The 136,679-nt window shown below is 51.0% G+C and overlaps 8 protein-coding genes across 14 annotated transcripts; 4 read left to right on the forward strand and 4 right to left on the reverse strand.

Annotated features, from left to right (window-relative positions):
- The first annotated feature begins 7,838 nt into the window (after positions 1–7,838).
- On the forward strand, positions 7,839–25,160 carry FOXN4 (forkhead box N4). 6 transcript variants are annotated; one of them, XM_032706096.1, is made up of 10 exons: positions 7,839–8,226; positions 9,147–9,347; positions 19,174–19,337; positions 20,155–20,270; positions 20,364–20,501; positions 20,648–20,775; positions 21,368–21,464; positions 21,543–21,750; positions 22,437–22,820; positions 23,389–25,160. In XM_032706096.1, exons 2-10 carry the CDS (start codon positions 9,265–9,267, stop codon positions 23,637–23,639), a joined length of 1,569 nt encoding a protein of 522 aa, XP_032561987.1. In that variant the 5' UTR covers positions 7,839–8,226; positions 9,147–9,264; the 3' UTR covers positions 23,640–25,160. The 6 variants fall into 6 exon arrangements, with proteins under 6 accessions (XP_032561987.1, XP_032561991.1, XP_032561990.1 ...); XM_032706099.1 differs by having other exon boundaries at positions 7,840–8,226; positions 20,367–20,501; XM_032706098.1 differs by having other exon boundaries at positions 7,874–7,932.
- On the reverse strand, positions 24,528–50,574 carry ACACB (acetyl-CoA carboxylase beta). The gene is made up of 53 exons (XM_032706092.1): positions 50,203–50,574; positions 49,134–49,546; positions 47,650–47,782; positions 47,076–47,214; positions 46,728–46,837; positions 46,474–46,555; positions 45,901–45,999; positions 45,502–45,611; positions 45,138–45,248; positions 44,764–44,973; positions 44,249–44,419; positions 43,829–43,990; positions 43,449–43,612; positions 42,671–42,821; positions 42,487–42,590; positions 41,711–41,792; positions 41,004–41,149; positions 40,773–40,923; positions 40,488–40,622; positions 39,862–40,008; positions 39,567–39,755; positions 39,031–39,131; positions 38,860–38,948; positions 38,638–38,762; positions 38,037–38,150; positions 37,841–37,954; positions 37,365–37,454; positions 37,144–37,262; positions 36,765–36,902; positions 36,235–36,334; positions 36,037–36,144; positions 35,800–35,856; positions 35,173–35,214; positions 34,866–35,081; positions 34,625–34,780; positions 34,119–34,322; positions 33,472–33,627; positions 32,853–32,975; positions 32,288–32,557; positions 31,885–31,982; positions 31,600–31,720; positions 31,306–31,416; positions 30,654–30,797; positions 30,449–30,569; positions 30,187–30,283; positions 29,915–30,011; positions 29,537–29,672; positions 29,053–29,230; positions 28,478–28,590; positions 27,789–27,943; positions 27,401–27,571; positions 26,965–27,101; positions 24,528–26,835 (listed from the first exon to the last, which is right to left on the reverse strand). The coding sequence occupies exons 2-53, from the start codon at positions 49,535–49,537 to the stop codon at positions 26,709–26,711; spliced, it is 7,128 nt and encodes a 2,375-aa protein (XP_032561983.1). The 5' UTR covers positions 49,538–49,546; positions 50,203–50,574; the 3' UTR covers positions 24,528–26,708.
- A 93-nt stretch (positions 50,575–50,667) lies between these two features.
- UNG (uracil DNA glycosylase) lies at positions 50,668–55,659 on the reverse strand. Its single transcript, XM_032706103.1, has 7 exons — positions 55,478–55,659; positions 54,712–54,912; positions 54,533–54,628; positions 53,681–53,778; positions 53,185–53,273; positions 52,438–52,616; positions 50,668–51,958 (listed from the first exon to the last, which is right to left on the reverse strand). The coding sequence occupies exons 1-7, from the start codon at positions 55,565–55,567 to the stop codon at positions 51,818–51,820; spliced, it is 894 nt and encodes a 297-aa protein (XP_032561994.1). The 5' UTR covers positions 55,568–55,659; the 3' UTR covers positions 50,668–51,817.
- A 90-nt stretch (positions 55,660–55,749) lies between these two features.
- ALKBH2 (alkB homolog 2, alpha-ketoglutarate dependent dioxygenase) lies at positions 55,750–57,871 on the forward strand. Its single transcript, XM_032706104.1, has 3 exons — positions 55,750–56,019; positions 56,756–56,954; positions 57,098–57,871. Exons 1-3 carry the CDS (start codon positions 55,812–55,814, stop codon positions 57,435–57,437), a joined length of 747 nt encoding a protein of 248 aa, XP_032561995.1. The 5' UTR covers positions 55,750–55,811; the 3' UTR covers positions 57,438–57,871.
- A 488-nt stretch (positions 57,872–58,359) lies between these two features.
- On the reverse strand, positions 58,360–70,453 carry USP30 (ubiquitin specific peptidase 30). The gene is made up of 13 exons (XM_032706093.1): positions 70,388–70,453; positions 69,529–69,638; positions 68,737–68,919; positions 68,053–68,156; positions 67,046–67,144; positions 66,367–66,409; positions 66,011–66,105; positions 65,136–65,195; positions 63,988–64,074; positions 63,401–63,481; positions 62,685–62,886; positions 61,946–62,057; positions 58,360–61,236 (listed from the first exon to the last, which is right to left on the reverse strand). Exons 2-13 carry the CDS (start codon positions 69,626–69,628, stop codon positions 60,987–60,989), a joined length of 1,416 nt encoding a protein of 471 aa, XP_032561984.1. The 5' UTR covers positions 69,629–69,638; positions 70,388–70,453; the 3' UTR covers positions 58,360–60,986.
- SVOP (SV2 related protein) lies at positions 70,300–87,610 on the forward strand. Of its 2 annotated transcripts, XM_032706094.1 has the most exons (16): positions 70,300–71,700; positions 73,189–73,349; positions 74,650–74,735; positions 75,467–75,565; positions 76,230–76,301; positions 76,699–76,823; positions 79,111–79,174; positions 80,077–80,202; positions 81,153–81,281; positions 81,753–81,826; positions 82,157–82,233; positions 83,458–83,565; positions 83,973–84,084; positions 84,746–84,827; positions 85,058–85,147; positions 85,602–87,610. In XM_032706094.1, exons 1-16 carry the CDS (start codon positions 71,666–71,668, stop codon positions 85,788–85,790), a joined length of 1,629 nt encoding a protein of 542 aa, XP_032561985.1. In that variant the 5' UTR covers positions 70,300–71,665; the 3' UTR covers positions 85,791–87,610. The 2 variants fall into 2 exon arrangements, with proteins under 2 accessions (XP_032561985.1, XP_032561986.1); XM_032706095.1 differs by lacking the exons at positions 70,300–71,700; positions 73,189–73,349; positions 74,650–74,735 and adding an exon at positions 74,766–75,094 and having other exon boundaries at positions 85,602–87,604.
- A 3,120-nt stretch (positions 87,611–90,730) lies between these two features.
- DAO (D-amino acid oxidase) lies at positions 90,731–100,073 on the reverse strand. Its single transcript, XM_032706102.1, has 11 exons — positions 99,943–100,073; positions 98,420–98,625; positions 98,200–98,314; positions 97,806–97,882; positions 97,317–97,382; positions 97,011–97,065; positions 96,455–96,559; positions 95,884–95,966; positions 93,808–93,925; positions 93,143–93,241; positions 90,731–92,759 (listed from the first exon to the last, which is right to left on the reverse strand). Exons 2-11 carry the CDS (start codon positions 98,611–98,613, stop codon positions 92,625–92,627), a joined length of 1,047 nt encoding a protein of 348 aa, XP_032561993.1. The 5' UTR covers positions 98,614–98,625; positions 99,943–100,073; the 3' UTR covers positions 90,731–92,624.
- Positions 100,074–100,916: 843 nt separating this feature from the next.
- On the forward strand, positions 100,917–135,914 carry SSH1 (slingshot protein phosphatase 1). Its single transcript, XM_032706014.1, has 15 exons — positions 100,917–101,027; positions 105,924–105,964; positions 118,772–118,875; positions 120,313–120,377; positions 121,133–121,254; positions 122,985–123,053; positions 123,466–123,531; positions 124,748–124,942; positions 125,159–125,252; positions 126,532–126,660; positions 127,293–127,339; positions 128,542–128,688; positions 129,303–129,503; positions 130,271–130,865; positions 131,301–135,914. The coding sequence occupies exons 1-15, from the start codon at positions 100,962–100,964 to the stop codon at positions 132,558–132,560; spliced, it is 3,201 nt and encodes a 1,066-aa protein (XP_032561905.1). The 5' UTR covers positions 100,917–100,961; the 3' UTR covers positions 132,561–135,914.
- The last annotated feature ends 765 nt before the right edge of the window (positions 135,915–136,679 follow it).

A 136,679-nucleotide genomic window follows, 5' to 3' on the forward strand; every position in this document is an offset into this window, starting at 1 on the left:
TGAAGCAACAAACCTGACATTTGTGAAAGTGTTATGGGTGTGACAAAAGCCAGGAAAACCAGATTTAATGTAGAAGCTCCATGTTCATATGACACTGAATTATTCCTGTTTCATCTGAGGGCACAGTGCCATAATCCAGATTTTTCTGATACTTTAAATTAAAGGCTGAGCACACAGAAGGGCATTCAGAGTCAAGCATAGAGAAGTGCTGAAAAAACAACTGGTCACCAGTAAAGATAAGAACAAATACCTCAAAATTTGATCTGCCACATTGGCCAGGGAGAACATTCTGATGCTTAATAGAAGAAAATAAAATCACTTCTCCATGCAGCTTGTGAAATGGCTGTATAATCCTGTATTTATAGAGTGCTGAAGGAAAAGCAAAGCCAAGTGCCACCTGCTAGATTTTAATTTCTGTTTATCAGATCCCACATGGAAGATAATGTTATTTGTGGCTAGTTCTGCCTCCCTCATGAAACCAGAGATTTTTTTGGCCCTCAGTGGCCAGTAGGAGATTTCTGGTTTCTTTTAGATGTCACAATAGAATCAGCTCCGTGCAGCTCGACGGTGTCATCTCTCCAGAAGGGCTCAGAATGGGTTTGTTGACTTCCTTCAGCAGGTGCATCCCTGAATCAACTCCTACTGCTCCACAGAATGCCCTTAATTTGGTATAAAGAGTGAGATGTTGCTATCACTTAAATCTGAAGACTGTCAGCACTGCAATAATCAGACGTTTATCTTACGCTGCCGTTTGGAGGGAATTCCAAATACAAAGAAACTCAGCAGGCAGCCCATGGACTCGCCCCGGCCCCTTCCTGAAAAAAAAGAAAGAACCTTATGGGAGGAAGAGAAAGAGACACATAATTCATCTGGGAGATACCAGAGGTTTTTCCTGTTGAGTGGCTCCGGTTTTGCCCGGGAGCAGCTCCGGGGTCCCGTCACCCGTCGGTCACTTTTTACTGTAGAAGGAACCCCCAAACAATCAGTTCCTTCCCTTGTGACAGTAACCCAGGGAACAAATCTATGATGACACTGGTACATGCATTCGTGAACTTCGTGGCCTTGTAGGTCACTGGACAAATCTCTCTAAACTGAACTGTTGACAGTTCTTTGCAGGGTTCCCCACAGGAAACCCAAGGTTAATTGACCATTCTTTCAAACCATGAAATGCTTTTGAAAATGTTAGTTTTAAGTCTCGGAGCCTAAAAGCTGATGAAACAGCGTGTCCGTACTGGGGTGTCTTCTAATTACTGAAATGAAGAGTTATGGGCAGGGGAGGTGCAGAAATGGTTTAATTAGACTTGTGTGTTGTGGAAGCATGAAACAATATTCACCACATTGTGATATTGTTCAGAGCAGAGATGCTGAGGGAGCAGGAACCTGCCAGAGAAGCTGTTCATAAAAGAACTGACGACTTCTTGATTATGTTAATTTGATGATGGCCTTATTAAGAGAAGGATCTTAGAGCCTTAGAAAAATATGCACATTCTTCTCTTTGCTCATGTGGTCGGTCCCACTGACTCCAAAGGAATGAGCAGTGCTGGCTCCTGCAGGATCCTTCCACCTGGGAAGTTGTAGTTATGCAAGTCCTTAGAACCAGGAATCACCTAACACGTGAATGACTGGCAGGAAAGTGAATTTGCTTTATGAGGGATGATATATGTGTATAACTTGTTATATATTCAACCAAGATTCACAGAAGCCAGGAAGAAAACGGAAATCAATCCTATTGTCATGGATTCTGAAAGGTCTTTATCACACTGAATTTGGACTTTACACTTTCAAATATTACCCTGACACCCTATGAGTGTTATTGTTTATTTGAGATAAAATGTCTGTGTATACACTGAAAAAATGGCAGAAATAGAAGCAAAGAAAAAATTGTGTGGTTTTTTTAAGGCTTTTCTTCAGCAACCTTGAGGAATGTTTTATTTTAGTATCTCTAGTCCTGGTTAACAAGCCTGATGTGATCAAGGAGATTCAAGTTCTGCAAATAATAATTAGAATACTAAGAATAAGAATTTCCCAAAATACTTCTGTAATTAGTCAACATTCATTGCTTCTGCAACAAAAAAGTTCTATATTCACCCAAAGCTGAAAACAATTAGCTCTAAAATCTCCTTTTTTTTTTTCTTTCCTCACTTTTCATTTGCTAACAGGAGAATTTTTATGTGAGCACACATGTTGATAAAAGCATTCACTGCCATTATCTGCATGATGCAGTCCATGGGAATCCACTGACAAAATGAGGAATATTAATTGAGGAAAAACTCATTACTATGGTGAAGAAATAGATGAGACCTACACAGGATTCTCTGTACAGTTCTTCAGCTGTAAATAAACCATGGACTACAAAAGAGCAATAAAGAGATCAAAAGTGACAATTTTCTGTGCTCTGTGGCTCAAGTTGCCTCTTTCAATGACAAGCTAGATTATAAAATATATCCATCAGCCAATAGCATATTGATTTCCCTCCATATTTGAAAAAAAATTATCATTTCCAAAGAATTTATTTATTTCACCCCCAAAATGCAAAATAAAAGCCTTAATACTGTGCTGATATAGTACAAGGATTTGTTCTCATTTCATTGTCAAAATTTAGGACATTGAAATTAATAATGAAATTAATAATTAGGCCATTAAAATTTCAGGGGGACAATAAGTTTTTATTACAACCTTTTACCCCTTCCTGTCTTAAAGGAATATTGTCTCCTGCACGTGCTGCTCCTAATTGTCACACACAGCACAATATCTACAGACAACAGGATGGTTCAAGGAAGGAATTTTTTCTGATTTCTACAATCTTGTACTAAGCCCTGTATTTCTAAAAGTGACTATTTTGCTGGAGGCTATGTAAAAATACACTAAAACTACATTTCTCAGAGATCACTTTCTCATTAATGACATTTTGAGGGTTGAAATCTCCTGACAGCCTGTGACAAAAACAATTCTGTTGGACATTTGAAGTGGTGGAAAACACACCAGCCAACCAGAATTCTCCTGTCACAACACTTCCTTCATATTACTGCATATAATAACTGCAGTGCACAATTATATCATCCATAAACTCTGTTTTGCCCCAAAATAGACAAATATCAAGGCAAAATATTCTCGTAGTTCACTCACAAAGATAAAACTGTGCTATGCTTAGGTTTAAGTGGCTAAATTATAAATATATTGTCAGGTTCTGTAGGTATTGTCAGGTTCTGCCTTGGTGGGTTGGTCTGGGGGCTCTGCCAGCTCTTAAAGCACACACAGTTCTGGCTCTGCAAGATTTCTGTTACAGGGGCAATTAGGAGCCACAGGTCAAGTTTTCCAGGCATTTGGCAAATCACAGAAGGGTTTGGGTTGGAAGGGACCTAAAGCTCATCCAGTGCCAGCCCCTGCCATGGGCAGGGACACCTTCCACTATCCCAGGTTGCTCCAAGCCCATTCCAATCTGGCTTTGGACATTCCAGAGACTGGGCACTGCACTCACACACCTGAATTCCCACAAGGAACACGCAGCACAATGGATTTTGTTCCTAAGTGTGAACAATTTCACCTTGAAATCAGTGAGGGGGTCAGATGGCAGTTTTAACTCCAACAACATCATCTTCATGAGGATGAAGATTCATTTCTTCCAGGCCAGACTTTGAGCAGTTCCCAGCAAGCAGGACAACTGTGTCCCTGTGGAATACAGAACAGCAGGCACTGTTTTAGGAACAGGGCAGTGAGGGAAGCTGCCAGACTGCAAAAGGAATCACCATTTGTTGGTGTTTGCTGCCTAAAGAAACAATAAAACAAAACAACAACAAGAAAAAAAGAAGAAAAGTCGTAACTGCCTTAGGAAGTAAAAAAGGGATTTTAAAGGGAGTAAAAACAGGTTTCCTCTTTGTTTGTGCCACATTTTCAACAGTTTAAAATGCAGTTTCCCTGCCCAAAGCAGGCACTGGGACCTCCGGTGTGTTTTCCTCACCTTCTCCGTGGGGAAGGGCTTTTTGTCCGTTACATCCATGCATGTAATCAGTGCCTGTGCCTTTTGTCCCTCTCAGAGCCACCATCTGTGTGCTCCCGAGTGGCCAGACAGGGCTGAGCCCCCGGCCCGGTGGGATTAATCTGCAATTTCACACCAAATGATTTTTAAGTATAATTTGTTACGATACAGTATCCTGGAATAAAACAAACGGTCGGGGCTTTTCCAAGGGGATAAAAGGGGGAAGCTTGTAAAGTTTCCCGGGTTCCAAATGGCTTGGCCAGAATCCACTTGCACATTGGTTTCATTCCGATATGAATGCCCTGGGAAAAGAGCCCGTGGGGAACTGAAATAGCTGCTTTTTATTTCTGAGGGAGAGAAAACAACCCCAGATTTGGGCACTGGGAGGGGGTTGAAGTACAACATGATTCCCATCTTCATCAGGGACTGAGAATCTGCAGGATGAAGTTGCAGTTTAAAGTGTAAATAGAATATTTTGTAAGGAGGGGACTGAAGGGCTGAATTGTAAAGGCACTGGGTAAATAAAGGAGGAGCTAAAGAATCCTCTCTTTCACATCAAACAAAGCTGGCTTGAAATGTGCAAGGAAATTCTTCCTTTTTACAGAGCACTAAATGCTTTAAAATCACCACATTTCACCAAACAGAGTGTAGTGATCTGAGTTCACATCATTGTTTTCTCCACATATTTTAGGTCCTCGGGCAAAGAAGGATGAAAAGTATAATCAGATAAAAAGCCAAGTGAGGAGCAGGAAGATCGAAGTGAGGACACACCAATGTACCTTCACAGAAAAAGATGATGAGTAAACATGAAGCTGCTTTTCAGCCATTCTGGGTTCACCACAGACACCAGTCCCAGTCCAAACTGGTCAGAGGTGGGGGAAATATTTTGATTTTTCAGCCTGGCTACATAGAGGTTACCAAAGTCTTCACAGAGTTCTCATACATCTCTGCTTTTGAGGGTTCCTCAACTCTCCCTTGCTTGTTTTTTTTTTTTTCCACTTGTCTCCTAAAGCAAACTGGAGAGCTTGGAAAATAAACCAAACTTGTTTTATGATGACCTCAGCTGGCAGCAAAATGAATTCAATTGCTCCAGTTTAAATGAAAATCTATAGAAATTCACAATATTTTTGTAGAAATTCACACACAAGAAAATTATTGTCTTTACAAAGCAAATCCCTATTTTACCTGTGTGGTTTTATTGTGTTATTTATTTGCTACAAAGCAGTTACTCCAAAGAAAGGAAGAAACTAATTGCTGAACATTATTATGTTATTTTAAAGGCTACATGTGATTTTGCACGTCACCAAATAAATTTGACAGAAATTGGATGAATAGAAGTACCTAAAACACATTTCTCTGCTAATATTCACTGTAAAAATTACTTCAGTTGTGGCAGGTGAACTTGCCCTATTCCTTAGCTTAAATAAGACTATAAATAAAACCAGCAATTGTCCATATCTTGGGTTCTGTCATTTTAAAATTCACATAAAGGAACCTGGTTACTGTATATCAGAAGATAAAACACACTGATATTACTTTCCTGCACAGCATAATGTCTCCATAGTAACAGTAACTGCTGAGAAAACACCTAAAACAAGGAAAAATCGGCTACAGCCAACCTCTGGAAATGCAGTCATCAGTCTGCAGTTTACCTGAATTCAAACTCTGAGCTGATGTGACACAGAGCACTTGGCTCTGAGCACCCTGGGCTGGTGGAAGGTGTCCCTGCCCATGGCAGGTGGGATGAAAGGAGCTTTAAGGTCCTCCCCACCCAAACCATTCTACGAATTTCTCAGAGCAATGTCCTGTCCCGTTCCGAGTGCCTCCAAGGGCAGGGACTCACCACCCCCCTGTGCCCCATTGCAGCGTTGGACCTCATTGTGAAAACGTTCTTTGTAACAATTAACTGGAATTTTCCTTGTTGCAACTTGCCATGTGCTCTTCCAAGTGTTTGGAGAACTAAGCCCTTAATCCCTCCCCATTCCAGTTTAAGCTCCCTCAGTGAGCAAACGAGGCAGGAGCCACCCTTTCTCCTCACCTGGTCCGATGTGGCCCTTCCAAGCAGGAGGTATGCAAATCACCTGGAGAAATGAATCCTGTATGGAATGTTCTGCTACAGGAAACCAGTCAGGCGAAAAGCTCCACACAATGGCCTGAACAGGCTCCAAGGAGGGCTGAAAGAAATGGTGTGCTTTGTCCTCACCCTTCCTGCAAATATCCAGCTCCAGGAATGCATTTTTTAAAATGGTCTTTAAGATATAAGGTAAGGATATAACGACTGTAAGATGACATTTTAATAACTCTGTAATTAAGGGAACACTTGCAACTGTGCAAACTCTGTGCCTTAGGCTCTGGCAGTACTGAGACTTTTCCTCTTGTTTTAGTTCTCCAGATGTGCCTGGTATAGGCCTTGATGTATAGAAATATTGATTAATCTGCACTTCTATCAACAGCAATTAACACAGAGAGATTTGATGCTCATCAAAGTGAACAGATTCTCATTAAGAGCAGCAGAAGAAAGATCTCTGTCTTCACGTTTCCTCCCCTCCATACTCTGTGGTAAACTGTGAAACACAAGGAAATACATTTATCATGAATCTTCTGGGGTTTCATCGTCCAAGGATATTGGAAGTATTTCCACATTTAAGCTTTGCTATGCAGAGCCCAAATGACCTGGTGTCATCGCTGACCTCAAACTGCTTCTACATAAAAGCCATTTTCATAACAGGGGAGGCTGGTCCCTGTTTTGATGCCCAACGACCCTTTCTATGAAGAAATTCCTCCTCATGTCCAACCCAAACCTCTCCTGGTCAGGGAGTTGTAGAGAGCCAGAAGGTACCCCCTGAGCCTCCTTTTCTACAGGCTGAGCCCCCCCAGCTCCCTCAGCTGCTCCTGGGGCACCAGACCCTTCCCCAGCTCTGTTCCCTTCCCTGGACACTCTGACAGACATCCCCAGTGTCTGTCCTGTCATGAGGGGTCCAGAACTGCCCCCAGGATTTGAGGTGCTTCACCAATGCTGAATACAGGGGGACTATTTGTTTATTTTATGTATAAATGTAGTTAAATAAAGGTGCCCACATTTATCAGACCCCTGAGTCTCCAACCTGGGTCCCTCCCTCCCACTCGCATCCCCTGGGCTCGCTGGGCTCTGTGGGTGCCTTCCAGGGGCAGGACCGTGTCCCCTCCACCTCTGCCCACCCTTGGTGGGGCAACTGCCCCTCGCCCCATGGCTGCAGGTCCATGGGGAGCCACCTTCATAGAATCATGGAATCACAGAGTGCTTTGGGTTGGAAGGGACTTAAAGTGGAACCTCCAGTTCCACCCCCCTGCCACGGGCAGAGACACCTTCCACTATCCCAGGTTTCTCCAAGCTCCGTCCAACCAGCCTTGGACATTTCCAGGGATGGGGCAGCTACAGCTTCTCTGGACAACCTGTGCTGGTGCCTCACCACCCTCACAGTGTCAGCGCTGCGGCAGCAGAACGGGCGGTGCAGCCTCCGGGGCTGTCCCGGCTCCCTTCCCGCTGCGGCGGCTCCCGGGCTCTTCCCGCGGCCATCCCGGAGCGGGACCGGCGGCGGGAAGGGAGAGGCGCGTCCGGGCGCTGCCTCCGCTCCGCTCCCCGCGGCGCCGAGCGGGGCTGCGGCCACCGGGCACCGGGAAAAGGGCCCAGGGTACCGGGCAGCAGGCTCCAGGCACCGGGCACCGAGCACCGGCCTCCGGGAACCGGACACAGGGTAGCGGACACTGGGCTCCGCACATCGGGCACAGAGCACCGGGCACCGCGAAACGGGCACCGGGCAACGGCCACCGAGTTCGGCCATCGGGCAGCGCCCACCGCGCACCGGCCCCACCGCGCACCGGCTCCCCCGAGCCGCCCCCCCTCCCCTCCCGCCCGGTGCCCGTTTGAGCCGGTGGGTCCCTCCCCCTCGTCCCTCCGCAAAGTTGCCCGGAGTTGGGTTAGTTGGGTTTTTCCCGTTTATTTGCCCTGCTCCCCCTCGACACGCCCGCCCACCCCATCCCACCCCATCCCGGCCCCTCCCGGGCCGTGCGGGGGCGGTGCGGGAGCGGCGGGCGCGGGGCCGGCCCTGCCCGCGCTGCCCCGGCGCTGACCCCGGGCCGGGCCGCGCATGCTCGGGCTGGACAGCTCCGGAGAGGGAAATTTAAACCGGGGCCGGAGCGCGGCCCCGCCGGGCCCGAGATCAGACCCCGCCGGGCCCCAGATCAGACCCCGCCGGGCCCCCCGCCCGCAGGTTCGTGCAGCAGCGGCAGCGCCCGGCCCGGGGCGCGGGGGGTCGGCGCGGCGGGGAGGGGGAACCTCGGGCTCTCTCCATCTCCGGGCAGCGGGGCTGGGATCACCCGGGCTCTTTCCATCCCCGGGCAGCGGAATGGGGTTCTCCCGGGATCGCTCCATCCCGCGGGCAGCGGGGTTGAAGAGCCACGGGATCCCCCTCCATCCCTGGGGCAGCGGGGCTGAGTCCCCTGGGCTCCCCCTCCACCCTCAGGGCAGCAGGGCTGGGATCACACGGGCTCTTTCCATCCCCGGGCAGCGGGATGGGGTTCTCCGGGATCGCTCCACCCTCGGGTCAGTGAGGCTGGGAAAACCCGGGTTCCCCCTCCATGTCCGGGGCTGGGGTGATGGGGACCCCCGGCTCACTCCATCCCTGGGACAGCGGGGTTGGAGATCCCCTGGGATCCCCCTCCATTCCTGGAGCAGCGGGGCTGGGGTCCCGCTGTTTCCCTCGTTCCTGGGGCAACAGGGCTGAGGTTCACCCGGGCTCCCGCCTCATTCCCGGAGCAGAGGGGTTGGGAAACCCTGGCTCACCCCATCCCTGGGGGAGCGGGACTAGAGAACACCGGGCTCTCTCCATCCCCGGGCAGTGGGGCTGGGATTCTCCCGGGATCGCTCCATCGCCCGGGCAGCGGGGCCGGGGTTCCCCGGTTCGCCCCATCGCCGGGGCGGGCCGGAACCGCTGCAGCTCCCGCAGCTCGGGCTTCCAAAACGCGGCGGCGGCGGCTGCTGCCTGGGGGATAAGAGCGGTCCCGAGGCGGGAGCGCTCCCTGCTCCCGGTGCTCCCGGGACCCACAGCCCCTGCCCGTGACTGTCCCTCCCTCGGCGGTCCCGCTCTGAGCCGGGATTATCCCCCGTGAGATGTTCTCCTGCCTTTCCCAGTACCACCAGTGCACGTGGCGGTGCTGGTCCCCGGCCGGGCCGTGCCCCGGTGCCTCCCGCCGCTGCTGAAGTGCTGGATAGCTACTGCTGCTGACCCTGCCTGCTGCTGCCCAAGGAGATGATAGAGAGTGATATCCCGGCCATAATGTCAGGAATCATTAGGAACTCAGGGCAAAACCACCACCCTTCCCAGGAGTACAGGTGAGGCACTTCTCCGTTTCCAAAGCGACCCCTGCACTGTCACATCCTGCTAACCCGTGTTGTTTCCTCCTTATTTCCCCCCAAAAATCCCTTTAGCATGTAGAAATCCACTTTTCTTCTTCTTTTAAAAAATTATCTGCATTATTTCTCCACTCAAAATAAGATTTCTAAGCTGATGACTGGTTACAATGCATTCCTTATGTAAAAGCATTCCTGTTTGAAAGATTCACAACGTGGTACAGTGGGCAGGGTGGGATTCGGATGGAGGTTGGACTTGACAATCTTGGAGGTCTTTTCCAATCTTCTGTAATTCTATGATCCTCTGATTTTGATACTAACCTATATTTGATAAACACACCTCCAAAGGAGGTGCTGAAGGAGGGCTGCCCTAAAAGGAGGGCTGACCTCCCTTTTAAACTCTTTCTCCTGCACAAGCGTTGTCAGAGAAGGATATTCTTGTTAAATAATTATTGAAAAGTTCCCTTTCAGATCACTTTTTGCATTGTTATGGAGCAGCCGTGGAGAGCCTCAATAAGTGCAATAGGCACTAGAAGAGATTTTAATTAAAACAAGTACTTGTGTAGCCCTCCAAAGCACTGATATGTCAAAGGTCTTTTAATAGTGGTGGGAACAAACCTGGATTTGCCAAGAGCCTTTGATAATTTAATTTACCTTTGCCACTAGGCTTCCATTTATCATTTAAAAAGTATTGTTAGGAGTCACAGGAGAGTTCTGCATGAGTTACAGAGCCCTGGGTTATGTTAGGTTACGTCTTGTCACATGATTCAAAGCTCCAAGAAATACAGAAATACAGGATCTAGGGGAAAAAAAAAATAAAAAGAAATTAATTTCTTGCTTTAAAATAAGGAGTGAGAGACTCCCTCCTCCCAGCCTTGGGGGTTTGTACCCATTTCTCGGGTGCAGGTATTTTTCTCTCAGCCTCCCTCCATTCAAAATGCAAACGCTGCAGCACAGCCTCTTGCAGCTCAACAAGTGATTTGTTCTAGTCCCTGGAGCCTCTGTGGAAAAAGGTTTGTGGAGCTGTTTTGCTGTTTACGGAGGCACTGTTTGCTCTGGGCATTTTTCTTGGCTACGTAAATATTTGTAAAGAAATTACTCAGGATTTAATGAAGGGTGTGGATGAGAGGGGCTGCTGGGGACTTGGATTTAAGTCTGCATCTTCAGTGCCCTGCAGAACTCACCACCTTAACAAAGACCCTTTTTATGGGGAGAACTATTTCAGTCATAGCCACAGAAAAATCTGTCTTTTTGGGGGAGAAAGATAGAATTTTTCTTACTACAGTAAAGGAATTGCAATTTTCTTTTACTCACAAATCAGCTGCTTTTAAAAACTGCTTTGGATTCTCTGTGAAACATTTGGAACTCACAGATCCCAGCTGCCTAAAGTTTTTAACCCACTTGTGGTTTCTTTAACACGGCTTTAAAATAAATTATTTGACCTCGTTTAATAGTGGCCAATTCTGATAAAAATGCATAAAATCTGCACTGCACCATAAATGCAGAGCAGTATTTGTCCTACTTCATGAGAAAACACTTTGGATTATGTAAAAGCAAATCTTTTAGACTGAATGATTTTAAGCAAAGAATAGACCTGTCAAATTCTATCAGCTCTGTTTACTCTCCTGCTGTCACCACAGTCCGGGGCTGGAACCCACAGTCCCGAGTTCTCCATGGGGGAGCATCAAGGCTCCACAAAATGGGGACTGGCCTCCAATTAGCGAGTGGGAGGCTGGGGCTGTGCTGAGAATACTCTTCTGTCTCACTTGGAATCTTTCAATGGGACAGTTGGACTCGGGGGAGCCCCGGCTTTTCCTGCGAGTGCCGGAGGAAACGCGGGAGACGGAGGGGACCAAACCCTAAACACCCCCAGTCTGCAGCAGCTTCTGCTTCCAGTTGGAAACTGTGGGATTTTAAAATTTTTTTTTAGGATAAATGAGATTAAAAAGTCTGTGATTTTAGCAGATCTTTGGATTCTGTGCATCCGAAGCGTCTGTAGCAAATTTGACGTAGCTCAGAGTAGTGATGAGACTTAAGCTGCTTTTGGCTGCTGAGCAGAGTCCTGGGAGTGTTTGCACCACAGTGAAATGATTTTAGGCAAATATCTCCTCCGCTAGTGCAGCTGTGGGATATAAAACAGCACAGGGATGATTTTTCCAGGGCCACTGTATCTTCTCTGCTGCCTGATTTTATAGCACTGTCACTGCCTGGCTGCCAGTGCAAAGTAATTCTTTATACTAGCAAATGCCTCTCTTACTTTCCTGCAGAAAATATCCCTATGTTCAGTATTTCCATCATCACAGTAGTGACAAATACTTCTAATGATTCCACTTTATTCCCATTCAGGGAGTAAAAGTAGCACACTGGGATTTTTTAACCCTTAACGCTTTATCCTTGTTAATAATAATTAATAATTTAACACATTTTAGTGTCAATATTTCAATTTTAAATCAAAAGTTTTACTCCAAGTTTACTGTGCAGTGGTGGCTCGTGGTTGTTTTTGCACAGAGATGTGTAAATTATAGGAGCCAAGTCAAGGCTGTTCCCGGGGTCTTCCATGGGCTGCTCTCTGGGAATCCAGGTTCTCCAGCTCCTGAACACTGTGGTATTTGGGCAACATTTTTAACTGAAATCTGGAATCTATCATTCTGATTTTAAAATGTGATTTAATATAAATGACCAGAATGAGAGAAGTAAAAGATGTGCTGTGGGGGTGCAAGTGCAGGGTGAGGTTTAATATGCAGAGCTTGAGCAACAGAAGCCCCAGGCGGGCCTGGACTAAGACTGAAAAACACTCACAGACCAAAGTTCTCCCCCACAGAAAGGCTCAGTGTCATCCTAAATCAACATTTTCAAATGCAGCAAATATTTCTCTGGGCCCATCCCATTCCCAGCGAGGTACAGTTGTGTGTGGTTTATCACATACTGAATTCATGACATGAAACCCAGGCCATTAGAAGGGAGACAAGGAGTATTTTGCCTTGGATTATTTGGCATATGTGGAAACCCAAATTTAAGGAATGAAATCATCAATCTATAAAAATGTAGTGTCTATATTTTGAAAGAAATACCCAAAATGTTTACTACTATTTGAAGAAATAACATTACTTAGGATGTGAAGCCAGCCCTAGACCAACCAGATAAACTAATTTCATATTTTGTGGCTCAATATTTTGTGGAAGGACCACGTTTCTATTTTTTATGTTATTATATATTTCCAGTTGACAGACGCCTTATGTAGCATTTTGAAAGCCTTACAATGCACTTTTTACACATTAAACAGGAATTAAGTTTTAAATAGATATATTTTTGATCAAAAGGTGTTAATCAATCATTAATAATATGACATATTAGCAGACTATATTGTCCTTCATTTTAATTGTCTCTTTGGTTCTTAAATAATTGGTCTCTATTCATTAGCTCATTAGACAGTCTGATAAATTTTTTTGTAATTACTTTATTCTTGCATAGTTTAGTGTAAAATCAGATTAAGAGGCATAGATGTATGAACACAGGGCTGCTATATTCTAAAAGTTCCGGAAGTGCCATATTCCAGTGATGAAAAAGGTGGCAAATTTTATCTTTATGGCACACAGAGCACATTTGAGCTCTGCTAAGGGGTTCTCTCACAGCTGCTTTTGCACTTTGGCTTCTGGGGAACAAGTTTTACCTTCAGGCTATGGAGGGATGGTGGGAGGGATGTGGATGGATGGACGGATGGATGGATGGACAGATGGATGGATGGATGGATGGATGGATGGATGGATGGATGGATGGATGGATAGGTGGATGGTATCTGGGAGTGTGCACAGAGGACACAGCTGCACACTAAAGGTTACAAATGTATAACTAACCCCTCCATAATTGTTCCTGAAGAAAACATCACTGTCCATTGCTGTGACACCCCGTGTGTCTGGCAGGGAGCGAGATAATGGCTCGATGTGTTGCAGGAATTTCATCCCAGTTGTGGCTTCATTTTTTCAGAAAAATGTAAGAAACCTCCAAGGAATCAGTCCACGTGGATTGATTTAAGTGGATTAGTGCAAGTTTCCTCTGCAGCTCTGAAATGTGCTAATCTGGAGGAATAAAAATTGGGGCTTTGCTTCTCAAACTGTCCTGTGGGGAGGCAGAGGTGGGAAGGGCTGGTGGGACCCAGCACAGCTCGGGTTCCTTTGCCCCCAGTGAGGGCAGAATGGTTTCATCTCATACCTCTGAAATGGAGCTTGTCCTCATGTTCAAAACAGGGGAAGAGAAAGGGAATTTGGACTTTTCCAGCATTTCTCATTGTATGCATTTCAAAATCTCCTATGTGACTCAGCAGAGCTGCTGAGGCACCAGGGCAGTGAGTAATTGAGATGGTTCTTACCACACTGCACAGCAACAGGTAGTGTAGTTTATATTCCCTTTACACTGGAGTAAACAACAAGGTTCCAGTGCTAATAGACAGCAAAGTTCAAGGAAAAGGTATCTTCCTAGGTAGACAACTCTCCTGGAATGAATGTAAAACATTCCTGTAGTACCTGGTACTTCAGCACATTTTTACACCAAAGAGAAGCTTGTTTTGACATTAGTCACAGGTTTGGGTTTTGGTTTGTTTGGTTTGGGTTTTTTTAAACAAACAGATTTCAGAGGCAGATCCTACTTTGGCAAATCCCAACCTGGGGGTGGTTAAAGCACAACAGGGAGTGAGTAGCTGGGAGTTTAGCAGTGCCATTTCTCCAGACTTCCTCTTGGGCTTAAGGAAATCACAGAGGTCTCTTGTAATTCACTTTCCCTTCATCCCAGAGCAAAGGGTGTAATGAGGGTTGTGAAACACGGAGCTGAGATGCATAAAAGGCTCCAGGGACACAGCTGTACCTGCTCTGTTGCTGCTCAGTACCTTTGCAGGAGGGTTTTGGAGAATTCTCTTCCGAACCATGGTGCAAGAGAAGAACAGCAACACCTGACAGGTTAATCACATTACTTGCTTTTTCCTCACTAGTTTTGATTCTGATAATCCAAAGTCTCTTGAGCTGTAGGTGAGGAGGGACTTCCTGGTTGTCTCTGGAAAGCTGTTTAATTTCTGTTTTTACTTCCAGCAAGGCCAGAAATAAGGATCTTGAAGAAGGATGGGCTGGTAGTTTGGGACTGGCTGTGTGTTGTGCCTTCAGAGAGGAATGGCAGGCCAAAGGCAGACGTGGGACCTGCTGCTGAAGCAGGAGAGGAGCTGGTGCAGAAACAGGGAGAGGGCAGGTGGGTTTGAGAGTGGAAAACAGAAGCTGGGGTGAGGAAATCAGCTGGAAGGGAGGAAAGTAAACGGAGCAGAGTAGAGTGAGAAGTAAAAGGATATGGCAAAGTTGACTCCTTAAATAAAACAGAGAACATTTCTCACCTGGACACAACTCAAGAGTCAAAACCCAAATATTTTCCTTATCTTACATATGAGAAATCTCTGTGCTTGTTCTGAGGGCCTTGTATGATCCCAGACAAAGGAAAACAGCTTGTCATCACCACTTTCAGAAGAGGTTTTCTAAGGACTCTTCCTGCCCAGTTGTCACTCACTGGATAAACCACAGCAAACAGTAATTAAGAATCTATTGCCCCAGTTGCTCCTGATTGTTGAACTGTTGTATTGCCCAAGCACAGGCAAAGAGCTCAGTGCTGGAAATAGGAATAAAAATTGGCTGTTGAGTGAGAGACAGACAACTTAAAACTGTGGTTGAAGTTGAATATGCCAAATGCAGCCTCAATATTTTGGGCTGACTTTGTTTAGAATGGAGGTGATGATGAGTTGCCACCACACTCTTGGTTGTTGAGGGGATGGTCCTTTAAGTCTCCAGTAATCAGTTCACTCTCCCATGGAATTTGCAATGTGGAAGTGGATAGTTCACCTGACAGGGGTTTCTGTGGTGATGAACCAACTCAGATCCAGCTCCCTGGCTCAGTCTGAGGAAAGGTGGGGAAGTCAGATCCATGAGAACAGACTCACAATCAGCTCTGATGTTGGTTCAGATTCCTGCAAGGTCAGGCCAGGAATGAATTTAATTCCATTTATCCAGCTGTTGTGCCAGCAGGATGTACTTGATGGGGGAGAAAAAAAGGTAAAGATACCTTTAGGTGCCTGTAACTGAGGATTTTGTGCTGCTGAAGGCTCTGGGGAACTTTGCCAGGTGTGCAACCAGTGCAGGAGCCCAGTCTCTCTGTGACAGGAGGCAGGAAGGGTCACATCTGGAAAGGGGTTTCATTGCAAAGGATATTATTCCTCATCCAACATTACCCATATGAGATAAATATTTTGGGCAGATAAGCCTAGAGCAGACAGCAAAAGCTATGACTACCACAGAGCATTTCTGTATCACATCCTCCAATCTCCAGGCCCTTTTCACAGGAATATCCCTGGATCAGCATCCTTGGATTCACAGAGAACTGGAAATTAAATCCTCAGCACCCTGTGGATTCTTCTCAGTGCAGGTGCCTTTCTAGGACAGAAGCACAGAAGCAGGAGGGGGTTTTCTGCAGGGAGCTGAAAGCTGAGGGGGAAAAGTGGAGTTGCAGAATTTCACCACACCCTTAAAGACAACATCGTGTTTGCAACACGTTTGTGGGACTGTAACCTCCCCTCCAGAGGAGTTTGGTAGGTCCGTGGCTGTTCCAGGAGCCCCATTCCCCGAGAATGCATCGGGGAGGCTCAGAATCGTGAATTAATTACAGCCCATCGCTATTTATCTCATTTACATGCCCTGAAAGGCCGTGGCTGCTTTACCACAGTGCCCCATTGTGCCAGGGGGTCTGAGCACCCGGCCAGAGGCAGGAGCTCTGACTCCTGGAGTTTATTCTCCCGGAGTTTACCCTCCAACCTGAGGTTAAAAGGGTGGTGGAGGCAAACAGAAGCAAAGCACACACAGTATTCCAGTATGTACCCATCGATCTGTAGGTGTCTTGGCGCAGGGAATTTTCCAGGCTGGAAAGATTGAACCCTACAGTATTCCTGTTGGGTATTCCAGTGCTCTGCTCTCTTTTTTTGCAGTTAATTAGCATTTTTCACCAAAAGCACGACACACATTGAGTCTGTGTCCTGGGAGATAAGCTGGTTTATGCTGCCGAATATCTGGGCTTTTAAAACACCTCATAAGGGAATATTTTAAAAGCTTCACCTTATTTAAGATACATGAAAATTCAGTATTGGTGTTCAAGACAGCCTGAAGAATAATCCTTAAATGTGAAATCATAGAATCATCAAATCACAGAACCATCAAATCATGGAATCACAGAGTCACAGAATGATTTGGGTTCAAAGGGACTTTAAAGACCATCCAGTTCCAACCCCCTGCCAGGGGACCCTCCAGGGATGCCATGCAATATTTTATATTCTGATTACATATACTTTTACCCATTATTAATTGAAAGTTATTCTGATAACTAGCAAATCCATTAAAAAAAAAAGTGTAAGTGAACAGCCAGATGTGTTTTTAAAAAACCTGTAAACTCAAATACAAACAACTGTGATGTGTTCAGAGGGGAAAGGGAAGGGAAGAGAATGAGAGAAGGAAAAGATCCTTGACTTGGAAAAAGACACACATGTCTAGGTATTATGTATTTCTGCATTTTTGTATCTGCATAAAATAGAACCTAGTGACTGTGATACCAACTCTTATTGATATCCAACACCTTCCTTTGCCCCCGTTTGGATCCACAGGGTTTGTGTGAGAGGACAGTGAGGATGCTGGTGCTCATGGGCAGGTGGGACAGTGGTAATTCCAGCTTTCCCATGACATCCAGCCGATCCAGGGGTATTTCTCCTGCTCGGAAGAGCCCCGCGCTGGTGCATCCAGGGTGAGGGCGAGGAGAGGCCTTTGTTTTCCAGCCTCCAGCCGGGGCTGAGCCCCCCGGGACAGGAGGAGTGTGCGGTGGGCGCTGACCCCAGACCTGCTGCGGCTCTGCCGTGCCCGGGAGCCCCGGCAGGGCCCGGGTGCCAGATGGCAGCGGGGGGGAGTTGTGTGTCCGCCGTCGCTCGGGCAGATTAATGGGAAGTTTGGAAAAAGGGGGAGGGAGGGGGGGGGGGGTGGGGGGAAACAATTAAGCAGGAATCCCCAAAACAATGGGGGCCACGTGCCGCGGGCAGCGGTCGTTGGGCGCACAATGGGTTATCGGCTCCCCTTGAATGCGCCCAACTGTTGCAAACGACATGAGCCTGCCCAGTTTTCAAATCATTTAATGCTCTTGTTTTCTTCCAATCCAGCCAATCTCCGCCGGCACAGCCGTCACCTGATGGTCTTTTTCTGCATTTAAGTCCCAGGCCTCACAAAATAACTGAACAGGGTAACCATGGCAATGCTAATTATTGCCCGATAACTACAGTAGGAGAAAGAACATGGGGCAGGCTGGCAGAGAGGTTGGAAGATGAGGTTTTTGGCTGGGGTTTGAGGTTTTGGCTCCTGGTCCTGTGTTGATTTTTTCCCCTCTTTTCAAAATCTTTTTACAAACAAATCACATTCTGCTTTTACAAACAAATCGTATTCTGCTCTAAAGATCTCCCAGATAACAGTTTAGGGAGCTTTGATAGGTATTTCTGGAATTCCTGACTGGAGGAGCTGAAAGCTCCAGGGCAGCCAGGCACTGGATTTCTGCCTTGTTCTTTTAAGCTGATTTAGAGTCGTGTAAAACATAAAAGATGCTTCAGCAAGAGACCAGATTTATTTAAGGCTTCTGCAGCATCGTTTGGCAACAAACACAGATCAGCACCACGCAGCTGCTTTAATACGCTCTGAAAGCTCTTTAAAGCCTCGGTTTTGAAAGCAAAATCAACTACAGCCAACTAAATTATGTTATTCTGAGAGATAAAGATGTTTCCCTGAATGTGAATCCCTTTGTATTTACTCTGGGTGTCTAATGACAACTTCCTGACATGTCCTAATTACTGCTTTACTCCTCGAGGTACCAATGACTCCCATAATACTGTTCCACATAAATAAATTAATTTAGTCTTTCACTTGCAATAGTTCTTTTAGTGACTTTGTCGGGAGTTTGGACCACACAGGAATTTTTGAGTACTGTAAATATGTTCCAATATACCCCTTTTGTACCACGGGCTCTACCAGAAGCACAGCAGAACAGGTGAGGTGGAGGGTGCAAAATGTGTCAAAACCAGAGCTTTAAACCAAAAGCAGCCTGTCATTGCTGTGCCTTGGGTTTGCTGCCAAAGGCATTCTGGCAGTTATGGGGTGTTCAGTCACACCCCCTTCATTCTGGGCCTTTAGGATGTCAAACTGCCTCAAAATTTTTTGTTGAGTGTCAATAACTTCATATATCTGAATGGAAGAGGTCACCAGTTCATTCTGCAAAGTTGTGCAATGCAGCAGCTCTGCTCATCCATCCCTACTGATGGGATGCAGCAGCTGAGTAAATCCCAGGACCTGGGCACAGAAATCCTTCCAAGGCTGGTTGGTCACTGGATTTTAGGGATAACACGAAATTATCAAGTTAAAATTCCTGACAGATTTCAGCTATGTCAAAGCCAAACAAATGCAAATTTCTGACAAATGTGACAATAACAAATCAGCTTTAGGCTTGCTTCCAACCAGTTTCTCTCTGGGTTCCTGGACCACCTTCCCCTATAAATACCCCACGGGAAGTTTTCTTCACCAAAATGTTTCCAGCTGTACAAAGGAGCATGGGATCAGGTGAAGGGCATCAGTAACCAGCTGGGAAACCAACCTGATGCATTTTCCCACTGACCCACATGAGCTGTGGCACCTCAGCCATCTCCCCCCTTTCCAGGGGCAATGCAGCACCATCCCTGCTCCCAATAACCTTCCCTGCTGCTCTGCAGGCTCTTGGCTTCCGACCCATCCCAGCTGAGTGAGGATGAGCTCCCTGGGGACCTGCAGTCCCTGTCCTGGCTGACGTCTGTGGATGTGCCCAGGTTACAGCAGATGGCCAGTGGGAGGATGGATTTCAGCCTTGGGGCCCAGAATGCCATGCTCCAGCAGCCAGGTAATGTTGGGATTGGGAATAATTGCTCTTTAACACCACAACCTGCCCCCACCTCTTTCTCACAGACTCCCTAGTTGATTCCTTTTAAGTGCTTTACATTTTGCCTCCTGCCCAAGGACCTGAAGTCTGTTGGCTTCTCATAAGGACACTGCTGATCCCCTTCCTTCATTCCCAGAGGCAGAGCCCCAGCACTGACAGCAGATCCCTGGATCCCATGGGAATTTCTGCTCAGTGCAGTTGCTGGTGCCTTGTTGGGTGAACTCGAGCCAAGGTATTTCAGACTTGGGGTTTAGAGGTTTTCAACAGCTTTGGAATTAGGTATTTAGTGCTTCTGCTTTGTTTCAACACAGATAAAACCAAGAGCACCTGATTTACCTCACCCCTCTTTCCTTCATGCAGATTTACAGCCTGAATTCACTGAACTCCTTTCTTTCCTTTGTGATTTTTTATCCTTTAGGTAAACACCCTTGTTCCCTGCAGCATCATCCCACCTGCCTTGGAGCACAAATCCTCCTGGAGTAAAGACAGTGCTGAATATATTGTTTTTCTTTTGTAAGACACAGTGTCTGTAACCTCTCCATGGACTGTTACACAGCTGACACCTTTCACTCCCTGTGTAACGAGTTTTAGAAGCAGCTGATGTGACCTTTGCAAGCTGTTAAATGCTCTGGGTTCTGTGGGGAGGGAAAGGCAGAGAGGTGTGATTATCCACCCCAGAGCCTGGCTGTATTTGACTGCATCCATTAAACATCAGTGTCAGCTCTCCCTCCTGAAGTACTTCCATGTGAACATTCCTACCTTCGCTCTCTCCACCCAGGTCCTGTGACAAACACCCTGCACTCGACAGGAGCTCCTGGAGCAATGATCCATGTCCAGGCCAGCCTTCCCCAGGGAATCCTGGGCCTCAATTCTATTTCAACACATGGACCAAATGTAAGAGCAGGCCTTGATGGCCCATTATTGCCCCACCTCTTAGGAAAAGGTGCTGGGAATCTAGGAGTGCCACGACTGGTGTGTCTCTCTCAGCAGATGAGCCCCTACGCCGTGGGTGGGCAACTGTCTCCTGGTTTACAAACGCAGCAACAACTCTTTCCTCCTCCTCCTCCTCCTCCTCCTCCTTCTCATTCCCAGCAGGTGTTTGCCCTGGCCCAGAACACCCAACAGGTACTGCCATGTGTGTCTTGTCTGTCCTGAAGTACCTGCCAAGATCATTTCTAGAACTCTTTAAAAAAAACCACAGTAAAATATCCTTGAACGTACATACAGTCACTTTGCATCCAACATTTCCCTTCTTTTCCTCCTGCACACAGTGTAACCCAGCAGGAATCTACAACACATCCTATGGGACACAGCCACACTATTCCCAGCCACGCCTGGCTCCTCACTCTGCCCAGGAACTGCATCCAAAGCATTATCCCAAGCCCATCTATTCATACAGGTGAGTGGAGAGCAGGGATGGCTGTAACACTGCAGGGGTGGTGCCACGGGAGCGTTTGATTCCTTTTGAGGGAACAAAATCCCAACATCCACCCAGGAGTTCTGTGAGAGCTGCCCCTCCAGGAGTGAACAAGTAAACTAGTTCTGGATATCAGCATAAGGGTGGAGTAGTAGCAAGAGGAGTAAAATCTGAGGATCACAAGGTGACTTCTGAGCCCTTGAGAACAGAAATCCCAGGATCAGCCAGCTGTTTGTGATTGGAGAGGTGGGTCCAAGGTTGTTAGGCCAGGAGAAAGCCTGGAGTGGCAGGACAAGGGACAATGGCTTTAAACTGAAAGAGAGGAGATTTAGATGAGATGTTAGGAAGAAATTGTTCCCTGTGAGGGTGGTGAGGCCCTGGCACAGGTTGCCCAGAGAAGCTGTGGCTGCCCCATCCCTGGAAATGTCCAGGTTGGACAGAGATTGGAACAACCTGGGCTAGTGAAAGGTGTCCCTGCCCGTGGCAGGTGAGTGGAATGAGATGAGCTTTAAGGTCCTTCCAACCCAACCCATTCCATGATGGCTCAGTTCTTCCCTGTCTTTCCCTGTCCCAGCTGTTTGATCGCGATGGCTCTGAAGAACAGCAAGACCGGGAGCCTCCCCGTGAGCGAGATCTACAGCTTCATGAAGGAGCACTTCCCCTACTTCAAGGTACCTGTGCAGCCCCAGGGGGGAAGTGCAGCATCCCAAATCCATGGCTGGTTAGTCTAACACGCCCTGCACTTTCAGACAGCCCCGGATGGCTGGAAGAACTCCGTGCGCCACAACCTGTCCCTGAACAAGTGCTTTGAGAAGGTGGAGAACAAGCTGAGCGGCACCTCCCGCAAAGGGTGTCTGTGGGCCCTCAACCCTGCCAAGATCGACAAGATGGAGGAGGAGATGCAGAAGTGGAAGAGGAAGGACTTGGCTGCCATTCACAGGAGCATGGCCAACCCAGGTAGGGCTTTTATCTCCCATCCCAAACGTCCACGGCCTTCCCTGAGAGTCCCACTGCCTCCAGTGTTACTGATTATAGAGTCACATTTTCCTGTCTGGTCTTCTGCAAAACCCTCCCTTTATTAAGCCTTTGTCATTCTTATTTATAAAGAAACATGTTTTTTAAGCTTTCAGGAGCTCAGTGTTGACAAAATCAGATGGAGTTTTTTGCTGCAAAATCAGTAGCATACAATCAGTGATAAATTAGTTTTATTTGTTTACAAGCTAAAGGGCCACTGAAACTGTCAAGAATCACTTTTATGAGTGTTATTTAAGAGACAAGCAGAATTCAGAGTGTCCCTGTGAGCAGGGGACCTACTGAGGGCATCTAGTTCTGCACCTGAGGGTGAGCTGCCATCAGGGGCGGTTTGGTTGCTCTGTGTAAGTCTCGTGATCATTCCTTTAGCTCAGTCAGGGGTAACCATGGAAGTGAACTTGGATAAGGGCTGAGGGTGAGGAAGTAGATGGCCCTTCTTTGGTCCTTGCACAGTCTCAGCCTGTGCTGTGTCTCATCTGGTGACAGACACTGCCAGGTCAGTTTTATGGCAGAAATGTGTGGAACCTGTGAAACACTTTGGCCCATTCCTGCTTCAACAAATGGATTAAACTGTCTTTTTTCCTCCTTTGGAATGGGCATTGCCTGTGCAGAGGAGCTGGACAAGCTGATCACCGACAGACCCGAGAGCTGCAGGCGGCCCAGCAAGCAGGCAGAGCCCGAGGTGCCCCCCCTGAGCCACATGGCCACGGCCCAGGGCCGGATCCCCGTGTCCCAGCTCCAGCCTCAGCCCATCATGACACTGTCCCTGCAGTCCCTGCCCCTGCACCACCAGCTCCAGACCCAGGCTCGCATCGCCCCAAACTCTCCTGCCCCTGCGCAAACACCTCCCCTGCACACCCTGCCCGACATGAGCCACAGCCCCCTGCCCCACCACCCCCTGGGACGGGCCCCTCCAGAATTCCCCAACGTGCCGGCGGACATGAGCACGGAGGTGGATGCTCTGGATCCCAGCATCATGGACTTTGCACTGCAAGGTAAGGGACAGGGCCCAGGGGAGGGCAGGGAGGGGGTTCTGTGGCTGAGTAGTCACTGAACATCCAGCCAGGGTCCTCTGGAGTGGAGTGGGACTGAGCTGATAACTGGTGCTGGGTGTTGGTCCCTGCCATGTGACTTCCTTGGCTTTCCAGGATGAATTTTGTCCCTGTGCCAGGTAGGACAGCAAACCCCCTTCCTGGCTCCAGAGCAGGCACTGCAGCAGATGTAAGCAGGGATGTGGGACACCACATCTCACTGCCCATGGGAAACCAGGGCTGTGCTTGTGCCTTGGTGTTCCCCTTGTGTGCAAGGAGAACTTCCCTGGCTTATGGCAATGCCTGGTGTGGTCCCTGGGCCTGTGGTTAGCTCAGGTAAATAGGTGCTGCTTGGAAAGGTCTGGAACCAGAGGATTTATGGGGAACAGACACACTTGCTGCCTTTGGCCCATAGTGGTACCACCCTCGAGCAATGGGTGAAGCCCTTTAGTTACCCTCGAAGAGGGTGACCTACACACAGCTCCCAGGGGTGTGGGATGTGCTGCTGTGATCAGGATTTAATCCTTTCCAGGTAACATCTGGGAGGAGATGAAGGACGAGAGCTTCAGCCTGGACACCCTGGGTGCCTTCAGCACGTCCCCTCTGCACCTCTCTGACTGTGACCTGGGCACCCCCGGCCTCACGCCCGTGTCCAGCAGCAGCGACCGCTCCTTCCCAGACCTGCAGGTCACCGGCCTCTACACCACCTACACCACCCTGGACAACGTGGCAGCTGCTCAGTACATGACCCCCCAAGGCAACAAACCCATCCCTCTGCTCTGAGCTTTGCACCCTTCCACAGATCCCAACACCTGGAAGCAATGAGAGCTCCTCCTGCAGACACTTGGGATGTGTCGGCTACTTACAGCGTGAGAGGCCAAAATAAATCAGACTGTGACTGGTAGAACCACTTTCACCTGTGGCAACCCTGAGGAAGGGGTGCAGATACTTGTGTTGTGGGGCTGGTCAGTTCTCCAGAAGGACCTGGAAGGCATCAGGCAGCAGGAACTTTCACTGGAATGGAACTGAGCTAAAAGTAACCCAGTTAAGAGAAATATTTAATCTCTGCCGTGATCTGCTGGAGCTGGCTGGTCACCACCTTCACAAAAGCCAACAGAGTCAACAGGCTGGTCAGCACCGAGTTGGAGCCCAGAATGGTTCATCATGCACCTGGTGAATCATTTTCTCTTAATTTGCCAAATCCCTGTTGCTGTTGAACAAAGACCTCACCCAGTCCCTGGAGACGTTTGCACCACCAACACTTTTCTGACTTAACTGTTGTTAATTTATTGTTCTGAGGTAGGAAAAAACAAGCAAAAATACTAAAGAGGAAAACTCAACCCCATAGCAGACAACTGCTGTATCTAGATTTAAAAACAAAGTCCTCACCCCTGAGGGAAGTGGTACTACTGAACTATTAAACTGGCTAGAAGATTTTAGGAATTATGCCTATTTTTAGGATTTTTAAAAGAAATAGATTTGTTTATAGTCTTGTGTATTGTGCTTCTGTCTATTCTTGTGCTAGGCAGTATTACTATTTGTAAATTTATTTATATTTATTGTCATGAAGAGAAAAGAAATTATTGAGCACTGTTCAAGTTTTATAATGCTGCAGTACCCTGGTTTATAGCCACTAAATTATTCAGCATCAAAAATACAACCAGCTCATCGCAGTCTTTACACTACATTACTTTAATAAGCACTTTTGATACTGTGAAACTCCTTTTTTAAAAAAATTCAGAGACCAAATATTGTCACTGTACCATTTGTAATAGTCTGTCTTTCCTAATTAACAAAGAAAAACTAATTCTAATGTAGCTTTTTTAAAAACTTTCAAACCCTGCTTTGTTCTTGGTAACATATACTGCAAAAATGTGATGAAACATCTGAAAGTAAGTTGGGATTTAGCATTTAGTCCACTTATACCTCTGTGACCACAGTGATATTTATATGTCGGGTTTTGTCTGTTCCTGTGCATTAATAGAATTTTCCAGTGTCATATCCAGGTGCTCACAGGCTCCTCTCTCCCACCCCCACCCATGGATTAAACCTGGAGGGTGCAGGATGCTGGAGTGACCCAGTGGGCATCTTTTTTCTTGAAAGTCCCTTCTGTGAAGATCAGAGGATAGAAAACAACTGTGCCTGTATCCTCCCAGCACATCCATCCGTGGAAACCTCTTCCCAAGGGCAGGATGCTCCACATCATAATTTATTGCTCAAGGACAATGTGATTGATGATCATTTGCTGTGACTGGCGTCATCTATGATGTCTGTGTTTTTTAAATAAATATTTCTTAGCACTAAGCCTGGGTCACTCTGGATGTGCTGGGTGATAACTGCTCTGGTGGCAGGGAGCCCTTACCATGCTGGGCTTTCCCAGCATTCATTCCCTTTACAGACACAGTTCTATAGGTGTATCCTTGGCTCAAATCCTCCAGGAGAGTAGGAGTTTACAGGTATTTGGTGCACCCTGTTCCTCACACCCTCTGTAGCCAAATCCCTGAACAAGCTCTGGTATGGGGGCAGGGGCTGGCAGGAGGGATGCTCAGAGCTGCTCCACACCCAAACAGGTCCTGTGCCACAGGAAGGGGCCAGAGGCACCAGGCCCTGCTCAGATTCACCATGTTTGTACAAGGACAGAAGACACAGAGGTCAGGAATCCTTCCCTGGAGCTGAGCCCATTTTATTGCCCTTGGTTTGGCTCCTGCACATGAGGATCAGCAGTGACACCTTTCAAACCAGGAAGTGTTTCACAAGGTCCTTCCTACTCCTGCCCCAGGGCAGGGAGACCTCCCATAGATCCCAGGGGACCCTCAGCCCAGGCATGACCAGGGAGCTGTCCACCTTCACTCCACAATACCAGCACTGCTCTTAACAATGTGTCCCACCTTCCACCACCATCCTGCTCCTCCTTTGTGAGCCAAAGATAACCCTGTGCTGGTGAAATGACACAGCCAGAGGCACTGGAAAGCACGTGTTCAAATGTCCTCTCCATGACCAAGACAATTAAAGGCCACCTGAGAAGCAAGGTACAGGTCCAGGCAGGTGACAAGTCACCCTGTGAGCTCTTCTACCCTCCTGTGCTTCAGAGGAGGAACCAGGTCATTGGGCCAGGAGCACCTGGAGCTGTGTCCTCCCTCTTCTCCATCCTCCACAGGAGCTAGAAAGGACATGAAACGAGTGAGAGGAACAGTTGGGTCAGTCAGTGGTGGATCCTTTCACATTCCCACTGCAACAGCTCCCAGATGAGCTCACTTAGGACTTTTTTGGCCATCAGCTACTCGCAGTCTCATCTACTCTTCACCCTCCAACAAGGGGAAGGACAAGACAAATTGCTCCTCCCAGTTTCTAAACCATCAGTTGAGGCTGCTGCTCACAGGATGTTCATTTCCTTGTGTTGGTGCCTGGGTAGCTCCTTTGTCCTGCTCCCTGTGGCCTCTGGGCCAGCAGGTTTGAACCTCCAGCTCTGTCCAGTCTCATAACATGTGTCTGACCTGGTGTTTGTTTTAAAGAGCAGGGCCAGGCTTTGCAACTAAAACACAGTAAAGGATTTTAGATTCTTATTAAAACCAACTTCTGCACCAGGTCCAGACTCCAGGCTTGGCTTGGGACAAGTTTATCTTCTGCCAAGCTGCCCCTCTGGTGAACACCCCCATGCCAGAGGGGCCTCTGCATGGATGGCAAGACCATCTCCATGGCTTAAAATACAAACACTGGCGTCCTTTATTTAGGCACGTGAGGAAGAGTCCAAGGCTTCAGTTCCAGGGTTGAGGAGCCATGAGGGGAGGTGAGGCCGTGTCCCAGTGCCCCTCCTGCCCCGTGGGGATTGCCCTGGGCAGCACCAGCCCTGGCTCAGGAGGGGTCATCCGTGTCCACCGTGGACAGGAGATGGGCCACCTGGGCCTTCTGGGCACCGGTGATGTGCTGAGCCATCTGCACCATGCAGTCCATGGTCACCTCGGGGTTGGCCTGGAGCAAGCTGCAAGGCAGATGGGAGAGGGCAGCTGGCTGGGAGGCTGAAGGAAGAACCGCCTCCTCTGCACCCCCTGCTGTTCCCACCCCGGGAATCAGCATCAGCCTCCTCATCCCGGCTCCCGTGGCCCCTCACCTGCGGATGTGTTTGAGGATGTAATCCCTCCTCAGGTGCTTGATGTTCTCCCTGATGACTGACTGGCTGCTGTCATCCTCCTGCATGTGCTTCTCCAGCCACTCCACCACCACCTGGTTGTTGTCCCAGAGGTAGCCCTGTGGAGAGCAGCACAGTGGGCAGGGGGTCCTGCTGCCTGCACAGCCTGAGCCCCCCCTTCCTCCTGTGGCCTCAAAACCAGGCAATAGGAATTTCCTTCCCAGTGCTGCACATATGGCATGGCACAATCCCCCACTCCCATGTTCCAGTCATGGGGTAAAAGGTTCACCCGGACACATTCCCTTCATACATTTAAACCTTCAGGGAGGCACCACCAAAACATCTGAGTGATGGGAGAGCAAGGTGAGAGCCCTTGGGATGCCCAGGGGGTGTCTCAGGAGTTTGGGGTGGGAGGTACCTTTTCAGCTCCCTCCGTCTCCATGAACCAGCGCCGCAGCATGGACTGGATGTGGATGTGGCTGAGCTCACTGTTGGCCTTCAGCACCTCCGCCTTCACCCCCTGCTCCAGCAGCAGCCGCCGCAGCCGCCAGTAGAGGAAGGAGCGGGCATTCCTCCACTCCAGGATGTCCTACAGGAACAGGCACAGCCGGGTTTGCCTTTGCAGGAGGAGGAGGAGCCGATGTGCTCGCCCATAGCTCCGGATCGAGGGCAGAGGGCAGTGCAGGGGCAGGAACAGTCTGGGAGCTGCAGCCCCTCGGGAGGGGATTTGCCTCCTGCCTTTGTGCCGCTACCGCAGAAATCCCTGCCCCGAGCCCTTCCCCTGGCCTGGTGCCCTCCCAGCTCACCGTGATGACTCCTTTCTCCTGCATGCGGCCCGGGGTGTCGTGCAGGTCGGCGAAGCGCACGGCCACCTGGTGGTACACGGGCAGGAGCAGCTCCTCCCGCGCCTTCAGCTGCTTCTCCAGCTCCCTGCGCTGCGCCTCCGACAACTCGGGGTTGCCTGGGGGACACACTGTGCTGAGCAGTCCCAGCGGTGGGATCCACAGGCACCGCGGGATCTGTGGTCCCTCTGTGCTGCCACATCAGCCACTCCCACTGGGAAACGGGGTGCCACGTCCCTTTGCTTTGGCATAGTTACACCAGAGCCCAGCCACAGAGGCTGTGGCCACAAAGGGGTCACACCATGTTTGCTGTCTGCCACAAGAGAAGGGGGGTGGCATTTACAGGACTCTGTGGGACTGTGTTGTGGCAGGATGGAGGGACATGGGGGCAAGGACCACCCAATGCATTGGGTACAATTCAGCATAGCCATTGCCATTCTTCATCTCAAAGCATGGAAGACCCCAGCCCCAGCCCTAGGAGATACAGGTGTTCTAAAGTACCACCATAGCCTCTTGGCAGGTATGGTATCAGAAAAGCCATGAAGAATTTTCCCAGAGGAACACTAAAGGATTTCCTGGTGATTGCCATCATAGTGCTTAAGCCTCATATTTTAATTTACCACCACCAATGCCCTGAAATCCCCTCCCCTTACCCAGCTGCTCAACAAACTTGGCATAGACTGGATCAATCCTTCTCATGGTCTTCACCAAATCCTTCTTCCTGAACTTAATCTCCACTGTTCCTCCAGGCTCCAAAATGCCTCCCCTGGAAGGAAAGTTTGGTAAAGCAGGGACTGCTCTTCGTGGAGAATAAATCCTGGGAGAAGAGAGGCAGCTCTCTTTTCTGAGGATTAGGGAGAGAAAACCTAAAAGGATTTTGCTTCCAGTGTGGGATTCTTGTCTACCCTGCCACTCACAGGTTAGAGAAAAGGCCTCCTGACTGCAGAACTGTGTTTTAGTCTCCCACAGCCTTTGCTGGAGGCAGGAGGATATTCCAAGGAGACACCTTGGGGATATCCTAAACCTTTCCATTATTCTATGACACCTGCCACGCTGCTCTGCAAGAACCTTGGAACTTGTCACTGATGGCTTTGAAAGGGTTAAAACCAGACACCTCAAGTGGCAGAAGGTCCCTACCAGGGGACTGTGGCTCTGCAGCCCCCGTTCCCCGGCTCTCCCTTTCCCGCACAGGGGCTGTGGGGGACACCCACGTGTTTGGGGTGCTGACCTGCTCTCCTTGTCGGCGTAGAGCTCCACGTGCAGGGGGTTGATGGTGGAGTCGATGACCACCCAGGAGCCCCCTCTCAGCTCTGCATGAGGGGGGATGTAGACCAGCACAGGCTGCCTGAAATCCCGCAGGCTGTCCACGATCAGGGCGCCGAACTTCAGCATTTGGTCGTACATGTCTGAGAGCCAAAGGGAGTCAGTGGCTGGGTGAAACCACTGCCATGGCCAGGCCACTGCCTCAGCCTCCTCCAGCTGCCCAAAGCCACCTTCTCTATTGAAGATACAAACAAGCTCCCCAAAACCAGCCCAGCAGGGAGCTGCCAACCCCTGGGACTTGGATCCTGCAATGCCCCAGCCCAACCCCATATCCCAGAGTGGTGTAGGCAGAACCCTGGTAGGCTGGGACAGCCCAGGACCCCGTGGGGTGGCAGGGGTGCTGGCAGTATGTCACAGCATGGGAATTTGGGCATACCAAGCATGGATACCTTTCATGCCGCTGGAGAAGCCTCTCCAGTTGGCAAAGATCATCAGCGGGAGGTGCTCCCGGTTGAAGTCCCGAATGGCCTGGGCTGTTTTAAAGGCAGAGTCTGGGAACCAGACCTGCCCAGCCTGCTGGATTATCTGGAAAAGACAGTGAGCAGCAGCTCTGAAAATGTGCCAGTTCTTCCCAGCACACCACCCCGTAGGTCAGCAGCACATGGTGTGAAATAGCTGAAAGGATACAAACTGACTGAGCACTCTTGATTTCACCAGAATTAAGAAAAATCCAGACATGCCAAAGAATTCCACTAAGCTTTTTCCCTGCTCTCCCCTCCAGCCTCCCCTCAGGTGCTGCTTGGCCTCACTAAGGTCTCCCCACACACCTTTGCCTCTGAGTCCAGGTTGGCAGGGTCCGCAGGGATCGTCACCTCCACAGTGCGGGTCTCAACAGCGATGACACCCACAGGGAGACCCCCCAGCCTGCAGCAAGGCAGGGTGGTCTCAGCAGAGGCCAATTCCCCTCCATGCTGCACCCCAGGCCCACCACAGAGCTGCTCCCTCTCCACCATCCCAAGAGCAGTGCCAGGGCTCTAGTGTGCCTGGCTACACGTTCAGGTTCCCTGCCCCAGGCTCCATCCCCTGCTCCCGGCAGTACCTCGCTCTGCCAACCACAACTGTCTGAGCCCACGGCTTCATGATCTCCATGAAACTGCCCTGGTCGAAGAAGCCGCTCTGCCAGATCCCCTTGAGACCTGTGGAGCACAGGAAAACATGGAATGGTGCAAGGGTGAGCACTGAAGGGCTCCCTGTGCACCAACCCATGGCAAAGAACACCTTCTGCACCAGGACAGAGGGGGTGCACCTGCAAGCTATTTTTGGGAGCAGTACTGTAAAGGTCTTGGGCTGCCCTCACTTACTTGGATGGGGTCTCCCTGCCAGCATCCACCTGGGGTCGTAGGGGACTTTGGAAGGGATAAAATCAATTTCTCTTTCAACGGGGTCACTTACGGCAGTGACAGGCACAGGGCTCTGGTTATCCTGCAAGGGAGACCCCAAAGGGCAGGTCACCAGCTGGGTATGGGGTAACACTCCCCACATCACCACCCTGCAGCACCTTCCTACCTTGGGTATGTACGAGAGCCACTGCAGGATAGTGTAGACCCCCTCAAAGTCATCTGGGACGGTGACATGGGAAACGCCGTTGTTGTGCATGATCTGCACTCCTCCCAGCTGGTTGTTGGAGGTGTAAACCTCCCGGCCCAACACCTGCACAGAGTTACCAACAGAAACAGATGGGGCTCTGCCACCACAGAAGGCACTCCCTTGCTCTGTTTGTTAATCCACATCTCTGCACAGACATGTTGCCTCTGGTCTGAGGCTGAATTTCCCCCTCTGTACAGGCTGATGCTAAAGCGAAGGGATCCTGCTTCAGTGCACAGGTTTAGTGCAGCAGGTTTGAAATCAGCTCAAACCAGTGTTTTGCCCAGAGATGGGTCCTGCCCCTGGGGCTGGAACCCAATAGTCCTTGAGGCAACTCATCCATCCCACCCTGCCGCAGGAATGATGCCCTGGCCCCTAAAACAACATTGCAAAGCTGTGGGGTGACATGGTCTCCCTGCTCAGTGAGACCAGCACAGCTGCAGCTCCTCCAGACAAGGTCCCATGAGGTGATGAGCAGGGAGATGCCACCTTTTCCCATGGGACAGGGAAGGAGCCCACACAGGGAGTGGTGTGAGGGACAGTGCCATGGAGGACACACAGCTGGACTCAGTACCTTATTGAGAGCCGTGACACCCGTGAGGATGATGTGAGAGTTCTCCACCTGGATGACACGCTGGCCCAGCCTCACCAGGTAGGCACCGATCCCGATGGCACGACAGGTCACCTGGGCACACACACAAGGACATGTGGGGTCACTGGGGGCAGAGGGTGCAGGACGGATCACAAACACCTGGAGAAGGATGCTCTGAAGGGATCTGATCCTTGTTGCATCCTGTTACCCCCTCCAGAGGCACCTTAAAAGTGAGCAGGAGAGAGGGGAGGAGCAGGGGAGGGGCCCCAGCAGTACCATGCTGATGGTCACTATCTCGTCGTAGGCACGGGAGGACTCCCCAGCAATGGTGCCTGCAGCTCTCAGGTTTTCCACCCCAAATCCATTTTCCTTCCCAATTATGTCCAGGAGGACATACCTGCAGGGAAAGCAGAGCCATGGTGTGGGTGGAAGCAAGGGAAGAACTCACCTGTGTAATGTGTCTGTCAGGATGCTGAGCCAGGAGCTGGGAGATGCATCATGGCAGGATATAGGGCAAGGCTTGGGGTGTCTCTGTGCAACCCAGGGGATACCAGGGCTCACCTGGACTCACCACCTTCCTCCACGTGTTCACAGCGCACCGAGTTCATGGTGCTGATCCTTGTGTAGTCCTGGGGAGTCAGGTACAGATACCTGAACCCCTGAAAATGAAGAGCAGGAGGATGAGTTGCAGAACACCCAATGCACACACTCATGAGGGACATGGCCCCTCTCCAAAACCACCCCGAGCCCCCACTGAGCATCACCAGTGGCTGAGGGACCAGGGCTGGACAGAGCTTTATCTGGGGAGAGTTGAAGGAACCGTCCCTGTGGTGCTGGGTGCAGGTGTGGGCTCACTCCCTGTTCTGATCCCACAGCTTGATGTCCCAATTTAGCCCTGGTCCTTCCTTCCCCAGCTAAGCCCTCCATTGTTTTCTGTGCTGCAGGGGCAGAGGTGCCCACACACCTTGTGGGGCTCGGCAGGGTCCACCCAGGCCACCTGGAACATTTGCTTGATCTCCTCGGCAAAGCCGATGCGGGCGCCGCTGTTGGCGGCGATGTAGACGCGGGGGATTCCCTCAGCCCGCGCCAGCTCCGAGGCCCTCAGGAACACCAGGTCCTCCTCAGGCCCAAAGGAGCCAATCTTGTGTGTGATGTCGTTGCAGATGAGCACGATGTCCCGGCCTTTGGGATACTCAGGGGTCTTCAGCTTCATTTTGAAAGCAACCATTCCCACCTGCCCCGAAACAGCACAAGGTACAGAATTCTCCAGAGAATCACAGAATCATTGAGGTGGAAAAGACCTCCAAGATCATGGAGTCCAACCTTGGACCGATCACTACCTTGTCAACTAGACCTTGTCAACAGCACTGAGTGCCACGTCCAAGAGACATGGGGCTGAGCTGCAGGTGGCATTAACCAACAGATGAGATGCTTGAGGGGCATCTCCCGAGCTTTAAACACACATGAATTGAGCCACCAGCCATTCCCACCTGCTTCCCCCACCCCATTCCCAAATCATCTCCCACTACCTCATTCCCTCCAGGGACCCTGTTCATCTGCACGAGGTGCCCCTGTGAGTCCAGCACCAGTTCAGTGTAAGTCAGGATGTCCTTGGGGTACCGGTCTGAGGAGCCCCACAATTTGAAGAGAGCCTGCAGAGACACAGTGCTTGGGATGAGCTGGTGCAGGGGCCAGGCAGCTCCTGGGATATTGCCCAGCACAAGCACACTACTGCAGCAGCCTGGGACTGGGGTGTCTGGGACTGGGAGGAGCAAAACTCTGTGTCAGAGGCCCCCAGTGCTGCAGCCCTCCTTGCATGGGGCCTCCTGGTTCACATCCTGCATGAGTGCAACCACAGCAAGTTGCAAGAATCATCAAATCCTTGAATCGCTTGGGTTTGGAAGAGACCTTGAAGACCATCTAGTTCCAACCCTTGCCACAGGCAGGGAGAGCCAGGAATTCCAAGAACTTGGAATTGGTTTAGAAATATTTCATATAACCAAAAATGCTGCAGTTTGGGCTCTTTTCCTTTTCTCATTGTCTAGCTCAGGGGAGAGGGGCCTTTTACCCAGATGGGAATATTTAGGAAGAGTGAGGTTGAAGAACAAATGCAGTAATTCAGAGCTCTTTCTGCTCAGCCAGACTCACCTGCCTGATCATCTCTGGAAAGTCATACACGTAGGTGGTGCCCAAGGACTGTGCCTGGAACCGCTTGGCCTGGAGCAGGTCCTTGGTGACATAGGGGGTGTTGATGAGCATTCCATGCTGTGGCCCCTGCTTGTCTCCATATGACTGGAACATGATCTGAGGAGAAGGGCAGAGCGTTGGCTGCCTTCTCCCAGTGTCATGATGAGTCTTCTGCTGGAGCACTCCTGAGCTCTGCCTGGCCAAAGTGCTTGTGCCTGTGTCTCAAGCACGATTTTCCACCCCAGTTTTTGCTATTGACGGGTCAGTGTCACATTGCTGTGCTGCAAGTACCAGTGACACCATAACCTTCACCTCCCAGACCCAAAACTGTCTGACCATGCACCAGCATCACCCCAAGGAGTCCAACTGGATGGAGCTCAGAACATTTTGGAGCAAAGTATGACCATGGGGAGTTCAAATGGATGCAGACAGAGGGGAGTGAAACCAGACCAGCCCTGGGAATGCTGTTGGAAGTCTGGGGGCTCTGGACAGACCAGCACTGCAGATGCACAAGGAGTTTTGCAGAAGCCCCCCCAGAGCTCTGCCACAGCCAGCAGTGCTCAGGCAGTCATGGCTGGGTTCTTGCAGCTGGAGCTGTGGTTACTCACATTGCCAGTGCTGGGGTCCCTCACTTCCTTGTAGAGGCTGATGTCCAGGTAGTACCCGGACTCATTGGTCAGGAAGAGGCGGATGGGGATGGCGGTGGCAGTGGGTGTCAGGCGGATGTTGATCTTCACCTCGGCCTGCAGGACCCGCAGCTTCCAGAGGCGGCTGCCGTAGCGCATCACCATGGAGCGCACCGACTCCTCGATCTGGGCATGGGATGGCACACGGATGGGTTGGTGGCTCCAAGGACAGCACTGCCCGCAAGTGCACAATGCCAGGGCTGGAACAGCCCTACTGCATCTCAACCCCAAACAGCCATTTTGGATTAGCTTTGGAAAGCCCCTTCTCTCTTCCCCATCCCCACGGCCCCCCATCCACTGGGGGGAGGAAAACAGCTGTGGGTTGGTTGCTCATCCCTGCAGTGGTATCAAGCTCAGGGGGTGACAGAACCTCCGTCTGCAGATCAGCAACGCACAAATAGCAGGAAGCAGAATCCTGAGAAACACACCTTGGAGGGATCCATGATGACGTTCGGGACGAAGTTGAGGAAGATGTGGTTGCAGTCGGTGCGGACGATGGTGTTGTTGAAGGCCACCTCCAGCTCATCCATGGCCTCCAGGAGCAGCCGCTCGCCCTCGTTCTGCAGGTACTCGAAGGAGGCCTCCTGTGGTGGCCCAGGCAGCTCAGTGGTGCCCAGACCACCCCTGCACCCAAAACGTGCCCACCAGGGACACCCGGCACCGCCTTGCCTTGGTGATGAGGTCGGAGTGGCGCACAATGGCGCGGATGAAGAAGCGGTAGTCGGTGGTCTCGGCGCCCGCCCGCACCTTGGCAGCCCCCAGGTACAGGTGCATCTTGTGGTTGGCGCAGGGAATGGCCGTCAGGTCGAAGTTGCGCATGCGGCTCAGCTCCAGCTGGAAGGCGAGTGCCGGCTCCAGGTGCCGGTAGATCCGATCCTCTGCAAACTGCCCCGGCACAGCCGTGAGCCCGCGGTGAGCCAGCACTGAGCCAGTGGTAAGCCAGCACCACGGGGGCTCCACTCCCACCCGCTCCTACCTCGTCCCTGGCTCTGAACGTGAAAAACTTTGGGAATTCTCTCTAGAAAAAAAGGGAGAGAGAGGACAACGTGAATAGTCCTGGCATGCAGAGGATTGTTCTGATTTTCAGTGGATTCATTAAAAGTCAAAAACCTTGCAAGCTTCACTCCCCAAAGGGAAAAGGGCTAGGACGAATTAATTGGGTTAGACTTTAGAAAGAAATTCTTCCCTGTGAGGGTGGGGAGACCCTGGCACAGGTTGCCCTGACGAGAAGCTGTGGCTGCCCCATCCCTAGATGTGTTCAAGGCCAGGCTGGATGGGGCTTGGAGCAACCTGGGATAGTGGAAGGTATCCCTGCCCATAGCATCAGGGTGGAATGGGATGTGCATTAAGGTCCTTTCCAACACAAACCACTCTGACTTTATAATGATTCTATGATGCCTTTTAAAGGCAGCTTAAAGCTATGTAGTGGCCCTGCAGGAACCACATTACTGGAGATATGAGCTACATAAAGGCTGACACAGGAGATAAATCACTTACTGAATCACTCATTAATAAATTTCCAGCTCCTGATGCACAATGGGTTCATCCGTCCCTCAGTGCTGTATAAGATATTTAGAGATGTTGGAGGCTCAGTTGCACTCACCTGCTGGGCAATGAGGAATGTGATTCTCCGGAGACCATAGTCCACAAGGATATTTTTCTACAAAGAAACAGAAGATTCCAGCAGTCATGGGAGCATAAGCATCTCCAACAAGGGAGCAAACAAAACCCAAGCTATAGCATTTTGGTGACCCCCTCCGTGGAGATGAGGCAGTGCCATGGGGTACAGTGCCCCAGCTTGAAGGCTCTGCAGAAAGGGGGTCCAGCCCCAGTGACAGACCTTGGACTGGGCAAAGGCCCTGAAGATGGGCACCAGCTTCTCATCTTCCACATGGTCAGCTGAGCAAAGCGCGATGTTGAGGATGTGGATTGGCTCCTCTCGGATGTTCTGGCAACAAAATCCACCAGTCAACCCCAACCAGCAGCACCACTGCCAGACCAGCACCACCTGGGGGGTCAGCAGCAGCACTGTGCCCACCTTGGCATCATCCTCTTCATAGATGGTGGCTTGTGCCTCGCTGATGAGCCCGCTCTCCGACGGAGAGTTGGCAAAGCAGGAGATCACTTCATCGAAGTTCCTGCCCAAACAGCAGGGATGGGGTGACCACACAGCACATTGTGCACCCCTGCCTGAGAGGACAGCACCAGGTGCCCACTGTGGCAGGGACACAGGTACCAGCACAACAGCCCAAGGTGTGTGCCGGCTCCGCCAGCCCATGGTAAACCCACAGCTCATGAAACACAGCTCGGAGCGCTGCTGTGTTACAAGCAGAGATGTTTAACCTGGGCCATGTAAGCTTTATCCAGGTCCCACATGTCCCCAAAAGCCACATCATGTCCCCACCAGGTAACTGTCCTACTGAGAAGACCCAGCCTCCAGCTGTGATGGGAACTGGAGCTGCCTCAGGCACTGCCCAGCTGCAGCTCTTCCACCCTGTTTTGCTCTCTAACAACAACAGTGGCACCCAAAATGCACAAAACCAGCCAGGTATGTCCCTGCATCCCCACCTTGTGAAGTCCTCAAATCTGCTGAAGGCCACCATGACTCCCATCCGCTGGCTTGGGGGGGAAAAGCCGCTGTCCATGAAGAGCTCAGTGCTGTGCCGGGCCAGGTCAGGGTTGGAGATGCTGATGGGGACAGCCATCCTGCCAGGGGAGCAAGGCAACCATCAGCCATGGGGAGAGGCACCTCTCCAGGGTCCAACCAGGACCATGGAGGTCCCACATGGGACCCTGGCCTGGAGAGAGCTCATTCTGCTCCACCAGCAGTGGGACAGCACAGTGAGCAGCTCCTGCTGAGGGTCCCTGTGCTTCACATGGAGGGAATGGTACAAACCTGACAGCTTTGCAAAAAGAACCATGCCCAGGGGAGTGGGACCCCCTGTACCTGTTGGGGTGGGAGGAGGGCAGCATGAACTGGAACTCCACCAGGCAGGTGCCATCCGAGAGCTGCCGGTGCTGGAGGCTGTTCAGCTCATAGGCGATGTAGCCCCGCCGCACATACACCTGAGGGGGATGCAGGGGGTACCACCATGCCCTTGCTCCCTCCACACCCCCCTGTGCCATCCCCAGGCCCCCCCGTGCCCCCTGCAGCCCCTCAGCCCTCACCTCCAGCGCTGCCATGCGCACCACCCTGTTGGTGTGGTAGAAGAAGACGGGAAGCACATCAAAGATGGAGGTTTCTGACAGGATCAGTTTCTGGGGGAAGAAAGCAGAATTTAGGGCAAGGATGAAGCGGGACCAGCTTGCTCCATCACAGGATGGGGGAGGCACGTTCCAGATGGGTCCCTCAATGAGGGGTGAGCAGGACTGGCCACTGGGGTGCCCTGGAACAGCCAACCCACCATGGGGTCACAGACAGAGCCAGACATAGATCCACATGTCAGTTCCCTGCCAAACGCAGTGCAGAACAAGGGATGGAGACTGGCAGCACGGGAGTGCACCCTCTCCTCTGCTACACACAGCCACTGCAGCTGTAGCACTCTCAGTGCTTTTTTGGCTATTTTTAAGATTAAACCACTTGCAGCCAGACCCCCTCCCCAAAGCCACCTGAATTCCCTCTGGAAAAATGCACAATTCCCAACCTTGAGGTTCTCAGGGCAGTACTCGTGTCCATACATGTCGATGGCAGAGATGAAGATGGACTCCACCTGGTTGTGCCGCAGCTCGTAGGAGGGCATGTGAGAGGCAATGAGCACCTGTGAGGGGAGAGGTGGAGCTGGAGTGAAGGGCACAAGGCTGGGGACAGGGCTGGGATGGCACCACGTGGTGCTCACTGACCTGCCGGGCCCTCAGTGCCACTTTGGAGTGCTCAGTCTTGCTGAGCTGTGTCAGCTCATGCAGGATGGCCGTCAGCTCGTCTGTCAGCGTGGGGTCACGGCCACACAGCTGGTCCTGCAAGGCCACACCAGCACAGCTTGGCTCAGGCATCTGGGCTGGATTCATCCCAAACCCCAGTATCACATGGGATGGCTTTATCCTGCACCCCACACTCTCATGGGATGCCTTCCTCCTGCACAGGATGGCTTCATCCCAAAACCCAACCCCACACAGGCAATGGGGATAAAACCCAAGGTACTAAAATGGTGCAAGATGCTCTTTGACCCAAGTGACCCACACAACAGAGGGGAGATAATTAAAATAAAGGCACAAAATAAAGGGATAATGAGGTAGGAATGGACACTTGAATGCAAACCTCAAACCTTGGGATGCATTAAACAGGAGCAGAAAAGCTGCTTCCCATGTGTCTGTATTTCAAGGAGAAAGCACAGGGCTGTGACAACTGCGGCCATCCTGCAGCGATGCAGAGCTGCCTCGGCACACAGGCTCTTCCCTGCCACCAGCCTTTGCTCCTGGAATCTCAGGCATGGGCTGTACTCACAATTAACATGATCACCAGCAGGTTCTTCTTGGCCACCTGGGCGTGGGAGAAGATGCTCTCCAGCACGGGGTTCATGTCGGGTTTACACTTCTCCCGCAGGCTGATGACACACTTGTCATAGTGAGCTGTGGGGCAGGGCATGGTGAGCCCTGCAGCCCCCCAGAGAGCCCTGCACCCCCCAGAGCCCCATAGACCTTTCCCCAGAGAGCTCTGAGCCCTCACCATGCTGGAACTGTGTCTCTACTTGCAGGTAACGCCTGAGCAGGTCCAGCACCACTGTCTTCATGTAGCCCCGGATGCCACTGCGGTACCTGGGGACCAAAAACCCCACTGTGATACAAGGAAGTGGCCATGGTGGAGGGACCAGGGGGTCACAGACAGCACAGGGCTCACCTCTGCACCAGCTGCACCAAGCTCTGTGTGTTCATGAAGAAGACCTCCCGCTCAGCTTTCCTCTGCAGCGTGGCTGCGTGGGTGTCCAGCACGTTGGCGATCTGTGGGGAGAGGGGACAGGCTCTGGGGTGGCTCAGGGGCACAAGGCCACCAGCTCACCCCTTCCCTGGGGATGGGGCTGCTGCACCTGGAGCCTTTCCCTTGGTTTTTTTCTCCGAAAGTGATAAATGCTAAGTGGCAAATAAATACAAAACAAATACAGAGATAGAAACAAATACAGAGATAGAAACAAATACAGAGATAGAAACAAATACAGAGATAGCAACAAATACAGAGATAGAAACAAATACACAGATAGAAACAACTACACAGATAGAAACAACTACACAGATAGAAACAAATACACAGATAGAAACAAATACACATAGAAACACACATATTTTCCTCACCCCTAAGATCTTGGTAGCACAAATTCAGGCAGAAGCTCCAGTTAAAAGGAGTGGGGCAGAGCTGGGTGCAGCCCCTGTGGCGCTCACCTGCTGGCTGGGGAAGCGGCAGAGCACCGAGGTGATATTGCTGGCATACTGTGCCATCACCTTCCGGATGGACTTCTCCACAGACAGTGGGATTCTTCCCGAAATGCTCGTCATGATCTCCTGCAGCTCCAGGAGGGGCAGGGCAGGGTCCCGCAGGGTGGTCATCAGCTGTGCCACCCATTCCTTCACCTGTGGGAGCAGAAGCTGGTGCTGCCTGCTCCCACCAGCACTGCTGGGCTCGCCGTCGTGGCAAACACGTGGCAGCAGGGCAGGACACCTGGCACATGGCACCCACCTTGGCCTTGAAATAGGGCTCGGGCAGGCAGTACCCGTTCATGATGTTGGTGAGGTTGTCCAGCACATTGCGGAGAACTTGGTGCTGCTTCTCGCCGGTGATGGGGAGGGTCTGCTGGGCTGGGAGATCCCCTGTGAACGGCTGCGCCTGGAGAGGGCACAGGGAGGTGGCCTGACCTGTCCTTGCTGACCTGGGACAGACCCTCCCCAAGAGCTGCAGCTGCCCCAGAGGAAGCAGCACGACCTCTCCAGTCTGCTTTGCGTTAGATTCAGAGGAAGCACTTGACATTCAGGTTCATGGCTGTGCCAGTGCCTCATCGAGCTAAAAGTGCAGAAAACCTGGAGATTTTAGTGCTTTAGATGCACATTTTTAGTGCGTGTGAGCCTCTGCACACCCAGTAAGCACGTGTGGGACACTGAAACAGAGCAATCCACGTGCAGCAGTGCTTAAGCCCCAGCACAACCGGCTAAGGGACACGGCATGACCCCCCGAGGCACGGGGACACGTCCCTGTGCCGCCCCAGTCAGGGCAGCTCCTCCACTTTGTCCCGCAGGGAGCATTCCCGGGATGCCAGCTGGGAGCAGGCAGGAGGGGACAGCAGCGTGGCAGGGCCCCCGCAGACTCACGGGCTTCACTTTGGTGGGATCATCGAGCTGGAGGCGAGCGATGACACAGCCGGCCTCCAGCAGCGCCCCCGGCCGCTTGATGTAGTGCACCCGCCCGGCCTCCTCTACCGTCAGCGTCATGATGATCTTCATCACCTGGACGGGGAGGGGTGAGACCGTCAGCGTGACAGCAGCACCCCTGGGCTGCAGATCCCACGAGCATCGCGGCAGCGCGGGTGGGTTCCACCTTTGCCATCCCCCAGCGCTGCAGGAACGCTGCTCCTCCAGCTTTTCTGCAAAACTCACCTCAATTTCTGCAAAAACCTTCCCCTTGTCCACGTGGCCACCGTCTTCCACCACGTACTGCAGCAGCTTCCCCGCAGAGGGCGAGCGCAGCACCGTCGGGTCCTTCTCCTTCTCGAAGGTGCATGTTTTGTTGCCGATAGTGATCCGGTACCTTAAGGAGAGGGAAAGGTGTCACCAGCCAGCTGTGGGTCAGCGGGGATGGTTGATGGGGCCCTGTGAGGAGGGAGGTACCTGTCGATCTCCTCCTTCATGTAGGTGGTGTAGCTGCAGCCGTCATAGGACAGCAGGAGCCCGCCGTCGTTGAGCCGGTGCACGTCTATCTCGATGTGTGTGTGGTTCATGATGACCACGTACGTTGTCAGCGACTGGCGGGCGACCTGCGGGCAGGGAGACCCCTCAGTGCAACCCCAAAACACCACAAGGATCAGGCTGGGGGTTGCTGGGGGTGGCAGAGAGTGAGGAGCATCTCTCTGCACTCCGTGCAAGGGCCAGTGCCACGGGATGGGGCTGTGCCAGGAGGGAAGGAGGCAGCAACCTCCTCAGGCTGCACCAAGGAGCTGGTTTAACTCACAGCCCAGAGCTGGGTTAACTCACAGACCAGAGCTGGTACAATTCACAGCCTGGAATTAGTCTAGCTCACAGCCCAGAGCTGGTGTAACTCATGGCTCACCTGCTGCTTTCATTGTGAGTAGGGAGTTTTGCATGAAGTTCAACTAATTGGGTTTAAAAGCAAGAAAAGGAAGTCTTTTAATAAACTTAGGGCAACAGGGTGTATGAAACCGTCTAGTTAAAATGAGGTTATTAAGGTTATGAGGTTATTAACCTCAGTTTTTACGCTGCACTGTTTTAAAGGACCTTTGTCCCTGAGGGCAGAAACAGGTCCCTGTCCCTGTGCAAGTGCTGTGGCCGGTTCAGGGGGAGCACAGCACTGCCCTCACCTGCAGGATGTACTTCACACCCTCGTAGATGAGCTCCACGTCGACGATGTTCAGCAGGGAGGCTGCTGGCAGCACCTGCCCCCTGGAACACAGCGGAGGGGTCAGGCACCACGGCATTCCTTGCCTCTCCAAGCATTGGGATGCAGTGGTGCTGTTGGGGCATGTAAGCTCCCAGCTGGCTGTGGGAGGGAACAACAGTGACTGGAGGGGACAAGTGTCAGCTTTAAATGACCCACATGAGCACTATGTACAAACGGATCTGGAGGGAGGCCAAGCACTAGGAAAACACTCAGATAAGGTATGTGGGAGAGCCCTGGGCACCCTCCAAGGCCAGAGGAATAACCTTGATATTCAAAAACAAAAGCAAGCTGCATGAGCCAAGCCACTTTCCCTTGAAAGCTGTTTTCCCAGCCTTGGGAAATCTTTTCCACTCTCCAAACAGAGTGATAGCAAAGGAGCCAGAGCTGTGAGTCACAGCAGATCCCCATCCCCGGCTCTCACAGGGCGACTGCCACTAGACGTGCAAAGCTTCTGCAGCAAAAATGGAAGGAAGATGGCCCAGGAGAGCAACACTCAGGTTTCCACTGTGGCTGCCCCATCCCTGGAAGTGTTCCAGACCAGGTTGGGCAGGGCTTGGAGCAACCTGGTCTAGTGGATGGTGTCCCTGCCCATGGCAGGGAGATGGGAACTAGATGGTCTTTAAGGCCACTTCCAACCCAAACCATTCCATGACATTCACTCCCTGTGCCCCCCTCCGGGCAGTCCCCACCCCACACCTCTCCAGCGTGTGCAGGAAGTCGGTCATGCACGTCCTGAAGGCAGCATCTGCCACATTCAGGGCACCACAGACAAGCCCCAGCATCGTGTCCGGCTTCTCTGCCTGAGGGGGGCAAAAATAACAGGGTTTGGGTCCTAGACCAGGAGGGGAGTGGTGACCCCAGAGACCCCGGTGTGCCCCACCTGCACTTTCTCAGCGATCAGATGGTCCAGCCAGCCCGTGTGTATCTTGTTGTTCTGGAAGCTCTCTGTCTCCAGCAGCTTAATCAGATACTCCACTGTGGTCCGGAAATCCCCACGGATAGACAGCTCCTTCAGGGCAACCACCATGTTCCTTTGGGGAGCAAAACCCTCCATTAATGACCAAGAATACAGTGTTTGGCTTTCAGCAGAGGAAACGGGGGAGCCACGGGGACTGGGACGATGAGCTTCTGAGGTGATGAGCTCTGAGCCCTGGGCACCTTCACAGAATAGAATCACAGGATGGTTTGGGTTGGAAGGAACCTTAAAGATCATCCCATTCCACCCCCCGCCATGGGAAGCGACATCTTCCACTAGACCAGGTTGCTCAATGCCCTGTCCAACCTGGTCATGAAACAGTCTTGGATGAAACAGGCCCACAGTCAGAATTCTCTTAATAAAACACTTAAACACCCAAGACAGCCTCGCTACATGTTGTTCAATTCCTGAATGGACACTGCCATTCCCAGGCACTCGGCAATGCTCAGGACATCACTACCATGCATCCTTGAGGATCAGATTGATAAACTGGGGCCATAGCACCACCACAGTCCTAAAAACTCTGGCTTTGGCTGGACAGCCCTGGCAGCACAAGCCAGCTGCTCAGCACAGTGGCACTGTTCTGGGCCTCTTGGATAAAAGCCACTTTTTCCAGCTCATGCACTGATTATGACTCTTGCTGAGGACACCCACCCCCTCCAACCCATCCTGCCACACTCACGAGATGGCCTCCTCCCGGTTCTCTCCCCAGGAGAAGCAGTGCCCGAACTGGGAATCAGTGAACTCGTGCAGCCCCCCGGCCGCTGCCACGCTGAAATACCCCCAGACGTTCTTGCTGCTGCGGAAGTTCAGCTCCTGCACCGTCCCTGAGCTGGGCTTGAAACCCTGAGCCAAGACAGAGCAGGGATGGAGGAACCAGGACTGAGACTCATGCAGTGAGACAGGGAAGGGGAACCCATATGGGGAACTCATGTGAACATTGTCTGGCTGGAGAGGACCATGCCCAGATCAACCCCACAAATGGCAGGGTTGTGGGGTTGTCCCTCGTGCACCTTGTCCCCATGTGTGGGGCTGGTGCACGAGGCCCCGATCCCAGCTCACCTCCTCGGGGTTCTCGCTGGTGATCCGGGCAGCAATGACGTGGCCTCTGGGCACGGGGGGGTTGGTGGGGCTGTGGAAGCTGATGGGGGTGTCCCCCCAGGGGCTCTCCCCGTACAGCACCCGAATGTCTTTTATCCTGTGCAAGGGAACGCCCATTGCGATCTGTGTGAGAAATAAGGGCTTGAGCTGCCAGAGCAAGACTTCAGCATCAAAATTAACACTGGGAGACATCAATAGGTGATTTGAATGCAAAGCTCCCAGAGAATGCCAAAGGAGAAAGAGGGATGCTACATCACTTCCACTTGTGCCTTCCGTCCTGATATATGGGACAGATTCCCTGAGCCAGGCTCCAGCCCAGCACTCCTCTCTAAATCACTAAATCCTCTAACACACCTTGGAATCTCCCGTGTGTACAGATACCTGCAGCTGGGCCGCTGGGAGGTTCACATCCGCCACCATCTCCGTGCACGGGTGCTCCACCTGCAGGCGCGGGTTCAGCTCCAGGAAGTGGAAGCTCCCGTCCTCGCTGTACAGGTACTCCACGGTGCCTGCGCTCACGTACCCCACCATCTGGGCCAGGCGGACGGCACACTGCGGGACAGGGGAGACCCCGTAGGGATCAGGGAATCAGGGGAGAGAGAGACTGGCTTGGAAGGGACCCACAGGGATCATTGACCCAACAACTGGCCATGCACAGGACACCCCAAAAATCCCATCCTGTGCTTGAGAGTCCAAATGCTCCCTGAACTATGTCAGGCTTAGGGCTGTGACCATTGCCCTGGGAAGCCTGTTACAGTGCCTGACCACCCTGGACAGGGAGTCCCTGCTGGGCTCGGGAGTCCTTCCCTTTCTTAAAACCCCAATAAACCCAGCAAGAACCAGACCACTCAGTTTCCCACTAAAACCTCATGCTGCCCCAAGACCAGGCTGCCCACCTTCTCCATGACCTTGGTGACGGCGGGGGCCGCGATGGTGGCCGGCGCCTCCTCGATGATCTTCTGGTGCCGGCGCTGGATGGAGCAGTCGCGGCCGAAGAGGGAGATGGCATTGCCGTACTCGTCAGCCAACACCTGCACCTCCAGGTGCCGCGCGTGCTGCGCCAGCTGCATCAGGAAAATGGGCGAGCCGGGCGCCTCCGCCTGCACCTGCAGCAGGGAGAGGGTTGTGCTCTGCCATCACCCCCCAAAATTCACCCCAGGAGGGAGGCAGAGTTCAGGCAGAAAGTGGGAGATGCCCAGGGTGGGAGCAGAACCTGCTGTGTGCCCCAGGGTGGATGGGGACAGGGATGAGGGTTCTGGGCACCTCTTACCTGACGGAAACAGGCACCAAATTCCTCTGCTGCCTCCACTTTTCGGATGCCTTTGCCCCCACCGCCTTCTGCTGCCTTGATCATCAGTGGGTAGCCAATCCTCATGGCCACCTGAGGAGGGACAAGGGCTGGAGTGACCACAGTGCTTTGGACCCCAAACCACCACCCCAACAGCCCACACAGCTCCATACATCCCTGAGCAGGATTGCACCAAGCCACTGCCATGCAGAGTGACAAACTGCTGCTGCCACAGCCTTGTGTCACTGTCACATGTGCTGGAGGCCACAAGGGCCAGGGCAGGCAGGCTCTGAGGAGAAATCATGGTGAGCAAGAGACAACCAGCTGCCCATGGGCTCAGTGTTACCTCCAGGCCTTCCTGCAGGTCCTTCACACAGCCCTGTGCGTACGTCTCCAGGGGGATGCTGATCATCTGCTGATGCTTCTCATCCTCCTCAGACCACTGGGCCATCAGACCTGTAGGCATGACCAGAGCTATGGTCACCCACAGGGTGGCACAGCTGGTGGGGCATCCTGGCTGTGCCCAGAATGCTGGAGATTCTGCATTGGCACACACCATTTCCCATTTCCATGCATCCCATCTCCAGAAACCCCTCTGCCCAAACCAACAGCTGCAGTGGGGTCCCCAATACCTGCAGCCAGCCAGGCCAGGGACCCCAACCTGGTGTTTGTTTGGGGGGCAAAGAAAGGCAGGGAGAGGGAGTGGGGGAGCAGGGAGGATGTGAGGGCTGTGAGGGGCTCTTACCGCTCCCACTCCATGGCAGTGTGGGGATCTCCAGCGTCTGAGCCACGATGGTGGAGGCAACTTTGTCCCCCAACGCCCACATGGCATCACTGGGGGGACCTTCAGAGAGGAGGGAAGGGGTGAGGCGGTCAGCCCAACCCTATAGGTCCATTCCCATCATATGGAGGCTGCAGGGAGCTGCTCCCCACTGAGTCAGCACAACCAGCCCTCCCGCAAGGAGTGGAGGCATGGGAAACACCCCCAAACCCACTTCCCAGTTCAGGATGGAGCTCAACCCTTCTCCAAGGGGAGCCCAGGCTGACCCTGGCTGGGAATTCCATAAGGTTTACTCCCACCTAACATTCCTCCATGAACACTGCATCAGCTCGAGAATTACAGGGAAAACTCAGAAAACAGTGGGATTCCTGGGAACGTTGCAGGAAACCAGCCTGGGGTCTGCCACTCTGCAGGGTGGGCATGCCAGAGGCACCAAAGGGGCATTCCCAGTGCAGTGTCCCTGGGAGCGAGAATGTGTGCCCACACCAACCCAACACCTGCTGCTCCCTCCAGGACAGGGAAGCAGTGAGACCTTACCTAGGAAAGCTATCCCGTTTTTCTGCAGGAGTTCTGGCAGCTTGTGGTTTTCCGAGGCATGTCCCCAGCCAGCCCACACCGCCTGGCACATGGAGAAGGAGCATTGGGAATGTTACCCCTGTGCTGGATCTCCCATTGGCCACACGCTGTGCCCAGCTCCTCGGCACACAGGGACACCACCCATTTTGGGGTGTCCCCTCTGCCCAGCAGCTTCCCTTGGTAAAGAAGCGGGAGACACAGGAGTGGCCCACTACCTGGACTGGGATCCGTTTGGAAATGTCCACAATCAGCTCCACGTTGGCGTAGTTGTTGTTGTTGGTCCCACCAGGGACAGGCACATAGTGATCTGCCATCTTGATGTACTCTGCAAGACAGCACGTGGGGGTGCTGGGAGCCAGTCCCATGAGCTGCACCTCCCCCTCAAATCCTCCACCCTGGCAAGGCTGGAGGGGAGGAAAATTACTTCCTCCCAAATGTGACTGCACAGGAGGAAAGTCTGTGACCCTGGGCCATGCAGATCCCTCACATCCCAGGCAGGAAAGAGCTGCCCCCACTCAGCCCCAGGCAGGGAACTTCCCTCCTGGGATGCTTCCAGGAATTACCTGCGTTAGCCTTGAGGTCCTCAGGGGTGACCATGACCACGAAGCGGATGGTGCGCTCGTTCCGGAACATCTCGTATGCCCAGCGGCGGATGGAGCGCATGCACTTCACGGCAGCAATGCCGTTGTTGGCAATGAGGACCTGGGGATGGGACAGGGGGTGGCAGGGTGGACCTTCTCCTTGCTGCTGGGGTGCAGGACTGGGAGTATGGCCCCCAGGGATGGCAGCAAGGGGACAAGCGACGGGTGTGGGGCAAAGTAGGGTGGATGTGTTAACCGGGCACTTCCTGACAGTACATCCTGGCAGAGCAGGAGGCTCCTCAGCAGCATCCCTATGTCTGGGGGATAACCAAGGATGGGACTTCAGCCACTGTTTGTGCCCACCAGCCAAAGCCTCTGTGTGGTGTTCCCTCTCCCAGCCCATGAGAAGCTGGGCGATGAACAGCTTTGGGCTGCCCTGGGCTGCCATCGGTCTGAGCCCAATGGACATGGGACACTTGGGCAGTGCTCAAGGGTGTCCCTGTGAAAAGCAGTGACACCCCCCCCCAGTTCCAGGCAGGGGCGTGTGGGGACAGACCTTCTCGATGACACGGTTGCCCCCAAAGCGGGTGACGAACTCTGCCGGGGAGGCAACAGAGAAGTCTCGCTGCAGATCCATCTTCCTGTGCTCATGGCCCGGCTTCGGCAGGTGTGTCCCAGACATGCTGGGCCTGCAGTGGGATGTGATGGCTGTTACTGACCCCATAGCCACCCCAGTGTGCCCACAGCCACTCTAATGAGCCCACAGCCACCCCAGTGAACCCACAGCCACGCCTCTAGGCTGAACAGGGCATGTTCCAAACCCCATGGCACAAGCACCCAGCCTCTGAGAGGTGCAGCCAGGCTTGGGCCTTCCCATGGCTCTGCCCAGAGTTTTAAGCAACTTCTAGTTCTAAAGCAGGTTCACATCCTCCCTCATAGCTCAACCAGATATTTCGCTGTTATTCCATAAGTGAGCTATAAATAAACAAAGGAGGGAGGACCACCCCTGGAACCCCCTCAGACAAGCAGATTTTGTACAAGTAGCACTTGGCACATTTATTTTAAGAGGATACATGCAAACCCCTCTGGGATGTTGGCAAATGTCCCAGTCTCTGCCTGCACTCAGGGTATTTTCTGAGTAGCTGGAGCACCCCATCGGACAGTGACAGGTTTATCTGCCCTCCCTCAGCCCCAAACCCACCAAAGCCCATCCCCTCCTGAAAACCACAACAACCCTGTCTATAACATGACTCAGGCAGGACATAAGGACATTCCTTGTATGTGGAAGCACAGAGAAGCAGCAGGGATAGCGCTGGCAGCTCTGTGAGCCCACCCCAAACCCAGCACAGCAAGAGCCACTCCCAGGCTGTCGAGTGTCATAACATGTCCCCACAGCCAAAGAGGTGTTATTTTTAACCCAAGCAGAGAAGCCAGAGGAGCTGGGCAGCAGAACTTGGTTTCCAGTTGTTCCTTCTGGCCCTCAGCTGCGCTCCCATGGGAGCTGACTGGTGCAGACCAGCAGAGAGCTGCCCCACAGCCCTGACAGTACTGGGAAAAGTCACTGTGAATTTGCCCAAAGCTCATCTAGTTCTCATTAATTCATCACAAAACACCAAAGAGCTACTTTCATAGACTTGCAGGAACAGCACAGGAGCATCCCACATACTCCAGTCCTGCGGGGATGTGTTTCCCCACATACAATACCAAGAGTGTCTTAGCATCGCCCCATAGCAGAAGCAAAGTGACCCTGGCAGCAGGACTGGGGCCCTTCCATCCTGTTTAACATCCAAAACAGCGATTTTGGGGAAGCACCTCCTGCCCTGGTCGTTGCCATGCTCATGCACATGGTGCTGCTGTCACAGAGCGCTTGGGGACGCCAGCTCTCCCTGGGGTTCTGCCCCAAAGGGAGTTGGAGTGGGACATCGACTTGGGGGACTCAAGAAGCATGTGTACCCCAATTTTAGTACCAGGTTCCCTGAGAAATATATCCACCATCTCCAGCCTGGCCATCCCGCCGCATTCTCAGCCCCAGCACCGTACCTGATGCCCCTGGGAGGCTCCAGAGAGGTGTTCACAGCGGGGGACTCGGGGATGGTGGCCCCCACCCCAGCCAGGCTGCTGCGCCGCCGGCCCACCCTGAAGGCCGTGGTCATCACCTCATCATCGGAGTTGTCATCAAAGGAGCCCAGCACAAACTTGGCAAGGGATGGGCGGCGCAGGGCAGCAGGGTTGTACACGGCCAGCTGCTCCTGCTCCCTGGCCACGGCTTTGGTGGCCCTTGGTGGTGGGTGGGTGTCCGGCGGGCTCACTTGGGATGGGGGCTTAGCTGCGGAAGACTGCTCTGGGGTCTGCTCCAGCTTCTCCTCCACCTTGCACGGAAGGTTGGACATTTTGGCCCAAATGAGCAGCACCAACAGCAGCAGGAGAAGGGCAACCAGTAGCATTCACCAGCCCTGGGAGAGGGGGAGAACCTCAGTCATGGAGAACCCAAGCCCCTCATCAGCTGGAGTCACGGCAGTAAGCCCCCAAACGCAACGGCCCCTTCCCCATTCCTCCCCACCCCACAGCCCCCACAGTGCCAAGCCAGGCATTACCAGGCTGACCACAGGCTCAGCCAGAGCTGTTTTTCCTGCTCAGAGCAGGGGAAGCTGTGAGGGGGCAATGGGGGCACAGGAGCAGCTCTGTGAAGGGATGATGAGGGCACCAGAGCAGTAGAAGCTGTAAGGGGATAATGGGGGTACATGAGCTGTGAGGGGTGACGGGGGCACCAGAGCAGGGGGAACTGTGAGTGGACTACAGGGGCACAGGAGCAGGGGGAGCTGTGAGGGATAAAGGGGGCACCCACTGGAGCAGGAGGAGCTGTGAGGGGGCAATGGGGGCGCAGCCCCACTCTGAGGGGCTGACATGGCCTCCCACCCCCCAGCCACTGGCAGCACCCTCAGGAGGGCAGCACGGCCACCCACCACCCCCAGCCTGGCCCCTCAGAGATGGGGGGGCCTTAATGGAACCCACAAATCTCTACAAGTGGGGTCGATCATCCCCATCAAACTGGGGATGGCAGGGAGTGAAAACCACCACAGCCCCCTCAGCCCCGGGAAAGGTCACTCACCATCGGTGCCGACCTGCGTGTCCCCTCACACCAACACAGACAATTCCAGCTGCTCTCCCGGTCACGCTGCTCTCAGTGATCACTCCCTGTGTCCATCTGTCCCGCCCAGGCCGAATCCCACCCGCTGCCAGGGCCACTCCGCGGGGGAAGCACGGCCCAGGCCCCCCCGGGGTGTTCCAGTGGCGTCTCACACGTGACAGTCACGTCAAGCACAAATATTTCCCCGCTAACGTGTCTGGAAAACTTCTGCTGGAGCTGAGGGTGGAAAGAGGGAGGGAGGGCCCAGGACACCCGATCCTTGGGGGACAAAGGTGCCCTGGCCCTGTGCCTGGTCATGGGGACAGGGAAAAGGACAAGCTCCTGTGTTTATCTCCCTGAGAGGAGCAGGGACTCCCCTTCCACCCGCTGAAGAACCAGAGCCTCCCTCCCTCCCTGTGTTGTTGTTCCTCCCAATCTAACACCACATAAACAATGTCAGTTTTATTTAAAAAAAAACAAACTGGGGAAAAAAACCAAGCAAACAAAATATACAGCAAGGCCACAGACAGTGTAAACTTCACTGTTGATAGTGTTACCTCAGAGCAAATACCAAAGGAAGGTTTACAGGGATACTCTATAAAAACTGATGTAATATCCAAACAAAAAGGGCACTTCACTTCCTTTAAAAGGAACTACAAAGTCAAAGATGAGCTGGAAACCCAGGACTGTGAAGTCCATCACTTCATCCTGGAAGTCCCAAGAGTTATTGCTAACAGTAGCTGGAAACTTTAATTTGCTCCTAAGGTGGCAAAACACAAAGTTCCCTCTAAGACTTTAAAATATCTGAAATAATTTGAAACGATCAGCCCATCAATTGGGAGATGTTGATGAACAAATCTTTGCTGCTGCCATCAGCAGGTACCCCCAGGTTCATGGTCAGCACAGCTCACCATCATCCAGGTGATCTACACACCAACGAAGAACCTAAAAACTGATTTTCCTCTCTAAATGGCAACAAAAAACTCAAGAGCATGACCAGAGCCTTGGTCACAGCCTTCCCTTGGCTACTGGGAGGATTTATCCCAAAATCTTTAGAGTATGGATACACCAAGTAACACTCCTGACAGTGTATTGTCTTTACAGCCCCAAGAGGCCATTTTTGTAACAAATCTGTAGAAAAAAGCTAAAACCAAAAGCATCTTTCTTTTCCTCACAGGGAGTCAGCTCCAAACCCCCAAAGAGGAAACCTGGATCTGCCTGGGAGGCAAAGAGGCAGGAGGCAGCAGGGCATGTACAAAAGTTGAGCAGCTTCACCCGTAAGAAGTGACATCCCTTCACCAGAGCCTGAAAAAATATTCCCATTACAACAACCACAAATTGATTCAGAACTCTGGTGTTTGGGCATTTTTTTTGCTCCAAATGAAGCTGAGACCTACTCCAAGAGCATACTTGCCTATCAAGGACTCCAACGTGCTCTTGAAAAAATAAACATTTTAGAATATATATAAAATGAAAGTTTAGGCATTTGTTCATTGATCAACATCCAAAGAACAATTCTCAGGTCAGCAGAAGTTTTTGAGAAATGAGCCAACCCCTGACACAGGGGCTGCTCTCAATCCTGACGCCCAGGAGGTGCTCAGAGTGCTTTCCAGTCGATGGGCTTCTTCCCATATTTCTTGAGGAATTCATTTGTCTTGGAGAAGTGCCGGCAGCCAAAAAACCCTCTGTTGACCGAGAGGGGCGAGGGATGAACCGTCTGCAGGACGTGGTGGCGCTTCTGTGAACGTTGGAGGAAACCGCCCGTTAGATTTGCATGTTTTTGGCTGCTCCTGCCCCGGGCAGATGTGATTTCCCCTCCACTCCTCCTCCTGCACCACCCAAATGTGACTTCCCCTCTACACCTCCTCCAATACCAGCCTGACACCAGAGAACCAGCCATGAAGGCTGAGACTTCTGTCCCACTGAGCAGAGATGGACTGTGTAAAGCAGCAATGCCCCAGTCATTTCCCAATAGCAAATTTCACGCTGATTCATGAGCCTTTTCCTAGGAAAAACAGCTCTGTCCCCAGTGGGACACTTTGCTGACAACAGGAGGTTACACTTGCTCCAGTTCGCTTGCTCAATTCTGGAAAAGGCTAAGCTGGAGCAGAAGGGTCACTCAATTCACAGAATTCAGGCAGGCAAAATTCCCAGTCCTGTAAGGAAAGTGCCCTCTAGTGTCCACCAAACTGAGGGAAAATCAGGGAAAGGCTGTACCCTGTCGATGGAGCTGCCTTTCCTCTGGGCATAGGCTCCCCACAGCATGAACACGAGCCCGTTCAGGTTCTTGTTGAGCCAGGACACCACGACGTCCGTGAACTGCTCCCAGCCCCGCTCCCTGTGGGATGTGGCCTGGTGAGCCCTCACAGTGAGCACAGCGTTGAGCAGCAGCACTCCTGGGAAATACACCACATGGACAGGGGGGGGAAACAAGAAATCAAGTGTTAATCCAGCCCTGGAATTGTCCAAGGCCAGGTTGGATGGAGGGCACCCTCAGCAAGGTGCTGATGACACTGAGCTGTGTTGTGGGGTCACATCCTGCAGGAAAGGGATGGATCCATAGGGACCTGGAAGACTGGAGAGCTGAGAAGATGGGGCTGGCACAGGGTTCCCAGAAAAGCTATGACTGCCCCACCCATGGAAGTGTCCAAGGTCAGGTTATACGGGGCTTGGAGCAACCTGGGCTAGGGGAAGGTGTCCCTGCCCATGATAGGGGGTGGAACAAGATGAGCTTTAAATCCCTTCCAACCCAAACCATTCTAGGATTTTAGAATTCTAACTGCTTTTTCCAGTTTCCCTTCAGAAACAAATTCAATTTTCATTCTAAGGGACCTGCCAAACAACAGTTACTCAGAACTGATTTTCTATCCTACAAATGGATCATTTCCAGCCACAGGTCTGTTTTCTAGACTGGCTTTTTTTCTGCTCCACAGTGACCAGATCATTGAGTGTCTCTGAGCTCACCTTGCTTGGCCCAGCCTGTCAGATCCCCATGGCCAGGATGAGTGAAGCCCTCGATGTCTGTAGAGAGCTCCCTGTAAATATTTTCTAAACTGCAAACAAAAAACACCATAATTTTTTTTTTACATTCATATTTAAAGACAAGACCAAGCAGCACCACTTACTGCTCTTACACCAGGCAAGAAGGTATTGATTTTAATCTTATTATTTAAGATAATAAAGCCATTTGTAGAGGCAGGGCAGTGAGGACTCCCTTTGTGTGTCTGGCTGGAATCTTAATGAGGTCTCAGCACAAGTGGAAATGCAAACTTACATCCAGAATATCACCAAATTATACAGAATTACCCATATTTTGCAGTGATGTTTTTTTTCCAGTCAATGCACAATTCAAATTTAAGTAGTTGCACAACTCTTCACATCAATTTTCTGGCTCCCAGCTCTGAGCAACACAGAACTGCAAATAATTTGTGACCAAAAGGGATTTTGCTAATTGTCCTACCTGGGGGGAGGTGGAACAGGCTTCTGGACACTGAAACAGAGCCCATGAGCTTGGTTAGGGCCATGGTATGGATCTTGTCCCAAAATTACAACCTTCACCTGAAAGCAGACCTTGGTTAGCACTGAATTGAAATCAGTTTTATTCCCAAAAGAGTAGGAAAAAAAAGGCTTATAAATAAGCTTTAACCTAAAAGAGAGACAAAAAAGGCCCAAACCAAATCCAGGAACTGAAGTTAATCCCAGACATCTCATTATTAACAAGTTAAAGAGCACAGACCCCACCTAATGTGAAGGATTAACATCAGACAGCTTTACTGCTAAAATTATGAATACAATTAATATGATTTGAGTGTAGAAGACCAACATTTTCAGAGCCACAATAAAACACCTTGTTGAGATATTTTCCAAATAGGTTTCACCCTATTTTAGCTTTATGCCACATTTACTGTGATATTTTTGACACAGTTTATTGGAAATTACATTACCTTACGGTGTCTTCTTTTAATTATAGTTCATTACAGATCAATTAAAAGAAAAAAGGATGTACAAGATCCAAAAACTATGAAGTAGATAAAGCTGGTAAGACTAGAAAAAAGATCAAAAGTGCAACTATGCTTTTAAAGGAAATTCTGTTGCCTGTGTGGGTAATAAAACAATAAAACCCTGTTATGGTATCAGAGATGAAAGGGAAGGCAGAATTTGTGAGTTAGGTGAGACAAACAATAACATCCACATCCCGTGGGACTGAAGTTTAAGGGATAAAACACTGAACTAACGTGCTTGGGCACCCAACCTGCATTTTCACGGTGAGAGACCCCGAATCCCCCTCCCCAGCCCCTGCAGCTCCACTCACATCCCAGATGTCGCACATCTGCGTCCAGGTGAAGACCTGCTCGGGGGGCGGATACACCGTGTAGCGCTTCCTCTCCTCGGCCACGAACGCCATGAGCTGCGGGGGCAAAGGACGGCTCAGCGGGGGCCGAGGGGGGCGCAGCGCCCGCTCGGGGAGGGGCACGGGGGCCGCTCACTCACGTCCACGAAGTATGGCTTGGAGAACTCCCCGGCCAGCTGCCGCCGCCAGCTGTCGGCGAAGCCCGGCGGCACGTTCCGCTGCGCCAGCAGCTGCCGCGCCGCCTCCTTGTTCCTGCGGATGCGCTCCCGCTGCTCCTCGCTCAGCGACGACGCCGCGCCCGCCTCGTCTCCCGACGCCTTCGCCTTCTTGGCGGCGCTCGCCTGGAAGCAGCGGGCAGGGAGGAGGGGGAAGATGCGGGAGAGCAGCGGGCGCGGCCGGAGCCGCGAAATCAGCGCGGCCATGGCTGGACAAGCCCCGCCCCGGGGCGGCCCCTCCGCACGCGGAGCGTTCGCGGCAAAACACCGAGCGCGCCCCCATTGGCCGCCGAGCCGCGCGCGCCCCGCCCACAGGCGCGAGACAAAAACTCCCGCTCGCTATTGGCCAGCGGAAAAGCGCCCTCTCCTTTCCATTGGCTCGCCTCGGCGGGCAGAGAGGTTTTCTACCCAGCAATCGTGACGACAGCGCGTCTCTCATCGCCCATTGGGCGGCGGCGGAGCGTGGCCGCTTGACTGGCAGCTCAGTCGCGCGTGCAGCCGCGCGGGAATTTGGAAGTGGTGTTTACTCCCCATATCCCCCTCACAAAAGGCCGCCAGAACCCCCACAGATATAAACACGCGCACACACACACACACATATACTGCCAGACACACATACGCCGCTGCCAGACCCCTTTCCCTTCTCCCCCCTCTCCAGACCCCCCGGTTCCCTCAGCCCCCCGCTCGCTACCTCAGCATCTCCTTCTGGCTCCGGGGAGCGACTGCGCTTCTTGGGCGGCGCGGGGCTGAAAAAACAGTGCAGCGTCCTCTGGCCGATCATGGCAGCGGCGGAGCGAGACAGGGAGGGAGGCAGCGAATGAATGACTGAGTGAGGGGCGGCAGCGGCGGCTCCAGCGGGGGGGGGCGGGACGGCGGTTTGGCGCCAAAACAGCGCGCGTGCGCTGGGAGGCGGGGCCGGCCGGGACAGGGGGCGGGGCCGGCCGGGACAGGGGGCGGGGCCATTCGCGGCCCGCGGGTTCTGCTGCCCCCGTCCCTCCCTCGGGACGTCGTTCCCGGTTCCGCCCATGGATGGGTTCGTGGTTAAGGTGCCCCGCGGGCAGGCGGGGGGCGGTGGCGGGCAGGGGCGGCGGCCCGAGGAGGCCAGGCCGGGCCGGCCTCCCCTGCGGCAGATCCGCGCCGAGGGGCTGCGCTGTGACTATCGCATCCTCTTCCCCAAGGCCGAGGCCGACGAGATCTTCCAGCAGCTGGAGGAGGAGGTGCAGTATTTCGAAGGTAACCTCCTGCCCTGTGGGGGAGCCTGAGCTGCCCAGGGAGGTTCCGGAGGCTCCATCCCTGGGAATGTTCCCAGGGAGCCTGGACAGTGTTCTGGGAGACCTGAGAGTGGCTTGAATGAGCTCCAGTGCTCCTTTCCAACCTGAGCCCTTCTGTGTCCAGCTTGGGCCCCCACACGTCCCCCCACCCTGCCCAGGGAAGCATTTCCCTGCCCAGCCCAGCCAAGGTGAGTCCCAGAGCGATCCCAGGGCGTGGGCACAGCTGGGGAGGGTTCTGCAGGCACCTGGTGTTGGCACAGTCTGGCCCTGAGAACCCGAGAACGCAGGTGTGACCCTGCAGGGTTGGATTTGCTCCGCTGGAAGTGTTTGTCCAGTGGTTTCAGTGATGTTTTAAGAGAACTGGGTGGTGGCAGGCAGAGGCCACCACCGGCCTGCTGTAGTGGCTGGAGTTTGTTGGAAGAGGCAATTTATGAAATATGTCCTGTTACATTAATTCAATGGCAGAATGCGATGGGGATGTTGGTTCTGTTTATCCCATTTAAGGGGGATAAAAAGGCAGTGTCCACCTTTGTCGGGACAGAAACACAGGGAACAGGGATGACAGCTTGTGGGTTATCATAAGCATCCTCATTGTCTGGAGATTCCCAGAAGCTGCAGATCCAGGAGAATGTAGGACTGTGCAGAGGTAACACAGACTTGGGATTGGTTTTGATCCTCCTCGTTTCTTGTTTGAACAGATGACCTGACAAAATTGCACATATTTGGCACGTGGCACAACATCCCAAGGAAGCTGGTGACCTACGGAGACCCTGAGTTGTCCTACACTTACTCAGGTGTGACCTTCCATCCCAAGCCATGGATCCCAGTCCTGAACCGCATCCGGGAGCGAATCACTCTGGCCACAGGACACACCTTTAACTTTGTCCTCATCAACAGGTACAGCTGGTTCCCACTTGCATCAAGCAGCTTGTGGTTCAAATGAAATGAAAAAAGCTTGTGCAGCACTTGGCAAACGGCTGAGGGGTTGACATTCACTTGTTGAGGGGTTGGTGGAACTAATGAATGTGCTCTGTGCACAGGTACAAAGACGGCCTGGACCACATCGGGGAGCACCGAGATGATGAGAGTGAGCTGGTTCCCCACAGTCCCATTGCATCTGTGTCCTTTGGAGCGTGCAGGGATTTCATCTTCCGGCACAGGGATTGCAGGAGGAAGGGGGTGAAACGGGGCCTGGAGCGGATCAAGCTGGAGCTGGCCCACGGCAGCCTCCTCATGATGAACCACCCCACCAACGTGTACTGGTACCACAGCCTGCCCCCCAGGAGGAGGGTCATCACCCCCAGGGTCAACCTCACCTTCAGGAAAGTCATGGCTGGGGACAGAAGGAGAAATATCCACCCATCAGGGACTTCTGACTGAAAACAGGAGCTTTAGTTCCTGGTGGACCTGTTGGTTCCTCATTCAAACACTGGCTGTGGTGATCCAAGGGACTGGATGAGCAAACTGAACTGAGAGAGACAGTGGACTTGGTAATTGCTAATGAAGCCTGTGACCACTGATCTCGATGCCAAGATAGCTTTCCCTCTGTGAAATGCTGCTGATAAATATTTTTGGTAAATAATACCTTTGTTTTGCTCAGGAGGAAGTTTGTTCTCAGCTGATCTTAATCTAATTAGTGCTCCTAAAAAATCAAAATACTCCATAGCCTCGAGTTACAGTTTACAAACACTATAAAGCACAAGCTGTAATCATTTAAAGCTGATACTCTTTAGCGGGTGACACTTTCTGTATTCTCTCTCAATGAGCTTTAGATTGTTTGGTTTTTTATTTAAATAAAGTACAAATAAGACTGACATGGAGGAGTGCTGAGGTGTGAGCACAGTGAGTGCAGTGTGGCTGGCTGAGTGTTTCAGTCACTGTGACTCTTGTCTGCTTGAATTCCTCTGCTGCTGGAGGGTCTTCCTTGTGCTCAAGGAAGCACAAGGGTCTCTCCTTCCTCAGGTCCTTTGTACCAAAACCAGGCAGCAAAAAAATGACCTTTTGGGGAAGAACTGGGCTGGACCATGTCCATGGACCTAAATAATTATCCCTAGGGAGCCCATCCTGACTCTCTGAAAACCATCCCCTACTATGCTCATAGGGAAGCTGCTGGAATGAGGGAAGTCTGTCCAGGCAGCAACAGGTCTTGAGGAATCAAGTAATGGTAAGTTCTAAGTGAGAATGGAAACCAAACCCTGTGTTAACTCTGGAATTAGGGGTAGGCTCTGGCCTTCAGTGGTGGCTCCATTATGTTTCAAGACATTCCCACACATAATTTTAATTTCAATTCCCACACAGGTGATTTTTGTAATAAGTTTGGTTTTTTATTGCTACTGTACAGTTACAAAAATACCCTGAAGTGAAAACGCAACTTCAAACAGCAGTGCAGTGGTTTGACCAGAATATACATTTTTAAATAACACGCAAAATGAGACAAGGATAACCCAAACACACAGATGGCATCTTGGAGGTCTTAATTTTTTTTTTTACATTTTATTAACAACTTCTCCACCATGGCAGCTTGTGACAACAGCATTTGAGCCTCGTGCCTCCACAGAGCCCTGTGACCTCAAAGGGGAAGGTTGGCTCACAAACACCTTCACAGAGTCCTGTGAGCTCCAAAGGTGAGGGCTGGCTGGAAAACACAGATCCCAGTGACCTCCAAGGGGAGGGTTGGCTCACAAACCCCTGCCCGGGTCTGATGCTCACAGTGGGCTGTGGGAGGATCTTGCACAGCTCAGGACTAGGACTGAGGTGCTGATATTTGCTCCATCCCCTCCTTCCTAACAGAGAAAGCTGGATCAAATGCTGACTACTCATCCCTCCCCTTGATAGCCCTTGAGGGAGCTTCCAGAGTCAACTCACAGCAAAGGCAAATGCAGCTCTTTGCAAGAAAAAATACGTGGGACTGTGCAGTAAGAAGTGACTTTATGTCCCTGTCCTGACGAATTCAAGACAGAGCCCACACTGTGCGTATCCTCTGCCCCACCTCCAGCTTGACTGTGTTTTAAACCAAATGTCTGCTCAGCTGGACTCCAAAATGCAGATAAAACCTCTAAACAGAGTGTTGAGAATGGATATTGCAGGGTACACGCTGCTGGCAGTGGAAATGGTTGGAGTTCTGAGGTACAATGGTTGATCTGCTGGAGGGAGAGGTTTTGTGTGATGGTTTTAGATGATCCCCTGCACTGCTTCACAGAGCTCCTGCTGCACCCCAGTGCTTCCAGTATGGAGGGCTGGCTCCTTCTCCAGCTCTCTCAGCTCTCACTTCAGTGGCCAGGGCATTTTTTTGGCATTTTGCATCCTTCAAGATTATTTTTGTTTGCTTTCTTGTTGTTTTTCTATAACTTAAAACAGGTTAAAACCAAGCTACTTTAGCCTAGCACAACCAGGGAGACTTCCCAGGAACTAGTACAGCAGTGGATTTATCACTATTTATGTACTATGAGCATTACCTGGAACAGGAATTGTGCTCCATACTCTGGAATGATGAGTTGTGTAAATAGTTTTGCATATCCATCCATTACCACTCCTGCTTTGGCTGGTTTGGAGCCTCCTATGAGGAACTCCAAACACCTCCGAGCTTTGGGCAGCAATATGAACACATGAGGTACAAAGTTGCCCTAAAAAGCTATTAAGACAGTTGTTATTTGAAAACTTAAGCTGCTGTTTCACACTGAAAAAGCTTTGATGAGTGGTTTTCTCCTCCAAGCTTACAAGGATAGAAAAGAGCTAAAAATAACCTACAAACTTTATTCCTGGTGATTGACAAGCAGGAGAATTTTAAAGGAGAATTTTTGCTGCTTCTCCTTCCTTGCTTTGTTTGGGATTTTATTTTTTTTGCACATCAGTCTAGAGCAGCAGAATTCACCTTACTTCTATTTACAGGCCAGCCTGGAGCTGGTGCAGTGACACCAGTGTTCCCAGACTGGCTTCACAAGACCAGTAAGTGCCTACCAGTGCTGATCCTATTGTTGATATTCCACTTAACAAAGACAAGGGCTCAGCTCAGCTCCCACTCCCAGCCAGTCCAAGCCCAGTCCAGTGGTGGGAAATGGCAGTTTCCAGCACTAAAATGGGAAGGGCAAGTCTAGAACACTTCCAGCAGCTTGGAAATCACAGCATTAAAATTGCAGTCGATGCTACAAGCAATGGTATTCAACAGTGCTGAAGGAAATGACAATACTGATCACTAGCAACCACGTCTGTGTGCTGATTCCAGCTGTATTCCAAAGGGAGGGAGCAATAAATTAAGTTTTCGGCTCTTAATAGAGAAAAAAAATTACCTCCTGGGAAAAGGAAACTGCCCTTTGAATCAGCAGATTCTATGATGTATAAATAACTAAACTAGTGAGGAAAATTATGTGAACGGGGAAATTTTTGGATTGTGGCTGTTTGTGGAGATGCTTGACTTGACAGATTGATTAGCTGGGATATCAAGGGAAATCTGATTCCACTAGTTCATCCCATGGTGGTGGGGCATTCCCGGGACACACTGGACATGCAGTGGGCTCAGACAGTGGCAATGCAGCTGTTCAAGGAAGCTCAAGGCACTTGGTTTCTTAGATCATTGCCTTTGCCAACAGCAGCTTCCCACCAACCCCTCCCAGGGCTCCCCCTTCCGGAACACCTGCAGTGAAATGTGGAGGACTGAGCATCTCCCTTGGAAAACTGCCATGTCAGGACATGGGACACAGCCTTGGGAAGCCTGAGATGACAAGAATCACCGACACAACAAATGCTTCTCTAACACACACACTTTGGGGCCGCACGGATTCGGGCGGCGACTTTTGGTACAAAACACAACTCCCGGGGAAGGGGAACCTCGGATGGGGGGGGGGGGGGGGGGTTGCAGAGCAGGTGCCACGTGGAGCTGGGAGGAGTTTGAGCGAGTTGTAGTCCCGCCTTTGGGCAGCCGCTATCCCGCGGTCACTCCTCGGGGCCGCGCTGCGGGGCACGGCCGTGGACGCGCTCGTAGAACAGCAGGTACGCGCTGGCCGCCAGCACCTCCTGCAGGCTGGCCCTGCGCACGGAGTCATCCGACACCCAGAGCCACTGCCCGGGCACCGCCAGGGCCCCCCGCGGGCTCGGCGAGCGCCGGTAGGTCACGAAGTGCCCCGAGTGCATGTCCCCGTGGTGCACCACCACCGCCATCAGCCGGTACAGGTACAGCGGGGCGCTGCGGGAAAACAGCGTCAGCACGGGGAAAACACACCGCGGCACCCCCTGACTGCTTCTGGAACAAAGATGTGGCTCCCCAGGTGGAATTCCAGCACAAGTTGTGGCTGCCCCACCCGTGGAAATGTTCAAGGACAGGGCTTGGAGAAACCTGGGCTAGTGGGAGGTATCCCTGCGCAAGGCAAGGGGGTGGGGACTAAATGAGCTTTAAGGTCCCTTCCCACCCAAACGATTCTGGGATTCTGTAAAAAAGGATTATCAGGAGGAGCCTCGAGGGTGATTGACCAAGCAGACCCATGGCAGGTGCAGCTGAAATCAAGCTCGTTAAATACAGTGTTTGAAAGAAATGTATGAGAGATCTCAAGCTTGTTAAATGTTTGAAGGAAATCTATAAGGGATCTCAAGCTTGTTAATGTTTGAAGGAAATCTATAAGGGATCTCAAGCTTGTTAACGTTTGAAGGAAATCTATAAGGAATCCCAAGCTTGTTGAATGTTTGAAAGAAATCTAGAAAAGATCTCCAGCTTGTTAAATGTCTGAAAGAAATGTCTAAGAGATCTATAGGAGAGAAAAGAACTACTAAAAATCAGCCAAGAGACAAGGGCAGGAGCTAGGACTGATGTTAAATTCTGTGCCTTTGCAGCCTCATGACAAAGACAGACTAAAGGAAGACAATTTGAAGGACAGACAGGGTACAAATCTCTAACTTACCTGCACTCAGGGAATGCAGCAAGTGGAAAAGTTCCTGGGGGCATTAAAAACGAGGAGGAGGAGGAGGCACCATTCATGAAGAGTGGTTTGGTACCAGGGGTTTGTTCTGCTTCTGCCAGAGGAAGGAGAAAGTCAGTGATTTAACTTAAATGCTACTGTTATATTGCTAATAACAGCACTTATGATAATGTATTTTACTTATTCTAATTCTTTACACATCACACTCCCTTCCAGATCCAGAGGACTCCAATATCCAAGCATAGCAGTGACTGTTTTTACATGACAAATATAAAAATTACCACGTTTAAAAAATCCCAACTGAACGGATTATTGAGCTGCCTAAAGGACAGCCTCACTGCAGCTGGATTTTACAACTGTTTTTCCAGAATTCACCATTCCCAGCATTCCTTCTCTGCTTGTCCTGGGGCCTTATAACAGACCACTAACAAGAAAAATCCAGGTACATTCCAAATTCAACATTCCTTCATCCTCTGAACATAAAACATGTGAGTTCTCTGCTATCTTTTATAATGTTTTCTGATTTTTTAAATATTTAGTAGGATAAAATTTAATTATCAAAACTGAACTGTAGATTTGGAACAGTGGGTGGGAAAGGGATTTCTCCTTGCCCTCTCTGCACAGATCCACAATAAGACGCTGCTCTTGTGTTCATTCTGCACATCAGAATGTTTTCTCAGTGAAATGTAGAAATACTTGATATATTTTACTGGCAGAGCACCTGGAGGTTTCACTGCTGTCCCATCCTTTGTTCCAGGGGTCTCCTCTGGGTTTTTGTGGCTGGATTTTTGCACAGGAACTCGGTATTTGTAGATGTCCATGACCAGGAACTCGTTGAACTGGACGTGTTCGTGTCGCTTCAGGGGAGTGCCTTGGTTGGACCAGCTCAGCCTTTGCAGGTGGATACACAAACACTGGGGCAGCTTCAGGAACATCCCACAGGAAAGGATGATCAGAACACATTTTAAATGCAAACAAACAGGTGGGAAGTCCAGGGGACAAGGAAATGCATCCCTGAGCTGTTCCCTTGTCTCTGTGTGGGTTCACTGGCAACGGCGTCCCCAAGACATGGCAATAGCTCAGACCCTTGAGAGATTCCTGGGATGGGCTAATCCTCAATAACTAATGGATTGCACAGGGGAAAAAGGTCAAGTAGTTATGAATAGATGAAATCAAGAACTGATGCAAGGCATGACCCAGCCAAACTCACATTTAAGTGTTTTGCTGAATAACAGTAGAATATTCAGATTCTTTAGAGTTTGATGTTTGGCTGAACTGAGGCCTCAATGCCCACAAATATTTGCCAAACAAGTTTACTATTAGAAGTGAAACATTACAATGGTCTAATAGCAAGAAATGGACATGAAGCAACACATGAAAGAAATAAGTTACTATATAACAGGATTTAGAAAAGTTTGGAGGGTTAGTTTGCCTTACCTTTCCTAGCTTTAATTGCTTTACAAATGTTGTTCTCTGGTTTTCTATGCTCTGTCCATTCAGAATTCCTTCTGCCTGGATCTGAAATCAGAAGGGAAATAAAATAAGGCCATTTGGTTACTGCTGTGTCCAATTCTACATCATAGTGCAGGTCTGCAAATTGTCTGTCTAGAACTGGGCTCAGGGCATTAACTACAACTAGGAATTTCTTCAGAATTCCTGGCCTATCCTAAAGGATCAGAATTCCAAACCAAAATCAAGCAGAAACATTTCCAGAACAAACCCCACCTCCAGCTGATGTTTCTGTTTGTGTTCAAACAATACCAGAACAAATAAATATCCCAAATACTATCTAAATAATACCTGGCAACTACAGAATAAAATATTTTTAAGTTTTGTAATAGTAGTAATAAATAAAGCCTCAAAATATTCCCTGAGATAAGAACTCCATGTTAACTATTTGAAATCCCAGGCAGGTCAGAGTCTTTCCTTGAGTCATGAAGGAAAAGGAGCTGAAAACTGAAGGCAGAATTGTGTCAGCAGGGTTAAAACTGAGCTCAAAGGCTGTAGAAATTCCAACGACCTACTTTAGTGCAGTTGTCACACACAACATCCTTCACAGACTCGGAGGAGATGAAGTGATGGAGGCAGTGATCCAGTGTCATGGGACGGCCCTGAGTGCCAAGAAAACCCAAAGTTACTTGCAGGAATTTCAGACACTGAATTTTGGGAAAGGATTTTTAATAATTTTTTCCAGAGAAACTACAGAATTGCACAGTTATTTCTTGAAAAAAATGCCTAAATGGCTCTGGGTGTAGCAGATGGATAATGTAATTGTGGGGATCCTTCATCAGCCTGGATTAAACATGGAAAACATGGAAGCCTGTTTTCCTGGCTTCCATGGAAGCCTGTAAGAACAGCTGTGACTCCCTGTGTGACTCCTTCACTGGGGTTTTAAATCACAGATTCCTCTCCTATTTTTCTCTAGTTCCAGCATTTCAGGGGTCACTTTGTGCTCTCTGAGCCTCTACACAGGAGAAATACAGCTTTTAATTGCATTTAGGCTTCCTTCCTGTCCCACCCCACTGCCAGGGGTGAAGGACATCATCTTCAATGATGGTATAAACCAAAATCCAAATAGCACAAGATGTGTCCAAATCCCAATCCTGGCTGTCCAGGAGTGCACTCTGCAGGCAGGAATCAGAACTTCCACAACTGCAAGTCTCCTTGTCAGGGAAGACAAACCACTACCAGAAATGAAATAATAAAGTGTTAAAATCTGAAAATATCCTGCACACTTTGCCCCCCAAAATCTGCAGTGTTTTGGCACTCGAAGTTTATCAGAGCCAAAAAGAAATGGAAACAATTCCCAGTTGAAATCACCGGATGGAAAAGCCCGTGTGGGGTAAGGTGTGAACTGGGAGAGCAGCTGCAGGGCACCTTCCCACATACCTTGGGATGTGATCAAATCCAAGGAAGGACAAATCCGTCACCAGGAGAAATAGAAAACCCTCCTGGTGTCCCTCTGTTTGTTGTACTCATTGGTGATTTACACCAACACATCAGTGAGAAGGTCCTGCAGTAGCACCACAGGATTATAAAAGGGCAGGAAAAGAAACTCCTGAAAGTAGCTCTAAATTTACTCTGAGGCTGCAGCACCTGAGAAAGGCACTAGAGAAGGGAAAGCCACAATTCCAAGGGGACAGGCTGGATCCTGGAGCAGGGGGATACGTACCCACACAGCTGCTGGAATGCTCAGGGACAGGCTGTCGAAGGTGTCGAACCTCACAGGGCTCTGCAAGAGAACATTCCACATATCCAGGGAGCCAGAACTCAGGTCAGGCCAGAAAAAACACCCAACCAATCTCTCACAGGTGAACATTTGCCCTGTGCTGTCCACAATTCCCTGGCGGAATGGGATCCAAACCCCCCAGTTCCCAAGCACAGCACCAGGAACACCAGGCCTAAGGCACTACTGGGCCTCTTCCCGCTCCTTTAAATTTGTTTGCAAGGTTTAGAGAAGGAAAAGGACAAATGAACTCCTACAGTTTGAACTATAAATGAGATTTGTTTTCTGTATTTCTTTTCTTTATCCAGGTTTTCTCCATCTCCTCATTCCAGATAACTGGACTGAAAATTAATTCCCCTTTGCAATCTTAATAGTTGTTGAATGAACAGTGAGTCCTAAACCACTACCAATGGGAGTGGATTGTCAGGTAATATTATTAATTATGAATCATTAATTAAATTATATAAGATAACAGCTATTATTCTGTTTGATGAGATAGTTTTTATCCCCACAAAGTGGATCACACTTAATTTCCTTCAGTATATTTAGTGACAAATAGTGATAAATTCTCATTCCTCACCAACACCACAATAAACAGCTGAAAACTTAAGTCCCTTTTCATACATATATAAAAATATATATTATAAAAACATATATATAAAATATTAGATATTTTCACATGCACACATTTTATACATGTGCATGTGTATATATATATATATTTATATATATTTATTTCTTCAATTATTTTAGACAGATAGATAGACAACTGAATGAATAAATAAATAAATATATATATATAAAACCAGCTGGTTTTGTACCTGGTGCTCACAGTGTTTGCAAACCATGTTGCTGGTCAGCCTCCCATGGAAAGGATGCTGAGATTTCCAGTGGTTTGACACAGGGGGAAGAGATCCTGCAACACAAAGTTGCAATTACCCTTTTATTTTCCATACATCCATGTTCATCAGTCTAATTCCACATTTTTGCCCCACAGTAACAAAATTAACTGCTCCAAAGCATGTTCTGGCCCACTGCTAATAATTAATGGGGGTTTATTTATATTTCTGAGGTGTATTTCAGCCCCATAAAGACAAAGAACAATGAATATTATTCCCTTAATAAACTCAGCAACTCCCCTATGAATATTCATATTCCAGAATAGATAAAATCCTACCTCTTGTTCTGCAGCTTATTTGCTTTGGGGTTGTTTCTGGTTGCTACAGAGGAAGATAAAAAGATTTCATTAACTTTAAAAACAATTAAATGTGTTTCTATTTCATCCCTAATTGGCTTTTCTGGCATTAGAACAACTGTGGGAGTTTTAGTGGCTCTTTTTATTTGAAGAACAAAAAAACCTGGCACAAAACAAATTTATAATTTACACTGTTAATAAAATGAATAATTAATCTACAGAATTCTATGCCTCAGAGCACTAAAATATGAGATTTTATATATCTTTGTATATATTTTAGGCAAAAAGAGATAGAAAGTTTCCATCAAGTTTATCGCTGAACTGGAGGATAAGATAAATTTTACCTCCATAAATGTCCATTTTGCAGTTTTCAAGCGTTTTTCATTATAAGAGTAACTGCTGAGATGGACTCCTGCTCTGTGCTAGTATTTAAATCCCTACATTTAGTGGATTTAGGGATGCAAAACCCTCAGGAAAGTGGGATCAGTGTAAATTCAAAGACATTTTCTTTAAATTGCCTGACATATGCATTAATTTCTATCAAAGAGCAGCTCTGTGAACATAATAAAAATATCCTGAGCTTCTAAGCAGACACTTGGCACAGTTGGGAATCCAGGCAGATTCCAGGAACTGCTCCTGCTGATGGAATGAAAGGAGTCACCTCCAGGGCGTGCACATCAAACAGGTGGGTCACCCGGGGCTGCCGGTCCCGTTCATCCTCCAGGGAAGAGGTGAGGACATGGAACAGCTCATGGGCATCCTGGGAACACAGTGAGAACCAAAACACTTCAGAACACACCCCAGGAGGGCTGAAATACCCCGGGAAATCAGGGAAAAATCACAGCTCAGAGCCCACCTTATGTATTTATTAATGTAATATAAATATATAAATATATAATAAATATTACTAAATAATGCTGTATGATATAAATATATATAATACCACTTAATAATAGTATATAAATAAATAATAGTATATAAATAAATAATAATAGTATATAAATAAATACATAAATATATAAAATATATTAATTACAACCACTGTGCACCTGTTGTGCCAAAAACCTCTGTAACAGCACAGAGTATTAAAGATATTCTGGGCCATATAAACTCGCAAGAAACTAAAACACTTGGAGGAAAAAATAAAAAAGAATTTAAGCTCAAATTCTTGTTTTCCTTGAATTCAATAAAAGCTTAATTGGAATCTATCCTTGGAAATACAGAATGTATTTTATGAGTGAGATATTGATGGAGTTCATTGACCAACTGCACCCAAGGCTGGAAAGGCTGACAAGGAATAGAAATCCTGGAAAGGTTAGAAATCTTGGATGGTACAAGTAAGAAAATTGGGAAATGTGAGTGGAGTCCATCCCTGGAAGCAAAGCACAGATCCATCAGCCATAGGGAAGGTAGGGCTGGATCTCTGCTGGTTTAATCTGGTTTAATATTCCTGTCTCTGCTGTCACAAGTCTGAAGGTAATCCTGAGGTCTGGAAGCAGGCAGGCTTTCCATGAGGAATATTCCAGCAATCCCATCCCTCAATCCCGTGGTTGTTTCCTATCCCTTTTTAAAGCAGGACTCAGCTCTGACACCGAGGGCAGCTGGTCCCAGAGCTCCAGGTCCATTATCCCTGGTCAGGGGTAAGACCAGGAATGTTCCCTGACTCACCTGCTCTTCAAAGGAGGAGATCTGCCACCTGTTCATCCTGAGCACTTCCAGCAGGCAGCTGGCATCCAGGACATCATCCTCTGTCACCTCCTGGCAGGACAGAGCTGGGGACAGGGCACGGACAGATGTCAGGGGAGCCAGAAACAGGGGGAAATTGCTATTTCACAGCTCACAAACCCCAAGTTAAAGCCCCCTCATCCCCACAGCAGCTCAATGCACATCTTAACTGGCACCATTTTAATAGGAACATCCCAAGACAGAACTTCCAAGGGATTTCCTTTAAACCAAACCCCTGTGAGAGAAGCCAGGGAGAGCCAATGGGTCATTTTGAAGATGAATATAGCACAGGGACAAGTCTGAAACGAGTCACCTAGAGCTCAGAGGCTTTAATATTCTTATCCAAAATCATCCAAAGTATCTCATTTAATAGTCCAGATTTTTTGGAAAATTTAAATCTTGGAAAAAAATGCTTAAATTCTTTGCTAAGGATTCCTTTTTTTATAGAATTCTCCCCCTCTGTGAAAGGTGGTTGAGCTTGGCCAAGGGGTTCAAAATTACAGAGGGAAATTAAACAGGGAATAAAACCACAGGAACTTCTTTCTTTGGGAGAAAAGGCTAAAAATTATAATGTTTATGGTAAATATTTTATTCTTAGTTTACCACAAGAGGAAAACATTCCAATACCTCTGAGGAGCTGCAGTAAAGTGACTGAAAGGTGTTGGTGCTCCTGGGACTTGCTCTGCTCTGTCCTATACTGGGCTGTGAACTCCTCCAGCCACCTGATGAAGGAGGGGCAGGAGGACAAGCCCTGGAGCAGGGAGTTCATGAAACACGTGTTTCCCAGGTTCAGGAGGCCTGGGACAAGCCCTGCATAGAGAAGTGTAAGCGGTTACAACGTGAAGTCTGGGAAAAACATACCATCTGTCAGTAGGAATGTTGTGTTAGGTGCTATAATTGCGTGAAAATTACATTATTTCAGTCTTATTTGTTATCTCATAGAATCCCAGACTGGTTTGGGTTGGAAGGGACTTAAAGATAACCCTGTCCCACCCCCTGCCACAGGCAGGGACACCTTCCACGAGACCAGGTTGCTCCAACCTGGCCTGGGACACTTGCAGGGATGGAGCAGCCACAGCTTCTCTGGGCAACCTGTGCCAGGGCCCCACCACCCTCACAGGGAAGGATGTCTTCCCAGTATCCCATCTGGAGATTTTTAAAAAGAGACTGGATGTGGCACTTAGTGCCATGGTCTAGTAACCGCAGTGGTAGTGGATCAAGGGTTGGACTCGATGATCTCGAAGGTCCCTTCCAACCCAGCTGATTCTACGATTCTATAACCCTGCCCTCTGGCAGTGCAAAACAGAAACAGGTGCCGTGCCGAGGTGTAGAAGACAGAAGCACATGGGCTGAGCGACTCAGCAGCCCCATTCCCACCCCCCCCCCCATTCCCTGTCCCCCCATTCCCATTCCCGGTACCTCTCCGGCGCCGTCTCCTGCCGCCCATGGGCCCCCACAGCACGTACAGCCCCGCCGCCAGCGCCGCCGCCGCGCCCCCCACGACACCCCAGTGCCGCATCACCCTGTGCCTGGAAACGGGAACGCGGACATGGGAACGGGCACGGCCACGGGCCGGCCGGGGAGGGGAACAGGGGAAGGGCAGAGGGAGAAAGCGACAAGGGAGAAAAGGGAAGGGGGAAAGGGAGAAGGGAAGAAGGTAAGGGGAAAGGAAAGGGGAGAAAGGGAAGCTGGGGAAAAGAAGGAGAGAAAGGGAAGGGAGAAAGGGAGGGGGAGAAGGAAAGGGGAGAGGAAGGGCAGAAGGGAAGGGGAGAAGGGAATAGGGGAAATGGAAGAGAAAAGGGAAAGGGAGAAGCGAAGGGAAAAAGGGAACGGCTCGGCCGAGAGCTCGCCTCGACCACCCCAAGCCTCCCCGGCCCCCTCATCGGTGTTCCGACCCCCTCCTGTCACCCCTGGCCCCCTCTCCCGTCCCTCCTGTCCCCTCCCCTCACACCTGGCCCCCTCCCCCGCCCGCAGCAGCCGCCGCACCGGCCCGTCCGCGCCGAGCCCCAGCATGGCCGCGCCGGAACGCAGACGCGCGGGCGGGCGGACCGGGGGGGACCGGCGGGCGGGGCGGACCGGGCGAGTGCGACGGCACCGGAAGCGGCGCGGGGGGGAGCGGTTATTGCGGGGGACCGGCCATGGGGGCGGGAGGGCCGCGGGCGGCATCGGGGGGAACCCCGGGACGGGATGAGGGGACAGCGGGGAGAGGGGCCCGGACCGGGGCCGACGGGCCGGTACCAGGCGTGACGGGCCCACACAGGGCCTGGCGGGCCTGTACCGGTGTGACGGGTCCGCACCGGGGATGACGGGCCGGTACCGGCAGTGACAGGCCCGTACCGCTGTCCCGGGTCTGTACTGGTGCGGCAGCCCCGTATCGGTGTAACAGCCCCATTCCGGTGTCCCGGGCCGGTACCGATGTCCCGGGCCACGGCCCCGCCCCGCCAGGCCCCGCAGCCCCCGAGCAGGGGGCTCAGAGCCCCGGGGCAGTGGCGGGACCGCCCTGTGCCAAAGCTCCGGTGGCGCCGGGGGAGGTTCAGTTGGATATCGGGAAAAACGTCCTGGAAAGGGCCGTCCGGGGACACCCCAGCCCGGGGGGTGTGACAGCCCCGGAGGTGGCACTTGGGGACACGGGCGCGGGGACCCTGGGCCGGGCTGGGGGAGGGGGTTGGACCCCACAGGGGTTTCGACCCGCAGGAGTTCCATGGCCCGAGCCAACATCCCAAACAGTGCTGCGGGACCCCGAGACCACCTTTAAAAGGAGCCTTTGGGGCTGTTCAGGAACACGGAACCGCGGCTGGGCCGGGCCCAGCTGAGCCAAACCGAGTCGGGCCGTGCTAAGCTCAGCCCAGCCCAGCCCAGCTCAGCCATGGTAAATCCAGGTCAGCCCAGCCCAGCCAAGCCAAACTGATCCCAGCTGAGCCCAACCGAGCCAAGCTGAGGCCAGCCCAGCCCAGCCGAGCCGTGCTGAGGCCAGCCCAGCCCAGCCCAGCCGTGCTGACCTGAGCCCAGCACAGTCCAGCCCAGCTGAGCCAAACCAAGCTGAGCTGAGCTGAGCCATCCAAACGGAGCAGAGCCATGCTGAGCTCAGCCAAGCCGAACCTGCCCGAGCCAAACCATGCCGAACTGAGCTTAGCCGTGCCACACCGAGCCGGGCCACGCTGAGCCGAGCTGAGCCAAGCCCTGCCCACCTAAACCGAGCCGAGCCGTGCTGTGCCGAGCTGAGCCCAACGCAGGCGAGCCAAGCCGAGCCCAGCTGTGCCTGGCTGAGCCGAGCCTAACCGAAATGAGCCCAGCCGAGTCCGGCTGAGCCGAGCCGAGCCGAGCCAAACTGAGCCCAGCTGTGCTCGGCTGAGCCGAGTCCAGCGAGCGAGCGAGCGGCTGCGCGGCCCGGCCGTTCCCGCCGGAGCTGTCCAGCCCCATCCCGCCTCTCCCGGCGCTCCTGCCGTTCCCGCATCCCGCTCCCGCTGCTCATCCCGATCCCGCTCATCCCGATCCCGCTCATCCCGATCCCGACCCCGCCATGCGGGAGCGATGAGCGCAGCCGCCCCGCCCGGCCATGGAGGAGGATTTGTTCCAGCTCCGGCAGCTCCCGTGAGTAGCCGGGGGGGTCCTGTCCCTCCGCCCGCGGGGACAGCGGGAATCCCGCCGGGTTTACGGGAATTCTGCCGGGAAGGGGCTTAGGCCGCGGGAAACAGGCCATTTTCCCGCTGTGCTGCCCGGGCTCAGCATCCCCAGGGATGCAGGAACCGTTCATTACATAAATTCCCTCGATTTGGGGGGGTTTCTCCTTTGCATGGGGGTAAAAATCAGGAGAGGTGGGATAAAACCGTGCGAGTGCCAAGGGCTTTTGGGAGAGGGAAGGTAGGAATCGCCTTTGCAGGGGGTTTATCTGTAAATAACGCTGTGGAGACTCTTCCTCCCCATCCTCCTCCTCCTGCCGGGAGCGACTGCGGAGCAGAACCTGCCCTGCAAAGGGGCTTTTGGGGAGGACCAGCGACATTCCCAGGGGTTCTGGAGAGGCAAACGCTGCTGCACAAGGAAAAGGCTGATATTTGCCAGGAACTCTTTGCCTTTGGGATGTGGTCGCTGGATCTGGGCACAAAAAAAAAAAAAAGTAATAAAACCGTTGTGCCTTTAACCCCGGGGTTTCCTTCCCTTTCACTCAATGCCAAGTGTTTCCTTTAAAACCAACCCCATTTCTCCCAGTGCTCCGTTCTCAGGTGCTTTTGCAACATATTCCTATTTATAAACCCTTGGCTCTGCAAGGCAGGGAATGAATGTTTAAAGTTTGTGTTAAATATTCATGAGCTCGTGTCAATGACAGAGCAAACTGTCCCATAACACTCCTGATAAGTTGGGAGATGGCCACTAACTCCAGTTATTTCCAGATCCTTAGTTAGGATGCCTTGAGCTTGTCAGGAAAAGGAATCACACATTATTTTATTGGACTGCTTTTCCCATTTTTTAAAATAGAACCCAGGAATATGCTCCAAAGTGCCTCCCAGTGCAGGTGTAATCAGGTGTTTTGTGCTGGGAGATCTTGCCAATAAATGCAGCAGCTCCCTGAGATGTCCCAGCAGTGGAGGATTTTGCAAGTCTGGAACAGAAAATATCCCTGGGGGTTTTTTTCCTTCATCTGTGTCCATTTGTTTCATATATTCCTGAGTGATAAATGTATATTTTGATTTGCTGCACTGAGGAATGGGGCAGGTTGTTTTCTGCTCAGATTTGTGATTCTCAGAGCAGTCTCTGCCTTTGTGGGGATCCATCACCTCCAAAATTACAGTTGGGAAGATGCAGAAACTCCAACTGGATCAGGGACACCCTCAGCAAGGTGACACTGAGCTCTGGGATGGGGTCACATCCTGGAGGGAAGGGACGGATCCAGAGAGACCTGCACAGGCTGTGGCTGCTCCATCCCTGGAATGTTCGAGGCCAGGTTGGATGGAGCTCTGGTCTAGTGGAAGCTGTCCCTGCCCATGGCAGAGGGATGACCAAATGATCTTTAAGGCCCCAGACTAACCAAGCCCAGCTCCTGGAATAGCCCATGGAAGTGTTAATCCTTGTTCCTGGTTTCAGGGTGGTGAAGTTTCGCCGCACCGGGGAGAGCTCCAGGTCGGATGAGGATGGAATTTCAGGAGAGCACGAGGTGCAGATTGAGGGGGTCAGGACAGAGTTAGAACCTGTGGAGCTGGAGGATGGAGCTGCAGTGCCAAAGGAATTTGCCAACCCCACGGATGGTGAGTAGGTCCCTGGTTTTCCTGCCAGGGGAAAGGTGTGGCCCCTTTATCTAACCGAGGTGGATACACTGGTTTTTGGAGAAGTGATAGACCCCCAGAGAAAAGCAGGAAATAATGATATAGGCAAAATATGTTACACCTGGAAATCTTGGTTTAATCACCCCATTCTCTGTGGATGCTCCATGTGTTTGGCTTTGTATCCCCAGTACCAGACCCTTTTAGGAGTTGTAGATCCAGTCACCACTATTTCTTAGTTGCTTTAGAACTGATCCTGCCCCCAAAACATTGCCAGGTTTGCTGGAGCAGGTACACCTGGCTCTCCTTCAAGGCTGAGATGAATCTGCAGTGTTCCCATCTTCTCCTTTCCTAGAGGACAAGAGGGACAGGAGGAATGGGCATCCCAGCCTCTGTTCCCTGCCTGGAGGCAGCGCTGGTTTGGGAGAGATGAGAAGTATTGACTTTGTCTTACACAAGGCAGGTGATGATTTGGTAGGATGTTATTAATCTTATTTATGAACATCTCTGCTCTGTTTTATCCACTGGATTTTGTTTGATTTCCTCTTGGTTTGTGGGTTTGGGCTCTGCTGAGTGAGGATGGGCAGCTCTGAGCCAGACAAAGCTTTTCTGCGGGGAATATCCTTTTTAAACTGCTGGAAGTGTTACAACTGTGAGACTTGAACAGCTCAAATATCAAAATGTGCTTTTCTTGTTCAGTTCATTTTTTTGCACTTGAGCAAAGGAATTTGAGATATCTAAGCATCTTCAGCTGAAACAAAGTAATGAGGTCATGGCACTGTATGGGAAACAACCCTCAGCATTCTGAATAGAAATAGGCTTTAAGATATGTGTGTCTTGGACAAATTCTTGATTTAAATAATTCCAGGTTGACCTTCCCTGCAATAAAACATTCCCTGCAGCTCCCAGCATTGCTGGGTGGGGGCTGTTGCACAGCTCTTATTTCTCCCCAGAAGAAGCTGCAGTTCAGTGGCTGGAGCAATCACTCCCAGGAGTGAGAGGCTGAACATGTGCTGGATTTGCTGGTGCCACATTGATTTACCTCTATGGGATTGAAATATTCTAGGAATAATTCGAATTATTTTGATTTTAGCACTGTTCCTGAAGAACACAGGGATTTTCCTGAGTAGGAACTGTATTAAAACTAAGCAGCTGAATTATATATTTGAGATCTCAACAGGTTACCTGGTTAATTAGGAGCTGTACTCACAGCAAAGGCTCTCTCAAAGGATGGCTCTGACTAGGGGAGGAATTCACTCCTGCACTGGAATTGTTTTCTTTCCAGATACTTTCATGGTGGAAGATGCGGTGGAAGCCATTGGATTTGGGAAGTTCCAGTGGAAGCTCTCTGTCATCACCGGATTAGCCTGGGCAAGTACTTGGGATCAGCACCAATTGCACGGTCACCAGAGAACCTCAGGGATTTCAAATCATGGAGACAGAGAGTTTCCAAACAGATAAATGTACAGCAAAGAAGGAATTTTACTTGAAATTCTAAAATAAGGAATTCTAAGGAGTCAAACTTGTTATTTGGGGGTAATGAACAACCGGTGGATTTCTTTGTCTCTGAAATTCTTGTAAATCAGGGTTTGAAAAATCAGTTTGATTCCCCATTTCAAATGCTGTTTCAGATCCATGTAAAAGGTTGGAATGTGCCACAGTTTAGATCCTAAATCAGCTGTGGAATTTGGCCTACAGATGATCTACCAACATGTTTGATACAAATCCAGGTATAAGGGAGAGAGGGAATAAGTTATAAGGTAATAAACAGTTCTGACTGAATCCATGTGTGAAGGAGCTGAAAGCTCGTCCCTGGAATCTGCACTGGGGAAGTGACTGAGCCTGGGTGACTCCTTGGAATCACCCCCCAATAACTTTGGATGGCTCTTTGAATCCCCTGTGCCAGAGTTACTGATCACAACAATCAGAAATTAGTTACTCAACACAACAACCAGGAATGAGTTTAAAAGGGAACCTGTTGCTGTGTTTGCTCCACCACGGAGTGGGAATGGCACAGAAATTCCAACAAGGTGTATTTATTGACTCCTATGTCCTTCTAACTGTCAGGCAATGGTTTATTTTGCTCTCTCTTCCCCCTGCAGATGGCAGATGCCATGGAAATGATGATTTTAAGCATCCTGGCTCCCCAGCTCCACTGTGAGTGGCGATTGCCCAGCTGGCAGGTGGCTCTGCTCACCTCGGTAGGAAAACAACTCACAGCTCCTGTGTTCCCTGAGGCTTTTCCTCTCAGTGTTATCCTGACATTATGCTTTGTATCCCCAAGTTAAATCTCAGCATGGCCTTTGCAGATTGCCTTTGGCTTGGAAGATGAGAGAGGTTTTTTTAAAATCAATAAAACTCAGTGAGAACCGAGGAAGTTTCAGGCTCAAAGTTGCATGTAATTTCCAGGAAAATATATGAGTTGACTCAGACCCATCCTAAAATTCAAACTGTTAGATTAATTGAAAATAAAGATTGGTAACTTTTGATTATCTTGCTTGAAAATCTTTCTCTCTCCTCACATTTAAGCTCCCTTGGACACAGACACAGTGGGAACCATGAGAGAGCAAACAAGTGTACCAGAGTGCCCAGTCCAGTGCCAGACTGGTTTGTCACTGGATGGAATTTTAATGGCAAAGCTGACTGGAGAGGTGCTGTGTTGCTTCCTCTCTCCAAGTCAGAGAGAACTGGATGATCTCTAAGGTTCCTTCCAACTCAAACCATTCCATGACCCCCTGGACTTGTCACTCTGTTGTTAGAGCTGAAATTTTCTGGTTTCCTGGAAGTTTTGTTCTCTTTGCTGTCACACAGAGATTTTCACTTTTCTTGTGTTTAAGGGGAAAATTTTTTCTTGGTGTTTCACAGGTGGTGTTTGTGGGAATGATGTCCAGCTCCACCCTCTGGGGAAACATTTCAGACCAGTACGGGAGAAAAACGGTAAGTCTGCAGCTCCTGCTGGAATTTATCCCAATATTTCTGCAGTGGGGATGTTTCAGTGCATGATGGCCCTGGCACAGGTTGCCCAGAGCAGCTGTGGCTGCCCCATCCCTGCAAGTGTCAAAGGCCAGGTTGGACAGGGCTTGGAGCAATCTGGGCTAGTGAAAGGTGTCTCTTCCCATGGCAGGGGGTGGAATGAGATGATCTTTAAGGTCCTTTCCAACCCAACCCATTCTGGGATTCCATGGTCACAAATGTCAGAGTCCACAGGCACAAAGCAGAACTAAGCACATCCAGAACTGACCTCCCATGAAATAAAGGGAATTTTTAGCTCTGTTTTGTACTTAGTTAATTTGTGTTACAGCAGAAACTCTTTTTTAACTCCTGTTCAATGCAGGGCCTGAAGATCAGCGTGTTGTGGACACTCTACTATGGGATCCTCAGTGGGTTTGCTCCCGTGTACAGCTGGATCCTGGTGCTGAGGGGCCTGGTGGGATTTGGGATTGGAGGAGTTCCTCAGTCGTAAGTAAATATTCACAAGTCCAAATTCCTTTTTTCTATTCGTTTTTTATAAAATGTTTATGTCTAATTGAAGTGTTGTTTCTGTTCAGCTGACCCCAACCTTGGTCTTGTTGCAAGATGGGTCATGACCTAAACACCAGCATTCAGAGGCAGAGCTGAGCCCTGACTGCTGAGTCTAAAACTACAGATTATTGTTCAGCCAGAGCCTAAACTTCTGTATCTCAACCTGAGCTGGAATTCCAAACCCACTCAGCCCCAACGTGGAGCACTGAAGGTGCTGTGATGGCTCAGAGGAAAAAGGCAGCACCAGGATATTTCTCTGTTGCTGTGTCGTTCCACCCACAGAAGAGAGGGATCCATAAATCTCCCACCTGGAACAACTAACTCTGCTCTAGGCTTTTAATTATGAATGTGAAGAGAAGAGTTCAGCCATTCTCTCTCTGCCTTTTGTCCTTATCAATAATTGATATTTTGCCTTGTGGAGGTGCTATTTGGGACTAGTCAGAATCTATCTTTGATTGATGGCTCATTGACTTCTTCACAAAGTAGGAAGAGTAGCTCCTTTCTAATATCCTTAAGCAGGCTATGTAACTCCACAGGTGAGTGGCTGAATGGAATATCTTTGTAATTGCATCTTCTCTAATGGCTATGAGAGAGAGATTGTTCTGAAAGGTGCCTTTAAAACAAAAACCTCCAGCACTAATCCATTAACTGACCGTGGCACATATCCCTCTGTCCACGTGTAGACACAGAGCTGCACCTGAAGCTCTGGCCTCCTCTGGGAATTGTCTGCGAGATGCTGTCTAATGCTGAATATGAAAGTTCATTCACAGAGCCAGCATGCAGAGCTGCAAGGGTGTGGAGTGTTCAGGGATGTGGAGTATTCTCTTAGGAAAACACTTCTATACAGCATTATAGAATAGAAGGGATCTTAAAGCTCATCCAGTCCCACCCCCTGCCATGGGCAGGGACACCTTCCACTAGCCCAGGTTGCTCCAAGCCCCATCCAACCTGGCCTTGGACACTTGCAGGGATGGGGCAGCCACAACTTCTCTGGGCAACCTGTGCCAGGGACTCACCACCCTCACAGGGAGGAATTTCTTCCCTATATCTCACCTAAAAAGTCTGAACCCATTTCCCCTTGTCCTGTCACTACAGTTCCTGATGAACAGTCCCTCTACAGCTCTCCTGGAGCTCCTTCAGACACTGGAAGGTGCTCTGAGGTCTCCACACAACCCTCTCTTCTCCAGGTTGAACAGCCCCAGCTCTCCCAGCCTGTCTCCATAGGGAAGGTGCTCCAGTCCTCTTATCAGCCTCGTGGCCTCCCCTGGACTTGCTCCAACAATTCCATGTCCTTACGTTGGGGTCACTTATCAGCTCCTACATTTCAAGATGTGATTTTCCTTCTCCTCTAAATCCCTGCTTTGATATAATGTTGTGTAACTTTGTACTTCAATGACTTTGTACTTTGCTTCCTGGGCAGCTCCTCATAAATCAATCCACTGTTCCTTAAGTTAGTAGGAATTTTGATACAAACCTCAAAGGAAGCCTGAGGAGTTTAGAGGCAGAAACAGGCTGAGTCAATGGAATGCAAACAGAGCAGGAGCAAAGCAGCAAAGACAAGCCTGAGCAGACAGTTTGAAGAAGATGAGGGAGCCTTGACTGGCTGCTGGCCCTGCCTTCATCCCCAGGAAACACTCCCAGAGAAGCTGTGCCATCTCCCTTTGGCACAGTCATGGAACAAAGCCTCTGCAGAGCTCAGTGATTTCTTTTGGAATCCCACAATAAAAGAATGCAAATTATTTTATACCAGTAACATGATCAGACCTTGAAAGTCTTCCCCTCCTGTAGAATTGAACCCTGGCAGAGGAGACTGATGTGAAATTCTCTGAGCCAGTTGTAAAGCCCTGAAGAAAAACTTTCCCCAGCAAGAGTTTGTGTTGGATTCTGATGGACCACACTGGAAATAATAGATACAAGGCCTGGCCCAGAGCAGGGCTGTGAAAACATCATTTAGACAACAACTATGGGGTCACAAAATCACATGAGAAGAGCAAATTGTGTCCTCTGTTGCAATGGTGAAGGGTTGGTTTTGGTGTAGAAAGGGGAGTCTGCCCCAGTGTCAGCCTGGCTGGCTCTGGGGGACAGGAAGGGGTTTGAGTTACTCCTCTGGGTTTGGCAATTTAATTAAAAGCCAAAGGGAATGTTTGAACTTCTGTCTTTGTGCTGATGTGGCATTTTTCTCACTGTGCTAACATGACATTTTCTCTCTGTTCTCTCTTTGCAGGGTAACTTTATATGCTGAGTTCCTTCCAATGAAAGCCAGAGCAAAGTGCATTTTATTAATAGAGGTGAGCAGTGTGTGCTGATCCTTGGAGGGACAAATCCTACTGTTTGTTACATCCCTTCCAACCTCCTGCCTGGAAATCCCCCCCAGAGCTGCAGTCAGGCCTTGCCTGTCCATGTCAGTGTGAAGCTGAGTTATCCGGTACCAGCTCATATCCAAAAGACAGAAAGTTTCCACATCACACTCCACTCTTTGTGTTGAATTTGCCTTTTTGCAAATTAACTTCCATCCAGGGATGCAGACTGACTGCTCTGAGCACAGGGTGGGACACTGGGTGTCTGTAATTTCATGGTGAAATTCATCTACAGCTCAGTAATGGATTTGGAGGAGTGACTGGTCCATAAATCCAGGGCTAAATTCAGCTCCACGTCTTCATCCAAATGTGTCAAAGTCACAGCAGAATTTCATCCTATGAATATTTTAAGGCAAAATTCACAGCCCTTTGATGGATGGTTGGAAGGTCAGGGCCAGAACTGTTACTTGGCTGCATCACTTCTTCCAGGAATGGGGCAGCCACAGATTCTCTGGGCAACCTGTGCCAGGGCCTCACCACTCTCACAGGAGGAATTTCTTCCCAATATCCCATCTAAATATCCCTTCCTTCAGCCTAAGGTCATCCCCCTTCTCCTCTCATTCCAGGCTCTTGTGAAAAGTCCATCCCCTGCCTTCCTGTAAGCCCCCCCTAGGCACTGGAAGGCTGGGAAATAAGCATTTCCACCCCTACAACCTTTAAACTAATCCCCCAAAAGTGTCTGGGCTCTATTTCCACACAGGCACAGACCTGAAATGTCTCTGGCGTTTCTCCCTCCAGCCATCCCTGGAGAGCACATCCTGGAATGCTACAAAGAAGGAGACCTTAGGAACACTCATATCCTCACCTGTGACTGTTTCTTTTCCCTTCCCCAGGTGTTCTGGGCCCTTGGGACTGTGTTTGAGGTGCTCCTGGCAGTGCTGGTGATGCCCACGCTGGGCTGGCGCTGGCTCCTCATCCTCTCTGCCCTCCCGCTCCTGCTCTTCGCTGGCCTGTGCTTTGTAGGTGTTTCCTCCAAGGATTAATATGTGTTCCCTCCATTCCCACTTCTCCTCCCCATTCTGTGACCCAGCTGAAGGAAATCATGGCAGCTTTGAGCTCTCTCTTGGTGTCCTCTGTGAAATATCTGCAGTAATGCAAAAATACTGTTTCCACACGGGGCTGCTAAAACCATTCCAGGGAGAGCTGTGTTTGTGTGTCTCTAATTGCTGGAGGACAATAGTGGGCTGGAATTTTGGGAAATCAGGCCTGGAACCCTCTCCAATTTAATGACTTTGTTTCAACCCAGCTCAGGGGAATGAACACTTTATCAAAAGTGGTTGATACTTCCCAGATGCTCTTTAGATTTTAGAATCACTTTCCACTTAAAAATTCATCCAAATCAGGGTTAAAATCTGCAGAGTCCAGATCAGATTCCAAAATAAGATGTATATGATTTAACCCTGAGCTTCAGTGATATATTTTATTATTTATTGGGTGATATATTTGCCAATCACTCAATCTCCTCATAGATAAATGTCCTTGTCAGGTGGCTTAGCAGCTTTTATTATTCCTTAGTTTTTCAGGAATCCCTCCAGTTATACAGGTGTTCCCAACCTTGTTTGAAATTAAAAGGAGCTTAAAAATATGAATTTTGGAATGTTTTTTGCTGTGGATGCTTTGCCATATCTACAGGGAAGGGGTAATGGAAAGAACTGGCACAAATGTCCAACATTTCTCAAGGATAAACCCAAGGGAACTGAAGGAAAAGACTTCCGGAGTTCTGAGTTTATGGGAAAAACGGAGGGTTGTCATTTTTAAAGCCTGATGAGATGATTCTCTGAATTCTTAAAGATTAGTTCTGTAATCCTTCCTTGTGTTGGAGTCACTGGGATTTCCCCCAAGGAAAATCCCAGCATGTTTCTTGCTGTTTGTGACATCCCTGTGTGTGTGACCTGCTTTGCTCCCTTAGTGGCTGCCAGAGAGTGCCAGGTATGATGTGTTGTCTGGGAACCAGGAGAAAGCACTTGCCACTTTGAAGAGGATAGCAACAGAAAATGGAGCTCCAATGCCTCTGGGAAAACTGGTCATTTCCAGACAGGTAAGTCCAGGCACCTCAATAATGTGGGATACAGTGGAACTGTGCCAAGGTGATGTGTGGTTTATTAGCAAATAATCAATGTTCTGTTTGATTTTAATGCCTCAACTAGTAATAAAAAATACGGGATGATCGTATGCTTCCTCTTTCACAGTGAGGAAGAGTTAATTTCTCAGTTTGAAAGTGAAAAGCACCTTTAAAGTGGGCATTAGTGTTATTTACCTCACTCCAAGGCCTTGTTATTAAAGAAAATTGAGCCCTAAGGCTGAAGAGCTCAGATGGGAATTCCCAGATCTGAATTCATGAGACAAGATGGACTTTGACACTTTAACTGTCTTTGGCAGGGGTTGGACTGGGTGATCTTCAAGGTCCCTTCCAACCCATTCTGGGAGTTTGGGATTCTTGCCACTCTGCATCCTCCAGCCCAGGACCCCTGAGTTCCCTGATCATCTGATTTCTGCTTGTTTTCAACAGGAAGACCGAGGAAAAATGAAGGACCTTTTCACCCCCCATTTCAGATGGACCACGTTGTTGCTCTGGTTTATATGGTAAGAGGGAACACAAAGCTTCAGTGCCAGCACAACTCTAAGTGCTTTTTATTGAAGGTATTTTACAGTGTTACTCAAATACAGCAACTTCCTCCTCAAAAAAACCCCAGCAAAACCCAAAACCCCAACATGTATTGATTTGTAATTCATTAAACCACCCAATCACCCTCATTCCCAATTAAATTGCTCTTTAATTGCTAAATGCTGGTAGGAAATAGCTTTGAGGTAGCACTTAGTGCATCTCCTCCCACAGCGGGTTCAGTTTTGATTCATGTTGTTTAATCTCAGTTTGACCAGCTGAGAATTCCTCTCTCATTTGCTTCCTTGCAGGTTTTCCAATGCCTTTTCATATTATGGGTTAGTTTTATTAACTACGGAGTTCTTCCAAGCAGGAGATGTTTGCAGCAGTGAGTACTAATCCATATTTTCTTCTTAAATATACCCTGTTAAAATTGGTGGAATATCTTTTATTAGATCACCTAGATCATCTTCTGCTGTTGGTTTGGGAAGGAATGTGGCTGAGTTTTAAGTTTATTTTAAACATTTTTATAGACTGTTCCTCGTCTCCTGCACAGGGTAGAGAGATCCTGCAGTGGTTTTGAACTCAAAGTGTAAAACAGCAAGACAACCTTCAAGAGAGACCTGTTATCTGTTCTTCTTGAGGAAAAAAAGTGGTTGAATAAATATAAGTTTGCAGATTTGACAGAGCTAATTAGTTCTGAGAGAGAGAAACTGCTGCTCTGGAGCTCCGGGGTTCTCCAGATGGGAAAACCTGCTGAGAAAAAAAGATAATGGGAGGAAATCATCGTCCTTTTTGTTGCAGATTTTTGGAGGGAGGAAAAAAAAGGTGCTTTGACAGCGTTAAGAAGAGGTTTGAAAAGTCTGACTCCCCAGGGGAGGGATGATTGTGTTCAGAACACTTGTAATTAGGGAAAACTGCCTGGAAGTTGGAAAATCACAGAAAGAGGAGGGGGAGTGTTGGGAGCAGACCCAGATCCCAGAGTTGCACAGCAGTAATCAGGGATTTGAGGGGTCTAAATCTGGTTTCCTCCCCAGAGGAGGATGCAGCCCTTGAAAACACTGGGCTTTACAAGGACATAGGATTATTCAGTGTTCTCAGAGCATAGGAAGTGTTGGTATCCCAGTTTATGTGGGGAGAAACTGAATTTCTGAAGTTAATTCTGTCCTGAGCCCTGGAGTGAAAAATAACTAAGGCTGTGCAGGTGATAAGAAGGTGGAAGTTTTCATTGTGAGAGTGGTGTGAAACCTGCCACAGAAAACATTATAAACTGCTCAGTGTCAGCTCTGCCTTCCAGGTAAAATCACCTGTAATTGCTCTGGAATGGCCCCTCTGACTGTGGATTCCATCCAAGCAACACATTAGGCATTCAGAGGAGCAAAAACAATTAAATCCAAGAGGCAGAATCACTTTCACTTCTATCCATAGATGAATTTCCAGAAGTATTTTTAAAGGGTGGTGGGTACAGTGAATCAGTGCCAGTCCTTTCAGTGCAGGCCTTCCTAAACTTCAGCAGTCAGAATGATAAACACACACCAGGAGTGTAAACAGAGAAGAGATTACTTATAATACATAAAATATATGACTTTTTTTTCCCTTTTTCCTCCCCCAGTATCCAGCAGAAGGCAGGAAGTTAAAGCAAAGTGCAGCCTGACCTGTGAGTATCTGACAGAGGAGGATTACACAGACCTGCTCTGGACAACCCTGTCAGAATTCCCTGGTAAGCAGCAATAGGAAGCACCAGTTCTTCCCTGCTCAGGGTGATGGGAGGGGGCTTTGGGACCAGAAATGGAACTGGTCTGACTGTCCTAATGCCATCTAAATAACAGAATGGAAAGAAAATACCAACTTCTAAAGAGCCCTTAGATGCAGCAATGGGAAGATGAGCAGGGAATAATGGTCAGAAGTTACTGCAGTGAGCCATAGTGAGGCATTTCTGCCTTTCACCTGAGGAACCACTGGATTAATCAGTGGTTAAGGGATGGCAGAGTGGATTTTTCACTCCTACAGCAGCAAAGTATTTGAAAGAGAGACCAAAATCTCAAATCTGAACAACCCTGACTGTTAAAAACTGCTCCATCCTCCCCCTTTGCTCAGTTCCCAACACTCCCCTGGTCTCTTCCACAGGAGTGTTGGTGACACTCTGGATCATCGACCGGATCGGCCGCAAGAAAACCATGGCCCTGTCCTTCCTTGTCTTCTCATTTTGCAGCCTCCTGCTGTTTCTCTGTGTTGGAAGGTGGGTACAACACAGGGAACAACTGGAATATCAATTTGATCCATGTTCTCTCTTGATTGAAGCAGGAGAACTGGAATTGGTGGTTTGAAAAGCCATGGGATGGTTGTGCTCAGCTGGAGAAAGGATTAAGGCTGGGTTTGGGTTTTGTCACCAGAGTTTGTAAGGAAACTAGAAGAAGCAGGAGAGAAGAAATCTTTTACTATAATCTTGTGGACAGAGCAATCCAAAGGGAAAAATAAGAGTTTAAGTCTGGGTAGGATGTAACCATTGGGCACTTTTAAATTTAAACCCTTCCAGGCACTTTCCAAAACCTCACAGAAACCTTGTAATAAGAAACCTTATAAAATTGCACATATCCAGGTGGTAATTGGGTTCATGTCTTTTAAACAGGAAAGGTGGACTCTCATTTCCTTCTCATGGGCGTCATTTTTATTTCAGTAGGCCCCAGCTCTCAGTTAGAAATTTAGAAAATTCGTGGGATTGTGGGAATGCAGATTCTTTGCCATCATTGTTGTATTAAAAGGTCCAGAAAAAATGGAAAGGGTTCATCAAAAAAGCCAAAAGAAATGGTTCTAATAAATTTAGCATCTTTATTGCACTTGTCTGCAAGTGAACCCCCAGCAGATTTTACCAAACTCTGCTCTCCTCTTTCTTCTCCCAGGAATGTTCTGACTGTGCTGCTCTTCATTGCAAGAGCCTTTATTTCAGGAGGATTTCAGGCTGCTTATGTTTACACTCCTGAGGTAAGGGGGTTGTTTTTGTGATGAGAATATTTAAGAGGAGTGAGAACATAGGGGGGAAAGTAATTTTGATGACCTGTTCACAATGGACTCCAACCAAGATTTGAGTTGTAGATCTCATTGTCATTGTCTAACAGAACCTGCTGTGGCAGCACTTATTCATTTCCATTGATTTAGGAGTGAAAGGAAGAGAACTTCCTACTGGCGTTAATGGGCTGATGTTTTCTCCCCAGGTTTATCCCACAGCCACACGTGCTTTGGGCCTGGGAACATGCAGTGGAATGGCAAGAGTGGGAGCCCTCATAACCCCCTTCATTGCACAGGTAAAATCCCTTTTACTCTGAGGCTGGAGGAAGGTTGGACTCAATGATCTGGGAAGTCTCTTCCAACTTTAACAATTCCATAATTCTGTGAAGGTCACGGAGAACCTGCTTTTCTTTCCACCAGACCAGACTGATCCAAGCCCCATCCAACCTGGCCTTGAACACTCCCTGGGATGGGGCAGCCACAGCTGCTCTGGGCAACCTGTGCCAGGGCCTCACCACCCTCACAGGGAAGAATTTCTTCCCAATATCCCATCTCACCCCACCCTCTGAGAGTTTAAATCATTATCCCTTGTCCTACTGCTATCTGCCCATACAAAATGCCCCCCCCTTCCCTTTTATAAGCTGTTAATCTTTTTTCCAGTGCTGTAATTAAAATTTCTACTACTACATCGGTATCCATATTTCTTTCCCTGCTGAGGTCCTGTGTTCCTTTCCTGCCTGTTTCCTGCAGGTGATGTTGGAATCCTCAGTGTACCTGACCCTGGTGGTTTACAGCGGCTGCTGCCTCCTGGCCGCCCTGGCCTCCTGCTTCCTGCCCATCGAGACGAAGGGCCGTGGCCTCCAAGAGTCCAGCCACAAGGAATGGGGCCAGGAGATGGTGGGGAGAGGATCTCACTCCCCAGGGGAATCACAGGAGTGATGGCACATGGAAAGAATGAATGACTGGAGCAAGATTTCTCACAAAACCTCCGAGCCTGAAGCATCGAAAGCTGAGCCTCGTCACTGCCAACGTCACGTGTCAAACTGCAGGAATCTGGGGGTGAACCTCAGCAAATTGTGTCTCTGCTGCTCTTTGCTCACACTCATAGAAACTTTCCATCTGTATGGAGAGGGATTTAATCCAGACATCCTCTGGAGTTGAGCAGGAAGGGTGTTTCTCTGTTGTGCTTGCATGGTCAGCTCTTCAGCTTCAAACGTCCCGTGCTAAGCAAATCACCAAATGACTGCAGCCCAGCATCAGCTGTAACTAAATACTGAACTCTTGAGCCTAAAAACAAGAGGTTGATATTTATTGTGTCCCTGGCCCTGCACAGGGTGGGTTCCACACACTACACTAGAAATTACATGCCTGCCTTGCACTTTTAGCCATCAAAAACACAACAAAATGTGGTTGTGGCAAACCAACCTTTGCAGTTCCCCTGGTTGTGGGTTCTGTTCCTGGAGATTTAACTGGGAAGGATTGCTTGGAAATGAATTCCTGAATGTTTCTCCCATCCCAGCAGGTAGTTGGAGCCCTGAGGGTGGTATTTGCTGCAGAGCTAAAAACTTATATCACAAATATAAATCATAGAATCATTAAGGTTGGAAAAGACCTCCGAGATCATCAAGTCCAGCTTTTAAATCCTCATGGTTTGTAGGAGAATTTGAGTTCTCTGACGTTGCTAGAAACCTTGAGCTCTCTGTCTTGCTTGGTGTGGGGAGGTGCTCACTGCTGTGGTTCTGTGCATGGATCCAGGTGTGTCCCTGCTCCATTTACCTGAGCACCTTCCCACAGTGTAGCCAGTATCTGAGTTGGAAGAGCTGCTGTTGGGATGGAGCTGCTTCCAAGTGTCTCCCAAAAAATGCTGGCCTCCTTACAGCTGGGCAGGACTTCTCCAGAGCTGCTGATTGTACATTGACTGGTGACAAAGGAATGTAGCTGGAATTGTGAATAAAAGGAGCAAAAGTCACAGGAAGAGCCAAACTGCAATGACCCCTGGATGAGGAACATCCCTCCCTCAGGTGCGGCTCCTCGAGGTGATGGTGCTACTCTTGTCAGGGAATGTCATGGAGTTCAGGTGAAGACAAGCTCAGAAATCTGTCACTGGGCAGGAAATCCCATTGCAGAGCCTATGGGAATGTGTGAGGAACTGAGACGTGCCTCCTCCAGTTCCCAGTGTATTTTCAGGATTCCAGATTGTGGAACACAACCAAATGTGAGGGAGATGGAGTCTGTGCTCATCCTGGGATGTGTTTTCATAGTCTGTCTGATCAGGTGTCTCACATAAACACAGGTAAGTGTGCAGCACATTTTTGCACAGTTGAATATTTTAGGTATCCTGGGAAGCAGGTCCTGTTCCTGGGGGCAGGAATAGGTCACTGAGCCCATGTTTGGGGGCAGTACAAGTGAACACTGTTGGGCTCAGCTGTCACTGGGGGTCTCCCAGCACTGTGTGATGCTCCACCACGTGTCAGGCTCATTGTTCAGAGACTGGAGGGAAAACAGAAGTGGATAATTCCTTAAAAAACCTGAGGAAACTCAGGCTAAGGAAGAAGGCCAAAGAGGTTGTTGGGGGGTGTGTGTTCTCTGGGAACAGGCACAGTTTGCCAAGGCACCAGAGTGTCCATCCAGTCCCCACTGGTGGCTCAGTGGAAGATTCCAGGAGTGGTTGGTGTAAACAGGCAAAGTTGGCTTTTCCCAGCTACACAGAAATGAATTCATCTCCCAGGGGATCCCTGGGATCCCTGGATCAGGTGTGGGTGATGGCACAGATCCTGCTGTCTGTTCCAGTGGGGTTGGTTCTCTCTGTCCCCACTGTCCCTGTGTCCTGTGAGCTCAGGCTCCAGTTGATCCCAGTAAACAGAAGGGCTCTCATGGCACTGGCGACACCCACAACTCCTTTGTGTTCACCCCCTTCTGCCAGGCTGGGGTTGGGTCACTCTTCCAGGTGCTCCTGTGCCCCTCTCCTTGTGGGATTGTCCTGAGCTATTCCCAGTGGGTGTGAACCCCAGAATGGGGGGGGGCCTCTGGAGCTGAGCCTGGTTAGAGGTGACAGAATCCAAGTCCAGGACAGCCCTGGCTGCAGGAACCCACCTTCCAGCCCAGGAGTTATTCATTACCTTTAGTTAAAACGCTGCTTTTCCATGTTGATTGTCACGTTTCACTTCAGTTCTTAGGCCACTATTCAACAGTTTTGAAGAATTACAATGGCCTTCAGAGAGTTTTAGGGAAAATTTATCTGTTCATGCACACCTGGATCCTACAGATAAACTATTTCTCATTAAAGATTTATAGGGAATGCAAACTTTTGATGCTGTTGAATAGGTCACTTTTAGCCTGTGACATTTACGGTGTGAAAAAACAACAGTTAAAGGTATTTTTGCTTTTCACCTTTTACGAATTCTGCACTAAAAATGTGTTTAATGATATAAATACCACGGTTGGTCCTGCTGGGTCTTGATTTAAGTGATGCCTAAAGCTTGATCCAAAGCTCACTGAAGTCTGGGAGAACTCCTGTGCATATCTGTAGCCTTTGAATGAGCTGAGTAGAAGGAAACAGGAGCCCACTACAGCTGATCCTCTGAATTCAGCCAGAGAAACAGAGCTGAAATTCAGGATTTGGAGGTATTTGCATATAATTAAGAACAGAAGGACATTTGAGCTTGTTCACTGTAAAACTGAGACCGTTTGGGTGGACACACAACACCTCTAAATAACCACAAATCAATTTTGTCAATAAGGCAGCACCATTTATGTAGAAAATCAGCTTCCAAAGATTGTTTTCCACACTGAGTATTTTTCACTGATGAAGGAATTCCTGTAACTGCTTCGTTTCAAACTGTTCAGTGAGATCACTTGGAATTCAGACAGAATTTTGGGATTCAGATTTGCCAACTGTCCAAGTCATGAACGTGCCAAGCTGGCGTGGGAAGAGAATTCTCCAAGTGAGCTTTGATGGAATGATTTGTTATTCCAAACTTCTTGCCGAAAGAGCATTGAATGTTTCCTGTGTCTGAATGTACAGTTTCTAAGCTGGATTTACATTTTAATGTTGAAAAACTTGGTGTATATCAAGCTTGTTGTAAAATACTTCTTTGGTTCCTGGTCCTGGATGGTTGAAGTCCACATTAGATATTTTATGTTAAACAAATAAATAGTTTTTTCAGTAAAGACGTTTTGGCTGTTCTGGGGGATGTTTAGGAGGGGTCATAACTTTCCCTTGTGTTTTTGTCTTGGTGTTCAGAGGTTTGAGACACAGCGTGGGCTCAGCACTTTGCAGATCTGACTCGTTTTCTGTGTGTGTTTTTGTATTTGGTCATAAAGAAAAGTCCAGGATTCCTGTTCTCATTGTAAGTAACCTCACCACAGCTAAATATTGTGGATATTCCATCCCTGGAAGTGTCCAAGGCCGGGTTAGATGGGGTTTGAAGCAAACTGGTGTCCCTGCCCATGGCAGGGGGTTGGAACTGGATGATCTTCAATGCCCTTTCCAACCCAAACCATTCCAAGATTCTATGACTTTTTAGATTATCTTAAATCTTTAGTTGATTTTCATATTTTAATTCAGTTTGGATGCTAAACCCCAGCAGTTTGGCCTCTTGCCTGGGTGTGCTGGGAGCAGGTAGCTCCACATATATCTGGGCTTCAGGGCAGGCAGATTTTCTTCTATTTACTTTTTAATAGAAACCTTTCATTTAGCTCTGTTTTTTTCTAAAACCTAATGAAGTGCCCAGCCCTGACTATTCCTCTGTAACTGATACTCTTATTTTGATGTCTAAGAATTTTACAAACATGAGGTTGTTCAAGTGTGAGTCAAAATGACTAATGAGCTGCAAATCCTTCATGTGCTAATCAGGGTGCTCTCATCCCAGATGCATCAATCTTCCCTCTCCCAGCTTGTGCAGCCGCTGGGATGGGCAGTCTTATTTCCAGGAATGGAAATAGTTGGGAGCTATGGAATGGTTGGTGTGCCTGAAGCAATGCTGGGGAGAATGTTTGCTCTCCTGTGGCTACTTTTTGGCATCCTGAGGCATTTCTAAAGTTCATTCTCAGAATCACAGAACATTCTGAGTTCAGAAGGACCCACAAGGATCATCCAGTCCAACCCCTGGCCTTGCACAGGACACTCCAAGGATCCCACCATGTCCCTGAGAGTGTTGCCCAAATGCTTCTTGAGCTCTGGCAGGAGTTATCCCAAATGCCAGAGCTGCTGTTGGCTCACAGAGGGAAACTTTCCTGATACTTGATGTGTTTCCAGCTTTGTTCTGGGTCACAGGAGATCCTTGTGGAGAACTGGGAGTTCCTGAAATGTTCTGATGCCAGAGACGGGATGTTGTTTGGTGTTTTTGTGTGTGTCAGGAAAGGACATGCAGGAATTCTCCAGACATCATTCCCTGACTCCCTCACCAACCTTGACCTCAAGAGTGAACTTCAATCACATGTTGGTGAGGCCCTGGCACAGGTTGCCCAGAGAAGCTGTGGCTGCCCCATCCCTGGAAGTGTCCAAGGCCGGGCTGGACGGGGCTTGGAGCAACCTGGGACAGTGGAAAATGTCCCTGCCCATGGCAGGGGTGGCACTGGGTGATCTTCAAGGTCTCTTCTAATCCAAACCATTCCATGATTTCTGTGAGTTCTTGATGCCCTGAGGACTGACAGCCACCACAGACCTTCCCACAGTGATGTTTCAGGTTCACTGTCTGCTCAGAATGTGGAATAATGACTATTCCTCCTGCAGCATGAAATGTTCAGGAAAAATGTGTGTCAAGACGTGGAGTGATGACCTATTGGGATGTTTCTATGGAATTAGCACTGGAGGCCCTGCCTGTGCCATCATTAGGAAGAAAAAGCATCACGTGCGAGATGTTTGAATATTTCCTTTATTGTTCACAAATATGAAATTGTGCCTTTAGAGAGCAAACAAAATTAGCCTGTAAATAAAATTACAGATCAAATCATTCCTGCTTCCTGAGAGGCCATGAGAGATCACAGGACACTGACTCCTGTAAGCTCTGAGACCAGAAGGATCAGCTGCTCATTGAAGGTATACAGTGATTTCCTGCTCCCCTGCTCTTCCAGTGTAGCTTTTCTCAGATCACACAGTTTGGATTTACAGCAGATGAGAACGTGGTCCTGACTGTCTCATATTTGGAATAAGTGAAATCAAAGGGATTCAGTTCCTCTGAGTGGCTTCTCCTGAGGTGGGGTCACAGGCCACTGGGTTCAGCATTAATTGGTGGTGAATTTTCTCCAGCTCTGGTTTTCATTTTCCTGCCCTACTCCCGATTTTACCCTGAAGCTGCAGCATGTCAGGTGAGCTGCCAGAGGGTGGAAAACCCTTTGGACAGACTGCCACTGACAGTGGCTCCCAATTTCTGGACCCTTCCCTTCTCTGGACACTGTCTCACCTCCCTTGCAGCTGTCAGCACAGCCGAAGGGATGATGTCCTGCAACCAGGAAGCCCAAACCCCAGATACTATTGGAAGTTTTATATTTCTCAGGGATGTGAGGAGCACCAGCACTGGGCCAAAATCACAGCCAGAGGAACTTCAATTCTGCTCTCACTGTGCCTTCAACAGTGAGTCTTTTCCTTGGGCTGGAGTTCCACAGGCATGAGAACTCCAGTGTAATGCTGCTGATTTGCAGCATCTCCCGTTCCCGAGGTGCAGCACAGCCCAGGCTGAGGAGCTATTCCTGGCACATGGAGTCACAGGGAGAGAGGAGCTGCATCACGGTTGAGTAAGGAACAGTTGGCTTATCCTGGAGGAGAGTGAGTCAGGCACTGTGCTGGGCTCAGGACAGCCTTCGGATTTGAGGCTAATGCTTCCTGACCAGCCAGTGCCCTGCCTGGGATGGCTTGCAGAGCAGGAAAGACACATGGCACTGAAAAATCAGCCAGGCTGTACCTTCAGAACAGTGTGTTGGGTCCCCAGGAGCATCCCTGACCACCCCAAACAATCCTGCCCTCCTGGGAGCTGCCCCAGCTCCTCTGGGAAGCACAACCTGCCCCGAGCTAGCCCTGTTCTCCGAGCTGTGTCCCAGCCATGTCCCACAGCTGGGAGAAATGGGAAACTGAGGGGCCCATGGGAGTTTTAGGGACAAGAAGAGCTATTTTGCTCTCTGCTATATATAGAGCCTGGCAAGTCCAGGGCTGGAACAAGTTGCTTTTGTTGCTAAAACATCCTTTGGAAAGCCCATTTTAGGCAAGTGCTGCTGTCTGTTCCCAGCTACACTAACCAGGTGCTGCAGCCCCGGGCTTTGTCCTGGCAGGAATGGGAGGAAAGCTGGTGGAACCCAGGCACGTGCTCCCAGAGCTGTTGTTACTTCCCTGGGAGCCTCAGAGCTTCTTCCTACTAAGGAGCTTTTGCCTCCTGGTGGGAGCCTGGAAATCTAATTACATGCTGGGTGTTGGAGCACCAGGGGAGACCTCAGGTGGCACCAGCTTGGTTTCAGATCCTGTCCCATGTGCAGATGAACTGCAGGGCTGTCAGGGTTTCAGCTGAACCCTGCCTGCCCTTTGCAGGCTGATCCCAGACAGGACTGCGCTTTGCCATGGGTAATTAGTCCAGATTTTAAAGCCCTTCCTTGGGCAGGTTGTGCAGGGAGCTGAGTTGTCTGGATAAGGGCAGTGAGGCACTGTGGCCCAGAGCTGGAGCTGTGGAGGGTCAAGCACCCACATGTATCCCTGTGCTATTCCCATCGTTCTGTGTGATTTCTAAGCTACTGCTGTTGGGATGATCCAGGTGAGCAGGCACTCCCAAAGGGGTGAGCAGGCACTCACAAGCGGGGCTGTGGTGAACTGGCCACCTTCTTCCTCTCCTGGAGGATGCTCCCGAAGAGCCGGGCTGCTGCCATGGCACAGCCCCAGTGGATGGTGATCCCAAACCCGCCGTGGCCGTAGTTGTGGATCACCTGGGGGAGAATCACAGTTATGAAATGGTTTGGGTTGGAAGGGACCTTAAAGCCCAGCCAGTTCCATCCCCTGCCATGGGCTGGGACACCTTCCACTAGCCCAGGTTGCTCCAAGCCCTGTCCAACCTGGCCCTGAACACTTCCATGGGCGGGGCAGCCACATCAGTATGGTGTTTCTGTGTCTCTGACATTTCTCTCTGACACTGGGCTGGAATGGAATCAAAGATTCCTTGGCTGTTGGTGGGGCCACAGCAAAGCCCAAGGATGGTGGGGCAGGCTGGGGGCACAGCAGGGGGTTGCTGTTTCATTGCCAAGGTCATGGGGACTGGGGCACAATTAACATGGTCACTAATTGCACTCAGCCCCCGGGGCTGTGCACGTACCTCTCCCTGGACATTCCCGTGCCGGATGCTCTCCCGCTCCAGGCGAACCTGGGGCCGTGACGGTCTCAGGCCACTCCAGTCACTGATGATCTTTGCTTTCTGGAAGCAAAAGTACATCAGCATTTGCACAGCATTCCTTGGAATTACAGCACCCCTGGAATTACAGCAGCCAAACCCCACGGCTTCAGGTGATCTGTGGGAAGAGCAGGGACAGGTGGACCCCAGTCCTGCAGCAGCTCCTGGGGTGCTGCAAGGGGTGACCAGGCAGAACAATTTGGGATTACAGCTGCTCATCAGCAGCCTGTGTGGAGCAGGTGAGGCAAACCCCTGTGCTGCCTTTCCTGCTGATCCAGGGCACAACAGCAGCACTGGGGGTGGACACACACCAGCCTCACCTCACACTACCCCTGCTCTAAAGCTGTGGAGACACTACAACCTGAGACCTCCCAGAGCTTTACTTCTACTTTTTTACCAGCTCTAGGAAGAATTATTTTTCCTACAAACCTTGTCCCTGCCTGTCCATCAGCCGGGTGGAAGAGCCCTGGGTATCACAGACTCATGGAAACACTGAGGTTCTGTGGTTTGTCCCAGTGCCCATTCCCACATCTCTGAGCTCCCCAGCTCCCTGTGCCCCATTCCAGTGGGTGTTGGGTCAGGTCACCCACCTGGAGAGCTGGGAGCAGGCGGCAGCAGCTCTCCCAGATGGTTTTGTGGTCCTGGGCACTGTTCTCCTCGCTCCAGTTTCCATGCTGGTAAATCCCTCCCAGGACCGTGAACTCGCTCCTACACCCAAAGGACACACAGGGTGAGTGTCTCCAGCTGTCCCTTGTGGGGTCACCTCATGGAGGGACTCTGTGTGTGTGTGGTGTTGGATCCTGATACATTCTGAGCCTGCAACATATTCCTGCTGGAGAAACTCCCACATGGAGCAGGTGGAGAGCAGTGCCTGCTCAGCTCAGGAGCAAGTCACTCATTAAATCCTATCAGCACCCAAAAGGCCCTTCCTTGTCTGGGCAAACCAGACAGATAATTCCATCCTTATCAAACAGGTCTGCTCCTGCCTGCCTGGGGAAGAGCTGGAAAGAACGGGATGCCTATGGAGGGAAGCACAGAGAAGCAGACTGGTGCTGCTGCTGCCCAAAACTCCCCTGGATTAGCAGAGGAAAAGAGGCAGATTAAGGCTAGGGGGAGGTGGGGTGTTCTATGATGGGCTGGACCCTTCCAAAACCTTGTATGATCCCTGGGAAACACACAAAAAAAAGGGCTGGGGCACGTGGAAGGAATCCTCTCAGGGCCAAGCTCTCCAGCAGGGAAGAGGATCTGTCTTCTTTAGGGATCAGCCTGGTGCTGCTCTGAGAGCTTGAGCTAAAACAAACACAGGGAGAGGAATTTGTCTGGGACTGTAATCAGAAATCACTCAGAATACGATGCTTGGGGGCTGTGAGCAAGCAAAGCTCCATTTACAACCTGGCTTATTGCCTAATCCTGGAATACTGGGACAATAGGAAGTGCCAGAGATGCAGCATTGGAGTTCCAGCTTAAAAAACCCTTCTCCATTGCCAGAGTGGGGTCTTCGCCTGCCCTCAGGAGGAAGCAAAGCTGGGATGAACAGCAGATGTGTTTATTTATCCTGCAGTGCAGCTCCCTGGGCACAGCAAATGCTGCTGCCTCAAATAGATCCCAACTTCTCTGAGCAAGCTGCTGGTGGGAAGCAGGTGGGAAGTGCAGGAAAAGTGCTGGAAGCTGGGCTCTGCCTGGCCACAGCCACTCTCTGAGCTCTGGACATGGTGCTTTCGGGGCCAGGATCTCATTTCAGCCCTAGGGGGACATGGACATAAGATTTTCCCCTGGAATTCCTCCACAGTCTGGCAGGGAGGTGGCAGGGAGCCCTGGAGACTAAGGGGAGATTTATCCCAATCCATAACTTCCCTAAGAGGGGTAGCTCCAATCTCTGCTCTCTGTGACCAGTGACAGGACCAGAGGGAAGGGCTGGAGCTGTGTCAGGGGAGGTTTAGGTTGGATCTCAGGAAAAGGTTCTTCCCCCAGAGGGTGGTTGGGCACTGAACAGGCTCCCCAGGGCAGTGGTCATGGCCCCAAGGCTGCCAGAGCTCAAGGAGCATTTGGACAATGCTCTCAGGGACAGGGTGGGATTGTTGGGGTGTCCTGGGCAGGGCCAGGAATTGGACTGGGTGATCCTTGTGGTCCCTTCCCACTCAGGACATTCCATGATCCAGTGGGATGCCCCCAGGCTCACCAAGAGCTCAGGCACAGCTCAGAGGCCAGTGAGGGGAAGGCTGAGATTTCCAGGGGAGGTTTTATTAAAGTAAAAGGACTCCTGCCCTGGTTTTATGGAGGCAGGGATCAGCAGTGCCTTCCAACATCATTGATAAAACAGATGGGTACAAATGCAAAAAAAAAAGGCCTCCCCCAAAATATCCACTACATTATGAGTGTCTGGCCCTATTGAGGACCTGGCCAGGACTGACTTTTTGCTTTGGTGGGACTTGCTCCTTGGAAAAGGATGGCACATTGAAGTCCTGAGGCTCTGGGAGCTCCCTCACTTTGCTGCCCACATCCTTCTGCTCCTCTCCCACACAGCCAGGAAAAGCACCAGCAGGCCAGGGGTGACCCCAGGCCTTGGCAGGTGCCAGCAGGAGCCGTGTCCGAGCCAGGACTCTGGGGACACTGACAGTGGAATGTCACCAGCACCAGCCAGGCCCTCCTGGGCTGCTGTCACCTACCCTGGGATGACGTAGGGAGACTTGTAGATCCCAGACTTCATGTCGTGAGTGATGATGAAATGCTTCACCCAGGAGGCCAGGACCTGGCAGACCAAGGGAGAAGGTCAGGGGGAGATGGAGAGTGGGGTGCCAGGCTTGGGGGGCAGTGGGAGGGACACTAGGGGCCAGATGTGGGACCCTCTGCTCAAGCTCTATGTTCCCTGAGAAGACAGGTGGATGGGAATGCAGGTAGGGAAGAGGAGGAGCTTCCTACTGGCATGAGCCTGTTTGCCCAAATAATCATCCTCTACTCCCAAGGATTTTATGTAGTTTTATTATTAATAGCCCTATGCTTTTGACCTCCTCCCACGCTCACCCAACAGAGAAACAGGCTGGAGATTGAGGGCTTTCCCACAACTGAACCAGGAGTGGGATCCAGGTGGGTTTCACATGACCAGTGTTTACTGGGAATCAGGACCTGATCCCAGTGCAGATCCAGCCCACAAGCCCGTGGTTTGCCCCAGAGGACACGGGTTTTCCTCACGGTAAGAAGTGGGATTTTGGGAAGCCCCAAGCCCTACACCCACCTCACCTTTATGATCTGGCCCCGGCCAGGCTGGAGCTCCGGGTCCGGCTGCAGCTCCCCCGAGCGCATCCCAGTGCAGTTTATCACCACATCCACACCCTGGGAGAACAGCTGGGGAGAGATGGACATGGGTGGGGAGAAGCACATGGACACAACTGGGAGCAGCACACAGGGTGCTGCCCTCAGGGCACAACATTCCTGCTCCAAAAGGAGCTGAGTGCTCAGTCCAGCATCTGGTAATGGATAAACCATAAGGGCTGGATCCAGGGCACAGCTTCCCCACCATGGCTCCTGCTGAGACCCCATGTGTGCTGGGAAGCCATTCCAGGGAAAGCTGCCAATCCATGCTGGACTAATGCTTTACCCATACCCTCTCAGCCACCTCTTGATGCCCAAGCCCCTTTATCCTTCCTGGTAGAACGTCTTGGCACAGCCTTGCCCCTGTCCCCTGGCCCATCACTGATGCCAAGGACATCCCAGAGCAGGACATGCCTGCTGGATGATGCTTCCCCACACTGAGACAGGGCTGTGCCCCCTGCCCTGCCTCCACATCCCCACCCACCTCCTGGAAAGACTCAACCTTCTTATGGAAAAACTTCACTCCTCTCTGTGTCAGCCTGGGAAGAACAAATTCATTTGTTACTGGCAAATTAAAAGCAAATGTATCATTCAGTGCCAGGGCACCCACTCAGCGTTAGAATTACAGGAATGAAATCAAGCCCAAATATTCCCACAGCCAAAAGCTCTTGGATGTAGCTCCAAGCATCCCATTAATTTCATTTTTCTCATGCAAAAATACACGCCTGAGCTCATTATTAAAGTGAGGAAGGTGTTACCCCACTGGGGCAACGCGCAGGAATCCACTCACCTGTTGGTGAGCCAGGGCAGGTAACTCCTGCCCTCCAGCATCAGCGCCGTGTTGAACCAGCCATAGCTGAAATCAGAAGAGAGGAGGTGTGAGGACCTTCAGCACCTTCACAGGAGCCTCCTGCCCCAGTGCTCCCAACAGCCACTTGGATCTGGGGCCCCAATTCCCCCTGAGACTCCAATTTCCCCTTGCACAACAAGTGCATGAATTTCCCCCACTCCTCCCCCCCATTTGCAGCATAAAACACCTTATACTGATTTTTATTTTGACACTATCTAATGAGGTAAGAAAGGAGCTGGAACGGTTTCCACACTGGGCTGCTGCTTTTTTGGCCATTTGAGGTGTTTCCTACTTATTTGAAGGGAAGCAGCTGTAGGAAAGCGAGGACACTTCTGCACTGGCAGTTTCTTGTCCCCACTGCCCCATGCCAGGGAGGTGTCCAGCCACACCTGCCCTGCCTGAGTCCCCAGAAAACAGACTGAAAAATACCTGTAACCAGGGAAGAGTTCGAGTTCTTTTGGTGTCAAGTTCCTGAATCCCAGGACAATGTTCTTCCAAGATGGGTCCTACAGTAGGGAAAAGCTCTGATATCATTAGTGAACCTGGATCACCATGTCAGCATGGGACAGAAGGGGGGAAAAGGGACATAGCCTATCCCAGAGGGACACGGATGGGGGGCAGATGCCAACCAGGGCTGGAGAGGCTCTGCTGCTCCCTCGGCCCTTCCTCACACCGGGATGGCACAGAAAACACAGTGTCCCAGGCACTGACACAAAGCAAACTTGGAAGGATTCGGGAGCATTGGCTGGGAAGAGGCACAGCCCTGCCCGCCCTCGGGGAGGAGCTGGAGCCTTTCCCAGCCCTGTCGGAACTTGCTCCTTACCGGCACCGGCTCAGTGAACAGGTTGTAGCCAGAAAGCAGGAAAAGTCCCATTTCCTGGGCTGCTGGGGAGTGCAGGTGCCCGAGGAGGTAATCGAACGTCTCTTTATTCCAGAGCCTGCGATGAGAACAGGGGAGTGATGGCTCTGCCAGCCCCACGGAGCTGTGCCCGGGCACACCTGGGAGGACACAACTCCAGCCTCCTCCTCCTCCTGTCCCTCACGTCTCCTGCAGGTTGCCGAGGTCGCTCAGGTAGGGCTGCCAGAGCCCGGCCGCGCCGTCGCTGGTGGTGTGAGGAGTGAAGCAGTCGGCGTAGAGCTCCAGCTCCAGGGAGGGCACCAGCCCGTGGAACTGCTCGTGGATGCACAGGGCGCTGGAGAGCCCGATGACCCCGGCCCCGATGACGGCCACGCGCATGGCTCCGGCTCCCTGCGGGGACAGAGGCTGCTGGACCAGCTGGGGCTGCCCAGGAGGGAGAGAAGCAGCTCCCCAGGACCCCACCCGGCCTCGGCTCCGCCGCCTGAGCAGCAGGGAAGGGCTGAGGTCACAGACTCACAGACTCACAGAATGTGCTGAGTTGGAAGGGACCCACGAGAATCAACCAGTCCAACCCTAAGCCCTACACAGGACCATCCTCAAGAGTCACACCATGGTCCTCATGGTGCATCTCTGTGCGTTCCTTGTAAAGGCTTCCAGGTCCTCCTCCACCCCTGCCTGTGCTGACCAGGCACAGGAATCAATCATGGATGAGGGGGTGTAGGTCCCCATGGGGACTGGGGAATGTCTCTCCATCCCTGGCTCTACCAGTGGCTCAGCTGCCCATGGACACATTCCTCACCTGGCAGAAAGAGCTTCAGGTGCTTCCTGCCCTGTGGCACCTCGGGATAGAGCAGCACAGCCCTCAGCATCCTCCTCTTCCTCCCACCAGCCAGGGAGAGGTGGGAGCACCCACCACTCACACTGTCTGCCATGGGATGGTGTGAGCCCTCCATTCCCATCGACCCAGTCCTGCTCTGGGCAGCTCCCAATCCTTCCCAGCCCTGGGCACAGGCTAGAGGCAAGAGGTGGGCATGGATAAAAGACATAGGAAGCACTGGATGTTTTCCAGGGAGTAATGCCAGGTGTGATAAGTTCAAGGTTGGATCCTCACACCACTGTCACCCCTGGGGCTGCACGAGGGTGGCTGTGCCACCACCCCAAACCCTTCCTGGCATGGCTGAAAGAGCTGTTGGGAAATTGCAGCTGCAAAGAGGATCTGCAGTCTCCTCAGTCCCCTGATTCCCTCTCAGCAGAGCTTTTCTGCCTTGGAAAAGCCCTGTGGTCGCTCCCTGGGCCGGGAGTGGACAGGGACCAATTTGGGGAAGGGCTGGGTCAGATCCCATGGCATGGGCAGGGGAGGATGTGCTGGCTGCACCCCAGGCCTGGTTCTGGGAGCAGGAATAAACTCCAGCCCACAATTTTATTTGGACAAGGTGAAGCGCAGCATCTCTGCTGGAAAGGCTGCCCACAGCAGGACTGACATTTGCTGGGATGGAGGGATGAGTCACCGGAACGGCTGCACCGCGGGAGCTGCTTCCCATCTGCCGTGGTGTTACAAACCCCGGGAACCAAAACCCACAGAACCGGGGTCACCTCCCCCACCTGCAGCCATGGGGACTCTCCCCCACTGCCCCCACAGCTCCAGCTGAGGAGGATCCGCCTCACTGGCCAAAAAACAACAGGAATACAGGTTTTGCACCAGTTTACCTGTGGAGTGGGGGGTCCTCAGAGGAGTCACTGCAAGTTTCAGAGGCTTCCACGGGGTTCAGAGTGGCTCGTTTACAGTCCAGCAAGGCAAAGTCTAAGTGCCCAGGGCAGCAGACCAAAGTCTGCTCCAGCCTGGGGGAGGTGGACTTCCCACGTGCTGCTGGCAGCCGGCCCCAGAGCAATGGGGAACGGGGTCACCACCACGGGTGGCAGAACAACATCCCTGACACTGGTCACCATGGTGACCGCTGGATCGGGACACCGGCATTGCCTTAGTGGGCATGATCCTGGAGGTCTTTTCCAACCGCAGTGATTCAATGACTTCCCAGCCTCTGCATTCACAGAATCACAGAATCACTGAGGCTGGGAAAAACCTCCGAGATTGTCAAGTCGAACCTTCGACCGATCACCATGTTGTCAACCAAAGTGCTAAGTCCAGTTGTTCCTTGAACACAAGAGTCCTGCAGGGTCTGGGAAAATTGGGTGCTTCAGGCTCAATTTTTGGGTAGACAGAGGGAATTGAGATTATTCAGCCTGGAAAAGAGAAGGCGCTGGAGTGACCTAGTTGCAGCTTTTCAGTACGTGATGGGGGTCAAAAAGAAATGTGGAGAGAGACTATTTACAAGGGCCTGGAGTGCCAGGACAAGGGGGAATGGCTTCCTACTGCCAGAGGGCAGGGTTAGGTGGGATATGGGGAATAAATTCTCCACTATGAGGGTGGTGAGGCCCTGGCACAGGTTGCCCAGAGAAGCTGTGGCTGCCCCATCCCTGGAAGTGTCCAAGGCCAGGTTGGACGGGGCTTGGAGCAACCTGAGCTAGCGGAAGGTGTCCCTGCCCGTGCAGGGGATGGAACGGGACGGTGGGGTGGGATGGGGCGGGATTTGGGGTGGGATGGGGCAGGATCAAGCCCCGCCCACTCGGGAGGCCCCGCCCCCCGCAGCAAGCCCCGCCCCGAGGCCCCGCCCCTTCCCGCGCGAGGGGAGGCTCAGCCGAGCCGGGCCGGGGCCGGTGCCGCAGCCATGGCGCTGGTCACCCTGCAGCGCTCGCCGACCCCCAGCGCTGCCTCCTCCGCCAGCACCAGCGAGGTGAGCTGCGAGGGGACGGGACGGGGCGGGCAGGGAAGGGGGCAGTGGGCCCTGCCGGCGGCGGCGGGGGATGGGGAGCGGGGAGGGGCGGGGTGAGGCCCCGCGCAGGGACAGGCCCCTCACTCACGGCTCCCCCCGGCACCTCATGGCCCGAAGCTCCTGGTTCCGTCCCCTCACAGACCCGGGTCCCTCATGGCCTCCCCCAGGCCCTGGCTTCGGCCCCCTCGCAGACTCAGGTCCCTCCTGGTCCCGGCCTCGCGGCTCTGGCCCTTCACAGCTCCTGGTTCCGTCCCCCTCACAGGCTCAGGCCCCTTAGAGGCACCCCATGTTCTCCAGGCCCTGGCTCCATCCTCAGAGGCCCAGTTCCCAAGTCCCTCATGGCCTAGCCCCACCACCCTGGCCCCTCACACCTCTCCAGTCCCTGGTTTCATCCCCCCTGGCCCCCATAGCCACTCACCCCCTGCCTTCATCCCCTCGCAGTCCCCATAGTCCCCTGGCCCCTGCTTGCCCTCCACAGTCCCCCCAACCCTCCCATATCCCCCATTCCCTTCACAGGGAGGCCCTGGTCCCTCATGGCCCCCAGTCCTGCAGCCTCCTGGCCCTTCACGGCCACTTGCCCCGTCTTCACCCCTTGCAGTCCCCATGGCCTGACTTCCTAGAGCCCCCTGACCCCAGCTCAGCCCTCACAGCCCTCCCCAGTCCCTCATTCCGTCCCCCTCATGGCTTCCAGCCCTATGGCCCCTGGCCCCCCATAGCCACTTACTCCTTGTCTTCATCCCCTCCCAGCCCTGACCTTGCAGCCTTCTGACCCCCTACAGCTCCCTGACCCTCCTGGCCCCAGCTCAGCCCCTCACAGCCCCCCAGCCATCCCAGCCCCTTCCCCTCACAGCCCCCAGTGCTGCCCATCCCCAGCCCTGTGATGCTGCCAGGCTGAGCCAGGCCTAGGTCTGTCCCACGGTTCCCCTCACTGCACACAGCCCCTGGTCCCTGTGTCTCCTACTCCAGCCCTCACCCAGCATTTGCTTGCGCTCCCTAACCCCTTGGGCAGCCTGTTTGACCCTTCTCTTGCCAGGTAAATCCCTGGGTAGTGTGCTGGGCCTGTCTCCATGGAGCAGCTGTGCTTGCTGACCCCAGACCTTCTCCCTCCTTGACATCCCAGAGCTGCCACCAACTCCTACCCAGGCGTGCTCTGCTTTCCCCCTCTGTCCCTGTGCTCCCTTGGCACTGCCTTTCCCCCCTCCTGCTGCAGCTCCTGCCCCCCAGAGAGCTTAGCCCTTCCCTGAGGTGGCTGTGATCTGTTCCCTGGGAGCAGCTTCCATCCTGCTCCACCCTGGGAGTAGCTCCTGTCGTGCTGCACCCCATACCTGTGTGACATCGCTGATTGCTGCCACTCCTCACTGTGGCATGGCCTGCACTGTGCTGCTGCCCTGTCCTTGCCCCAGCTCTGCTGCTCCAAGGCCTGTACCTGACACTTACCCTGGTGCCCTGTGGTGCCATGTCCTGTGCATCCCTCTCCTGCCTGCCTGGCACCCTGCATGTCCCACCTCTGCTTCACACCCCCTCCACTCCTGTATCCCAGAAATGCCCTCTCCTGCCTCTGCCTGGCCTTGGGCTTCTGCTTCCTTCCCTCTAGCTCCCACATGCCATCCAAGCACAGCTGCACCTCCAGTTTATCTTTCTTTCTTGCATTTTTCCTCCTAATGCATCTCTTTTGTGACCCTCAAAGATAGGCCTGGTGTTTCTCTGCACACCCTTCCCGTGCATCCCTCTCCCCCACACCTCTTTCCTTTGGTGCTCGCTGCCCTTGGCTCCGCTCTGTCCCCACTCCTGCCAGGTAAACAATCCTATTTGTCACCTGTCAGGTCCCTGTGACTCCCCCGATTAGCTGGTCCGAGGGGGGAGCGGGAGGGGGGCAGTGCCACAAGGCTCCCAGGTTCTCCCTCACCCCGGAGGCTGCGGGGGGTCCCTGGCTGCAGGAACCCGGTTTGGGCCACACCGTGTTCATTGAGAAACTTGGAGACAGGACACGTGCTTTCCCAAGGAGTTCTCAGAAGGAATTTTGTTGGCTTCTGGTTTAGATAGAGCCTTAAACAAGGCCTACTGACCACCGAGTCTATGGAGAGGAAAATGAGCCATAACCCTGTTGCAGGCAGTGGAATGTCTGGATTTAACTGGAGCAGGTGGGAGAGGAGTCGAAGTAGACCTTGCCATGTACATCTCTGTTGGGCATTGCTTGGTGTGGGAGCTGCTGGTGGTGACTCTTTTTTCCATACGATTCTCCCTTTTCCTCCCAAAAATGCTGCCCCAAACTTGCCTCCATGTGTTGTCCATGGCAGGGCTTTTCTGCCCACAGCACCCACAGCTCAGGTGTGCTGTGATGGCTCCCAGAGGAAAACATCCACTCCTGTTGGAATGGCTCCTTCTGGCTTGAAATACCATAAAACCAGAAATGCGCTTTTTCCAGATTCAGCATGTTGCTTTTACAAAGTTAATTTCAAAGAAAAATCCCATCCAAAAGTGCCAGCGTGATCCCATGCAAGGATCTTTCTTGCATGGGAAACCAGGTCTCCTTGGGACTTTTAGCCTACTCAGTAATTACTAGAAGGTATTTTTAATGGAAAATGATGACCATACATCTTTGCTAATTGTGACTCTGCTGCTGGGTCTCTTCTAACTCATGAGCCCCAAGGAATTTATATAAAATGGATGCTGCTGCCTGCACAAGGTTTGCTGCTGTGTTAACATAGTGAGCCGTAAATTCTTAGGAGAGGGGGGTTCATACACACTTGGGAACTTGCACATGCTGGTGCATCTCCCCTCCGCACATTCCCTGCCACGTCCTTCAGCCTGGCCCAGTCCCCAGGGAGGATGTGGATGTGTCTGGTGGGGGTCTGCTCCTGCTGTCTGTGCCATGGTGGGATCAGCTGTGGGTCCACAGCATCACCGTGGTAGGTGGTGCACCCCAAAACCTGCCTGCTCAGAGGGATGCTCTGAGCAGGATAAGGCAGGAGGGCTTGGCGTGGCAGCCTTGCTGCTGCTTTGGTTTGGTTTTACTGCAGCTTTTTAATAGAAGATACAGGGAAATTTGACTTTGAGAGCAGCTCAGCTCCTGCAGGAGAGGAGCCCACAGCAGCTCCAGGCCCAGCCCTGCTGCAGAGCCCCAGCTGACAACATCCAAGAGTTCAATCACGTTTGTTTAAAAAGGGAAAAAGAGTTTTTCTCCCCCTTGTTGCTACGTGACAGACCCAAACAAACAGGAGGGTGGCCCTTCAAAGGCCACAAACCTGCCAGACCTTCCCAGGGCTGGGGGATCTGCCGGTGGGAGCACTGGGACTCAGGGTTCTCTGGGGCTCTGCCTTCAGAGCCCGGCTCTGTGCTGCCGCTGCTCACTGTAAACAGACTAAAAATAACCCTGGTATGCTCCTCACCCTCTGCTGGGTCAGTTGGGATGGGCCTTGTGCATCTCCCTTCCTCCAAATGGCCATATTTCCAATATCCGGCCTCTGCTGTTGCATTTGGAGGGTTTTTTTCCTCTGGCTCTACTTGGTTCTCACAGATTCTCAGCAGAGCAGCTCCTGTGCACTCCGGCCTCCCCAGTGCTAACTTGAGGAGTGGGGAGCAATCCAGGTCCTCCACACACACGAAAACCCAAGCCTGAACATTTTAAATGGAACTGTTTGCTTATTTTTAACTTGTACAAAAGCACCTGGAAACAAATAACCCTTATGGTGACCTTTATTTGATGTGGGTTCTGAGCAGTGTTTTAGTAAATACCAGGATGTTCCCTGAGTGTCAGCACTGATTCCTTCAAGGCTTGTGTCCTTCCAGCTTTGTCAGGGTCTGGTGTGTTGTGAGTGTGAAAGTTTTCCTGTTGCAGGACCATCTGTAAAATCCCTGCTTTGCTTTTTGGGCCCAGACCACGTCCTCAGCATAGCCCTGCCCTCCAAGGGATTGCCCCTGCCCTTTTCTCCTCTGTCTACTCACCCAGGACCAAAAGAGGAGAATTGTCTTTGAGCCTATTTTGGTGTTTTGGTTTTTTTTTTTTTTTGTCAGCTCTGGATGCAATTAGCCCCAATTCTGTTTTCCTTTAATAAGGAATTTTGTCCAGAAGTTGCAGGGCTGGCTGGAAAGCAGGGCTCTGTGAAAATGCTTGGTTTCTGGAAGCAGGCTGGAGCCACACTTCTGCTTTGGGGAGAGTAAATAAAGTGTGAGGGCCACTAATATCACTGGAGCAGCCAAATTTGCCTCCAGGGGGACTTCCCACCAGTGCCTGGTGAAAAAGCGCCTGTTTTAATCCGTACCTGCCACCAGAGCAGCGTGTCCCTCAGGAAGGCAGCAGACGTAGGACCTGCCGATGCCTGGGCAACAAGGTGGGCATCGTCCTGGCCGGTGTCCAGGTGGAGGTGGCCTTGTTGTGCTGCCGGTGTGAGCAGTGGTTGGGCTTGGTGGTGCCAGGTTGGGGTTCAGGTGCTGGAGCTGGGACAGCCCCCGCGGGACACTTTGGGCTGTGTCCTTGTGCTGTCCCCCCGAACCCCGGCGCTCCCCGTGCCCAGCCCGCGGTGCCCAGCGCTGCCCTCACGTGTGTGCGCGGTGGCCGCGATGTGTGTGCGCTCCGTGACGATCCTCAAACCGATCTGTGCTCCAGGCCCAGCTTGCAGGATTAGGACCTAATAGCTTTAAAATCCCCGTGAGCCCCTTTGTCACCCGGCGCCGGTGCTGATGGCATGAGTAGGGAGTGTCATTTATCCCTAGCACCGGGAAGAAAAACCCCCCCAGCCACCCGCACCCTGTTGTTGCAGCGATGGGTTTAAAAAGTGTGGGGGGGTTATTTGTGTAGTTGTAATGTGGAAACAAGCAACGTGTAACTTTCTCTGTGTCCTTCTTTTCTTCCCTCAGCTGGAGGTTGGCAGCGATGAAGAGCGTAAATTAAATGTGAGGTAAGCGGAGCTTTTGGGCTCTAAACATTGTTTCCAGTGCTGTTAATTGTCTGCCATGTATCCAAGTCCTGATCCTGCAGAGATCCCCGACCTCGAGCCTGTACCTTGCCTGCAGGGAATGGCATGGTCTGCAGAGAGCAGAGCAGTGGGCACGCTCTCTCCCTTATCAGCTTTGAGATGAGCATTTAACGAGCTGAAAGCATAAAAGAGGGTTTGTGATCCTTTTTTCCTGGTGGGAGGACACTGGAAAATTGCTCGTCAGCTCTGGCCACAGCACTTAACTGTTATCGTAGCATCTCTGGCTCCGCTGCTGCTCCCTGAGGCTCCAGGCTGGGGAGGGGAGAGCTCTGCTCATTCCTGGGCATTAACCATTGGGAATTGGACTCCTTGGGGTTGTGTAGAGCCACTTTCTTCATGTGTGGGGAGAAAAGGGCTGAGAGATCCTGCAGAAGAGAAAGGCTCCTCACCGATATTGTGCAGATCTGAAGTGGTGACACAAAGGTCTTGTGGAGGAGCCCTGGCTAATGGGGCTCTGAGTAATTCTGTGGGGCTTCCACTCTAAGCCCAGCTCTTGCAGGCAGCTCTTACCCTCTAACCTGTAAACCGCAGCCTGGGAGAGAAGTGTAAAGATAGGCAACAGTTCAGTTCTCTCCTCCTTGCCACTCCTTCCTGCTTTAGTTATCCTGGTTTCAGAAAAAAGCAAAGCCACTCGTGCTGCTGCTTAGACTGTCTTTGCCCTGCAAGTGAAGTCAGAGGGCAGAAAAGCAGAGTTGCTCCCTGACAGAGCAGGAAAGTCAGACTTCTTTGCTTCTGTGTTCCGGGGTGGTTTCTCATGGCTGCAGCCCACCTGGGAAGCCTGGAATTCCATGGCTGTCCTGTCTGCACACACATGGGCTGCAGGCAGAAGTGCTGTGTGTCTGGCTCTGTGTGCTCTCCTGTGCATTCCAGGTATTTCATGGCTGGCTGTAATGCCATTTGAGAGCTGATTTTGTGGGGAATGGATTTTGTATCGGTTAAAGCAAAATTCAAGATTCCTGGTTGTTCTCCTTGCGCAATGCAGGGCTCCAGCAGGAATCTGCTGAAGGCACAAACAGCCATACAGCTGTAATTCTTTTAATTCTTTTGCTTTTTCCCGTGTTGCATTAAACAGTAACATGTAACCAAGCAGGATGACAGCCTCTTTTTTGGGATATCCAGTTCTGGGCTGAAAGAGGAAATGCAGCTTCATCCTCTTCATTACAAATGTTTTCAATGTCCAGATAAATCCTTGGATTTGTGGCCACTTTTGGCCTGTCTGGCTTCTTTGCAAGTCGAGTACATGTACCCACCACCAACCAGAGTCATGGGGAGTGTAGATGTACTTAGACCAGGCTTAAAGGCTGATGGTTTTCTACTGGCTGCTGAAAAATGCTGCAGCACTGACGTTGGACACCGAGATCCCACGAGCTTCCTCTGTCCTTCAGTCTCCTGGGGCTGCTCTTCCGTATACAATTGTCAGGATAAGAATCTGGTAATTAAATAGCCAGACAGACCTCGGGAATCACATGGCTCTGGTGCAGAGCCTTTGCTGTCCTCAGAGGGAAACACTACCAGGGGCTGCAGAAAATGTATGGACACACTGTAGATGATAAATTAAGCTCCTCACAGTTTGGTGGGTCGATCCTGTCCCCTTCCCACCAGCAGCTGCTCCGGATCAATCTGCGGAGACTCTGCCCGTGCCCATGGGGTGGCAGAATTGTTCAACTTCATTGTGCTGCTGCTCTGAAAAAAAAAACCCTGCAGGAACAGGCTGTGATGGTGTTTGTGAATCTTTAAATCCTGCTCTAGCCTTGGTGCAGACAGAGGTGACAGCTGGGCTTTGTCACACGTGCTCTGAGCACAGGGGTTGGCAGCTCCTGGCTCTGCAGACCTCGGAGATCCTTAGGGTTAGGAAAAGGAAGGATTGTTGGAAACATGTCCCCATCATGCTGCCTGCTCAAGCTGAGTTTCACTGGTGCAGGGTGGCAGTGCTGTTACACAGTTATGACATAATTTGCTCATCTGCCTGTTGAACAAGGTTATTTTCATGCATTCCAAAAAATTCCAGGATTTTTATTCAAGATTGCATGGTTGGATCTGGTTCCATGAGCAAGCTGATTGTTCTCTTGGTGGAACAGGGCTGTACCATGGGTTTGTACCCAGCCACCTCTTGCTGCTCTGTGACCATCCTTCCTTATTGTTTCTGTCATTCCAAAATGCTTTTCTTCCTGTTTTCTCCCTGGAACAGCTTCTACCCTAACACAGACCAAGGGGACACATTCCAGGTTCAGCTTTGCTTTCAAACATATTGTTGCTGTCTGCGTTTTCTTAGAATTAAGTTACTTTTAAGTCTTCTTTTTCTTCCTTTCCAAAAATTATGGAAGCACCTACCAGGTACCATCCACACTATTCTCAGCAGGCAGCCAGGAGTCTGTGTTGCTCCCCACAGGTAAAGATTCACAGCAGAAGAAAACGTAAGAGCCCCGAGTGAGATCTAAAAGCCCCATTGGGCTCGGTGCAGATCTGTGTCTGCTCAAACCTCCCTTCCGGGATGCCCATCAGTGGGATCCCTTTTTTCCCCTAAAGATGCAGTGCACCCACAGCTCACCTGGATCATAATACAACTGCAGGCAGGGTTAGGCCAAGCCCATGGGAGGATATGTTAACCTAGAGTTAAGCCTAACCTCAAGTTCTCCAAGATGAGGGTCGGCCGAGCTCCACGTGAGCCTCGTGCGTGCGGTGCCTGCGGCCTTGTGGCAGCACCACATCCTGCTCCTCTGGCTCTGAGCAACCCCAGAGGATGGTGTGGAGCACAGGGGAGGCAGAGCAGAGCTGAGCTGAGCTCTTTGCTGGCAGGGGGGGATGTGCAGTTTTTCCTACACTGCTTTTTGGTGCAGCCCAGCGGATTCTCACCCTTGGGCAGGGGTTGGCTCTGTCGCACCAACTCAAAGGAGACGTTGCACAAACCCAGTTAGTTGTGAGTGTTGGCTGGTTCTCAGATGTGGTTGGCAAACACAGCAAGATAATCACTGGTTTTAATTACAAACATAAATAAGTTTCTTTAGCCAGTCGTTCCGTAATCTTTGCCATTGTTGGCTTTACAATCACAGCCTGAATGTGGGGCCTGGTGAGTGTTTTCGGGCACCTTCCACAGGGAGATAGAGGTTGAACTGCTGCAGAAGGGCCTGGAAGTTGGTTATCTCCAGCCTCTGATCAAGCCTGAAGATGGTTATGGAAAGAACTGCTCGTTTGGCACCACCAAACCAAATTTTAGGAGTTGGCAAGAGCAGCTGTGGGAGGTAGAGGTTTTCAGGGTTGGGCTCATGTACATTTGCAGATCAGTGATTAGCAGGAGGAGTCGTTGCTGCAGACAAAGTCTTTGCAGAGCATCATCAAGTTTAGATTGGATATTAGGGAAAACTCCTTCATGGAAAGGGTTGTCCAGCCTTGGCACAGGCTGCCCTGGGCAGTGGTGGAGTCACCACCCCTGCAGGGATTTAAAAATTGCGTGAATACGGCACTTGGGGACATGGGTTGGTGGTAGCCTTGGTAGTGCTGGGGGAAGAGTAGGACTCGATCTTAGAGGTCTTTTCCAACCTAAATGATTCCGTGATCATCCCTCTGGCACACACCAGAGGATGCCATTATATAATTATGTATATTACATATATATGTTTAGTTCTATTTTACATACATGATATTTTAACGCACAAAAAATTATTTATTAACACCTTGATCCTTAATCTTTTTATGGATTTAGGAGCACGTTTTGCTGGAGGCAGCGCTGAGGGAAGGGCTTGTCCCCACAGCATGGGGTGGCCGTGGCCATGTGTCAGGCAGGCGCTCGGGGCTGGGGGAGCACTGGGACAGCTGTGTGAGGGTTTATTTGTGGGGACAGGGGCTCGTGACACCCTTGACAAGTCTTGTCACAGACTGGTTGTGTCCCAGCGAGCTGGTGGAGATCTCGGGGCAGAAGTTGCTGACTTCATGAACTCTTCAAAACAGGACGCTGAATCACATCCTGGCCCGGCGGCCGCATCCTGCCTTAGCGTGCTCCCTACAATGGGAGCAAATCCACAGGCTCCCGACCCTCGGGAGCTCTCTGGCCCGGGAGTGTGGCCTGGGAGACGACTGAGGTGTAATTAGGCCTTGCCATTTTGTGTTGGAGGGTGTGGGGAGGGTCAAACACTGTGGAGCAGAGGAAACTGCGCTTACTTGGCACTTAGTTAAGATCAGGCCTTTCCAGGAAACTGTTGCTGACTTGCAGTTGAGCAACACAAGGAGTTTACTTGGATGTAGGTAGAGGAACAGCAGGAGAGCTGCCAGTTTAAAGATGTGATGATCAGACCCTTTTGGAATTGTATTTACTTTTTTTTTTTTTCCTTTTTTTATTCCGTGAAACCTTAGCAGTTTGGCAGAATCCAGACCAACTGGCCCTGTTATCAGAGGTGCTGGCTGTGCACTGAACATTTGTTTCTGTAAAAGGCCAGTGTGGTCACTGTTTATTTAGGTGTTAGAGCTGGGTCAGAACAATATTTTGGTTCCAAATGCCTCTTGATTTTAAATATCTTAATCTTTGATAATCGTCTGCCAAGATCTGTGAGTCAGGGATTTCTCATACAAATCAGAGCTGTGGTCTGCCTGGCAAGTGGTGCTAAGATGTTTTTGGACAATGTGCAATGGATAGAACACCTTCCTAGGCCTGGCTCTACTTCTAATGAAAAGTGTTGAGTTTATTTCCCAAGAGTGATGAGTTTAATTCCCAAACATTTACACATCGCTTTGCAGCATTTAAATCCCTGATGCAGAATTGCTTTGCCACTGCACAAATCAAGAAGCAAAATAAGCCAAAAATAAGCCCAGATTCAAATGGATTAGAGTGCACACTGCATCCATTAGTTGTTCAGGTTTATTTGGGATCAGGACTCTCCTCTGCAGAACTTCCCTCTTTGAAAATTTTAGCTTCCTGAAGGAATCCTGCTGCAAGAACCGCTGGTGAAGGCAGCTGGGCAGGAAACCTCTGGGGCTTCACATCACAGACCAAGTCAGCCAGAAATGCAGGGAACGGGACAAAATGTGCCTTTCAGATTTCCCAGGAAGCTGCCAGGTTCCTTGTTTGCCCTGACTGCCATCCAAATGGTCACATCCAACACTCGTATCCCAGTGGAGAGCACTGCCCATGACTGGGCATCTCCCTCCCAGCCCTGCAAAACCGTTTGGATTCCAGCTGTCTGCTTCCCTCTGCATTCTCCTTGTAAAAGATGGGTTTGGAGTGGATGGAAGAGTGATCCTGAGGTCTTTACCAACACATTTTTCCCAGGAGTTTTGCCCCTGCGTGGCAGTCTCCTGATTTTTGAGGTGCTGGCTGCGTTCCCCCAGGCTGTGGTCTAGTTAAGCCCTCGGGGAGGTGTCAGAGTTGAGTCAGAACTTTTCTCGCTCTGCTTTTACCCCGTGTGATCCCTCTGGATTTAGTTTATTTTATTTTTCCATGTTACCAGTGTGTCAAATACTCCCTGCTCTGGGCTGCCTTTTTTGGAGTCCTCCTGAAGCCCGGCAGCTGAGCTGTTTTTTGGGTTGCTGTGCCACCAGGGCTCTCAGCCGTGCTTCCGATGCCATTGTCTGTGTCCTGGCTGCCCTTCGCTCACATCGCCTGGAAGCTGCTTTCTTAATCCTTCAAACTGTTATTCACCTTCCTTTTCTTTCCCAGTGGCACCGCTGGAGAGTTTCCACTTGTTTCCCTATGTTGTCTCTGAGAGACACTGTTGAGTGGGTGCAGTGGGGTGACTTAAGGAAATAGTTGGAAGGATTAAAACAATGAGCTGACAGGAGGAATGCAGGAGGATGGGGGGTGTGCCAATGGCTCCTGGGGAGGAGGGTGGGGGCAGGATTGGCTCCTGCCTGAGAGCTCTGTCTCTATGGGGCATCATCCCACCTCTCCTCCAGCTTGGACATGGCTCTGGGACAACTCCAGGGCTTGTGGGCTCTCTCCTCTCTGTCTGCAGTCATGGAACAGCTATGGCATTGACTTGGCAGCAACATCCAAAAAAGTGACCTGTAGGAAAACACAAGGTGTCCTTTGGTGTGAGGGCAGAAGGGAGGCAGTGTTTTGGGAATAGCTGGCTTCCCTCAGACCACCAGGATGCTGCACAGCTGAGGGTGCATGGGGAAATCCATGTTGTTGCCGATGCTGGAATGTCTGTATGTGCCTCTTGCTCTTTCCCTGTGCCAGCTGCCACCTTCCATAGCCTTATCCTATGAATCCACATGTCCAGGCAAGTGGGAGCTGTTCCATGGAGCTGTGTGGAGCAGCACTGCTCAGCCCCCACTGTGGGGTAGGTGGCCCTGGGCTGGCACAGCAGGATGGGGACAGTCCTGGGTGAACTCCAGGCACACAGGGGCTGGGCAGCTCCATAGGGTTAATACTCCTAAAGAGGGAGAGGAGGGTTTCTTCCCAACAGCTCATGCAGGGAAAGGATCTGGCCCAGCCAGTGGCTGTCAGAAAACTGCCATTGTGTTTCAGTGGGAATGTCAGAAATGCTCCTCGGAGTTCCAAGCCCATCATGTCACTGAGTTGATGCTGGGATCAGCCTCGTGCCTTTTTGAACCCTGCGATTAATGGGATGAGCAGAAAGGATTTCTTTTTCCTTGTGAAACAATCTCTTATTTTATTTGGCTTTTCCCCATCCAAGTACTAGGGATTCCTAGAATTTTCTCATTCCTGGCCTTTTGGGAGCGGTTCTGATAACTTACTCTGCGCAAGTCTGCTGGAATGGGGGATGATCCTGCTGATTTGTTTGCTTCCCTCTTCCTGCCCTGTCTCTTGGAGGTTTATCCCAGCTGTTGCAGCGTTGCCTGCAGGCCCAGCCTGGGTCGTGGGGTACCCTCAGCGTGGGGCACACACGGCTGAGCCAGTTTGGCTCCGTACGGAGCCGTGCCAGTGACTGCTCCATCCTGATGCATCCCAGGAGCGGCTGGAGGCACATCAGCAGCAGTCAGTTTGTGTTGGGAAATTGGCTTCTGTGGGCTTCATGATTGATTTCATTTTTCCCTTTCTCCCCTTTGTGCCAGAGGAGTGTTTGTGTGTGAATGGCCTGCAGTGTCTCCAGCCCCTCTCGCATTCCTGTGCCGGGATGTGGCCCATGCCTCTGAGCCAACAATGTGTGCTCAGACCCCCCTTTGGTCACTGCACTGCTGAGAGCAGTAAAACCTGATGGGTTTTCCTGCCTGCCCAACCATCTCCTTCCTTGAAAATCAACGGAAAGATGTTTGTCCCTGTAGGGAGCTGTTACAAACCCCCCATCAGCCGGGGCTGCTGCCTGGCCCCCTTGCAGGCAACTCATTGCCCTGGCATGATGTCCAAGGAAGGGGAGATGTTCTCCTTGTGAACATCAGACCTGCAGCTCACATTTTGGGTTTCTGGAGATGACTTGTCTTCAGCTCAGGAAAACTGGGAATGATGACTTTGGGGATGAAAGGAGCTTTCAGAAGACAAACATTTCCTAAAGCTGCATCTCAATCCAAGTGATGCTGCAGAGATTTCAGCAGAGGTAAAGCACCTTGATCCAAGTGATCCCAGCAGCTCTCAGCAACCTTCCAAGGTATGTTGGGCACCCACAGTCCTGATCCTAGGTGAGTTTGTCAGCATATCATAAATTCTACACATGTGCAATAAGACTGTTGTAGAACATCATTGCACGTGTTGGAACTGAGCTTTCCAGGTGCTGCTCATCCCTGCTGGCAGCCAGCTCCGTGTCAGGTTGAGCAGGGATGGTTATGGAGATACTCCAGCTGTGTTTGTCAAGGTGATTCCTCTGTGTGTCATTTAACCTTTCTGTGGCTCTGGGCTCTGTATGTCTGGTGTGACAGGGAGCAAAGGCCACTTGGACACACAAAGTCCTTCATTAGCAGCCGGAGAAGGGAATCACTGGTGCCGCCGTAGCCCCCAGGGCTGTTCTGGGGCGTGCAGGACTGAGTAGCTTTGAAGTGCCTTTTCCCTGGCGCTGTTTGTGTTGCTCAGGCCCCTTCCAAAGGCCCCTCTCCTGGTCAGGAAGTGTTATCTGATGTGCCTCTCTCCAGCCAAAGGCAGCAGCCTGGCTGCTTCCACCGTGGGCTTGCCTTGGGAAGCGGGAGCTGTGCAGCTGCTCCCAACTCTTCCTGCTATTCCTCTCCCTATATCTTCCTTTCTGTTTGATGTGCTTCCAGCTTGGTTTGTGTGACTTTCGGTGTGGCTATGGGATGATCCCAGTTCCCTCTGCTCCCTGCAGCAGTGCCCTGCCTAAAATCCACCTCTGGAACACTGAGAGGTCTGGCCAGGTTGGGAGCATCCGAGGGGGCTTGGCCCCTCACCAGGGCTGTGTTTTGTGTCCTTGCTTGGTTTCCTTGAGGTGGCCAGGCTTGTTCCAGACTGAGCAGCAAATGGGAGAAGAAAAGGGGAAAAAAATCAGTTATTTTCCTCTTTATCAACAGGGCTGTGGAAAAGGGAAATGTGTTTCATTCTGTGGTGCTCAGAAGGCCTGTTTTTCCCTCACCTTATCAGTTTGGAAGTGTTTTGAGTAGAAGATGCCATAAAACCCAAGAAACCAGGTGGCATTACTGTGTTTGCCTTTGTAAAATCCGACAAATTCTGGGAGAAGTGAACATTCCTTTTTTTGCTGGGGTTTGGTTTTTTTTTCCTTAAACATAGACCTGGTTGCAGAAAGGCAACAGGAGGCTGCTGACTCACCTCAGGCTTGGCTAGGGCTTCCCTGGAAAAGTGGTTCTCTCTCTCTCCTGACTTCTGAGTGTGGATATTTATTTTGAGATGTTCTGTAGCAATAAGGGTGTTTTCTTCTGTCCTGCTCATCATGGCTTATGTGAGATTCCCCATTAAAACATGGAACTCCAACAGCTGAGGCATGCCAGGATTCTTCCTGGGACATGCTGGAGCCACGATAGCAAAGCAAGCTGTCCTTTCCCAAAATCATCCAGTATTTTTAACAGATTTCTTACTCCTGAAGCCGGGGGGTGGTTTGTACCGCCGAGAAGGCGCTGCCTATTGTGTTCTTCAGCAACTCGAGATGTGATTGATGTGTGTTGCAGCCACACTCCTCTGGAGCTTTCCCAAAGGGAAAGAAATATTTCCTTTTCAAGTTGAGCAGCACGGAGCCGCCGGATGGAGCAAGAGCCGCTGGAGCCGGCTCTCCGTGGAGCTGTGGCCATGAGCACCCTCTCCTTGCCAGTGCCTGGGTGCAGAAGGGGCTGTAGCTGTCTGTACCCTCCTCCTAGCATTTCCCAGCTGCTGAATGTGTAGAGTTTTACCTCCCTTGGGGAAATAATTCCATATGTTCGGTGAGCGGAGCTAGGGAGTGGAAGGAGGACTGATCTGCAGCTGTACTGGAGCTCCAAGGTCCCGGGGGTGCACAAAACTTGTGGACTCTGCATTTATTTGAGAACCTGAAGTGACTCCTTGTAGAGTAGCTGTGCTGGTCAGGATTCCTGGAAGGGCATCCAGGGAATGGGTGGTTTCTGTGGTGTGTGCCAGTCAAACTGGGTGAGAACCGGGTGAAAACTGAACAGAGAGCTGGTTCTCCCCCTGGTCAGGCTGGCAGGACCAGCGTGGCATTCCGGTCTGTGCCTGGAGAATTAGGGTCTGTAAGGAAAAATCTTCAGGGAATTCAGTGCCAGCCAGCCCCCAACACACAAACACCAGGCACCTGAGAGAATTCCTTGTTCAGCAGGAGCTCAGGAACTCGGGAGTCACTCTGAAAGTCCAACGTGGGAGCTGTACAGTGAGGAAAGGACCATTTTAATTTGCTGTATCTGTATTACAGCGGTGGCTTGCAGTGCTTTAATCATAAAGGAATGAACAGGCACCAGTTGATACGAGGCTTTTTCTCCAGGCCTGTCCCAGGGAATATGGACTTCCCACAGCAAGGGGCTGTGTGGGTGCTGGAAGGAGCCGAGTTGCCTCCGGAGCACGAGGGGGGAAGCAAACAAACAAACAAGTCTGGAGGAGGGAAATGATTAGACGAGCCTCAGCTGGCTGTTTCCCCTCTTGAATGGCCCTCTTTCATCAGGATGTGTTGGGACAAGTGCTTTTTCAAGGCAGGATATCAGTGGAAGACACAGTGTTCTCTAAAAGCCATCCAGTTCCCGGGGAGCATCACCAGCCGCGATCTCTCTGCTCCACGCACAATATACGGTCGACCTTTTCTTTGCCTTCTTTTCTTTTATGGGTTTAGAAGCAGAAGGATGTGAGTTTTACTGCTAGTTATGAATCTTTTCGAGTTTCCTGGCTTCTGCCTGACTCTGGGGCCAGCACGATGCTGCTGCTGTGCAAAGAAAACCAGCCCAAATTTGTATGTATGAGCCACTGGTTTGTGCTGCTTTGGGGCATCTGGCACCGCTGCCGAGGGGCAGAGCTGGGGCTGTTCTTTAATGGCAGGATTTGGCTGTTCTCTAGGAGGTTTTTTTTACAAAAGGCCAGAGTTTTAGTTGTTTACTGGATCTGCAGGATTTAAAAGGGGGTTGGAATATTGTGCCTTGCCTTTCTCACTCGGCTGTGTTTGGAGCAGTTGTGTGAAGGGACTGAGAGCAGAGAGTGTTCCCAGCGTGGAGATAAGGGACGTGTGGGTAATGTTGTTGTTACAATGTGGTGCAAACTATGAGTTTGTGCTCAGAGGTGTTTGGGTGTGTCCTGTGTCCCGCAGTGTGGAAACGGGAGCTTGTGTGGAGACTGGGAATGCTGGGGCTACTGGGCTACTGGGAGATCTGGGTGGGGAACAAGGATTCAAACTGAAAGAGAAATCCTGCTCTCAGCAGGTTCTGGGCTTTGCTTCCCGGATCACTTCCAGGCAGAGGAATCCACAGGGAGAAAACCTTTAAACCTTTGCAATTTGGGTTGTCCTTTTCCTGCAACCGCTTTCTGCTCCAGTAGCACAGCTTTCCCTTTTCCTGCTATTGGGAATACTCTGCTTTATTGTAACAGATTTCCTGATGCAGGAGAGGAGAATGTCAGGCAAGATGAACCATCAGAGCAGGAGTTCCTGAGATCTTTGGGAAGGAGCTCTGCCTTTTCCAAGGTTTTTCCTGCTGGAAAAATCCTAGGCACTTTATTAGGGATAAAAAAATATCCTTTTTCATTTTCCCAAATTGTCATGATGGGAATGCTGTGAATTACCTCCTTGTGCATTATCTCACCTTTCCTTTCCTCTTGCTGGACTGTGTGTGAAGCTGAATATTCCATACATTGTGTTGGGGTCGCTGCTTTTGTGTCACTTCTGGCCTTTTTTAACGCTTTCCTGTGAGCTCTGGGGTACGAAGGAAACAAGGCTCTTCCTGGCTGGCTCCTGGAATGAGCCACATTCCTGCTGGGAGCAGGAGCCAGGCCGAGCAGAGCAGCAAACCCCGAGGGCTCCTGTCCAGACACAGCTGGGGAAGTCAGGGGTGAGTGCTGGGATGCTGCAGGAATGGGAATGGAGAAAAGCCTGTTGGAATTACAGTGCGGTTCTCCTGCTGCATTTTACTGATCTTGTGAAGCCTGGAATTTAGGTGGAAATTTTAATTCACTTTTTCAAAGTTCAAATTTAAACACTATCCAGATTTTCTCCAGGGATTATGCACCTTGAAATTCAGTTGGAAAAGGAGAAAGCCTGGGAACCTTGGCTGTGTGTTCCTAGGGGTGGGGAAATCTGAAAAGACGTGAAATTCGTGTCTGTCCTCTCAGAAACACTGAGGGAGAACGGAGCATTGGGAGCACTAGGGCTCACTCCTGCCCAAGGCAAAGACCTTGGATAAAGTATGGAATAGACGACTGCTGGGAGTAGTAACTCCAGCAGAAGTAACTCCTGTGCAGCACAACCTCATAATGGAGCATTTCTGTTTAGTAGCTGCAGTAATTAATGACAAGCTGTGGTTGGGAGCGTGGGGTGGCAGAAAATGGGGCTTTGTAAGAAGAAATGGCTCTTGTGCTGTTTGGGAGCGGAGGAAACGCAGTGTAAGCAGTTCCCGTGGCAGCTCAAAGGTTCCTCAGGAGATGAGATTTTCAGCCATGTGGGAATTGCAGCTTCCCTACTCATGGCCAGATCTGTTTCTGAACCGTTCCCCAAGTGTTCGTGTGGGTCAGGGTACTGTGGAATTGGGCTGTGCTGGTGCCTGCTCTCCCCACCAGTGCTGTTCCACCTTCTCCTCCGGTATGTTCCAGGCCCTGTGTGTCGTTTGCCTCTGGGAATGCCGTGGTGTTTGCCCAGCCCGTGTCCTGCCTCCTCCCTGGACGCTCCAGGGAAAGCAAAACTTCTGCAGTTGTGCTGATTGTTTTCCCCAGAGGGTTCAGAGCCCTTTCCTTTCCCTTGTGATGTGCAGGTTCCATCTGCCCTCCCTCTTTACACACTTCTGTGTTCTTGTTTTTGCATTCCGAAGAAGTCCCAAGAACTGAAATGAGCAGGAACTGGTGGACTCCGAATCCACTCTTCAGTCCTGTTGCAGGTCTGAGCCTGTACCAAGTCCTACCCTCTGCTGCTTTTAAGTTGCAGAATTCAATAGTCGAGTGATAAAGTCATTTCCAGCCCATGACAGCTCAGGGAAAGGATCTCTGGCAGTGGCCAAGTAATAACACGGTGGTGGAAAATGACACATGAATAATCCATGAATAATCCTGGAGCCATGCGGTGCAAGTGGCAGGATCAACCTCTGGGAACAGCTTCTCACGGCAAAATCCTACAATATTGTAGTGGGGGAAGCCCTTCCTTCCCCAGCTGTGCACATTCTGCTGCTGTTTCCTTTCAGTTCACTCCTGTGTCATTTGTTTTCCAGCCTCAGCGAGAGCTTTTTCATGGTGAAAGGAGCAGCCCTTTTCCTACAGCAAGGAAACAGCTCCCAGGGCCAGCGAAGCCTCCAGCACCCTCACAAGCATGCAGGTAGTGGATTAAATCTCCTCTGGAGTGTCTTTTTCCATCCCATCCCCATGGACGGGCTGCTGACACACGTGGGTGGGTGGGTGACTCCCCAGATTGTCCTGCTGGGCTTTGTACAACCTGGTGAGCAAACCCAGGGTTTCAGATGGGAACGTGGGATTACTGAGTCTTGGTTTAAACTTTTATCGTCGTATTGGAACTGTGACTGAAGTAGAAAGTTATTCTCTATGGAAATCATGGCATTTTGCATGGCTCCCTTTGGGCAGGGAAGGGCTGTGTGGAATATCTATCCCCGTTTTCCCCAGCCACAGATAAAGAAATGTTGCTGGAGCTTCAGTGATTTGATCTTTGCTTTCCCCATGGCCTGGGGGGAGGAAAAGTGGATGTACTGAGCCACAGGGCTCAGCACCTCTGGGTGCTTATGGATATCCTGGTTCAGCACAGCAGGGACATTTCTTCAAGTGCTGTCCCAGCCTCCAGTAGTCTAAAGGTTGGGACTTTCTTTTGAAACTGCCTGTTGCTGGTTTTGTTTGATGTTGCTGGTCAAGGTAAGGGATGTTTCAGCAGGATTTGGGCATCTGGATAGCTGCTCATATCCCCTTTCCTGGTTTCAGGAAAACCCCCTTTCCTGTTAACTCCCCACAGTCTGGCCTGTGAGAGTTTATCATGGTTTGAGAACAGGTTGTCCTTCCCCCAGTCCCCTCCAGTGTGCCAAGCTGGTGGGAAGAAATGGTAGGGAAGGTGAGTGTACACCAGGATTGATAAGCAGATAAGGGGGTTCAGAGAATTGGATTCTGCTTCTCCAGCGGTTTTATACCTTCTGTCTTTGGCAGTTTTGGAATAGGTGGTTGCTGGGCGAGAAGAAATAGGATCTTGGGGGCACTTGGAGAGCAGGAGCATGTGGGAAAGGCACAGTGTGGTACTGTGTGGCTGCTGCTTAGTAAACACTCCAAGCACAAAGGGGGTGTTTGAATGCCAGGCTTGGCTTTGGGTTTCTTTAATTGTCAGCAATTCCATATGCCCAGCAAACATCCTACGGAAGGAATTTTATCTCTCATGGAAAGTTATGAGTGCATGACTGAGTTATTAGATGGGAACTTGGTTTGTTTTCCTGTAGATTCCTTCTTCCTTTGGTTTGCTTTCCCCAGTCAAATGTACCCACCACTCTAGAGCTGAAGGGACTTGTTGCATGAGCAGAACTTTGAGAAGAAAGAGCTCCATCACCCAACCCAGGCCACTGGTTGGGTTCTCACACAGCCAGAGAATGCTCCTCCAGGAATCTCCCTGCTGTTGGTGTTCTCTGGGACAGCAAAGTTAATTGCCCTCCCTTAACTGGTATTTTGTGATTGAGAAACATCCAATTTCTTTGAAGGTCAAGACTCTGCTGATTCTTAGTGCAGCAAGAGCCCCTTTCTCATGATTTCTCTCCTTCCTCTGCAGGTGACTTGCCCCAGCACCTCCAGGTGATGATCAACCTCCTTCGCTGTGAGGACAGGATCAAACTGGTAAGGACAGGTGCATTTTCCTGCTTCTGTTCGAAAAAGTGTTGGAAGTGTTTGAAACACACCTGTAGAGGATCAGGAAAAGCATTGGCAAATCCTAGATTTCAGAGTTGCCTTAACTTTGTGCTGTTTCCAAGCCCTACCCTGTTCTCCTGTCCGCTCCTTTTGCCCTGGTCTTTACATCCAGGTACTGAGTTGGGTCAGGGAACTGCTCTGTCTGAAATGTGTTGTTCTGTTAGATTTAATTTTCAAAACATGAATACAGGAGGAGAGACAGGAGCTTGCTAATGCTTATGGACACTTTTGAGTCAGCCTTGAAGTTGCATCACATGGGGCTGGGCTTTCTTTTAAAGAAATCTACAGATAAAAATCTGCTGCAAAAGTCACTGCAGAGAAGTCGATGTCTGTTCTCCCTCCCGCACGGGCATATTTCAGTGAAGGCTTGTGAGTGGGACAGCCCTCTGATCCTGCATATTCTCAGTTCAGTGCATGACCAGTGTTTTTATACTTCCTGGTTGAAACTCTTTGGAACAAACCTTTGGGTTACATTTTGTAACATTCCCCCAAGCTGAAGCAGGTGGTCTCAGCTGATCTTTTTCCCCCTTCGATGCCAAGTCAAACTGGCAGCAAGCCTTGCTGTGTGTCATACTGCAGCTAAATAAAGCTTTGGGGCACAATCATACCTTAAAAACCATGAGGCAGCAATGGGATATTAATTAACCAGAAGGTAATTAGCAGGCCTGGTTCCCTGTTTGCAGGCTGTACGTCTGGAGAGCGTGTGGACGGACCGGGTGCGGTACATGGTGGTCGTGTACAGCAGCGGGCGCCAGGACACTGAGGAGAACATCCTGCTGGGGGTGGATTTCTCCAGCAAGGAGAGGTATGGCAGCCTTGGGAGTCAGGCAGCCTGGGCTCTCTGGAGAGCCTGTCCACGCCAACCTGCCCCTGAACAGTTGGTTTATGTGTATCTGCAAATCCGAGCAAGAGGAAGGACACGCGTTGAGTTTCCTGACATTTTTATTCCAGAAAGCTTGCAGTCCCCTTGGAATCAAAGCACACATGTAGAATCCAGCTGTAGGGATGTGACATCCACCTCATCCCTGCAAATGCTCTTGCAGACACATTTGCAAAGCTGGAACTTGCTCTCTCCACCAGACTCAAGTCTGTTGATGGGATGATGCAATGGAGCCGGTTTGGGGGAGCTTAGTTGCCAAATATTGTCAAAAAACAATACTGCAGAAGTAGCTCCAAAACCAACAAACGACTGTGTCAGTAACGAGCTGTTCCTTTTGTCTGACTGATAAGAGCACACAGAATTTGGCAAAGCAAGGGAAATATTTTGTTATCGCAGCCCCTCTCAGATTATCCCAGTCCTGGGTGAGTAAACCAAGGCAGAAAAGCTCTTGGCTGGGGGAGATGGGGCTGGTTTCTGGAGTCAGAAGTCAGAGCTGCCAGGCTGTTGTGTCTGTTCTCCCATGATTTAACAGGCTGCCCTGTCGTGCTGGTGCAGCCAGTGTGAGTTTTCTTTAATTTTGGAAAACCTTACTGGTGGTTTCCAGTGGAAAGGGGAAGCTTTGCACAGCAGAGAGATCTGTGGGGAAGCTCCTGGCCATGCCTTCCTCATAAATTTATTGTCATTGCTTTAATGCTGCCTCCTGTTCTGCTCTGAAATTCCTGTTGTTAGTGTTATGGAGGAAATTCCCATGTGGCATTCCCTTGATGTGCCACAGCAGTGCAGGTTTGCATTGTCACCTCCAACCTGAAACAACCTTGCAGTAATTTGCTCCTGGTGATTATTGATGTGAGACAAGAAGATAGATGGAGAAGTTGTGACAAATCCATCCCAACTGTAGGGACAGCTGCCATTTCAGTGAGTGGCTCCCCAACACCCAGAGTTTTTGTTGATTAAGGGAAGTTTCGTGCATAAAGAGGTCATTTGGCAGTAGTGACTTCATTGAGTGACTCCATGGCTCTGTGTTGGGGCTGAGATGTCACTGCTGAGCTGTAAATGTTCTCCCTGCTGAGAACTTCACTAGTCACGTGCTTTTGTGAGGTTTATTCCTTTTACATGTGTTTAATAAAATCCTTTCTAACTTGCAAAGCAATTTAGTGCACATTGCCCACATGTGTGCTTAGACTGGCCTGTCAAGTCCATCACAGAAAGTGGCTGAAGGCTTAAAAAAGAAAGGGAAAGAGCAAACCAAACCTGAGTTCTGTTGTGTGCATCCAAATTTCCTTTAAAACCTGAATATCTCAGTAGCTTAATTATTTAGTAGTTGGAAATTGCTGGCCCCCGTTATAGTAGGGCTTTGTTGCCAGATTTCATCTCTGAACTGAAGGTGTCCTTTTGGGTCAGATAAACCACTAAAGTCCCTTTTTGTCTGTTGTATCAGCCAGAGGGAGGGAGCACAACTGCAACTTGACAGGCCCCTGGGGTGCCCTTTGCAGAGGGTGGGCAGCTGCCTCTTTTGATAGCCTAAAATATTACTAGGCATTACATAGAACAAGGCTTGAGGATTTTAAAAATTAAAGAGTATTAATAATTTAGACTATTGGTGTGACCACATCATGGCCTATATCTAACATCCTGTGTAACCACCTCTCTTCCAGTAAAAGCTGCACTATAGGAATGGTTCTTCGCCTGTGGAGTGACACCAAAATCCATCTTGATGGGGATGGGTAAGAAACCACATTAACAGGATAAATGTGAATGTCCTTCCCTACTTGGGGGCTGCTCTGGGAGAGATTCCCTATCACCTTGCACAGAAATTTCCCATTTTGGATTCGTGGCTGCAGTCCATTATTCACACAGTGAGTTTGGTCTTGCTGCCCTCACACTGCTCAGTGGGACCTGTGGTACCCTGGGAATGCTCTGCAATCCCCCTCCAGGGGTGCAGCTCCCATTCCTGGCAGCCTACGCTGGGAGGGGTGTCCTCTTGACATTCTTATTTAGGAGGGTGTTGGAAAATCAGAGATAGAAATTCTCCTCCCTGGTTCTTTTGGACTGTGAGTGTTCCAGTAGCTGCTTGGCAGTAGCAGTTTGTGATGCAGAGAGGAGCAGTTTGTGACCTGTTTTCCCCTCTCTCTGCAGTGGCTTCAGTGTGAGCACAGCAGGGAGGATGCACATCTTCAAGCCCGTGTCGGTGCAGGCCATGTGGTAGGTGTGCTGAGGGGCTGGGGCCACAGAGAGTGTCCTCTGTCAGTCAGTTAAAGACAAACAACCAACTGCATGTTAGAACTCTCCATAAACTGGTATTTAGTGAGTACAGCAGAGATCTGCTTCCCCTGTGTCAGCAGGGCTATTAAGGGACTGTGGGAATCCTGATCTGAAACCAGGATCTGCTGCTTCAGTTCAGAGCAGCTCTGTGCCCTTCAGTGAGAGGGAAGATGGCACCAGGGAGATGAATAAATAGGAGAGATTAACTTGAATTCACCGAGCTGCAAACCCAGAATTTCCTCCCTCTGCATTTTTCTCTCCCAGGCTGACAGAGGAGGCTCAGGACCCACTGCCAAACTGTGGCATTCCCTGTGTCCTGCCTCATTCCTGGGGTTCCTGCCTCCCCAGGGGCCTGTTCACCTTTCAGCTCCTGTCACCCCTCCCCTGTGCAGGGATTCCAAACCCCTGAGGCAGAGGTGGCTGAGTCAGCAGTGGCTGTGCCAACAAATTCCTCCCTGGAGAGGCTGCTGCCCAGCCCTGCATGGAACTGCATCTCCCTGGGCCTGGGCAGTGTGCTGGCTCCCCTTGGAGCCTGGAGAGATCCCTGTCTCAGCAGCATTTGACAGGGAAAAGATGTGCAGAAGGATGTTGTGCTGGGGATGATTTGGTACAGAAACAAATGAAACTTCTGTTGTCGTTTTTTTGCACTTGGCAGCCTTGGAGGTGGTTGATATGTTCAGTACAACAAGTTTGGAGCCTTAAGGAAAGAAAAAATTGAGGGAAGGAAGGGAAAAGTAATGCTAGAGTTTGCAAAAACAAATGACCCAATCTGAGCCTGGTCCCTGGAGCCTGTCAGGGGCCAGGAATGCTGGTAAATATGCATCAGGCTCCTTGCTGAAGGTGGTTTGAAAATTGTCCCTGTTCTTTATTTTCCTTTGGCTGTACAAGTTGGATGATGATTAGATCCCAGAGGGACTTGTGCCTCCTGATTCCCTATTAATCAGGAGAAGATTTCAGCCTCTGCCTTGGCCCTGCTGTGAGGAGCCTCCAAGGTGCAGTTTATGCCCTCTTTGAGCTCCGTAAATCCACTGCTCTCAAAGAGCAAACTGCAACAAATAATGCTAAAAATCAGGGTTTGTCTGTGAAAATCTCTCAGGTCCTGCTCTGTCTGTTCCTGCTGCTCACAGCTGCACAAATCTCTTCTCCCAACCTGCAGGTCTGCTTTACAGATCCTCCACAAAGCCTGTGAGGTTGCCAGGAGGTACAACTACTTCCCAGGAGGGGTGGCCTTGGTCTGGGCCACCTACTACGAGAGCTGCATCAGCTCTGACCAGAGCTGCATCAACGAGTGGAACGCCATGCAGGACCTGGAGTCCACCCGCCCCGACTCTCCCGCCCTCTTTGTTGACAAGTCAGTGCTGCATTGGATTAGGAAAAGTCTTGGCTCACACAAAACCCCTTCTCCCTCTTCTTCCTCACCTGGTTCATTTCCTTTTCATAAAAGGCTTCAAATGGGGGTTTTTTTCCATTATTCTCCCCAAAATTGCCATGACCACAAGCCTTTCCACCCCCCCTGTGTGTTTGCTGCCAGCCTGGAGCTTCCTCTCATGTTCCTGTTCCCTTCCAGGCCCACGGAAAGGGAACGGACAGAACGGCTCATTAAAGCCAAGCTCCGGAGCATCATGACAAGCAAAGACCTGGAAAATGTGACTTCTAAGGAGGTAAATAGAAAAATGTTTGCTCTTATTCTTCCTGCCAGACTCCCTTTGAAGAGAGTGCTGAGGAGGCACTGTATCCCTGGGTGTCATTGGCTTTGGAATGTGCATTCCAACTGTTCCGTAAAGGCTCTGCTCTGGCTTTGCTTCACCTCTCTCCTAAAAAATCAGGATAATATCAGCATCAGAACATGTTTTTCAGGACTTTAGTAACAAATATGTGACTTTCAAGTCGAGTTTTAAGGTTTTATTTTGGTTTTTTTTCCTGTCAGAGGACCTTGCAGACAGCATTTTGCTGGTGAGTTTATAGATCGGAAAATCACAAGTCAAAGCTAAAGTTAGTTTGGATCCATCCCCCAGGCTGGTGAAATACATCCACCCGCAGTGCAGACATTCAGAGTGGAAATAGATCTCTTTGGGTTGAGTTTTTGTTTTTTAAGGGAGGTTATTAACATGCAAGTGGTAGGAGGAAGCTGAGAACTCGTCTGTCTGTGCACATGTTCCTTGCTCCTGGTGCACACAAGATGCTTTGGTTCTGCTGCAGCCATTTTCCACAGTGGGTTAAAATAAAGTTGTGTGGGTTTGCATTGCCCCAGCCAGAACCTGAGGGCAGGGAGAGGATATTATGTCCCATTTTAAAATGGGAGAGTACAGAAAATCTCTCTCTGCTGCCATTTGCACTCCTTGCTTCTAATGGGTCTCACTTTTTTTGTGCACTGCTCTCCAAGCTCTTGTTTTTCTTCTCTCAGTTTATTATTTTTAAGAATCAGGTACTACAAAGTAAATTTTTTTTTTGTTTGCTGATATTATCTGAAACTTTATTTTACAACTCTCCAGCTTGGGGGCTTAGAATGTCAGGGTGCCAGGACAAGGGGCAGTGGTTTTAAACTGCCAGAGGGCAGGGTTGGATGGGATATTGGGAAGAAATTCTTCCCTGTGAGGGTGGTGAGGCCCTGGCACAGGGTGCCCAGAGAAGCTGTGGCTGCCCCATCCCTGGAAGTGTCCAAGGCCAGGTTGGATAGGGCTTGGAGCAACCTGGGATAGTGGAAGGTGTCCCTGCCCATGGCAGGGGGTAGGAATGAGATGATTTTTAAGGTCCCTTCCAACCCAAATCTTTCTGGGATCCTTGGAGAGATGCCACATAGGGAGATCCCTTGTCTCCAAAGGGTCGAATCCCTGTTGCTGTTTTTATTGAAGGACAGAAAAATGTTTTGCAGGGAAGTGCCAACGATGTTTCTATTGAACACCATGGTCCCAGTGCCATCCTTTGTTTTGTGCTCTGCAGATCCGAAACGAGCTGGAGAAACACATGAACTGCAACTTGAAGGAATTCAAGGAATTTATAGACAATGAAATGCTGCTAATCCTGGGTCAGATGGACAAACCATCTCTGATTTTTGATCATTTATACCTGGTAAGTGTTGAGTTCCAGCAGAGCTGGGCTGTGCTGCATCCAATCCTTTGCCACTAGATGGTACTCCAGGCAAAACCAGGCACTGCCTCTGGAACAAAGGCTTCCTGGACATGAACTCAGTTTTGCCCACTGGGTATTTTTGTTGTTGTTCTGGAGAGAATCAGAGGAAGTGCCCATGTTTGAGGGCAAAACCTGCTTTTTAAGCAGTTTTAAGCTTTCTGTTGTGAAGGTTTGGGGGCAATCCAAGGAGTAACCACCTCCAGAGCTTTTGGGATTTGCCTCACTTCTCATGTGTGGCATGATGGGGATCACAGGTATAATCACTTTCTTTCCCTGCACTGTTTATCCATGTGTTTAAAAATCCAGAGTGGCCAGAGACAGTGATTTGGGATGAGCTCAGTCACACACTAGCCTAGAACTAACTCTATAAGTGAGTTGTCTCCTTGTCCCCTCCTCCAGCAGGTCCCTGCCCAGAACAGGACATCTGCTGATACCACGTTCCTGTCTCAGAGGCCTTTTCCAACATTTCAGTTGGCAGTTCAGGAGGATGGCTGGGGCTGGGGGATTGCAGAACCTGAGGGAAAAGGGCTGCTTTGGGGCTCCTTGGAAATGTGTGTTTGTGGCTGTTGCAGGGCTCCGAGTGGAACGCCTCCAACCTCGAGGAGCTGCAGGGCTCAGGGTGAGTACAGCTCCTCCCAGGCACCAGCCCTTAAATCCTTCAGCTGTCTGTTTATAACTCCCAGCACTCTGGAGAGGATGTTTGTAGCTTTAGTGATGATTTGGGCCCATTCTCAGCCATGTGGTAACTTAGTGCCAACACTCTCCAACCTCACTTAACACACAGAGTGAAAATTGCAAAACTTGTCCTTTGTGAGGTCCATCAGGATCTCCATCCCCCCGGTGTGTGCTGTCCCTAGTGTTGTGCCAGGTGAGAATTCCTGCAGGCTGCAGAGGAGCAAAGATTACAGCACTGAGGAATAAACTCCATGTAAAGGAACAGAGCTGCTTGTGGATGAGCCAATTCCTCCTCTCCTGCCCAGACAGGCAGCTCAGGGTGTCTCACGACATTCATCACAACAGGGCTGCTTCACCCCATTTACTGCAACGCTTTTTGGACAAAGGAGAGTTTTGCATATAAATATTTGCAGCTCACCCAAGGCCTGCACCAACCTTGTGTGAGGAGCTGAAAACTATTTGGAGTCCTTGGGAACAGATGTCTGGACATCTTGGGACAAGTAAATCAAGCAGGGCGTTAATAATTTTGTTCTGCATGGGGACATGCAGTATCTGAAGTCAAACCTGGGCAAGTTCTGAGACAAATATCCTGTGTCCTTGCTTTGTCTGAGTGATAGGAGCTGATAAATTAATGTGCACGTTGGTTCTCCTCAGGTACATTGTCATCCCTTCTGTGATATTGGGCAGGAATCAAGAGATAACATGTGACTCTCATGATTTTGGTCAGGAAGAAGAGAAAGGGGTGGGTTTGCAGCTAAAACCTGCAGTTGGAAGTGGTGATTCCTGGGTTCTATTCCCAGATGATTCACTTGCAGCTGATGCCCTTCTCTTCCTTCAGGATCTCCAAAGCTGTGTGGCACAGCCAGGACTTTCTGTTTGGCTTACACAGACTGAGATAAAATAAGTGGGGAAAAAATAACCTTCTCCCTCCTGTGCCTGGGGTGTTTGGGTGCTTTGTGTGGTGCTGGTGGTGAGAAGTGGGTGAATGGCCGCCTGTGTCACACCGGGTGTCCCAGGGCTTTGGGTTTAGGGCTGTAGATAAAAAACCTTATGGTGCATGTTGGGTCAGCTTCCCTGCATTCACAATGTCCCTCGGTTGCTCTTCGTGGCCATGGCAGTTGATCCTGTGTCTCCTGTTTCCCCCAGCATTGACTACATCCTGAACGTCACCCGCGAGATCGACAACTTCTTCCCCGGGTTGTTCGCGTACCACAACATCCGCGTGTACGACGAGGAGACCACGGACCTGCTGGCCCACTGGAACGAGGCTTATCACTTCATCAACAAGGCCAAGTGAGTGCCTGGGACCCCTGGCTTTGTGTGGGGACATATCTGAGCCACCCTCTATATCTCATCCCATGTGGAGCTGGACCCTCCCAAAGCCACACGTCAGGGCCTTGGCATTGCCGCTTCGTGCCAGGAGTTCCATGTTCCTGGAACTCCCCTGTGCCTTGTCTCTTCCTGTGCTGGCGTTAACCTGTTCCTTGCCTGTCATTTTTATTGCTACTTCATTTTGCTTCCAAAAGGAAATGAGGACGTTTCCTCTTCTGGAGAAGTTCTGGAGCTGCTCCAGCATGTCTCTGTGTGTGACCTGCCCCAGCTGTCCCTGCAGACAGATGGTGACAGAGCCCATCAAACACTGCTGGGCCAGTACACTCCACCTTTTCTCGCTGATCCCTGTATCCAAAGACTTGGGTGAGCAGGAGGCTTCCTGGTGGTCTCTGAAATGAATGAGACTGCCCTCCTCTACCTTCCAGCTTTTCCAGAGAGGGACTCTTCTCATGGCCCATGTAATCCAGCATATTGGGGTGGGCAGGAGCAGAAAGTGCTGTCCCTCCTCCGTGTGAAGTGGTAACAGACCCATAACCAGGGACATGGGATTGATTCTCCTGTCTGTCCTTGTGCAGGAAGAACCACTCCAAGTGCCTGGTGCACTGCAAGATGGGGGTGAGCCGCTCGGCATCCACGGTCATTGCCTACGCCATGAAGGAGTTCGGCTGGTCCCTGGAGAAGGCCTACAACTACGTGAAGCAGAAGCGCAGCATCGCCCGGCCCAACGCCGGCTTCATGCGGCAGCTGCTGGAGTATGAGGGAATTCTGGATGCCAGGTAAGGCTGGGGATGGGTGGGAAGGCAGCTTGTGGAAAGTAAAGGAGCTAATTGTGGGTAACACCACAAAGTACTGATCAATCTCCCTGCGGTTCTGTCAGTGTCATGCCCACAGACACGGGCAGAGCGTGCAGGGGCTGCAGCCTGAAGGGTCCCTTTGGAAGGGCAGAGGCAGAATCCTGGGATAATCATGCTATTCCTAAACCTTTCCTGTGTCAGGCTCCCTAGATGGAAATTAGCTGGGAGAGCTGCTCTGGTGTAATTCAGGGAGGGTTTCTCTGCGCTCGAGAAGCTCGTTTGGATTTCTCAGCAGCCAGTGCTGCTCAGCACATTGTTCCTGCTTTATGAGGCAGAACTGAGCTCAGCCGTGTCAGAGGTTCTGTGCCAATCCCAGGGCTCTGTCATTGAAGGGCTGTAGTATTTATTTAATAAGGGAAGAGGAGGGATATCTGTCCCTCTGGATCGACAGGAGCTGTGCCATGGCATGTGCAGAGGGGTCAGGTTGGGGTGTTTTGCCCTAGTGGGGGTTCTGTGCCCTGAGAGGTCTCCCAAGGGCTGATCCCATCAGAGCTGCACATGGGGCACTGCTCTGAGCCTGCTGTGGAGTGGGCAGCTGGGGGGACAGATTCTGATGCTGAAGGTTGTTTTTCCAAAAGGGACCTTAGGTCTGGACCCAGCCCTTCAGTTCTGGGCTGTGGAGAGGGAGGGGAGCTCCTGGCACTTCTGCAGTTCCAGGACGGTCACTCGTGTCCTTGTCCTCTCCCCAGCAAGCAGCGCCACAACAAGCTGTGGAAGCAGCAGGCAGAGAGCAACCTGCCCCAGCACACCGACGGCACCACGGGCTCGGGAGACTTCCTGCTGGACATCGACCTGGAAAACCGCCTGGCTGACCTGGACATGCCTTCCCAGTCAGGATACCTGGACAACCGTGCCAGCAGCGAGGGGCCCGGGGGCTTTGACTACTGCTTCCGGCGCCTCTCGGACACGCTGCTGGAGAACAAGGTTCCTGGGGACAGGGAGGGCTTTTTCCACGTGGAGCAGCTGGAGCGGGATGCGTTGGTGGGACAGCCCCCATCTGCACTGCCACAGGGGAGGCTGCCGGAGATGGGAAAGGCCCCGGAGAGAGCGGAGCTGCCGGCAGAGCTGGGCAGCTGCTTCGAGAGGGAGGCGAAGAGAAAAATGGACTTCAGCCCCAGGAAGGGAAGGATGGGCCTCGGGGAGCCAGGGGAGGACGGTGTCAGGGAGGAGAATCCCATGGAGAAGTGGAAGCGGCGTTTGTCCATGCACAAGGAGGAGAGCAGGCTCAATAGGGAGAACTTGAATAACAACAACAGCAAAAGGAGTTGCCCAGAGGATTTTGAGGTGCGTATGGAGGTGAGATGGAGGTGATTGGCATGGCTGACTCCGCTGCAAGTGAAACTGCTCTTCTCATCCTCATAGCCCAGTTTCATTTGACTTGGATAAAGCCTTTCATTCCATGACGAGCTTCTTCCCTTTCGAAGTGCTTCTGACCAGGGCTTTGCTTGCCCGAGCTGTGGATTTAGATGCCAGAAGTGCACACGTGAGTGCCCTGTAAAGTGCTTTGGGCAGCTCGCTTGCATGACCCTCGCTTGGCACGGTAGGTATTCCTTGGAGACACTGTCTGCTGGGAAAGCACGTGGCTTTAGCTCCTGCTGCAGGGCCTGAAGTGGAAATGTTTGTTGTTTCAGAGCTGCTTGGCTGTAAATACACCCTGTGCTGGTGGTTGCTGGTGTGTGTTCTGTGCCCATTGATCTGCCCCTGTTTTCTCTCCTGCAGCGCGACGCCGTGTTTGGGATCCTCAGCAAGGTGAAGCCTCCCTACCAGTCCTGCACTGACTGCATGTACTCCTCAGCTGGGCTGTCCTCCGACCCCTTCGGGGAGCAGTGTGAGAAGCTGAACCCTGCACGGCGCAGCACCACCATCTGCACACAGCCAGCCCTCCTGTCCCACCTCCACTCCAACCTGCTGGACCACCTGCCCACCAGGGCACATCCAGAGGAGGCAATCAGAACTAAACATAACGAGGCTCCGCTTCCTATGGTGCCAGGAGTCGGGACTTTAGAGGTTGGCACGTGCAGGTCACTGGATCAGCACTGCAGCGTTCTGGAGAGAGGAAAAGATGCGCCAAAAACCCCGGAAAAAACTCTGCTGCCCAGGAGAAACTCCCACTGTGACAGGAGCCTCCTTCATGCAGAGGTGGTGAGAGAGGAGTCTCTGGCCAGGAAGGACACTAGACCTACCAAGGACCTGAAGTACCTGTTGTTCAGCAAAGACTTGGAAAAGCCAAGCGCCAACAGCTACTTGATGCAGCACCAGGAGTCGCTGATCCAGCTGCAGAAGGCGGGCTTGGTCAGGAAGCACACCAAGGAGCTGGAGCGGCTCAAGAGCCTGCCCTCGGACGCCTCAGCGCTGCTCCGGGACAGGGTGGACTCCAGCATCATGGAGGAAAGCGAGGACATGATGTCCCACCCCGGCCCCGTGCCTCTCCTGACACCGGCCCCGATGGTCCTCGGAGACGCGGAGAACAACATGGAGAGGATGGAGGTGAAACGCGTCCTGGAGGGGGTCTCCCAGAAAACCTCCACGCCGACCGTGTGCCGCCTGGAGCACACGAGCAGCTTCACCAAGGACTTCCTGAAGACCATCTGCTACACCCCGTCCTCGTCCCGCAGCTCCAACCTGACGCGCAGCTCCAGCAGCGACAGCATCCACAGCGTGCGGGGCAAGCCCGGGCTGGTGAAGCAGCGCACGCAGGAGATCGAGACGCGGCTGCGCCTGGCCGGCCTCACCGTGTCCTCGCCCCTCAAAAGGTCCAACTCCCTCGCCAAACTGGGCTGTCTTAACCTGTCCTCCGAGGACTTGTCGAGTGACGTGGACGTGTCCACTGTAACAGACTCCAAAGAGGCCGTTTCCAGCGACTGCTCCATGTTCTGTGAGCCACAACCCTCCCTGAGGAGTGCGGATGGCTCCTCCAAACCGGGGGTGAAGGCGGCGGGAGGGAACTTGAAGAACGTGCTTTGGATAGGCAAAAGTTGATGCTTTCTGTGGAGAGGAGGAGGGGGCTGGATTTTGGGGGGGTTACAGCATTTATTCATTGCACCGGTGCAGTTTTATCATCTGACTTGCAGCAGTTCATCCAATGCCACCTCTTCGTCCCCTCCCTGTGCTCTGAGAGGGGGCAAAAGAACCACGATGGGTCACATGAAGGGCACAAGGGAAATCAAATGTGTTGCATGGCTTAGAGGAGGCCTTGGTGTGTGACTTGCCTGTTGTCCTGCAGGATGCTCTTCCTAGTACTGTTTGCCAAGTGTAATAACGTGGATTTGTGTGCAGTTATGGATAGGTATTTGTATCTCTATCTAAAATGCTGAAATGTTCTGTTTCAAAGACTCAAAAAAATTATTCATGACTTTTTTTTACAGAGCAAACACAAGGCTCTGAACAGGGCACTTGTGGGAAATCCTTAAGATGGTGACACGCACACTACCTCTGTTCCCGCTGGCTTTTTGTCCTGCTTTGTTGGTTGAGTTTTTTATCCAAAAGGCTTTTCCCAGAGTTCTTGCTGTTGTTTGAAGGAATTCCCTTGGTGTTGGCTGTAAAGGCCTGGAGGAGTGTGGACATGGAGGCTCCCCTGGGACTGTGCCTGGGAGATGAAGGAGCTGTGTCCGTGAAGACAGTGGAACTGATGTGACCCCGACTGTGTGGCCATCCCAGGTGTTGTGTTTTTGGGGTGTTTTTGCTGTCCTTGTGGTCTGTGATGTCCCAGTGCTGACAGAGCCCGTGAGTGCCCGTGGACCCCGTGATGTGATGCTGTGTTGGTGTCGTGGATCCTGTGTTGGGACCCTCTGTTGGCTGTGGGTGACACGAGGTGACTAAGGAGGGTCAGCTCTGCTGAAATCCCGGGAGGTGACCGTGTCTTTTCTGGTTGTTACTGTTGCTTTGGTAGAACAGTCCCTGTATCCTGGGTTTCCCAGCAGCCTGGGGAGCTTGCTGGTGGAGTCCAGGGTGTTATTTATGCCGTGTGTCAGGAGCCTGGGTGGCCCCAGAGTGGGAAGCTGGGTGGCCCTGGAGTGAGGAGCCCAGCTGGACATGTCCCAACCCTTCCAGGGCTGTGAAAGCCCCATAAATCCTGCTCAGGGGGAGCAGTCGGACAGAAATATGTGTGTGCTCCAAGGAGAGGGATGTTGGAGATGAGGGTGAGATCTCCCCCTGGAGGAAAGGGGACAGCTGGGGGCTGCCCGTGCCCCCCCTGGGTCTGGTGTTACCATGTGCTCCCCCTTGTGCCAGGGCTGGTGCTTGGATTGCAGCGGTGCCCCCATTCCATATGGAATGCACATTTTCTTGGAATATTTTGGACAGCCAGCCTGGTCAAGAGCTGCTCTGTGCAAGTCCTGGCCGAATGTGTGGGGAAGAGCTTGGGAAGTGTGCAGGGAACACTCCCCAAGTCTCAGTGCTCCCTGAATCCCATCTGAAGCCACATTGGCTGCTCGTGCCTTCAGGTGATATTTTGAAGCAGATTTGGGGGTCAGAACAGATCTGGGAGCTCAGTGGTGGATTTGCTCTACCAGGCTGTGAGTGTGAGCACTCCCACATTTTAAAATCCCCATGGAAAGGCTTTTTTAAAACTCCCCTCTGAGCTGGGGCAGAACAGGGCTGCAGCAGCCAGTCTGAACTAATTAATCCAAAATCCAGTGTCTCTAGGAAGGGAGCTGTGGGTTTGCCTGTCCCGAATGCCCAGAGTTCCCTTTTGTCCCTTAAGCGTAAGATCCCGTTTCTATTGTGTGAGGACTTGTAGGGACGGGCAATCAGTAAATAAACATCCCTGCTGAGGGAGCCTGAATTGGATTTGCACTTGTTTCACCCCGGAGAGCTGGTGAGGAGCACGAGCTGCTCCAGGAGGGAAGTTGTGCAGGAGCCTCTGGTCGGGCTGAGGTCGAGTACAGGGCAGGATGAAAGCCCGTCAGTGAGCCGGGAATGCGGCACAGCCGGATCACTGCAAGCCATCTCCTAGGCTTGTGTCATCTTCATCCTTCTTTACACCCAGATTGGGATTTGGGGAGGGCAGACGAGAGGTCCCGGAGCTGTTGGGTGCCATGGGGCTCAGAGTGGCATCTGGGGGAGCCTCAGGGGCTCCTGCCCAGTGAACCCCTGGGTGTGACCACAGCAGGGTCACCTTTCTCTGTGCTGCCAACCCTTCCCATCCCTGCCCGGCTGAGGGAGGAGGCACAGGGTCGGATTTGAATAATTTCGGAAGGTTCCATGAACTGCTGCAGGTGAACATGTGATTTCCTTCCTGTTTCTCGAGTGCCTGCTGAGTTCTGCCACCTCCAACCCACCGTGTCCGACCCAACCCCCTCATTGCAGGGCACAGCTCGGCTCCCTCCACCTTCCCCTGCTGCTGCTCCCACTCAGCTCTTGCTGGATCAACCCCACGCTTCCCTCATTGGACCCTGGGCTCCCTTGCTGTGTCATGGGATAGAGGCAGGATTCAGTGGGAGCTGGCCTGGAAGCAGCTGTGCCATTCCCAGGGGTTTGTAGCCAAACCTGCACCATGTGTGGTCCCACTGGGTTTGTTGCATGAGAAGGTCGATGTGCTCGTCCTCCCCACGTGTCCTTACAACAGAGTGCCTTACTCATAGTTTACAAACACTGTGTATCTGCTGAGCTGTTCAACTCTGCTGTTTGCTGTTCTTTGGGGAGTTTTTGGTGCTTTTGGTGTTTCTGGTGGCAATGAGACCGTTCCCCCCCCTGCATCCCACCCTCCCATCCTTGCTGAGCTCAGCACTGCTCAGCTGCTACCGCTTCCCTCTGGGTATGGCAGAACCAAAGGACAGCTGGGGGCTGCTCCTGGTGTCCCTGTTTATCCCCATTTATCCTGTTTATCCCGTTTATCTATGCATTGCTGCCGAAACAGGAGTGGGGTGTGCGGGGACACTTCCCGTCACTGGCCGTGCTTTGCTCGGCAGATCCAAACCCAATCCTGTCCTACCAGGAATCCTGAAATGCACAAACTGGCACCTTATTCCCAGTCCAGGTGCTGTTGGTCCGTGTGGTGGCAGTGCCCAACCTCCTGGGGGTCCTTCCCGTGCAGGTGGGGTTTGGCTCGGCCGTGTCCCAGCAGGACCTGTCCTAGTCAGCCTGTGAGGAGGGGGGGTGAGTAACGTGTAGCTGTTCCTGTGCATTGCTGTCCTCATGATAACAAGGTTCCTTTAATTCCATGGTATTTCGAATCCCGGTTTTGTATTGGAATCGGCGGGATTTTTGTACTGTACGTCCGTGGGAGGGAATGATGCATCATGCACTTTTTTTTTTACTTTTGTTTGTAAGAATGTCCTGAATATTTTATGTGCTTCTTGTGAGGAATAAAATAAAGGTTTTTTTGTTTCCTTATGCAATGAGTTTTGCAGCTTTTTTTGGAGGTGGGCACTTCCCGATGCCAGTTTTCCAACTCCTCCCGTGCCTAGAGCTCAGGACATGGAGTCATGGGATGAGTTCAGTGACTGAGGTAACACAGCCCTGGGCTCCCTGGGGTGGGCTTGAGAGGGTTTGGGTCTCCTCCACCTGAGGGTGTCCCTGGTGGAGAGGTGGATCTCAGGTGTGGGAGCAGCTCTGCCATGGTGAGGGGAAGCACCAGGGAACTGGCTCTGTCCTGCCCTGGTGGAGGACAGGGACCCTGGCGTGGAGCACTTGGCTGGGGGTCAAGGCCTTCCCAGATTTGCACAGACGTGCTGACATGATGGCAGGGGAAGGAAGACAGTGGGACCGTGTGCCTGTGTGTGTGTGTGTGCAGCTTGTACACCCCGGGGTTAACTCTCTCCAGTGCTGAGCCACAGCAATGCTGGGAAGCTCCTGCTGAGCTGGGAGCCCTGGAGCTCTGGATGGGGAGACAACAGCTTCCCACTGGTGTGTCTGAAGTCCTGGGGCAGAGCCTGTCCCTCAGCCAACGCCATTTTGGGGTCAGTTTGCTGTTGGCCCATTTAACTCACATATCCCTTGGCTGGGTCACAAGACACCCCTCCCTGCTCAGCTTGGTTTCCCGAAGGCAGAGCCTCCCCACGGAGCTGTTCCCAGCTCCCGAGGTGGGTGTGGGAGGTCATGTGAGGGACACCACAGGCCAGGAGCACGGGATGGCCGGAGGGTGCCTGGGCTGCCGGT

The sequence above is a fragment of the Chiroxiphia lanceolata genome, chromosome 18 (assembly GCF_009829145.1).
Source record: "Chiroxiphia lanceolata isolate bChiLan1 chromosome 18, bChiLan1.pri, whole genome shotgun sequence".
NCBI classification, from domain to species: Eukaryota; Metazoa; Chordata; class Aves; order Passeriformes; family Pipridae; genus Chiroxiphia; species Chiroxiphia lanceolata.

Excerpts from the sequence above, each read along its gene's own strand:
- FOXN4 (XM_032706096.1), top strand. The coding sequence starts at position 9,265 with ATGATAGAGAGTGATATCCCGGCCATAATGTCAGGAATCATTAGGAAC. Across the intron at positions 20,271-20,363 it reads TTTCAACACATGGACCAAAT|CAGATGAGCCCCTACGCCGT; the intron begins GTAAGAGCAGGC and ends TGTCTCTCTCAG. Across the intron at positions 21,465-21,542 it reads AGCACTTCCCCTACTTCAAG|ACAGCCCCGGATGGCTGGAA; the intron begins GTACCTGTGCAG and ends CTGCACTTTCAG.
- DAO (XM_032706102.1), bottom strand. The coding sequence starts at position 98,613 with ATGCGCGTGGCCGTCATCGGGGCCGGGGTCATCGGGCTCTCCAGCGCC. Across the intron at positions 98,315-98,419 it reads CTCGGCAACCTGCAGGAGAC|GCTCTGGAATAAAGAGACGT; the intron begins GTGAGGGACAGG and ends TTCTCATCGCAG. Across the intron at positions 92,760-93,142 it reads ACGGGAATGTCCAGGGAGAG|GTGATCCACAACTACGGCCA; the intron begins GTACGTGCACAG and ends ATTCTCCCCCAG.
- ACACB (XM_032706092.1), bottom strand. The coding sequence starts at position 49,537 with ATGCTACTGGTTGCCCTTCTCCTGCTGCTGTTGGTGCTGCTCATTTGG. Across the intron at positions 41,793-42,486 it reads TTCCTGCACACGCTGGAGAG|GGGGCAGGTGCTGCCAGCAG; the intron begins GTGTGGGGTGGG and ends GCTGTGTTCCAG. Across the intron at positions 40,924-41,003 it reads ATGAAGGAGGAGATCGACAG|GTACCGGATCACTATCGGCA; the intron begins GTACCTCCCTCC and ends CCTCTCCTTAAG.
- SSH1 (XM_032706014.1), top strand. The coding sequence starts at position 100,962 with ATGGCGCTGGTCACCCTGCAGCGCTCGCCGACCCCCAGCGCTGCCTCC. Across the intron at positions 105,965-118,771 it reads GAGCGTAAATTAAATGTGAG|CCTCAGCGAGAGCTTTTTCA; the intron begins GTAAGCGGAGCT and ends TTTGTTTTCCAG. Across the intron at positions 128,689-129,302 it reads CACTTCATCAACAAGGCCAA|GAAGAACCACTCCAAGTGCC; the intron begins GTGAGTGCCTGG and ends GTCCTTGTGCAG.
- UNG (XM_032706103.1), bottom strand. The coding sequence starts at position 55,567 with ATGATCGGCCAGAGGACGCTGCACTGTTTTTTCAGCCCCGCGCCGCCC. Across the intron at positions 53,274-53,680 it reads CCTGTTCCACCTCCCCCCAG|TTTAGAAAATATTTACAGGG; the intron begins GTAGGACAATTA and ends TTTTGTTTGCAG. Across the intron at positions 52,617-53,184 it reads GACAGGCTGGGCCAAGCAAG|GAGTGCTGCTGCTCAACGCT; the intron begins GTGAGCTCAGAG and ends TGTATTTCCCAG.
- SVOP (XM_032706094.1), top strand. The coding sequence starts at position 71,666 with ATGGAGGAGGATTTGTTCCAGCTCCGGCAGCTCCC. Across the intron at positions 82,234-83,457 it reads AGCAGGAGATGTTTGCAGCA|TATCCAGCAGAAGGCAGGAA; the intron begins GTGAGTACTAAT and ends TTCCTCCCCCAG. Across the intron at positions 83,566-83,972 it reads AACCCTGTCAGAATTCCCTG|GAGTGTTGGTGACACTCTGG; the intron begins GTAAGCAGCAAT and ends TCTCTTCCACAG.
- USP30 (XM_032706093.1), bottom strand. The coding sequence starts at position 69,628 with ATGCGGCACTGGGGTGTCGTGGGGGGCGCGGCGGCGGCGCTGGCGGCG. Across the intron at positions 65,196-66,010 it reads GCAAACACTGTGAGCACCAG|AGCCCTGTGAGGTTCGACAC; the intron begins GTACAAAACCAG and ends GTTCTCTTGCAG. Across the intron at positions 64,075-65,135 it reads GCATTCCAGCAGCTGTGTGG|GGCCGTCCCATGACACTGGA; the intron begins GTACGTATCCCC and ends CTTGGCACTCAG.
- ALKBH2 (XM_032706104.1), top strand. The coding sequence starts at position 55,812 with ATGGATGGGTTCGTGGTTAAGGTGCCCCGCGGGCAGGCGGGGGGCGGT. Across the intron at positions 56,020-56,755 it reads GGAGGTGCAGTATTTCGAAG|ATGACCTGACAAAATTGCAC; the intron begins GTAACCTCCTGC and ends TTGTTTGAACAG. Across the intron at positions 56,955-57,097 it reads AACTTTGTCCTCATCAACAG|GTACAAAGACGGCCTGGACC; the intron begins GTACAGCTGGTT and ends CTCTGTGCACAG.